The sequence below is a fragment of the Nilaparvata lugens genome, chromosome 3 (assembly GCF_014356525.2).
Source record: "Nilaparvata lugens isolate BPH chromosome 3, ASM1435652v1, whole genome shotgun sequence".
NCBI classification, from domain to species: domain Eukaryota; kingdom Metazoa; phylum Arthropoda; class Insecta; order Hemiptera; family Delphacidae; genus Nilaparvata; species Nilaparvata lugens.
The window spans coordinates 6,630,048-6,754,982 of NC_052506.1; the positions used below are offsets into that span (position 1 = coordinate 6,630,048).

General features: G+C 34.6%; 1 protein-coding gene across 1 annotated transcript; it reads left to right on the plus strand.

The window, feature by feature from the left end:
* Window positions 1-39,861: 39,861 nt before the first annotated feature.
* LOC120350193 (neuroligin-1-like) lies at window positions 39,862-121,022 on the plus strand (the record flags this gene model as incomplete). The annotated part of the gene is given in 4 exon segments (XM_039422710.1): window positions 39,862-39,866; window positions 54,751-54,939; window positions 116,702-116,803; window positions 120,734-121,022. Coding segments are annotated over 3 exon segments (530 nt in total), but the record flags the coding sequence as incomplete, so codon positions are not given.
* Window positions 121,023-124,935: the final 3,913 nt, after the last annotated feature.

Below are 124,935 nucleotides of genomic sequence, written 5' to 3' on the forward strand. Positions count from 1 at the left end.
GAACGAATGTTCCTACACATGAGATCCTCAACAAATGGACAGTCACTACCATCTTGGCTAATGAGCCCAGGACCAGTTTGGCTGAAGAAAATGAACCGAAATTCAAAGCAAGATTCATCAGTAGAAGAAGTTGAATTGATTGAGACAAACCCAGAGTATGCTCACATTCGTCGCCCTGATGGACAAGAGTCCACTGTGTCGCTCCGTCATCTTGCCCCTAAGATAACACGAAAATCTAGCCGGGTAGAATGATATGATAAACCATATGTTTTCGTTGTCATTGATTCATTCATAAATATCAAATGTTGTTGATCCGTTACTAGTAGAAAGTCATGTTCAATTTTATTTGATTAAAGCTCTACAAATGAAGAGTTTACTTATTTCAATATTGTTGATCAAAAAATAAAATTTATCAAAATTGATTTTTTCTTCAAATTTTACTCATTTTTGAAAAATCGGTACTCATTGAAGATAGAGAGTTCCGAATGATCTCATTATATTCAGAATTGTATAATCTAAAGAAGAAAGGAGAGCAAATTTTTTTGTCCGATTACGAGATTTGGCAGAAGTAGCTGAAAACTGGAAAATGAGCCGAAAATTCGAGGTTCTTGGGCCACCCTGTATCTAGCACAAGGAAATTTTGCATGAAGAAATTGGTTCTGGATTTCTCTTATGTACCCAAATAATATTTGGGTAAACCATGGTCGTGTACCGAACTGTGTGGGCTATAATTTGACAACATATTTGTGTTTTTATTTAAATTCACGGTTGAAATTTAACCGGCTGTTGTGCAACCGGGGCTTACTCTTTGAAGCTAGTTCACAATATTCGCATCCCAAACCCGAATTATTTCCGTTATGAAGGTATATTATAGGTCACAGGTCGTATGAACCGAGCATCCACCGTTCCCAGCGTACTTTTCAACAATGAGGTAGTTCTCCCACAGCGATATTTCCATTAGGACGAAAAGAGGATGCAAAATAGTGGATGTGTCGGTCCCCAGTGGCCGAACGGATGACATCGTTGTTACAACGAAATGCGAATCGCAGCCGATACGATCTGCCCCCAGTCAATTTCAGGGTTGCGTCCTCAAAGAAGAATAAAGCAACACTGTTTGCTGCAACAATAGTCATGATACTGGCTCACTCACTCGCTCTCACTCTCTATCTCTAACTTATTCTCTTTTTTTCTCTCGCTATCTCTTACATTGTCAACCTCTCAAACACGCTCTCTCTCACTCTCTATCTCTAACTTATTCTCTTTCTCTTTCTCTCTTATCTCTTAAATTGTCAACCTCTCAAACACTCACTCTCTCTCACTCGCTCTCTCGCTGTCACACTCTCTATCTCTAACTTATTCTCTTTATTTCTTTCTTTACCTCTTACATTGTCAAACTCTCTCACTCACTTACTCACTCTCTATTCTCTTTTGAATATTCTTTCCAAAGAATGGACATTGATATGTCCAAAGCTCCGCCAATTTATGTAGATGCATAACATATAATATCTATAGTTATTATAATACAAATTACTTTTTCATATCATATACAGTTCAATAATTATTTTCTTAGTCTATATTATGTAAATTCATCTATAATTTTGCTGTATTGTAAGCCATTGTATATAAGTGTATAAGCCAGTATATTGTAATCTACATAAATAAAGTACTCAATCAATCAATCAATCAATCTCGTTTGAATATTCTTTCCGAAGAATGGACATTGATATGTCCAAAGCTCCGCCAATTTATGTAGATGCATAACAATATTATCTATAGTTATTACAATTTGCTCTTTCTCTCTTATCTCTTAAATTGTCAACCTCTCAAACACTCACTCTCTCTCACTTGCTCTCTTACTCTCTATCTCTAACTTATTCTCTTTCTCTTTCTCTCTTATCTCTTAAATTGTCAACCTCTCAAACGATCGCTCTCTCTCACTCACTCGCTCACTCTCCATCTCTAACTTATTCTCTTTCTCTTTCTCTCTTTATCTCTTACATTGTCAACCTCTCAAATTCTCTCACTCACTTACGGTACTCACTCTCTATTCCTCTCTTTCTCTCCCTGTCTTTTGAATATTCTTTCCGAAGAATGGACATTGATATGTCCAAAGCATAACAATATTATAATTATCTATAGCTATTACAAATTGCTTTTTCATATCATATACAGTTCAATAATAATAATTTTCTCAGTCTATATTATGTAAATTCATCTATAATTCTGCTGTATTGTAAGCTATTGTATATAAGTGTATAAGCCAGTATATATTGTAATCTACATAAATAAAGTACTCAATCAATCTCTCCCTAAATAATAAACTCGCCCACATTAGTTTCATCATTTGTATAAATTTCCACCAATATTTTTCACTATGTATTGTATTTAAATTTAGAAGTGTTATTTGTTTAATCTTATAAGTGTTTGCCATAGGTCTTGTCAGACCTGACTTTGTAAGACGAATTAAATACATAATTATCAAATAAATATCTCAGCCTCCCTCCCACTTTATATTACTCACTCTCACCCACTCTCACTCTCACGTACTCCTACACTCTTTCTCGATCGCTCTCACTCTCTATTTTCCCTGACCGATTACATTTGAAATTATTGGCATATTTCACGTATGTGAAGCGATATTGGAACGCTCTATCAGATGGGAGCGTGTTGCAAGGTAATACCGCGTCTGTGTATTGATTGCCGCTATTCAAGTCGATGTTCGGCTCTAAAACAGAACACCGTCGCCCTGTCTCTATGATGGATGATTGCTTATTTGTTTTGTGAATGTGGCCTACATTCCGAATATCGCCTCGTTCCCTCAATGTACAATGGATATCGATTATAGTGGTGTCGCGGGAGATTTGACTCCGATACGAGATTACTCTTTTAAATTGATGTTTCATTTGATAATCTACAATGCATTTCAATAGATACTTTCATAGATGGAACATTATAATTTTCTTTATTGATTTTATCATGTTTACTATCAAATCAAATATTCGATCATCTATTTAATAAGAGAGAGTAGGGTTGTGTTTGTTCGTGTGTTCGTTTGTTCGCATCAAAACATGTCAACTTGTGGATTGCATACTGGAAAAACGGGAATGATTTAGATCTCCAAATTTTGAACATAGATTCTAAAAATATCAATCTCGTGCACCTGGAAGCCCAAATTTCAATTTTCCTTCTAGATTTTTCATAATTAATGTTCAAAATTCATTAATAATACATACAATTTCATTAAAAAATCACCAAATCATATGGTGTAATTAAAAAATGTTATTATACAGGTTTAAAGTAGTATAGGAAAATTATGTTTGACGCATCATCCCGTCTGAACTACTGGACTGATTAACTTGAAATTTTGCATAAAGATTCTTGCTCAACCGGGGATGGTTACAAACCTATTTTAAATTCTTCAATATTTTATTACAGCAAGTTTTCAGTTCAGAACATTTCTCTTAAAAGGGTAATTAGAGGATAGGTAAGATTAGGGATCCTTTTCGAATGATAAAAACAGGTTTTCCGTCACACCCAAATTTTTTCCGCCATTTTGGAACCACCACTTTGAATTCAATTTCTTTTTTTAATTGAAAGGTGGTCATATGATAGGATTTCCAGAGAAAAGGTATGGTGAAAACCGCATATTGATATCTCAAACCTTTCAAAATTTGTTGTCATTCATTTCCTTTATTATAGTATAGAAGATGATAGATAAATGGATGATATATCCATCTATCTATCATCTTCTATACTATAATAGAGGAAAGAACTGGCTTAAAGACGTATACACGTGTAGATGATAGGGAAATTATGTTTGACGCATCATCACGTCTGAACTACTGGACTGATTTACTTGAAATGCAGCTTATAAATTCTTAATCAACCGAGGATTCTTATAGGCCTATTTTCAATTCTTCTGGATTTCATCACGTCAAGTTTTAAAATAGACCCTTGCGAAGCACGAGTTACCTGCTAGTTTATTGTATAAAACACTATAATCATAATACAATTATGACATTGGAGGAAAAACTAGACTAAGCCTTTACTATTTCTCTCCAAAAATTTTGATAAAAAAGTAGCTAACTCGAGAAAATAAAAAAATGTCTCTTGTACCCCTTGTATTTCAACCTCTTCGTATGTTTTCCAATAGCTTTTCCACTGAACACAGAGCCACAAATGAAGTCTCCAAAAATGATTGTTCAAACAAAAAACCAGAATCATTATGGAAAAGCTTACACCGATGTAATTACTTTTATTCTTATCTTTGAGAAAATAAAAAATGTCCCTTGCACCCCTTGTATGTCTAAAGATGGAAATAACTGAGATATTGCAGTTATTCAAATGCTAATGAATTAATTATTATTATTAAACGAAAATCCAAATTAAATGCTGTAATTCACCCTGAAGACTTCTGCTACTGCAAATATTGAAAACAGAGTAAACAGCTAGATTGAAATTTGATTTGGTGTAAGGGTAAGCATTCCTGATCGGCAATTAGGAGGTACTGGGTTCGATTCCCGGGCTGACAAACAATTTTTGAATAGTGGCGCTCATCGAATTTCCATCTATAGTGAGGTCCACGTTATAATGGCAGAGTGTGATTTGCAATGGTGTTGCTATCCTTGCCTATCGTCCAACAAAGCAGATGGCGCTATCTCTTTCACGCATTGCGATGTTGCACATCGTTTATCAAAAATGTAGAGATTCAACTAATTGACAAAATATTTAATCTCAATTATGAATATTTATCATTACATCTTTAAAAATATATTTTCTTGACAAATAAAATATGATTGAATATTTTCAACAATAATGAACAGTTAAATTGATCAGATATACCAGTATCAGCTGTTTGGGTGGCAAGGCTGAGATCTGGCAATCCTTTTCTCCTATCTTCTTACACTGTCACTATAACGTGGACCTCACTATAGTTATTTTTAATATTCTTTTCGAAGAATGAACATTGATAAGTCCAAAGCTCCGCCTCTTTATTTACATGCATAACAATATAATCATCTATAGTTATTATTTTACAAATTGCTTTTTCATATCATATACAGTTCAATAATTATTTTCCTAGTCTATATTATGTAAATTCATCCATAATTTTGCTGTATTGTAAGCAATTGTATGTAAGTGTATAAGCCAGTATGTATTCTAATCTAAATAAATGAACTACTCAATCAATCAATCAATCTAGCTGTTTACCCTGTTGTCAATATTTGCAGTAGCAAAAGTCTTCGGGGTGAATTACAGCATTCAATTTGGATTTTCGTTTAATAATATTAATCCCTTCTTATGTTTTTCAATAGCTTCACTGTTCACAGACCCACAAATTGAGAAGTCTCCAAATATGCTTTAATTGAACAAAAAACCAGAATCATCATTAAAAACCAACACCGATGATTTCTTAATATTACTTTCATTTTTATCTTCCAGTCCATGAATTTTACCGTCGCAATGCACGTATTCCATATTCCATTGACTCATAAATAACGCCTTTCTTATCCATTACAACTACTCGTCCAAAATTCTTGATACTTTTTATTGCTCTTTTGACTCAAATCCACATCTCCACCAACTTTTGAATAGTGAGAGAGAGAGAAAACTAGCAACACCAATGTGATTGCCCTGACCGATAATACAGTATGCAAAGGAACACACTCGGCGGTGTGAAATACGTTCGCGCTCCAAATTCCCCTTAAAACAACTTCGAAATACGTTCTTGATACAGTCTTCTCTCTCTCTTGATACAGCATTCTCTCTCACTCGAAACCAATGCCTCACTAGTGATTGATGTGGCAAGTTTTATAGCCCCTAAAAGGTTTTAAATGCCTCTCCACCTCAACTCCTTTGATAGCCGAGTTTCTTTATCAAACCTGCTCGATTTTATCATTGCTCGTATTTTTTCGCCACCTAAACTTTCCCGGCAACTTCACGGAGCGTTTTAGCATACTTCATTCCCTCCGAATGATTTATTGCTTATTCAATATCATTTCAGTTCAATTTCTAGTATAGCAATTCAATTTTCAAAGTACTTTTCCGAGCTCCTTCTAACTGATAATTGAATAGTTGATGATATAATAAAACGATAATGACATTAATGTCTTTATTTCTCTTCTCTCCAGTGTGTATCTTTACTTCTCATCCCATCTATTCACTCAATTACTAATGTTTTTACTTTCTTTGCCCTATTACCATAGGTAAGGGAAGTATTGCTTTCCGAAAAAAGGTACCCCAATTTCTAGATTTCTAGATTTCTCAGATTTCTAGATTTCTAGATTTCTAGATTTCTCAGGTCCCCTGAGTCAAAAAAGGTGGTTTTTGGGTATTGGTCTGTATGTGTCTTCAGAGGTACTTTTTTATGATATAGCATTATAGCACCCTTTATGGAATAATTTTTAATGTAAATTAATAGAACAAAAACACAAACTAAGACACATTCCATATTATTTGTTTGTGATTTTGATTGGAACGATTGAACATTTTAATTACATGTTTTATATTCCCTTTTCAATCGACATTTTGTGTGATTAGACTATATCAAACTCACATAATAATAATGGATCATTGTGAAGGGGAACACCAGGGTCACTTTCTTCTATTTATAAAAGAGCATTATTCTACCCTTTGATATAAATAAAGAAAAAGATTGAGAATATAAATCATAACTTGAAAACACTTCAGTTAAATGGGCAACTTTTAAAGTTTAAAAATAGGGTAGGCTACTACAAGATTTGTATATCGTTTTTATTAAATTATAACTTGTACTATAATTTATATAAATTATAATTTGTACTCTTAATCTATTATTTTGGAAGGGTACTTTAATTCTATTTTGTAAATATTCTCTACATACTCCAGTAGCATATCTGGTTATCTGGTTATTTATGTTCAAAGGATCTCGAAAACGGCTCTAACGATTTTCACGAAATTTGGAACATAGCAGGCTCATGATATAAAAATTCGATTGCACTAGGTCTCATCCCTGGGAAAACTCGCTGAATGACATGAAAAGGATGATTCATCCTTGGAAAACAGATGATAATTTCGTCGTCTGTCGATAACAGAAGATGCGTATGCCTGTGTGGGAGATCAGCTGTGTAATCAATCAGCTTACCGTATCTCGCCAGAAATCTAGAAATTTTAATTGACTCGTTCAAAATAATCTGATTTGTTGACATGAGATGGTATATCATAATATTTAAAGTTAATCACTATTTTACAGTTCTGATTAGTAAGTGTTATTTTGTTTTGCAATTTGGTTTGTAAATAATCTTAATTAGAACTTCTTTGTTTTTAAATGTTTTGACTGAAAATTGAACCTGAATTCAAGTGTATGGAACATAACCTAATTCCTGGACTATTTATAGTGTATAAATCAAAATTCGGGGAAAAACAGTTTTGGACTGTGCCTGTTAGTCCTTCACCAATAATTTTGAAGAATTACAGAATTTTGAAGTGTTCTGTTTATCAACAGTTTATAGATAATAAACGAGCAAAGCTCGGTGCCCCGATATATATATTGTTGTATTATCTCTACATACTCTAGTAGTATGTAGTATTCTCTCTACATATTCCATGTATTCTCTCTGTGTGATTGATATTTTTTATCTAAAAGTATTCTTTTATCTATGATGTGATGGATTTGAAAAATCAAAATTGATGATGGGAGGTGTGGTGTGCTGGTGGCAAGTGTTGCCAACTTTGCCTCTCTGATTACCGAATCAGGGTGTTTGTGCAGCTTTGATTCCTGGTCAAGTCAAACTTTGCCTCGCTGTAACTTTTCGCCCATTTAGAGTTCATCCGCTTTTCAGAGGAAGAAAAAACAGGAAAAGCTCACATTCAGTTGGGTACAACTTTGATTCGGAAGTCTCCCCCTCTTCCACCATATGCTTCCCTTGCATGTGACTCTACTACTCTATTATAGTTTTCCTCCTTTTTTGTCTTCCTTTTTAAAGTTCTCCCACCATCAAGTTTGTGCTTCTTTTTCGTAGTTTTGTTCCTCATCAATGATTTTGTTTCTTCCTTCTGATTCTCTTTTATCATACTGTCTTCTGTCTCCCAGGTCTATTGTCGAGTTTCTTCACTATATTTGAATCTTAATTATGTTTTTCCATTTATTTCTGTCCTTGTAATATAATTATTACCAACTTCAAACGTTATAGCATAGAGAAATGAAATCTATATTATGTCGTTCATCTCTGGGTATAGTAATTGATTGTTGGAGTCATGTTTGATATAAATATAATACCAATGTTTATAATCAAATTAACAGCTACTAGTAGTTCTGTGAACAGTAGACCTCACGCAGTATTCTCATCCACAAGTACATGATTGAAACTATAGACCTCATGGAAATACAGCAATAGACTGGCTTCTCCACACATCTGTGTAATCACTTGTCAGCTGATTTATGATGAATAATTAATTCTTTAGTCAGATTTTCACTCTAATATTGGCGTATGAAGGAGGCTCCTTTCTCCTTTTATATTATCCTTGAAATACAAAATTACCGAATACCTTGTATATACGTCGACGCGCAATTAAAAAAGGAACATACCTGTCAAATTTTATGAAAATCTATTACCGCGTTTCGCCGTAATTGCGCAACATATAAACATTTAAACATTCAAACATTTAAACATTTGAACATTCAAACATTCAAACATTTAAACATTTAAACATTCAAACATTTAAACATTTGAACATTCAAACATTCAAACATTTAAATATTAAGAGAAATGCCAAACCGTCGACTTGAATCTTAGACCTCACTTCGCTCGGTCAACAATGAGTTAAGAAAGAATGAAGGGAAAGGTTCTGGAAGGGATCTGTATCTTACGAGGTTTGACCAAAATATTAATTAAAAAATTGTTAAGTGTCCGTCATCTATATATATAAAAGCGAAATGGCACTCACTCACTGACTGACTGACTGACTCACTCACTCACTCACTCACTCACTCGCATAATTAAAAATCTACCGGACCAAAAACGTTCAAATTTGGTAGGTATGTTCAGTTGGCCCTTTAGAGGCGCACTAAGAAATCTTTTGGCAATATTTTAACTCTAAGGGTTGTTTTTAAGGGTTTAAAGTTCGTCTTTTAGCATGTATATTCTTCTTCTCCCAATCTCTTAATTATAATTGAAATTTCGATATCATATGTTACTATAGGACTATAATCTAGATAGAGTACGTACCTCTTCGAAACAGTTGTTAACTGGCAACTAAATTAATAATTTTGTCAGGTTGGCATTAAGTTGAGTTGACTTTGTTAGGTTGGCACCAAGTTGAAGATTTAAATGCATTTATCACGGAAAAATTGATTGGGCACTGCTACTTCAATCCTGGGAATATTATATTACTAGCAGTCAGGCTCGCTTCGCTCGCCATATCCGTTTAGCCAGCCGTTTAGTCTGGACTCCCGACTGGATTGTCCTAACATATGATAAAAATGTAAAAATGAAAAATGCAGGCGAGCGAAGCGAGCCTGCTGATCTCATTCTTGGACGACCCAGTCGGGGGTCCAGGGGGTGGAGCCCCCTGGCTAGACGGATATGGCGAGCGAAGCGAGCCTGACGGCTAGTACACTACATAAACACCAAAGGTTGAGAAAAGCTCCATTCCAAAACCTGCTAAGTCAACTTTTTCCGATTTCTGATTTACAGTTTGAAAAATGACTTTCTCATAGAAAATATGACTTTATCATAATTATGCTAGTGTGTTTCTTGCCAAAACCTGCTTCTTAAAACTTTAATAACCATTATTTATTTTATTCAATATTCGTGGATACAATATTACAAATCATATAAATATGATTGGGCAGGAACAACAGGCTTGGCCCAAAACTATTCCATTCTCAAATTTTGATAATGTTACATGTCCAAAAATAGGTTCAAACATTAATTTTTTTCCAAAACCTGTCAAGTCAACTAGTCCTTCTTTTGTAATCCATGCCAAGTCCATACAAATTATGTTTTTGACTTAGCAGGTTTTGGAATGGGGCTCCTCTAAAATAAATTATAGCAATAAAGCAATTGTCAATTGCTATTGTAATCACAGTTAATCCAATAAACATGAGGCTTTTACAACGTTTTTCTCCGTAGTTCTAGAACTTTTCCCAGAACTTTCGTTTCTTTTCTGTAAATCAATCATATTACGAAAATCTCTCACTCCTCTTCTTGTGTTTTCTTACAATGTCTACCAAAGTTAGAGCCTTCAAGAGCCTAACTTGCTCCAGAAATTACCGTAATATTTTTTCTTTGTTCTGAATATGTTAATTGTTCATTTGTTCCCATTATAAAATAGTGCTAGTATGCAATGGGTCTCGCAAGACCTGGCAATACATTGTCATTTGTGATGAAGAATCAACACATGAATGAATGTAGCTAGCTCATTTTTTTTGGTTACCCTCGCAGGATTGACTGAAACGTAATGATAATGTAGACTAACATGATTCGTCTATTTATAAACATGGTTTATACATACATAATTGATGAATAAATATTAGTTAATATTAAAAATAAATGACTTTTTGTGTAGTCGAGAGTTTGATATTGTGGTAATTATTCATATTGAATGGAAAAGACTAAGAAATTGTCAAAAACCACAGATTTATTGATAGGCCTACTTAGAAAGACCCTACACATCAGAGATTGGAATTAACAAAATGGGGAATCTAACTTTGCAGAGCATTTGATAACAAATAAACACAAGTTCACAGTTGAGGAGAATGTTGAGTTTCTGCATGTTAATGACAAAGGCAGATCTTTGAATATTCTAGAGGCTTTAGAGTAAATAACAAGAGTAAATAAGGAAAATTCCCAGTATAGTTCAAATGACCAGATTCATTTCAACCAATACAACACTACGAATTTAGTTTTATCATAAAATGTAGTAAGCAAACATTAGTCAATAGTTTTTCAATTTACATATTTGTTTTATTATCTTTCACTTGTTTTCTTGGCTCTTATTTTGTACTGAAAGTGAATTTTGTTATCATTGCGAGTCTGTTGCTTAAGCCGCCATTTTGTGACCCCGTTGAGTGGGAGGAGACTGTCTAGCTGGGCCAATGGCAGGCGTTCATGCCCTTAACCAATAGCAGTACTCGCCTACTAGTATAAATTCAGCTGCTCTTGTATTTAGTTTTAGTTTATCAGAGATTGACAATGGTGTAATAACCGAAACCGGTCTTTCTAAGTATCAATAAATCTGTGGCTTTTTTGACAATTTCTTAGTCTTTTCCATCTATATAATAAGAGAGAGTAGGGTTGTGTTTGTTCGCATCAAAACATGTCAACTTGTGGATTGCATACCGGAAAAACGGGAATGATTTAGATCTCCAAATTTTGCACATAGATTTTAAAAATATCAATCTCGTGCATCTCGAAACCCAAATTTCAATTTTCCTTCTAGATTTTCCACAATTAAATATCTCATTTATGGGACATGAATAGGCTACATACCATATTATGTTAATATAGTATAACTATAATCTAGAGAGACTACCTCTTCGAAACAGATGGTTAAAATTGGCAACTAAATTATTAATTTTGTCAGGTTGGCATAAAGTTGAGAAAGGTTTCTTAACAAAATTTGAGCTCTATCACTTTATTAGGTTAGCACCAAATTTAAGAACGTATCTATACTATAATAAAGGGGAAACTGGCTCATACAAGTACGGGATAGGAAAATTATGTTTGACGCATTATCACGTCTAAACTACTAGACTGATTAACTTGAAATTTTGCATACAGATTCTCAACTAGCCGAGGATGGTTCTAGGCCTACGTATTTAAACTCTTCAAGATTCCACTCGGTCAAGTTTCCAGTTTGACAAGTTTCAAAACAGACCCTTGCGGAGCACGGGTTACCTGCTAGTTCAAAAATAAATGAGGCTATGTGAGACCTTGAGACTTTTTTCACATTCAGTTACAATAATAGCCTACAGCCTATGAGGAACACAAAGAATAAATATTGGAAAACAATATCGTATTTGCTCTTTAGGATATATTTGTTTGTTCATATTCATCTAATAACCTTCCTCCTTTTTTACTTTGAGCTGCTCTCCTCTTATAATTTTCTCCTTCTGTTTTCTTTTTCCGTTTTTTCCGACTCTCACTTCGGATTCTCTCCCACCCACACCCATTTTAATCAACCGGCCTATAATTCATGGTGAGCTTTATTTGGCGAGGTGCCTAATTAAATTCCTGTCTCTCGGCCAGCGACAGATCACAGTGAGCACACTTGGCGTTGGCGTTGAATCACTGAATCGCTTGATCTCTCATACCGTGTCGTGTCGTGCTTTATCGTGTCGTGTCGTTGTCGTGTCGTATCGCGACGTATCTTGCCGTGTCGTGTCGTGCCTTATCGTGTCGTGTCGTTGCCGTGTCGCATCGTGTCTTGTCGTATCCTGCCGTGTCGTGTCGTAGCCTGCTTTACCGTGTCGTCCGTAATGCATCCGATCAGGTCACAGTTTCCATTTGCGTCCGCAGACTGCATCCGCTACCACTTGGCTCTTTATTCATTCAACTACGATCCCAAAATCCAAAACAGTTCATCTGAAAAGGAATACTTGCTATAATAGTATGATAATATAGTAATCATTTTTAATAGACATTATCAGAATCTCTTGAGTTCGTAATTCTGTTCAAAATATTACTACTCCGCACTCCCAAATGTAGGATTTTTTATGCTATTCTCTTTTGAGAATCAGATAAACCTTTTTCTATCCTATTTCTAGAATTCTTTCCAGTTCGCAAACTAACATTGTGTATTCCCCTTCTTGTTTCCTAATTCCAAATTATATTTGAATAAAAACACAAAAATTAAATTCTACACAGTTAAACTGTGTTGAATTTGACAACATATTTGTGTCTTTATTCAATTATGAAACGGTTCTACAATATTGACATTGACTCAGTCGAATTTTTCCAAATTATATTAAATGTATTCATTACTGGCAGTATTATTTCTTCAGTCAACGTGATATCTGAAGCTAATTGCGTCAAAGACGGAATCGTTGAAGAATCTATTCAATTGCGAAAATTCTCTTTTCATGACAAATAACATAATGCATTTTCCCATGTCAAATGAAAACGATTTGATTTTGACAATAGGCCTACCACTGGTTCATGGAAACAGTTTGAGATACAACACCATTAATTTCGGTTGTTGTCATTATCAGTAAACTGGAGGCTATAGTGAGGTCCACGTTATAATGGCTGTGATGAAAGATAGGAGAACAACGGTCTTGTTAATGCCTTCTATAAACAGTAGCTTATATACGTTTATTAATGTAATATTAACTGTTTATTCTCGTTTAAAATAATCAATTATATTTTATTAAGCAATAAATTATATTTTTCAATAATTTCATAATGAATTTTCATAATTGAGATGAAATATTTTGTTAATTAATTATTAATTCTACATTGTTAAAGACGATCTGGCAACAGAGCAAAGCGAGAAAGAGATAGTACTATTCGCTTTGTTGAATGATGGACAAGGATAGCAATACCATGGCTAATCCAACACTTCCATTATAACGTGGACCTCACTATAGAACATTGAGCAACAGAATACAACGTCTTCTGTCTTGTTAATGCCTTCTATAGACGGTAGCTGATACAGGTTTATTGATATAATATTAACTGCAGAAATGAGGTTTCTAAGGAGTGTATTTGGCTGCACTAGAGTTGATAGAATAAGAAACACTGATATAAGACAGGGTTTATTGGTTGCTCCTCTACATGAAAGAATTATTCAAAATAGACGCAACTGGTGCAGTCATTTGGATAGAATGCCACCTGGAAGAATTCCCGTTGTAGTCCAAAACTATAGACCTACAAGAAAAAGAGATGTAGGGAGACCAAGAAAGAGATGGGTACCGCAACAGGTTCATTAATAAACCTAATCCCTGAAGTAAAGATGATGATGATTAACTGTTCGTTCTCGATTGAAACAATCAATTATATTTTATTAAGCAATAAATTATATTTTTCAATAATTTCATAATGAATTTTCATAATTGACATGAAATATTTTGTTAATTAATTATTAAGTCTACATTGTTAAGAGCCGGTATGGCAACAGATCAAAACGAGAAAGTGATAGCGCTATCTCCTTTGTTGAATGATAGACAATGAAAGCAATACCATTGCTAATCAAACACTGCCATTATGCCAAAAGTGAAATCTTAACCTCACCTTTTTTGAAACTTTTTTTGTAAAAATTTGGGAGAAGACAGTTTTGGGCTATGCCTGTTGTCTTCTCCCAATCATATTAAATGTTATATATTATATATTATATATTATATATTATATATATATATTATATATTATATATATATATTATATATTATTTATTATATATTATATATTATATTATATATTATATATATATATATATTATATATTATATATTATATATTATAATTATGATTTGTGATTGTCAATGGAATAAATGATGAATAATGATAAAAAATTTGGGAGAAGACAGTTTTGGGCTATGCCTGTTGTCTTCTCCCAATCATATTATATATTCTAGGATATATTATATATTATGTATTATACATTATAATTATGATTTGAGATTGTCAATGAAATAAATAATGAATAATAATAAAAAATTCGGGAGAAGACAGTTTTGGGCTATGCCTGTTGTCTTCTCCCAATCATATTTTATATTATGTATTATCTATTATAATTATGATTTGTGATTGTCAATGAAATAAATAATGAATAATAATAATAAATAATTATAACGTGAACCTCACCATAATTTCTAGTAATTTCTTACCTGAGTCGAAGTCAGAAACATGAATTCGAGTATAGAAAATACACATATAACTCTGCATGAAAATAGTCATTATTGATGAGAAATTACCTCGAATAGTAGAAGACGTATCATAGAAAGTTCCCCGTGACAATACAAATCTCTGCATGTAAATATTCACTATTGACGAGAGATTACCTCGGAGTAAGAAACGTATCATTGAAAGTTCCCCATGACAATGAGCCAGAAAGCTGGAAATAATTATTCCTGCGAGCAGGAGTGTGGCTGAAAGTATCGCCAGATTAATGGAGCCTTGAGGAATGTGATAAGAAAGAGACAAAGCTGAGATGAATAGGATGAATGATGACGATGAAGACTGGCAAGAACAAAAGAAAGTGACAGTGACAGAGATGAAAGACGATTCTATTTATTCACTCATACATTTTCTTCAGGCGCATCTTGACTGGCGGCTTGTGGTGGGTAGTGAGAGGGGAAGCTGCAAGGCTTTTAGATGATGGACGAAAGATTGGGCCCAGAAATGCGGTACAAGGAGATTGGCGGAACTTGTAGGGGGTAGTTTGTGAGAGTGGATAAGCTTCCACTGTGTTACATATAGATTAAAGTTTCTAACAAGTTAATTATGAAGCTATGATATCAAACTACAATTTTGTCTTTAACATGTGAATATTCCCTATTTTAGTTATAATAATGTAAAATATTTCTTCTTGGTTTTGAAGCATCTAAATTCAAAAATTTACGCTGTGAAAGGACTGAAAATTTTGTGAAGTTAACAACTACAAGACTTGACCTATTTCACACTAAGTGTAACCCTATCTGAATTTAGATTCGATTAGATTAGATTTCTTTATTTATGTATGTTACAATATTTACTGGCTTATACACTAATTTACATTAAATGACGGTAATGCTAATTATTCAACGAATTTTACAAAAAATGAACAATTAATCAATGAGAATAAAGTTTGAATGCAATTAGAATAACGATAATATAATAATGTGATGTAACTTCATAAATCGGCGGTGTTTCAACAAATAATTGTCGATTCTCTAAGAAGGATATAAAATATCCTCCCCATTAACACACGACCGGGTTGTGATGGATTAGAGCTTTTGGGATTTATAACTCGAAGTAATGTTCAAATAAGAAACTCTACTTAGTAAGTTAGAAACTAGTTGATTTGAATCTTAGAATTATGGGAAGAATTATGAATTATGGGGAAGGAAAAGCACAAGGCTACCTTATTTTATCACTCCCTATCATTTTGATGGTGTACTTATTATATTAATCAATGAGGAATAAAGCCATTCATCTCTGATGTTGGAGACTGAATTCTTAATTTAAAGAAATCTTTTACCATTTCGTTCTATTGTTTTTTTTCAACATTCAAATTATGCAACTATTTAAATCAACTTGACTTTCCAAAGTTGACATAATAAAAATTAATGTATGTTTAACATACTACACCTTATTTGACTGATAGTTCAATAAAAATTTATATAATTCTGCGGTTGTAATTTCGAACTAGTTGGTTGAGTGTTATGATGGAATTAAATTCATATAATATATACTATGTTCTTCTCATGTAAACACAATTCCCATTTTTTTAAGTCTATCAATACGACTTAGAACTGAGATATTCAGCCTATAGTGAGGTCCATGTTAGAATGGCAGTGTTTGAATGGCAATGGTATTGCTATTCTTGTCTATCATTCAACAAGCAGACAGCGCTATCTTTTTCTTGCTTTGCTCTGTTGCGAGATCGTCTTTTAACAATGTAGGATTAACAATAGATTATTAAAAGAATATTTCATGAAAACTCATTTAAAATTATTGAGAAATATAATTTCTTGCCCAATGAAATATAATTGATTATTTTAAACGAGAATAAACCGTCAATATTAAATTAATAAAACTGTATTTAAAGATTTAAGATAAAGATTATCACGGAACTGGATAAATTATCATATGATATATAAATTCAAACGTGAACTGATTTTATTAACATAAAGCTGCGTTTACACCGAAGTTAATAACACGAGTTATTAACAAAAAGTTATTAACTTGACTGAATCGTCAAAAATTTCTCTTGACAAAAGTTAATAACTCATGTTTCTAACAGAAAATTCCTTGTTATTAACAAGATCTTGTTATTAATATAATTGACTTTCATATGATTTCATTTAACGAGAGTATTCATAATATGATATAACAGCCGGAATAAAAAGCAAAAAATTGTCTTCAAATTTGAATTGAAACATGTGTGTGATCATTGAAATAATGATTTTCGTCTGATCTAATGTGAATAAATTATAATGCGTTTACACCAGAGTTTAAAACAAAAGTTTTCAACATAAGTTGATAACATTTTCCTTTGGCTGCCAGTTTTGTTATCAACAAAAGTTAATAACTTTGTCACGTGTTTTGTCTGCAGATGTAGTTATTAGGGAACAACTGTAGTTGTAGGGTAATGATGCTGGGCGAGGGTGTTGCGGGGAAGATAGTAAACTTATTAACAAAAGTTACCGACTCTCGATGGATAACATAAATATTGTTAATAACAAAGAATTTTCTTTTGAAAACACGAGTTATCAACTTTTTTAAGATAATTTTTTGTCGATTCAGTAAAGTTGACAACTTTTTATCACCTGACTTCACCTGACTGCTATGTCGTAATTAATTGTTCAAAGTGATTATTTAACTAGCAGTTCGTAATGGAATCAAACATTGAAGAACTTTTTATCAATAACTCATGTTATCAACTCCGGTGTAAACGCAACTCAACATGATGTTATTAACTTTTGTAATTAAAATCAGTTGATAACAAAAATGTTAAAAACTTGTGTTATTAACTTCGGTGTAAACGCAGCTTAAGTGAGTTTTTGATTTTGGAGAAAACAAAATAACAGTTTTTAAGAGTGAATTATGATTCAACTGTGAATTGTGATTCAACTGAATCAACTAGAACAGGTGATATCGGATACTTGTAGATGTGAAAATGGCGTGAGGTCTACTGTTCACAGAACTACATATTTATATTCAAGTATAGCCATAACGAGGAAAAGACAATTTGATGGCAAATCAACCTAACATAATTCTGTCTTTTCTCTGTGCAATTACTCTATCATTTTTATTGTTGTTTATCATCACATTACGCCAGCAGAAAGGGTGAGTAAGCTACTCATATTGTACTATAGAATGTATTGTAGCACTTTTATTTCATAATGGAAATTGCCAATCGTCCGGGAAACTACCCTACAACCGATAATTACATGAAGAAACGACCAACGTTTTTGCAGCTCGGATGCAATTCGGTGCAGCTGTTGAACGAGCTTGCAAAATGTATGCCGAAAATAAGCTGATGGAATGGCCTGAGTGGTGTAGGGTCGGAGAGCTAACTAGTGTGCACAATGCTGTTGCTATAGCCGAGGCTTGCTTGCTTAATTAGCTAATCATTGAATCGCCATAGAGTGAGTGGTGGATAGAGTGAGGGAGTGAGAGAGAGTGAGAGAGATTGACAGTGAATGGGTGATGAGGAGGAGCGAGTGAGAAGGACAGAGAGAGAGAAGTAGTGGATGAAGAGAGTGAGGGTGGCATTGATTCAGAGGGGTGGAAGGGAAGTGGGAAGGTCAGAGAGAGAAAAAGAAAGAGAGAGTGTGAATGGGAAAAACAGTATAGAAGATGGAGAAGAAGATGAAGAGAGAAAGAGAGTGTTGTAGTGAGAGGAATACAGGAAAAGATAGATTAGATTTCTTTATTTATGTATGTTACAATATTTACTGGCTTATACACTAATTTACATTAAATGACGATAATGCTAGTTATCCAACGAATTTTACAAAGTATAAACAATTAATCAATGAGAATAAAGATTGAATGCAATTAGAATAACGATAATATAATAATGTGATGTAACTTCATAAATCGGCGGTGTTTCAACAAATAATTGTCGATTCTCTAAGAAGGATATAAAATATACACGATAAATACAACACACGACTGGGTTGTGATGAATTAGAGTTGTTGGGAATTATAACTCGAAGTAATGTTCAAATAAGAAACTCTACTTAATAAGTTGAAAACTAGTTGATTTGAATCTTAGAATTATGGGATGAATGAATGAATGTATGAAATATAAAATGATAGTGAGTACAATATTGCATTATAAGAATGGGAGAGGAGAAATAACTGAGAAGGACAAAGAGAGGAGAAGTTGATGGAGAGAAAGTGAGAATGACATAGAGAGGGAAGGGAGAGAGAGTATAAATGAGAGAGATAGAGTAGGGAGAGAGATAGAGAGTGTAGCAGAAAGAGGAAAACATGAAGAGAGAGTGAAAGGAAAGTCTTGTAGTGAGAGAAATAGAGAAAAAGATAAAGTGAGAATGATATTGATTGATTGAGTACTTTATTTATGCAGATTACAATTTATTATACTGGCTTACACTTATACAGAGTGTCTCACCAAGGTTGTAACAGCCTTTGACCACAGATTCGTCACAACATTGACAAAAAATGTTCAATAACTTTTTTCCAATCGACCTTAGTTTTCGAGATCTATCGATTTTTTGATATTTTGAGAACATGCCTACTTCCGGTCATTAAATACTCAATAACTAGAAAACTCCTGGTCGAATTTCAATTTTAAGGGTATTGTTGGGAAGAGAAAAACATTTCAAACAAGATTAATGTAATTTTATCTGTTGTTAGATATTGTGTAGTTTTTTATTAGGGCTTAAACTTGAAAAAATTCTATTCTTCAAATTCAAAGTCAAATTTCAAACCAATTTTTCTCCGGGTAATTATAGTGGTTTCAATGTTTCAAAAATTTCTCAATTCCATAAGCTTTCTAATGAGTATAAATTCAAAAAAGTAAGTTCCATGATAAAGTGTTCAAAACCGCTAATATTTGGAATGAACACCTTCAAAATGAGTAAAATTCACAAACAGCATGCATCAAGTGGTGATCCTAAAAGGGTGAAATCACCTGATTATTGCATCATTTTCTGTAGCACAGACCATTATAACATGGACCTCACTATAGCTAACTTTATTTAAAAGTGAATGAGAAATAGAGAGACTGATGATAAGGAAGGAAGAGAGAGTGACACTGAGGTGAAATGAGCGAGAAAAAGATAGGATGATGCATCATTCATACTCAACTGAAATGATTCAACTAAGAATATTAGTTAATAGTTTAACTAGGATGAGAGGGAGTGAATAGTAATAAGAGTGAGAAATGAGAGAGAGAGGCTAGCAATTAGAGAGAGAAAAGAGAATGATAATGGAACATTGAACAACAAAATGGTAACGTCCCTTGTACACGTATATTGTAACGACCCCGGCCACGTTAGAAATAAGCCATCAGGAAATTATCGGTCCTGTACAAAGACATTGTCGCCATGATCACCCCTGGCTATATAAATAAGCTGATGTAATACCTGACTCCTGAATGCGTTTGCTGAAATTAGCGCAGCCATTAGAATAATTCGGTCATAGTTGGACAGTATTACATTGTCATTACGTTGTACTTGTCGGTACAATCGTGAGTGTTTGTAGTTTGTAGACATGAGTATGCGATTTCTACAATTATATATCAAAATTGAAATCAAGCTCTCACAAAAAATGTTTATTTATCATGCTCATGTTTTATTATCATGCGAATTAGTATGATTCAAAACATTCCAATATTAAAATCTTAATTACTCATAATCCATCTATACTATACTACTTTTTCGCCACACTGCACAGAAAGCAGCTGTTTTCCAGTCCCTACGTAGATCTGATTGACATTGTATGTAGACGACTCTCGTCTGACGTCAGAACAGGTTTCATTCCGGCTAAGGCCTGAAAGAGTACCCTTTCCGGCCGCTAACATGAAACTAGGAAAGATGGAAGAGAAATGGTCTTTTTTGAAAATGTGCCATATGGTGCATTGTGTTCAGGAAGGTGAGATCGGAAATTTCCACCCTACTATGAGTACCCTACGACCTCTGGTACTTGAGATATGATACATCAAAGTTTCCCCCCACTCATAAAACATTCTTATTCAATTAATTATTCTTATATAGCTGATGCTAAAAAGTTAGGGCTTCGTGGGTCACATGGTGTAACCTACTCACTTTGTCTCTTTTGATTTAAAAATCATCACCTAAGCCAAGCTAGATGACTACTCTACTTGACAACATCAGCTGTTGGAACGCACAAGAGACCCACGAAACCGCCTAACTTTTTGGCGTCAGCTATACCTGTAATGTGGCGAAAAATATCGTACGCGACTCTCTCAGAAAGGTTTTTACAGTATTCGGATAACATATTCCTGGGCTCGGCAAGCCTCGCCCGGGAAACTATCCTCGTACCGTAAACACTAACTGTCTGTGTTTGTAGCGTAATATACATTTCTAGTAGATGTATATGAAATGTGTGGTTTCAAATCAGAGTCATTGGTACATTTCAATATTCAAATCTTATTTTATAATTCATCAATACTACCTTCTCACTTCCATCATTGATAGGCCTATTCTTACAAATTACTATACTGTTCTATCACCGTGGATTGTTTGAATATATTTTTTCCTACAGTTACGTTGAAAAGTGGCCATTGCTGCACTGATTACAGAACGCAAAGAATCACTTTTCCGCTCTAGTGCGGGAAAAATTTTTCTGCACTCGAGATTTGCAACATGGCAACGCAAAATACTTAGTAGGTTATATGGAGCAACAGTGCAGCAAAATCAAAATGAAGTTGGTAACAGTGACTGCTGTGGCTGCTATAGTGAGCAGAGGTGCAACCAAGCACAACGCGCTAATTATTAGTATTAGATATTATAACCAAGGACAACATTTTTATTCAATTTGACAATAAATTAAGGTTTTTATCAATAATAAAATAACACAGAAAAACATTTGATGCATTTCAGGCAATTTTACCCATAATTACCCACTTTTCATATTCAATGGTAACTGTAGGAAAAACTTAATGTGAAATACGTGCGCAAAGTTCCTCTGCTGCACTCAAGAAACCATTCAAGTAAACGTTTCTTTCGGTGCAGCAAACTGTCACTTTGCGCACTAGTTGCACAAATAACTATTTCATATTATCATTCCAAGTTCAAAACTTCTTGTCAATATTTTGGAAACAAAAGTATCTGTGTTTGAAAGTGTTGAAAAAACATGCATCTTTTGGTCCAGTTTTCAATTAAAATTGGAGTGGTAAGTGCTATAAGCCTGTTTTTATATTCAAAATCATTCAATGATAATGTGTTTCTGTCAAAGTTGAATAATTAGATGAATAAACTAGTTGTATAAAAAGGTGCGTACAGACTTTCGCTCTGCTCAGCAATCGAACGTCACTCGAGCAGATCGATTGATGATCGACCGGGAGCAAGAGTGGAACGCGAGAAGAGCGTGTAACAGTTCATGATCGGAGCGTGCGTGGAGCGAGTGCGGAGCGTGCGCGGGGCGTGTTGGTGTGCGTATACCTGCACGCACCTTTACGTATGATTGTTTTTTATTGAAAACGGAACTGGTCAGGAACAGACTTATTTGAAAGAAGGTATTTTATGAAAGAATAATTTTTGAAAGAAGGTATTTCTTATTCCTTACATAAAATCGGAACACAGGATCACTCATCACAGTTTTGAAATTACAAGAATATTGACTGGGTGCCGACGTAAAAAACGTTACAATCGACTTATCGTCTCAATCGATAGTTAGAATTTAAATATAACAACAGTACGAATTTGTGTTTGATTCAACACACAATCTTTTGAATATCGGGGCACCGAGCTTCGCTCATTATTTTTATTTATCGATAAACAGAACACAATTCTCTAAAATGATCGTGTTTATATTTCACAGCTGGCTATACGTCATCTTATGAATTTCGGGGATGCGATATTTTGATTTTTCACATACCACTCGCTCACTCACTTTTTTACTATCCACAGCTGTTTCAGTCAAGGATGAATACTATCCTTTTAATGTCATTAATATTAGCATTGGAGTACAAACCCGAAGGAAAGCGAGGCATAGGAAGACCAAGGGAGAAATGGATGCCGGTACAGGCCAATAGAGCCTAATCCTTGTAAGAAGATGATGATGATGGTGAGTCGTTCAGCAAGTTTTCCCAAGGATGAGATCTAGTGCAATCGAATCTTTATATCATAAACCCACTATGTTCCAAATTTCGTGAAAATCGTTAAAGCGGTTTCGAGATCTGTTAAACATAAATGACCAGTTATAAAAATAGCTAGATATAAAAATAACCAGATATATTAATACAGAAATTACTCGCTTAATATAATAGGATATTCTTTGGATTATTATCAAGGTTGAGAACATTAAGTGGCGTTTGTTTGTCTCTTTTTTTGTCTATCAAGTGAATAAATCAGCACTGGTTTTCTAGAGGTTCAAATCCCATGATGTGGAGTATGGTGGAAACTTCACACATCTAGTGAGCTGAGCAATAATGAACATTCTCAAATTCTCTCGTCTTTGCTTACAGTTACTGTAAGTGGCTTTCTCTAATTATCAAGAGAGACGGGAATGATGGAAGGCAAACCAAGGTCAAGTTAGAATGGATTCCTCTCATCTGTACAGTCTTGATATTTTGAGGTTCATGCAATCAAGTGAAACTCTCTGGAACATTGTTACATGCTTATGAGGTTCACTGTACATCAGTCTGTTTTAGTGTTGTTTCTCATTTTCTCTGGACACTCAAGGGATGAATTCCACTGGATTATGTGAAAATTAGTACGGGTTGTAATTTAGTGATTAGAGGAGAAAAGATACGGGGGAGTAAGGAAAATAATCAAATCAAATCAATTTATTCTCACAATTTACAAATAATACAGTACAGTTCCAGTACATTTAAATATACCTTTAAGCTGCGTTTACACCAGAGTTATTAACAATATGTTAATAACTTAATCCTTATAGATTCTATTGGACTTAACTTATCATACACATCATAAACATATGTGTTTGTCAAGTTCCGTTCAATCTAATAAAATCTATAAGGATTAAGTTATTAACATTTTGTTAACAACTTTGGTGTAAACCCAGCTTAACGTTGTGAGAGACTCACATGTGTTTGTGAGGGCCTGGCGTAATTCGCTGATTAAAAATCTATAAACTAAATTATGAAAATTGATATTATATTAAACTAAATTCGAGAAAAATACAGATTAAAATTATGACAGGAATAGATGTTCATATTATAGAAAGAAAACATATAATTGGCTGCAGCAACAGCCAGTTATAATGAATTAATAGCTAAAAAGTTAATAAAACTAAAAGATATATACACTATAGCAATGCAAATAAACAAATAATCAACAAACTGTTTCTCATAATCATATTTATTAACAATTGATATATATTTTTTCGTGTATTATCTTCATGAAAACATTTTTCTTCATAAACTGAAATCATCTTTGATAAAATAAAGATAGCCTAGAACTTCTTGCTTCTTGACTTCTTCTTTCCCTTTCAAACAGAGGTTAGGCTATTGCCTGTTCTGACTCATATTCAGCTCATAATTAAAATCATGTATAAATTATCTTATCTCAATATTATAGATGTAATTCAGTTCCATTAATATCTTATCAATGGAAACATAATTCAATTTAATTTCAATCTTAATAATTTGTTTTAATTAAATCCATTTATGCTAGTTATAATCAATGCCAACTTTTTCGTGGCCCATACCTCTATCTCTTTTTATACCGGAAAATTTACAGTTGAAGGATATCAGCTGACATTCATTCAACATGCTCTTTCTATTATTGGCGATATGATGCAATTTTCTCATTTCGGTAGAAGATATTTCTGTGTTGTTGTGGAGTATATTCTTCCATTTGTCCTCATATTATCCATTCGGTTTTTTCAGTTACTAAGTTTCAAATCGAATCTAATCATTTTTCTATTTTGACAAGAAATACAACTCTGTGGGAAAAATATATAAACTTCTATACGTTTCTCTGCATCGCTTGTTCTCTAAAGGTTCAACCATATTTGGAATACTAGGGCGTGACCTGTCTCGGCCAATGGCAGTAGAGCTCAGCCTTTATTGGTCAAAAGCAAATGACCTATCTTGGGGACTCACTTACACTATAGATTCTGCTGCTCTCAATTCTTCAATTTTCTAGAGATTCTTGATGGTGAAACAATTGAAACTAGTTGTCTATCTCAAATTATTGTTCCCTGAAACCAGTGGTTTTCTCAACATCAAGTACTTTTCATTCAATATAGTCTGGAGGATGAATCTTCATCCAAGATGCTCAACAAGATATTCAAGTAGTGTTCTATGCACAGTAATAACATTTGTTTTGTTTCCTTGTTAAACTCGTTTGAGGCATTAAAATTTACACAACAGGATGAATTCTGGATTCATCAATTTATTCATCCGTTGTTGGTAATCCATCTTGTTTTCACAGAACTTAATAATATTGTATTCTCATATAACTTGAAAGTTAAGAAACACTCACATTTTTTGGTGTGGCAACGACCGTTTCGTGCTGGTGTTGCACATTCTCAAGCCAAACAGAAACTTATTGATGTAATTTATTCATATTCGATTGAGATGAAAACATAAGCATTTGCCTACAAGTGTTTCGAAACTTGATTTAGAATATACATACCATATTAAGGTTATGTAAAAAGACTGAAGAAAAGAATGAAATTTAATATATAAGATTTCACTATAGTGAATGCAAGTTGAAGAGGCCAAGGTCTATCAATACAGGTCATGACACTCGTGTTCCTTATGAAGCGGCCATTTTATGGGGTCTTTATGGCGGTACATTTGAAAATCCAATATAATTCATTTTGCTCGTAGAAAATTATGCATTTTAAAAACAATATTCTAGTTTAGATAATAAACAATAATACTTCAATAAGCTTATTACTTAATAACAACATCATGTTGTTCAATCCATAATGATAACAGCTGATAATATTTGAAAATTGATGAACTAGGACCCCATGAAATGGCGATTTTGCAATGCATCACGGGATTGTGTCATGACCTTCATTTATAGACCTGGAAGAGGCGGGTGATAGTGGCACCATCTCTGAGTGGAATTGGTAAATTTCAAGCTTTAAATTGCATGTTATTCTAAGTATTGGAGATGTGTCAATCATATGACAATTTTTGAATCAGGTTTTATTTATGTGTTAGAGGAAAACAAACAAATACTCCTTACTTTTCCTTATTACAACGGTTCAGTGAAGGCTTGAAATGTTGTCTATTCCAAATTATTCAGTTAGAATAAAATTTATGACTGAATTTGAAAAATCTTGAATAGAAATATTTTCAATTGGAAGTCCGCAGGTTATGATGACATTTCAAAATGTAAACAAACACAAAGCAGACGAACTGTTTGAACTTCTTTTATTGCTTGAAATTTACCAACTTTACTCATAGATGGAGCCACTATAACCCGCTTCTCCAATTTGCGTTTACTATAGCCTATATTCTAATATTATTATTTGGAATTATTGTCCATTCGTCAAGTTATCGCAGAACTTGACTCAATCAATCAATCCATGAATTTAATTTTTCCCAATCAATGATTGAAATGATTCATTCCTCAATCAATGAATTTGAATTCACTGCATGATAGGCCTACATTATCCTGTTGTCAATACCGATCTATTTTTAACGTACGAAAAGGATTTATCACACAAAATCCCACGTCACCCACACGGTCACATTAAACCAGCCAGCACTGAAGTTTACGGAACCATAGAGGCTTGTATAGAGGGATTTTTCCCCACACTTCATCCATATTTTCCCAGCTTCGCTTTCCTACACCCCTTATCAAGCACCAAGTAATCAACCAATGACATTATTGCCGACTAGAATTTGATTGATCGATCAGTTGTTAATTGACAAGGTTCTCGATGACATGCCACGAGGTGATTGATGATTGATCGAGTGCTTTCAGTTAACCAATCAAATATGTATAGTTGTAATTTATCGGCTCTGCTATTTTCTGAAGTGTTACCTATTATTGGAGGGTATCGAGCGACGAAACACAGAGCAAACAATAGTTATCACCGGGAGAAATACAAAAGCGGTGACAATGTTTCATATGATCGAACAGTTGCTATATGGGGCACTGGGCGCTGAGTTCCAGTGATTGACTGATATGATGAGAAACTCACTGGTATCGGCTTCGATTTGTGTTTCATCCACTGTTGGAGAGTATTGTGTCTAATTCAGTGATTGTTCTACAAATGTATACAGTTTTGAGTCTCACTGACTGAACAACAACAACTCAATTCATATTTCAGTGTTCTGAGTTTGTGGCTGGGAGGAAAAGGTATTTCACAAAGATAATATTTTTTGCTGGAGGTTTTGCCGCTCTCCTTCATAGTATTCATTGATGAATCATATATTTGGAATAGATTTTGTGATGTTAATTGAAGATGAATAGAGTGCATTTTGGTGGTTCAATTACTATTTTCCGGTGATAGAATTATGATATGTATTCAAACATTCAGAACGAGGCATTTGATAGATCGATTCGATGATTCTATTTTTTTCAATTAGATTCAATTCAATTTATCCACAATACACAAAAAATACAATGAGAAAAAGTCATATACAAAAAAACAATTCGATTTTCAGTAACAATGTAACTAGCACAATTTTTTGATGGAGATAAGGATGGATTTTTACATAGCCAAAACTTCGATAGATGAAGAGTAGTTCATTTATTTATTTATTCATCACATTGTGTACAAATACTTAACATGAGGAAAGGCACAACAGGCTCATGCCCAAAACTGTCCCATTCCCAATTCATACTACTGTATACTGTCCAAATCAAAATTTTGGTTATGAGTCACTTTCACTTTTCAATCAAAATACAATTTACGCTCTTCAATACTCAGATAAACGAGTAAATTTTGAATCAAATCGATACTAAAATTAAAAATCTAGAACAGTAACTTCAATTTCTAGAAGTCTAGAAATCTAGAAAGCAACTTCAATTTCAACTTAATAATTATTCAAGTCTAAATTTTGAATGAAACTACTACCGTACTGCTATCGCTTCAATATTTTTGATATTCGCATATGAGTGAATTGGAATTGAACAATCACTATTAAATCGATTGACAGAGCATGGATGAATAAAACAATAGATGATTCAATGGCAAACTACTTAGTAGTCCAATTTACTCATATGCGAATATCAGAAATATTGAAGCGAATCATGACTTGACTCATGTATCCAGATTTAATCCCATGACCTTAAAAACTATTCAGTTATCTGATAATTTCCATTTTGAAAAAACAAGAAATTCCTGCGGAGCTCAATAGTAATTATCAAATGGGACTTGATAGATAATGTTCTAGAATAGAAGTAGAGGGAGGAAATATAAAATGTTTTGAACAAAGATATCTATCGAGAAAATTTCTGTAAGAGCAGGATTTGTGAAACTTTCGGACTTGATGAATAATATTCTAGAATAGAAGTGAAGGGAGGGAATACAAAATGTTTTGAACAAGGAAATCTATCGAGAAAATCTCTGTTAGAACAGAATTTGTGGAACTTTGGGACTTGATAAATAATATTCTAGAATAGAAGTAGAGGGAAGAAATACAAAACATTATGAACAAGGAAATCTCTATAAAAACACAATTTGTGAAACGTATTCTCAAATATTTTCCTATGACCTTTGTACTACTTGACAGCATTTTCCATGTGTCTTGTAAGATGTAACAAATATTTACATTTCTCTCATGAGTGTGTCTCTACTCCAAACTCTTCCCTCTCACTCCCACCTTCATTACTCTATCACTACTTAAATACCACTACCAGCACATCCAATAATTGAAACTCTTCCCTGTGCAAGCAGAGCGAAATGAGAAATTGTGTGAACAGTGTTGAGGAAAAAGTGCAACTCATTGAGTCGGAGCAGAGTCTGTTGAATTCCCAAATAATAGATGAGGAGTCGTAAGTGTTTTGGGGATCGTCGGGGTAGTAGTGGGTTTGAGGAGGGGCGAGTTTGAGGGGGGAAAGAGAATTTGCATACGGTCGAAGCAAATCAGTGCGGCGGCTTTCAGTACAAGTGGCTTGAAATAGCAATTTATCGCAGTAGACCGCCGACACTAGAGTCAATAGATTCAGGTTCATTAATCGCTTACACTCCCCTCATACTCCTCACCCCTCCCATCCAACAGCCACCCTCGCTACACCGACATTTCGTTCATCCGAAATTCTACAGCTCAATTCGACTTGAAAGTCACTGAATCCAACCTGCAATTCACTGCTTTGCATTCCATTATTGCGAGGCATGCTGCCACACCCTGTATAAATATAATTACTGTACTTGTTAGTGGTGGTGGAGGTGGTGGTGGAGGTGATGGTGGCGGTGGAGGTAGAGGTGGAGGTAGAGGTGGCGGTAGAGCTCTGCAGGGGTCGCCCTCTACATCGCTGTAAACACCGTCCTAATCATCATTATCAGCCTAAGTGGTTTTCAGGGTACTCCACTTTTATTGCTGTATTAAAACCTGTTTGATTGTTGCAGCTCAGTAAACAGCCACATTATGAGGCTAATAATCTGAGTGCGGTTATTAAATCCGGCCAGTTAGGCTATTACGGAATCTATGTGGATTTAGATTTACGGAGGACATGTTTTTCATTTTTTAAATCCAGCCGGTTAGGCTATTATGGAATCTATGTGGATAAAGATGTACGGAAAACATTTTTTTCGCCCCACTTGGATGTAATGAGCTGGTTTTCGTGCGTCATATGGAGGCCGAAAATGATTGTTTTCCTCCACCTACTGTCTAAAGTACTTACTTTACTCCCTGAAACATGATACTAAAGTGTCACTTTTTCGCTCTCGGTAGTAAAAAACAGAAAAACTCCCTAGGGAGGAAAAGTGACTCCATTTAAATAACATGGGAAGCATCTCTATTTTAAAAACTTACATTGTAATAGTTTAGAAGGTCTAAGCTCAGATAAGAAAGCATAAAGAGGTGTCTGTCATTGAGTGAGTCAACTGAATTCAATACCACAACCAGAAATTTGATCAACTCATGAAATATAATATGTTTGTATGATATTATATTCTTAATATTAGTAGACGATAAAAATTTATACAATTTTTAAAATATTTTATTCTATTCAAAATACCAGCCAACAAATATTTTTGATCTGCAATTCAAATCTGAACCGCGTGATGGAGTCAGCCATTTTTGGTAGACACCCAGCTGATATAATTGTTACAACTTTGGCCGATAGATAGCGCAATTGGCAGTGTCAATCACACGACCGGTTTTTAGGTTTTAGATCCTAGGTTATGTTGTTAGGAAACATTGTCACCAATGATACGTGAGTTATTAAAATGATTTTATTCGCAGTTTCTATAAAAATATGTAGATGGAGGAAAAATGTTGTGTACATCACGAGTGAAAAATACTTTTTCTCCCTCAGGAAAATTGTTGCCCTCGGCTTCGCCTCGGGTTTCAAACTTTTCCCACAGGGAGAAAAAGTCGTACTTTTCACTCTAGATATACAAATAACTATTTCTGACCAGGCCGGTAAAAGTTTTACGGCCCTAGGGCTGTAAAACAACCTTGAAGTCAGCTGATTCTGATTTGATGTGAACGTGTTTACAAAATGGTTTATGAAACGGAATCAGTTCATGTTTCTAGAATTGAATAAGTATTCTGCAATAAGATACTATCATTTTATTTGAATGAATAAAATACAGATAAGATATATATATATATATATATATATATATATATATATATATATATATATATATATATATATATATTATAAACTATTCAAATTCTATTTTCAGAGTAGGATAAAACTTCTAACCTAAACTTCCGAAGTCAACGACAACAAGCATTGTTGACATTGACATTCAGATTGGCCAATTTCAAGTGTGCTAAAACAGCTGATCAAAAAACTTTTCATTACTGGTGTTTATTATTCAAGAATCAAAACATTTATAATAATATCATCTTATTGTCATTTGGAAGAATAAAAAGTATAAACTCAACCTCTTACATAATTGAACATAATCTTTTAGGTTATTTAGACAAATCAGAATAAAAAATGAAAATACTTGGACAATATTTCCTGATATTCAGATTACCTTAGATTTGCTAGAGCTATGACCTTCCTGTTTTGCTTTCGGAAGTGCCTAATAAACAATTATTCTCATATTTATATTGTTTATTTTTCTGTGTGGCGAAAAATAACGTTCTCAACAAGGGCAAAAATGTTTTTCCGGCTCTCAATCTTTTCTAGTCCTCGGCCTACGGCCTCGGACTTGAAAACCGATTCGAGCCGGAAAAGTCTCATTTTCGACCCTAGGTGCGAAATATACTATTTCATTTATTCTTGAAATCTATTTGGATATAGTAGCACGGGAGACATGTTTCTTATTTTTGTGGAAGATCCTGTAGATGAATATTCTTCAAAAATGAGATGAAAATGGCTCTTGAAGAGTTGGAACTAGTTGTGTAGTAATAAAATGAAGTGTATTTGATCACTTATGTTGTATTTCAATAATCAGTTTCTCTAAAAAGGGGAGTGAATGAGATACTGTATTCTACGAATGAGATATTTGAACTACAACTTTTATAGATATAGTTAAAGATTCATGTTTATACACAGTTTTTCTTCCTTATTATTATATATATTGGTTTTAATGATTATTGAATAGACAGCCACTTTATTCTCCCATTTTTGTTCATCTGTTATTCTAATAACTTCCTTCACTTTTGCTATTCTGTTTATTTTGATAGAGGCTGTTTGAATATTGAAAGAGGTACAGTACGATATCGACATCTTTTTTTATTTTTACTTCTATTGCCAATATATTATTTAATTTTCTTTTTTGCATTTTTTGTATTTATTGTGTGTGCTTTATTTTGCGAGAATAAAGTTATTATTATTACGTACGGGGGACATGATTTTCATTTTTGTGAGATTCTTTGATTGAATATTCTTTAAAAATGAGATGAAAATGGCTTTTGAAGAGTTGAAACTAGTTGTATTGTAATAAAATAAAGTGTACTTTATCATTAATTTATTGTGGTTCAATAATCAGAAGCCCTGAGAAGGAGAGTGAATAGGATACTGTATTCTACGAATGAGAGATTTGAACTACAACTACAAGAGTTCCATAATATAAACCAGAAACATAGGAAATGAAGGACTGGCACAGGAATCCTACACGCACAAAATGAATGGCCATGCTCTCACAACTATCCAACAAGGTTGAAGGCAACCCTTGGCTGGGATTCACCATGAGTTTATACAGCATCCAACCATCCCAAGCAGACACTGGGAAACAGTGCAAATGCTATTCGAAATGATATATATATAGGGTCAGGCCTAGATTTGCATCGGGAATGCGTCCGGTCAGCCATCACAGACCGCATTTTCCGACGTTTTCCGACTTTTCTCAACTTTTCCGACCCCAGTTGTGATGCAGTGGCCACCGCATGGAAAATGCCGCTCCATCTGCCGACTCGCTCCGACCGTCACACTTGTTCGTGGCATGAATTATTCCGAACATCAGGAGTCTGCCTGCCTCATGTGAGTTATTTGACACACACATGGCGTGAGGGTTGTATTAGTTTTGTTTCTAGAATGATCAGAGTATCAAATTTTTTTGGAGGCTACTCTTATTTATCAGGAAATGAGAATACGAATTTTCACTCACTCAAAAATTACACTAAGAGGTTGAAGCATGTTGTGAATGAGAGTTTTTCATGGAAAATACTTGAATTTTTATTTCCTGATGATCAAAGTAATATACTCGTAAATAAACATGGTAATATTGGTAAAGCATATACTCTTCATACAGAGTGAGTCATATGTATGGAAACCCTTCAATAAGTTGGAGACAGTTGTAGATAAATGATACTCTAACTTTCAGGATGGGTCATTGATCAAATACTCTACCTTTTGACGTACAACTGGCTTTTCTCCAAAATGGCAGCTGATTGAACTTTATCAAATATTTCTTTAAAAACTGAAACTTCAATCAGCCGTCATTTTGGATTAAAATGTCATAGAACATTTCAATTGATGTCATCTTTCTAGTTTTGGAATAGCCTTGAAAATTATGTACCACACTATAGGTGTTAACATTCAAAATATTCGAGTTACAACCCCTATTTCTTTTAAAACTGAAACTTCAATCAGCGGTCATTTTGGATACTGTACAAGTAACATAGAACATTTTTATCGATGCCATCTTTCTTGTATTAAAAAGGCCTTCAAAATGATGTACCACACAATGGGTGTTTACATTTGAAATATTCGAGTTACCACCCCTAAGTCATCCCCTTATGAGGGGTTGAAATTCATTTGTACGTCAAGAGGTAGAATATGTTATTAATATCTTATCCTGAAAGTACGAGTATCATATCTACGACAGTCTCCAACTTATTGAAGGGTTCCCATACATATGATTCACTCTGTATACTTGACTTATTATCACGAATTCTCAAATAATAATGCTATAAAGTGAAATTCTTGAAATATAGATCAATTGAGTTGTAAACAAGTTCGAAGCTTGAAGTAGAGGAGGTGATCTTATTTAGAGATGCTATCAACTGTCAGAATCTCATTCAAAAAGACTGGCGAGAAGCAACTGAATAGCCAAAGTAGAAAGGAAGAAGAAAATAATGAATGAAGGATTCATGCCAGGCTGATTAGAGTGCAAGTATACTGCATACAATATATACATTCAAATATACAGAATATATTATTTTGTATATTAGAAATGCAGGCATTTTGTTACGTAATCTTCTAAAATGGAACACTGATGAATTATGGCTCGTACACCTCAATGATGAGTACATCTCATGGTGAAAAAATTTATCGGTTTTGTGGTCGTCTTCTTACATTAAAGGTTAAAGAAATTATTGCCGATTCAGGCTAGCAACAACATCTATCAGTTGTTCAATACTTTATTGTAAACTAAGAGGTAACCCGTGCTTCGCAAAGGTCCAATTGAAAACTTGACAAACTGATTTCTTGAAGCATTTAAAATAGGACCATAACCATCCTCCGTAAACAAAGAATCTATATACAAAATTTCAAGTTAATCAGTTGAGTAGTTTAGACGTGAATAAGCGTCATTCATGAATTTACTATCCCTATAAGCCGATTCTCTCCTTTATTATATTACTAGCAGGTAACCCGTGCTCCGCAAGGGTCTATTTGAAAACTTGATGAAATGAAATTTTGAAGAATTGAGAATAGGCCTATAACCATCCTCGGTAAATCAAGAAACAGTATGAAAAAATTTGAGGTAATCAGTTTAGTAGTTCAGACGTGATGATGTCTGATTCGTGAGACGTGTTCAGATTCGTGAATTTCCTATCCCCTACGTGTGAGCCAGTTCTTTCCTTCATTATAGTATAAATAAGTTCTTCAACTTAGTGCTAACCTAATAAAGTGACAGAACTCAAATATTGTTAAGAAACCTTCCTCAACTTGATGCCAACCTGACAAAATTGGCTGGTTATTAATTTAGTTGCCAATTTAAATATCTGTTTCGAGGAGGTAGTCTCTCTAGATTATAGTTCTATATTAACATAATGGTATGTACATCTCAACTATAATAATATATTCATGTCCCATGAATGAAATTTGAACATAAATTCTGGAAAATCTAGTAGGAAAATTGAAATTTGGGCTTCGAGGTGCACGAGATTGATATTTTTAGAATCTATGTGCAAAATTTGGAAATCTAAATCATTCCCGTTTTTCAGGTATGCAATCCACAAGTTGGCATGTTTCGATGCGAACAAACACAACCCTACTCTCTCTTATTATATAGATAGAAGATCATCAATTCCCAATTTTCAATTTACCATCAATGCTATGCACTTGAAAGATTGTGCCATATTCTCCCAGACTAGTATGTCCAATATGAATTCAATAGAACTGTGTATTGGATATTATTAACAGAAAAATTGAGTAGTATTCAGTGATGTGATAGGAGCATGTGTGTATATAATAATATAGAGTAGCCTATTCAAGATTAATGTCCTTTTCATGTTTATGCTATGTTTATTTATATTTCCTTTAATATGTATATTCTTCCTTGCTTCATCTATTCATTTCTTCATTGAATTTTTTATTTTGAAAAATAATATCGATACTCGCTGCCAGCACTCAAACTTCGGTTTTGCAGGCAGCGCCAAACATGTTAATTTGTTTTGACAAAGTTGTTTTTTTCGTGTATACTTAAATATTGATCAATATGTTTTTTCAACTTTGTATTGAGGATTAATATTTTTATTGTATTATTTTCGTTGTGGCGAAATAAAATTTGATTTGAAAAAAATGTTAAATCAAATCTAAGTTGATTACGTCGATAGTAATGAGTATGAAGCAATGTCAACTCGAGGAATAAACTCAATGAAACTTTCCATTCTCTGGTTTTCGATCAATCCACAAATCCAGATCCAACATCCAGAACGGATAATTTCTATGGATTTTAGAATTTTTCAACCTAGATCAATCGATCAATCAGGTCGTATTAATCACGTATCAATCAAAGTCAGGTATCAATGAAGTGGCATCAATCAGGTATCAATCAAAGTCAGGTATGAATAAAGTCGTATCAATCAGGTATCAATCAAAGTCAGGTATCAATGAAGTCTTATCAATCAGGTATCAATCAAAGTCAGGTATCAATAAAGTAGTATTAATCAGTTATCAATCAAAGTCAGGTATCAATGAAGTCGTATCAATCAGGTATCAATCAAAGTCAGATATCAATGAAGTCGTATTAATCAGGTTTCAATCAAAGTCAGGTATCAATGAAGTGGTATCAATCAAAGTCAGGTATCAATAAAGTCTTATCAATCAGGTATCAATCAAAGTCAGATATCAATGAAGTCGTATCAATCAGGTATCAATCAAAGTCAGCTATCAATAAAGTCGTATCAATCAGGTATCAATCAAATGGAAATCATGAAAATCCAAATCGATAAATCACGTACGTAATTTATTGGAAATTCAGAGGACAATGACAACCTTCATAGAGACATCATACTCGGTTCGCCAACTAGGCGTTTGTAAAAAGCTAACAATGAAAATGTTGCACTGTTAGAAAGGAAAGTTATGAGACAGACGTCAGTGTTATATAATCCTACCAGCCACTGGGGTTGAATGGCCTGGTCTTGAGATGAGCATATTTTAAAGCTAAATGACATGGAAGTGCTTTTCTCTCTTTCGTTTCCTCTCACTTCTCCCACACATTCCCTCTTTCTCACACACTTCAGCTTCTCGCCACAACTGCTGCAACAAATACTAAATTATACGTGACTGTCGTCCAATCGGCTTTTCCTGCATTTTCCTAACCCCTTTTCTTCGTTTTTCCACTTCCCCCTCCTTAGAAAACTCCACCCACCCCTCCCGAGAAACCACACACATCATCCAGCTGCTTCTTACGACACGGTCCCCGATTTTTCTTTTCTGCTCTTTCATTTCCTTCGAGAATTGTGAGAATATCTGCTTTCTCAGCATTTTGAAAAAACACCTAGACATACGTTGCTCTTTACAATAATATATATATTTATACACTTGTGTGGGTTAGTGCTCCACAGTAGCAGGTAGCTATAGATATATACGTATTAGTATATGGTGGAACATTGTTTTTGTTAGCTGCCTGCTGAATTCACACACAAGCGATCGAGAAAAGTGACAAAGAAATATGAAACAATATCGGGTCGATTTCCTACCCGGTGGAATAGAGAGCGATCCATCACTTTTGAAGCAGAGGCTGTCGTGTGGATTGATTTCGTCTCTCTCTACTGTGGCGCAATTCGAGATGTGCTTGCACAATGCAGGATTACTTGAAATTGTATCGCTTCTATTTTTTATCTTGTTTGTTAGTTGGTTTCCCTTCTAATCTGAGTGAGAGCTTGTCAACTGGAGTGGAGCTTCATTTGAAACAAATTTGATCAAGTTTGGAAGTTTTTATAGCATTTCACTTGGTGGTGATTGAATTACAGGGATGTCATTTAGTGTAATCGGCCTCTCAAACGTAGACTCGTCCAATGGAACTAGGAGGCATATCATGTTCCATAAAACTTATCAGTGCGACTTCGGAATCAACAACTTTCATGGAATGAACTGTAGAATATTATCAGAACGGAATGAGGTTGAAATGAATAATGATAATGACAATATCGCTGTTTCCAACTTCAAATAGTATATATGTCGCATGGATAAGCAGTGGCAGAAACGAATAAAAATAAACATAGATAAGAACAGATAAACAATTCACACAATGTGTGTTTAAGGGGCATGTCTAGGAAGGCTGTTCAAAAAGTGTAGTACTAGGTAAATTTAACTGATGAGATGGGGAACGGAGTGAAAAAGCATGCTGGCCCACAAACATCGGTCTTCATAGCTCTACTCTCTCTCAATCGATGCGCTCTCTCACACATCAGTCTTCTCTTTCTAAAGAAAGAAGTTCATTACTTCAGTAGCACCACTATCACAATTGACACGCGCACTCACTCTCACATCAGTCTTCTCTTCCTAGAAAAGTACATTATTATTATTATTATTATACACTGCATTGTCTACTCATTCTGCGGCTGTTCTAACATGACTGATCTGCTTTTGAGTAGCCTGGCTATAGATTGTATTCTATTGCTTCAACAGTGTTATCAAAGAACACTTCATTTGACTAATTCTTCTAAATTGACATACAAGTTCATTAATATATGAGTGCACTATCCATATATATAAAAGCGAAATGGCACTCACTGACTGACTTACTCACTCACTCACTCACTCACTCACTCACTCGCAGAACTAAAACTCTACCGGACCAAAAACGTTCAAATTTGGTAGGTATGTTCAGTTGGCCCTTTAGAGGCTCACTAAGAAATCTTTTGGCGATATTTTAACTCTAAGGGTGGTTTTTAAGGGTTTAAAGTTCGAATTTTGGCATGTATATTCTTCTTATTCCAATATCTTAAAATTATAATTGAAATGTCCATACCATATGTTAATATAGAACTATAATCTAGAGAGAGTACCTCTTCGAAACAGTTCTGTGGGTAGATGATGTGCATCTAGAAACAATAGCCTAAGCTATTATGCTATTGTTTCTCTATGGTTCAAGTTTTTGTGCCAGAGTATGGCTTCCTACTATTTCTTTAAACAGAAAAAAAATTGATGTCCTTCTCTGGGAAATAATTCATTGAAACTCTCTCATCAACACTTTTAAAATAGTGTGTAAATCAAATTATGAACTCTACATAACCTCTAGACTGTTTATTCTAAATTAAGGTTGAAAGCCGTTCTGGGTGAATGCTTGTTGCTTACAACTGGATAATACTTATTGTTTATGAATGAATAAACACTGGACCATTACGTTGAGTTTTCCATGATAAAATATTGATTTATTGAGTACTTTATTTATATAGATTACAATACATACTGGCTTATACACTTATATACAATAGCTTAAAATACAGCAAAATTATAGATGAATTTCGACTGAGTCATTGTCAATATTGTAGAACCGTTCCATAATTGAATAAAAACACAAATATGTTGTCAAATTCTACACTGTTTTATTCAGTACACGACCAAGGTTTCGTGACCACACCGGTCACATTCTCAAGTTGACAGTCAACTGGTCGAGTACTAAACAAAACAGTGTGGAATTTGACAACATATTTGTGTTTTTATTCAATTATAGATGAATTTAATAATATAGACTAAGAAAATAATTATTGAACTGTATATGATATGGAAAAATCAATTTGTGATAACTATAGATATTATTGTTATGCATCTGCATAAATTGGCTGAGCTTTGGACTTAATATCAATGTCCATTCTCCGGAAATAATATTAAAAACATCCTTCCCACTAACTCTCTACCAAAAGTATCAGAGAGTAGAGAAAATGAAACTGAATGAGAATAATAAATGAGAGAATCGGAGTATGATAAGGATGGGAGATCACTCTATAGAATTTTGTGTGTGGAAGAGGAGGAGCGAGAATCAAGAATAATAGAAAGTTATAAAATAATGGATGATGAAGAGGAATGAAACTTTATTCTTAAAAACTTTAAACCTTTTATTCTTTTGAACTTTAAAACTTTATTCTTTAAAACTTTATTCTTTATTCTTGATGTTAATAGGATGGAATGGAAAAAAAAAATATATATATATATATTATATATATATATATATATATATATATATATATATAATATATATATATATATTATATAATAATAATAAAGAGATTCCAACACCATCTTAATCCACATCGATTTGAATCATTGGAAGCTACTAAGAAAACAGAGATGGATAACGTTAAGAACCATGTTTACTCAAAATGGCGCACCTTTTCAAGGAATTACAAATTAACTAGATTATCATACTTGTTCATGAACTTCACCAAAAGTTTTAAGCTTCAATCACGGAGAACTTTATGTGTCATGTGAAACAGAAAGTGATCTGATGATGCTAAATAAGGACAGAGATACCTTTCTGATTGGCTCGAACCAATCGCAAGTTTCAATATGGCAACTTTCTTTGAGTGGAGCGAATGTTTGCGCACTGCTTTCTCCAACTTTCAAGAGCTTGCAAGCTCTGTAGATCACAGGGACTGATACTTATATTAGTAGCTGAGTAGCAGCGACTTGCTACTTGTTTAGCTCCGAGTATCACTGCCTCACTTGTTTTTCTCCGTTTTTAAAAACTTTTCCCTGTTGCAGCTTGTGTTACTCAATAGTAGACAAACTCTCAATGAAACATTCATTACAGAACACTCTCGACTGTGGTGGAATTTTTCCAAGTTCCGCGATGAATTTGAAATGTTTCTCACCTCGTGGGAAATGTATCCCTTTACAAACGTTACAATATCGCTTGTTTCTCGGAATATGATGATATCAAAGTCGGGTACTTCTTCTGAGAAACTGTTATGAAATTCTGGAGTTGAAATTCGTGTTATTTTCAACCTGGTGCAATGGAAGTATAACTGAGAACGGGAGCTGCTTTTATTGGAGCTATTTTTACGGAATATTAGGTGTACTAATAAATGGGGATGAAATAAGATATGAATATTGAAATAATCTCGAAAAGAATGAAAATCATAATGTGCAATAATGGAGAAGAAAGCTATGGAGTGATGTAAGGTTGAGTATGTGTAAGGTTGGTTTGAGTGTGTGTGTAAGATTTGTATAAGTGTGTGTAAGGTTGGTATGAGTGTGTGTAAAGTTTGTATGAGTGTGTGTGAGGTTGGTGTGAGTGTGTGTAAGGTTTGTATGAGTGTGTGAGTAAGGTTGGTATGAGTGTGTGTAAGGTTTGTATGAGTGTGTGTAAGGTTGGTGTGAGTGTGTGTAAGGTTTGTATGAGTGTGTGTAAGGTTTGTATGCGTGTGTGTGTAAGGTTGGTATGAGTGTGTGTAAGGTTAGTATGAGTGTGTGTAAGGTTGGTGAGAGTACATAGAATTTTAATTACAAACGAGCATCCCAGCTTCCTTCCAAGTAATTTTTCCAAAATTTCATCTGATTTCACCTGTTATGTGTGATTTGTTGCGTTTTCCTGTCTGTTGTGGTTGGTAGATGAAGGATACTATGGTGAGGTCCACGTTATAATGGCAGAGGAGAAAGATAGGAGAGCAACGTTGCGGATCTTCTGTCTTCTATAGACAGTAGCTAATACAGGTTTATTGAAGGAATATTAACTGTTCATACTTGTTTAAAATAATCAATTATTAAGCAAGAAATTATATTTTTCAAAAATGTTGTAATGAATTCCCATTATTAATATGGAATATTTTGTTAAATCATTAATAATTCTACATTGTTGAAAGACGATCCGGCAACAGAGCATAGCGAGGAAGAGATAGCGCTATCCGCTTTGTTGAATGATGGACAAGGATAGCAATAGCCTACCATAGCTAGTTAAACACTACTATTATAACGTGGACATCACTATAGTAATATTATGAGATCACACTTTGACGTGTCAGATAAACTGCAGGAGCTTTGCTTTCTTGATGCAATTCCGTTCAACGAATTTATTATTCATTTATTTGAAAATTCACATATTGAGGACATCAGGAGCTGAATCCCATTACTGCCCTCATAACGCACATCGAGCATACAATTTAGAAAACAATACATTGAAATGAAAATAAAATAACTTAACTAATAATATACTATTGAGTTTTAGAAAAAAAAAACTGAAAACAAGATACAAACAAAATATTCATCTCTTTTCTGTAAAGGGCTACCTGTAATATAAATATAGAGAAAAATAAAAATCTCAGTACCCTTTTTGAAATATTCTATCACAACATGATTCGGACATTGATGCCATTTTCAAGTGATATGAAGTAAATAAATAAATACTGCTGGAAGATTCTTAATTTGATCATAATGTTTATGTATTTTTTGTATATGATTTTATGAACTAAGACTGTAAAATTTTGGATTTAAATCAGCATGATTCTATCAAAAATGGGGTTATTGGTGTCTGTGTCTCATTGGATTAAGTTTATTATTTTATCTCTGTTTGATTTTTCTGCTTTATGAATATAAAATTCTTCTTCAACATTCAGTTTTCCACGTTTATTACCATAATTAAGTATTTTCATATTGGAATTATATCTGTAAAATTATGGCCTGAATCTATCAAGTGTTCAGCAAATGCTGACTTTTGTGTATAATTTTTATATTTTAGTGCTTGGATATGTTCTCGAAACCTGATATGGAAATTTCTACCCGTTTGTCCGATATAGAATTTGTCGCAATCACTCCATTTAAGTGATAAAATATTTCAAGAAGGGTACCGTACTGAGATTTTCATTTTTCCTCATACTTACAAACGAAATAGTAAATGAATAAATGAATGAATAAAAATAAGTAAAGTGAATAATTAATGAAATTACCAGTCATAGAAAATAAACGTCATGTTCCTTTTAAAATAATCAAAGCGATCAGAGTTGTTTTAGTTAGGTTTTTTCCAGAATACGTGTAGCAGTTTGAGATTGAATGATTGATAGGTTATGGACTATGGAGGTGATAAAATACTGATGAGCTTCTTCCAGAGCAACCATATTCACAAGGGAAGAGTGATTTAGTATTGTGAAGGTAGGAAATAATCCAATATTTTCGGGTTATAGAGAACGACAGACGTCACAGCTTTTCCATCACATCCTAAAATCCGTTTTTGCCGAGGATTTTGTGAATCAATTCGCAACTGTGAATTGACAGAGTAGAAGCGAACGACATTATTCATCGGCACCAATTAGCAGCAGCAGTGAAGAAAATGATGATTTGGATTAGTCAGAGTTTCGAAGAAGAAAGTACTCGTAATTTTGAACGCGGATGTATTGTTCTATCTTGTCCACAATTTAATTAGCGCGCTCTTCAGAGAGAGAGAGATAGTGAGAGAGTGATAGAGAGAGAGAGAGGGAGAGAGAGTGAGAGAGCGCGCGCTTGTCGAATTGTTGAGAATAGGAAAGTTGGAAAATGGTTTGGGCGAAATCTTGAAGCGTTTTTGGACCTCCCCCACCCAACCCGTAACCCCTCCCGGAAGAATCCAGGGTCTGGCGCAAACTTCCGTTTTTTTATGGAGCCCTTAAACGTGGGAAATGAACGACCAGACGAAACTTCCTCTCTCAATACTTCCACCCCCACCCTTGTCACTGGCCAGCCAATTCCCCTCCCCTACCACCTCATCATTTTAAAAAACTTCCCCTCCAGCCCCAAACACTCTCCTTATTAGGACCACCGCAGAAATCTCCTATTAATGACGGCGGCTGCAAAAATAAAGACCGTGCGCGGTTTTTTAATGCCTCGGAAATATTTCTGCCGACAATTTTATAGGCCATTCCGGAAAAATTTATCGCCGGTAATATAAACGCGTCTATATATAGTTTTATCAGGAATAAGTTCCTCTGATTCGGGCGCTCATAAATTTATATGACTTTATTTTCGACTTTGCTTTGGTGGATAATCTAATATTTATCGAGGTGTTGTAATGCGTTGTTTTGTGTGATATGGATTTGTAGAGTATTGTTTCAATGTTTGAAACACTGAATTTTAATTGAAAAATATTCAATATTATCTCTTGTATTTGCAGCCTCCCAAGTTTCCAATAAAGTTTATGTGTCTCTTGAGAGAGATGATTATATAGCTTTGATATCTCAGATCACGGAAATAAAAGACGGACCTCAGAAAAATGATATTGAATCAGACAACATCAACGAATTGTTATTTAGTCATGTCGGTTGAACGCATTTTTCTCAAGATATGATCATGTGAGCAAAACATTGAAAAAATGCAACTTTTAAACCACCCTTATCCCTTCAGCACAAGGGATAGGGATGGGGACTTTTAATATGTTCACCCCCTAACTGGTCCCGACAAAGCTGCAAAGTCAAAAATTGTGTTCAAAACATTCTCTCCAAATTCCTTCGGCAATTGGTCTATTTTCGCATAAGAACAGGTCATTCCAGAAATAACATAAGTCATTTTTTGGTCAAAATTGGTTTAATGCAGAATCTTATTCTTTGAAGGTAAATACAAAGTTTTCCTGAGAAACCACATAGTCAGGCTTGTAATCTAACCCATATCGAGAAGCCTGACTTATTTTACTTATTATTCAACTGAAGATCTCATACTCAACATGAAGCTGCTGCAACAGTCGTGGGGATTTTTTTTTCAATTTTTTCAATTGAAAAAATGTACGTAAACTTGTGAAATTATACATCAAATTGGAGAGAATTTGATGCTCTAGAAGCTCATGATCAGCATGGATTTTTTCCATCGATATTCAAAAAGTTATAAGATCAAAAATAGTATAAAAATTGAGGGAAAATGTGATTTTTCAAAAATGTCACATCTTTTAGAGCGGATATCTCGTAAAGTGAAAGAGATATAGAAAACGTTGTGAGATCAATATTATAGGAAATTATGTAAGCTTTAATTTCTTATGGAATAGTCATGCTGTAAAATGCATTGTTTCCGAGTTATATGCGAGAAACCAAAAAATGGTACACCTTTGATCCACCCCCACCCCCTCAGAACAGAGGGTAGGGGTGGGGACTTCTGATATGTCTACCTCCTCACTACCCTAAAAAGAACAGCGGGGTCAAAAATTGTCTTCCAAACTTTTCCTCTATAACACTTCGTTGACTGGGCTTATATCATAGAGAAACAATAGCGTAAGTAGATATCCCATGGTATTGGGCGTTTATGTCGTAACTTTTACTGTTATCTGAAGCTGATTACTGTTGATTATTGTCGATTTTTACTGTTTTGTTGGGGTGAGAGTATATGAACGGCACAATATTAGAGACTACCAGCGTCATATAGCTTCACAGGAAGGAACTACGTGGACTTCCGAATGATCTCATTATATTCAGAATTTTATAATCTAAAGAAGAGGCGAAAGCAAATTTTTCTGTCCGATTACGAGATTTGGCACAAATAGCTGGAAACTGGTAAATGAGCTGAAAATACGAGGTTTTTGGGCCACTCTGTATCTAGCACAAGGAAATTTTGCATGAAGAAATTGGTTCTGGACTTCTCTTATGTACCCGAATAATATATTAGAAAATCAGAACTACAATATAAATTGCATGCACCAATGTATATAGTGACTGGACTATAGCATAGAGAAACAATAGCATAAAGTAGATATCCCATGGTATATGGCGTTTATGTCGCAACTTTTACTGTTATCTTAAGCTGATTACTGTTGATTATTGTCGATTTTTACTGTTTTGGTGGGGTGAGAGTATATGAACGGCACAATATGAGAGACTACCAGCGTCATAAAGCTTCACAAGAAAGAACTACGTGGACTATCAGCTTGAGATAACAGTAAAAGATGCGACATAAACGCCCTATACCATGGGATATCTACTTATGCTATTTTGTTTATCTATGGCTATATCAACAAATGAATAAATAAAAAAATAAATAATTCCAGAAGCTTTCAACAGCATCTTGAGATAGAGTTGCTGGATCTTCAATAAACTCTAAACTGATACCATAAGTTGCCAACCGAACACAGTTAGAATATCAAGTGTCATCGAAGTCACTTCACCTGGAAACAATGTTGGACAACCTGTTTCAGCCTAAGCGTATTAGTAGTTAATTACTTTATCGTTGAGTGTTGTGGTGGTAGGAGAGTGCCAGGAATGCAATGCAGGTCTCTGACCACACACTATAGTGACGGAAGCTGGTACAAAGTCGCCCTAGGCCCTAGAAGTTTGCTGCAAGAGCTTTGAGGATAAGTGAGACTGTTGTTGTCGGCATGCGAGAAGAAGAATTTAGGTGAAGAAGGAGGAGGTGAAAGGGGTAGAGAAGAAAGAGAAGTAGATGAGGTGGTGGGAGAAAAAGTTGGACGCAGGAGATAAAGAATGAGAAGGAGGAGGAGGAGGAGAAGAATAAGAAGTAGTGCGAGAAGGGGGAGAGGGCAGGAGAAAAAGATGAACCGAGGAGAAGAAGATGAAGGAGGAGGAGAAAACGAAGAGGAAGGAGAAGAAGGAGAAGAACAAGGATGAGGAGGTGGGAGAAAAAGTTGAACGCAGGAGATAAAGAAGGAGAAGGAGGAGGAGGAGGAGGAGAAAAATAATAAGAAGAAGTGGAAGAAGGGTGAGAGGGCGGGAGAAAAAGATGAACCGAGGAGAAGAAGATGAAGGAGGAGGAGAAAAAGAAGAGGAAGAAGAAGGAGGAGGAAAACAAGGAGGAGGAGAAGGAGGAGAAGAAGGAGGAGAAGAAGGGAAAGAAGGAGGAGGAAAAGGCGGGAGATAAAGATGAACGGAGGAGAAGAAGAAGGAGAAAGATGAGAAAAAGACGAAGAAGAGATAGAGGAAGAAGAAGAGGAGAAGAAGAAGGAAAGAGAAAAGAAGGAAGAAGGGGAGGAAGAGGAGGATTAAGAAGGAAAAGAAAAAGGAGGAGAAGAAGGATGAGAAGAAGCAGGAGGAGAGGGTAGGTTAAAAGAAGGAGAAAAGAGTGGAGGAGAAGAAGGGGAGAAAGAGGAGAAGAAGAGGGAGAAAGAGGAGAGAAAAAATAAGAAGAAGTAGAAAGAGGAGGGAAAGAAAGAGGAAAGAAAAGGAGGAGAAGAAGGAAAAGGAAAAGGATGAGAAGGCGGGAGGAAAAGATGAACGGTGGAGAAGAAGAAGAAGATGAACGAGAAAAAGATGAACGGAGGAAGAGAAGAAGGAGGAAGAGGAAAAGAAGAAGAAGGAATAGTTGAAGAAGAAAGAGGACGGGAAGAAAAAGAAGAGAGAATAAGGAGAATAATGAGAAGGAGAAGGAGGAGATGATTGATGAGAAGAAGCAGGAGGAAAAAGTGGGACAGAAGGTGGAGAAGAGAAAGGTGATAAAGGGAGAGGAGGAGAAGGAGAAGAAGGAGGGGAAGAAGGATGAAAAGGTGGTGAAGATGTAGGAGAATATGGTGGGGAAGAAGGTGGAGGAGAAGAAGAAGAAGAAGAAGAAGAAGAAGAAGAAGAAGAAGAAGAAGAAGAAGAAGAAGAAGAAGAAGAAGAAGAAGAAGAAGAAGGTGAAGAAGAATAAGTTATTTTGCTACCCACCATCATCAAGTTTCACTGAGCCCTTATGACCCTTTAATGCCTTCAGTCCGCCGTGCAAGGCATTTAACATCCTTGTTCCCCAGCATTGCTTGCCACACATTCCCGAGAACTCGCTCCAATTCTAGACTCCTCTGTTATCGCGTTTCCTGCAATAAGCGAATAGACAGACCGTATATGAAATTGTCTCTTGTTTGAGGAGTAATTGTAGCTAGAATAGTTAGACGTCATGATTTTGGTGACCTGTCATGAAAAATATTGTTGGAATCAATCAATCCATGATGATAATTCAATCAATTCAATACTTATTGTGTACGTTCTGTGTACAGTAAATTGTTCCAGTTCCAATCGTAAATTGTTCCATCACGTGACTAGTGCAAAATGTTCCCATGGAATGCCATTTCAAAATCGTTGGTTCAAGCTTTTGGCGCGCACTTATGAAGTTGATTTACACCAAAATGTGTCGTTTACTAGCTGCGTGAATGAACAAAGGCTGTTTTACAAACCTACCGTCTAGAAAAGTGTAAATTTATTAATCCATCACTCTCAAATTTTCTATCGAGGAAAAATCATTTAATGGATTGTTATCAAACATCATATTGTTGGTTATGTATTCTATGCTATGGTAATAGTATATTTCGCACCTAGAGCAGAAAATGAGACTTTTCCGGCTCGAAATCGGTTATCAAGTCCAAGGCCGTAGGCCGAGGACTAGAAAAGATTGAGAGCCGGAAAAACATTTTTGCCTGTGGTGCGAACGATATTTTTCGCCACACTACAGGTATTGCTGAAAAATAATAAAAGAATACAAAATAAAGAATACTTGTTATCATACATATCTCTTGATTTTAGTGATAGAAGATTTGCAGTCAGGATTTCAGATTCTTTTAAAATTTCACTTGGAATATCACGGACGTCGTCATCTTCAAGCATTTTTGAAAATTTGGAATGCGCTAATCAACAATAAATAATTGAATAAAACTGCTTGCAAAGCGAATGCTGAATTAGTTTGATTTGAAACTCGAATTGAAATCATGGCGACTTCAGCTGATGAAGAAAGTGGACACTCGCCCGATCTAGCGGATGACTTATCAACTACGGACTTCCATGACCGGCTGGAAAGAGACCACTTTCTGGCCTTGATCGGGAAAGAAACCCTTTTCTGACGTCAGACGAGAGTCGTCTGCAAACAAGGTATTTCAGATCTACGTAGGAACTGGAAAACAGCTGCTTTCTGTGCAGTGTGGCAAAAACAAGCTATCAGCGCATGCGCAGAGAAGCAAGCAGACTACAATAATCGACCAATGAGAGCTCAGATAATTGGAACTGTACCAGGTCGGACAATTCACCACACTTCGACTGTGGGGCAGAAAGATGGAACTGGAACAGGTTTCTCGAACAGAATCTGTCAAAATTCCTCCCATAGAACGCGGAACTTTTTACTTGGTAAATTGTGAATCGGACAATTTACCACATTCCAGGTATTACTATATATGTATCACTATAGTGAGGTCCACGTTATAATGACATTGTTTGATTAGTAATGGTATTGCTATCCTTGTCTGTCATTCAACAAAGCGAACAGCGCTATCTCTTTCTCGCTTTTTTCTGTTGCTAGATCGTCTTTTAACAATGTAGAATAAATCATTAATCAACAGAATATTCCATCTTAAATATGGATATTCATTAAGAAATCATTGAAAAATATAATTTCTTGCTTAATAAAATATTGGGGCACCGAGCTTCGTTCGTTATTTATTTATTGACTTTTGATAGACCAAACACAATTCTTTAAAATGATTGGAGAAGTACTAACAACACAGCCCAAAACTGTTTCTTTCCCAAATTTTGATTTATACACTATAAATAGTCCAAAAAGTAGGTTATATTCCATAAACTTGAATTCAGGTTCAATTTCTGTTCAAACATTTGAAAACAAAAAAAATATAATTCAGATTATATACAAAACAAATTGAATAACAAAATAACACTCACTAATCACTTGAAATTGTCAAGTAATGATCAACTTTGAAAATTATGATATACTGTAGTTTAGGAGGTTTATCATGTCATGTCAACAAATGAGATTATGTTGATCAAATCGATTGAATTGTCGAGCTAGATAAAATTTCTCGCTGATTAATTATGATTACACAGCTGGAAATAGTTCTGTCTTTCTCCCACACAGACACACGCATCTTCTGTTATCGAGAGATGACGAAATTATCATCGGTTTTCCAAGGATAATTCATCCTTTTAATGTCGTTCAGCGAGTTTTCCAATTAATGAGACCTAGTGCAATCGAATCTTTATATCATAAACCTACTATGTTCCAAATTTCGTGAAAATCGTTAGAGCCGTTTTCGAGATCCGTAAAACATAAATAACCAGATATAAAAATAGCCAGATATAAAAATAACCAGATATAAAAATAACCAGATATAAAAATAACCAGATATAAAAATAGCCAGATATAAAAATAACCAGATTATATACAAACCAAATTGAATAACAAAATAACACTCACTAATCACTTGAAATTGTCAAATAGTGATCAACTTTGAAAATTATGATATACTCTAGTTATGTTCAATTTTCTGTTCAAACATTTGAAAACAAAAAAATATATAATTTAGATTATAAACAAATATAAACAGATATATACAGAAATTGCTCGCTTAATATAAAAGGATAATTGATTATTCTAAACGTGAATGAATTGTTCCCTAAATCAATAAAGCTGTATTAGCTACCGTCCATAGAAGCCATTGACAAGACAGACGATCGGCAGCCTATCTTTCTCCACTGTCATTATGACGTGGACCACTGAAACTTGTTGTTATAATTATTTGAATTTTCAATCTATTATTCTATCGGTTTCAAAAAAAGGTTGCTATAATTCTATTCTATAAATAAATGAGTAGTTACCACCGTTTTCAAACATTTTAGGAAGGTTTGAATCAAATTCATGGAATTGATAATATCTTCTTACCATTTTGCTAACATCTGCCGACTTTCTTTGCTAATAGTAAGGCTCAACTCACACTTACGCGACTCAGATCGAGAAGAGACTCGACTCTAGTCGAGAGAATGTGTTTTCAAATGGTGACAGTCGCGGAGACTAGAGTCGACTGCTCTGAGTGTCACTATTTGGGAACACATGCTCTCGACTAGAGTTGAGCCTGTTCTTGGCCTGAGTCGCGTAAGTGTGAGTTGAGCCTAAAAGCTGTATGATAGGCTGAGAGATAGAGAGAAATTTTCTTATTCATGAGATTGATAATATTCTCTTACCATCTATAACATCTACTGACGTTTTTTTTTCTGAGAGTAAACGCTGGATGATAATCTGGGCTAGATACTGAAGAAATGAATAATTCTCTTATCTTAATCACTCTAACTTAAGGTGCGTACAGACTTTCGCTCTGCTCCGCAACCGAACGTCAATCCAGCAGAGCGATTGATGATCGACCAGGGAGCAACAGTGGTTCGACCGGGGAACGCGAGAAGATCTAACATCTTCCGTAACGTTCATGATGGGTGCGTGGGCGGCGCGACTGTGGTTCGATGGAGGAACGAGGGCGGTACGAGGGCGGTACGCAGGCGGAGCGTGCTCGGTGCGGGTTGGAAGCGCGTATATGTGTACGCAGCTTTAGACTTCTCTCTGAGTAGTGTCTTTCCCTTGTAGCAGGAACGGGTTCATAGCAGTTCAGGTTGCTCAGAAGCCAGGTTGAATTTAAATCCTGATTAAATTTCATGACAGTCAAACAGAGAAGGCTTTTCCGAAAAAAGGCTTTTCTGATTGGTTCTCATGGACTTAATTACGATTAAAATTTAACCGTCTTTTGTGCAACCTGCACTTGGTATTTTTCAAAATTTCATTCTGGATTCTCACTTATTAGTGACAGTAGAATTGACCGGGACAGTGAAAATCTATATATATAAAAGCGAAATGGCACTCACTCACTGACTGACTGACTGACTGACTCACTCACTCACTCACTCACTCACTCACTCACTCGCAGAACTAAAAATCTACCAGACCAAAAACGTTCAAATTTGGTAGGTATGTTCAATTGGCCCTTTAGAGGCGCACTAAGAAATCTTTTGGCAATATTTCAACTCCAAGGGTGGTTTTTAAGGGTTTGAAGTTCGTCTTTTAGCATGTATATTTTTCTTATTCTCTTAATTATAATTGAAAAATGTCCATACCATATGTCAATATAGAACTATAATCTAGAGAGAGTACCTTTTCGAAACAGTTGTTAACTGGTAAATAAATTAATAATTTTGTCAGGTTGGCATTAAGTTGAGTTGACTTTGTTAGGTTGGCACCAAGTTGAAGATTGAAATGCATTTATCGCGGAAAAATTGATTTGGCACTGCTACTTCAATCAGAGGTATTTTTGGAAATATTATATTACTAGCCGTCAGGCTCGCTTCGCTCGCCACATCCGTTTAGCCAGACGTTTAGTCTGGACCCCCGGCTGGACGTCCTAACATATGATAAAAATGATCAAATGAAAATGCAGGCGAGCGAAGCGAGCCTGCTCATCTCATCCTTGGAGGATCCAGTCGGGGGTCCAGGGAGCGGAGCCCCATGGATAGACGGATATGGCGAGCGAAGCGAGCCTGACGGCTGGTAATATAATAAATATGAGTTCCAATTGGACTTCTCCCACTTAGCCCGGATCAATGATTATGAATAGTCAGTCTCTTATTTATGGGAATAATATTCTCAGTATACCGAGTACGTTCATAGTCTGTGATATGTGGGATTCCAGCACTTATTTCAATATGGTCTATGAGATAATAATCTCCATCTTTTCAATAGTTCAATTGATCTTGTAGACAGATAGATGAATTCCTTTTTTGTACACTTTGAATCTGAATCATTACAAGTAGTTATGTGGGCGGAGTTGAGACAATATTATTATTTTGATTTGTATATTGTGTAGATAATTTAATTTACATCCATTGTAATTGTACTACTATTCTGCTAAATTTAAGAGTCTCGATACATAGCTTGATTAATTCTCTCAGAATATAAGTTGTAATTTATTTATGTTATTTTGTATACATCTTTTTTTTTGTTTTAATTAGATGTGGATGACCGAAGTTTGACAATATGCTACTCCTACTGGCGAACAAGTGATTTTCACTTATGCCAGTGGTTTCATTTCCACCTCTTGTACCTTTATTTTGTTGATAGAATGTAAGTAAACTAGATTAAGGTACATTATCCTAAATTTTGTAATTGTTGAATTTTGTGGAGGAAATAAATTTGATTTGAATTGAATTGAATTGAATAAGAGACAAGAGACAAGAGACCTTTCTATCAGTCAACCCACGTTGGTATTAGAGAAGTATGAATAGTATGAAAGTATGAAAGTATGAAAGTATGAAAGTATGAAAGTATGAAAGTATGAAAGTATGAAAGTATGAAAGTATGAAAGTATGAAAGTATGAAAGTATGAAAGTATGAAAGTATGAAAGTATGAAAGTATGAAATATAGTATGAGTGTGAAAATTATTAAATATTCTTGAGACTTGAGTAGTGAGTATGTGTGAAAAAAGCAATATCAATGAGAATCTACTTTCATTGACGAAGACAAAGTTTCAGTGACAAGGACGAGTGAGTCGGTGAATTTTGTTGTCCAACGAACTTGATCTGTAAAAAGGTTCGAAGAGAAACTGTTCAAAATTTGAAGCTAATAAGTTACACACATTATTGACCGAGCGAAGTGAGGTCTAAGATTCAAGTCGACTGTTTTTGAATTTCTCTTTATGTTTAAATGTGTAGAATGTGTAAAATTTCAAGTCATAATTCCAAGTCAGATGGTGATATCACTTTTCGCGTCGACGTATTGTACTCTTTTGTTCTTGTACATGTACATAAAATTATATAATAATTACTATTTAATTGAACTCACTACTGGCGCTCAAGTTTTACTTCTGCCAGTAGAGCCAAAATTTTATTATTATGATTAATAATAGAAGTTTTCTCTGGTTTATATGTTGCGCATTTACGGCGAAATGCAGCAATAGATTTTCATGAAATTTGTCAGGTATGTTCCTTTTTAAATTGCGCGTCAACCTATATACAAAGTATTTAGAAATTTTGAATTTCAAGGATTATATGAAAGGGAAAGGAGCCTTCTCCATACGCCAATATTAGAGTAAAAATCAGACTATAGAATTATCAATCATAAATAAGCCATGGCGCATGCAATAAATTCAATATCTCAATGTAACTTGGTGAAAATTCAACTGCTGTGTGGACTATCAATTTCAGCCTCATTGAATGCAATTTTATGCTCTATTAAATGAACTATTAATTCATGCAATTAATCACCAAAATAACATAGTATTGTCTCTCGACCATTCTCTGCTTTGAACTCGGGCTGTCCTGTTGCCAGTAAGTCTCGAAGGAGATTAGCTTTCGATGTTAGCATTTTTGATACACCAACCCCAACAGCCATTAGCCGTTTTCACACTAATATCTCGCCGATACGACATACAGACAGGATTTACTCTGATGGACAGTATAGGAGGAGGCTGTGGCACAGAAGAGGTACAGAATGGAAACTGTCAATAATACGCCTACCTAACCAATGCTTTTTACATGACGCGAATAGTAGACACGTCACGTGAACTTGGGAAGTTCCAATCCTGGTCTTCTGATTGACTTGTGCAGTGAACGAGATCAATTGATCCGGATCATTAAAGTGATCCGAACCTACTACCATCAATACTATTACAATGCGGCGCTTCCTAACAAGACGGCGGATTTATACATCAGGGTACCAGCAAAGTTTCCATAATGTATGTATACTGTGGCTGTGGTTTATTACTGCGCGAGGTCTACTGTTCATAGAACTACTAGTTAAGTAGCCTCCATTCATACCATGAAACATTAAAATGAGAACTCATACGAATAACTTAACTTTGTAACTCAATTAAGGGTTCGCCTTACTAGCTTCATAGAGGCCTTGGAAACTCGGAAGAAACCCAACTTGCAACTTGTGGAGTGTGTGTATGCGAGATTGATGGCCCAGCTGGGCGATTCAGTGGGCGAGTCCCCTCTGTTCTGCTATGCTCAGTGAGCGTGTTTATTGTGTACTACAGGTGTCCAAAACTTTGGGCCTGTGAGCCACTTTGTTCAAACCACAGAGTTAAATAATTTCCAGGAGGTAGCAGTGATTGAGGCAACAGTGTGTTTTTACTTTCCTTGCCCTATTACCATAGGTAAGGAAAGTATTGCTTTCCGAAAAAAATTGAGGTACCCCAATTTCCAAATTTCTATACGTTTCAAGGTCCCCTGGGTCCAAAAAAGTGGTTTTTGGGTATTGGTCTGTATGTGTGTGTGTGTGTGTGTGTGTGTGTGTGTGTGTGTGTGTGTGTTGTGTGTGTGTGTGTGTGTGTGTGTGTGTGTGTGTGTGTGTGTGTGTGTGTGTATGAGTGTATGCGCGTCTGTGTACAGGATATCTCATCTCCCAATTAACGGAATGACTTGAAATTTGGAACTTAAGGTTTTTCCCCTATAAGGATCCGACACGAACAATTTCGATCAAATGCGATTCAAGATGGCGGCTTTAATGGCGAAAATGTTGTCAAAAACAGGGTTTTTCACGATTTTCTCGAAAACGGCTCCAACGATTTTGATCGAATTCATACCTAAAATAGTTATCGCTAAGCTATATCACCTGTCACAAGTCCCATATCTGTGAAGAATTCAGGAGCTTCACCTCATCTATGCAAAGTTTGATTTTAGATTCCCAATTATCAGGCTTCAGATACAATTTAAACAAAAAAAATCAAGTGGAATAAATTGAGCATGAAAATCTCAACAATGTTAATGTTCAGTAACAATTTCACCTAAGATTGAAAATAAACTCTAAATTCGCGAAAATTTGATTATTCAATTGTGAATTACTGTTGATTCTATTAAATCATTCACTATGAAGAAATAGCAGACCTCGTGTGTCTCCAGTGTTACTGCCCTGTCATCAGCTGGCTCAAATCTTTGAATAGTAGACTTGAGATGCACGGGAACACTAGCGTCAGGTGATCAATTTTCATAACGGCAAGGAAAGTTGTGTGAGTGCACCAGATTTTTTTTGTTTTTGGAGCATCTAAATTCGAAAATCTATTTTGTGAACATATTTGAGGACAGAAGATTTTGTGAGGTGAAGAACTACAAGACTTGACCTATTTCTGACTATGTGTAACCCTATCTAAATTTGGGATAGGTATAGCACAAGGTTACCTTATTTTTCCTCTCCCTATCATTTTGATGATGTACTTTCTTATTGTATAAATTAATAAATGAGTGAAAATATGGATTTCTTTGTGATTACAGGTTTCCTAAAGACTGGTTCGCGAGGGAGCGCTCAGGGCAACTTTGGCCTGATGGATGTGGTGGCTGGTCTGCATTGGCTGAGGGAGAATCTGCCCGCCTTTGGCGGGGATCCGGAGAGGATCACCCTCATGGGTCACGGCACGGGGGCAGCGCTTGCCAACTATATTGCTGTGTCGCCTGTGGCCAAAGGTAAGCATGAACAAACATTTTTTCGACAGAATATTTGAAATATCTATTCATTCAACAATGATAAAACACATAATTATAGAATGGTTATAAATGGAAAAACAGGCTTATAGCCCTTAATTGAATAAAAACACTAATCTGTTGTGAAATTCTACACAGTTTTATTCGGTACACGACCAAGGTTTCGTGACCACACCAGTCACATTTTCAAGTTGACTAACAATGTGCTTTTAGTCATCTTGAAAATGTGACCGGTGTGGACACGAAACCTTGGAATAAAACAGTGTAGAATTTGACAACATATTTGTGTTTTTATTCAATTATGGAACGGTTCTACAATATTGACAATGACTCAGTCGAATTTTTATAGCCCTTACTATTCAATTCCAGAAATTCGATTGAAAATATTATTCCACAAGAGGTTATGATTCTTCATCACTTTGGAACATTTTTCTTCTGATACCAAAATAATATTATATATATTGGGATATCACAGTACTTTACAGTCTTCCTTCTTTTAGCCGAGTCCTCCATCCTTGTCTGTCTTCCACTCACCATCTCTTAAATTCCTCATTAACATAGCCTCATCCACTTCATCCCTCCATCAATCAAAAATTTGAATGAAAATTATTATGAATATTGCTGGGAATGTTGACATCCTATACTATTAAACGAGCAACTTCTGTTTATATGTTTAGATGTTTGGATGCTCAGATGTTTATATGTTTGTATTTTTACCGGATCTCGGAAACGGCTGTAACGATTCACACGAAATTTAAAACATATTAGGTTTATAATATAAATATTCAATCGCACTAGGTCTCATCCCTGAGGGAACTCGCTGAAGGACATTGGAAGGATAATTATTATTCATCCTTGGAAAAACAGCTGATAATAATCATTTCGTCGTCTGTTGGTGATGGAAGTGAATGAACAAGTTCATGTGTGTGGGACCGTGTCAAAATTATGACTCAACTGTTGAACTTTTGTAATCATTCAATAAGGTAATTAGTGCCGGGTTATTTTCAATCCTGATTAATTCCAGTAGACCCATCTTTTTGAAATAATCTTCTCTGATTTGGTTCACTTGAAGTTGATCAGGATTAAAATTTAACCGGCTTTTGTGCAACTGGGCCTTTGTGAGGGAGATTTTTGCATTCCTCTGGGAATCATTCTCAATTTACTGTGATTAGATAGAACATTTCTGTATGAATTTTATTATGATTTCTTCTTTCGTGATAAATTTTCTAGAGCGAAGCTCGGTCCCCGATATTGGAATATGATTTATTCTAAAAGATTTATTGGGAGGAAATATTCGTGAAGAACTATATCATTATTTTCAGGGATGTTGCGATGAGAGATAATTTCATTGTATAGCTTACGGTGTTATCAGAACATACATTATTGGAGGAAATTTATATAAATTATTGAGATTGGAAACAGAGATGATGATTCTTCTGTAATGTATTATCATACAAGAAATTATTTAAACGAATTCAATCATTGAGCTACATGATTTTTTACAAGGATAAATTTTATGTAAGTTGTTTTTGAAAGATACTCTATTCGAAAAAAAAGATCAAAGCCATGAAGATTATCAGAAATGGTCATAATACTCCAGAAGGTGTTATCAGAGGAAACATCATTCAGAGAAATATATCAATATTATGAATTTATTCAGGAATCTAATCAATAAGCAGACTATAGTGAATTTTTTTGCAAAGAATGCACCCTGCAGTTTGATAATTTAAGAAGAGAAGAGGTGAATTTAGCAACAGACAATAGATCTGTTCTGGAAATATAATCACTCACAAGGTGAATTTAGAGAATTTCACCTGAATTTCAGAGCGAATACATCTATTCACTTCAAATTGCTTTAGTGTAACTTCAGAAACTGTGAATTACAATGAGTTTGCTGCTTGGATATAACAGTGTATCTGAAACACTTCAGTTCAAATCAACTAATGCATCCATGGACTTGAGGCAGCATTGTTATCATATTATGCATCATGCATTCCGGGGCGGGCTTTATCTGTGGTTATTATAGTAGGCCAGTATGGAATTCCCTTTCTGGGTCACAACATTTCTAGTTGACTGTCAATAAGAGAGTGACTCCTAATCAACGAAGTAATTTACTGAGCATTAACGGTTTACCAAAAACAATTATTGCTTCTAGCACTCCAGTATTTGCTAAGAGAAGTGTTTAGTTACAATATTTGGATGTAGATGTGGGTGCTGTATTGTGGGATTGCATTTGCTACAATAAACATTGGATGGAGTGAATTTTAGAAGAAATATCAATCAAGTCAATCAATCGAACAAGTTTTATTGAACAAAATATTTACATTGGAGGTCCCACTAACCCGAAGGTTATTCAGTAGGTGCCTATATAAGTAGACATAGTAAATTATAGAATCGTACATTACAAAGAAACAAAATTAACAAATTTGATAAGAGGGAGAGAAAAAAAAAATTATCACAATATATTCTAAATAATTGGAGCATTGGATGATATGAGTTTGAGGCCTAGTTTTTACGACACACATTTCAAGTCGAATTATACATTCAAGCTATAGATTTTATGATCAATTGAATTATAAATAATGTGCTATAGTAAGGTCCATAATGGCAGTGTTTGATTAGCAATTGTATTTATTTATATATTGAAACTCATACACTAACATTCTCAATAAATTATGAATGATTGGGAAAAGAGCAAAGTGCGATCTAATTGATATCGTTCTATTTCTATCCTTGTCTATCATTCAATAGAATCTCTTTCTCGCTTTGCTCTGTTGCCAGATCGTCTTTTAACAATGTGAAATTAATCATTTATTAACAAAATATTTCATCCTAATCATGAAAATACTCTATAAAATTATTGAGTAATATGATTTCTTGATTAATAAAATATAATTGATTTTTATAACGAGAATGAACAGTTAATATAACATCAATAAACCTGTATCAGCTACCGTTCATAGAAGACATTGACAAGACATTGACAAAACCTGTATCAGCTTCCGTTCATAGAAGACATTGACAAGACATAGGATCGACAACGTTGTTCTCCTATCTTCCTCTACTGCCATTATAACGTGGACCTCACTATAGTAACCGGATCAAGATACAAGATAGGACGAGATAGATAGTTGTCGAGAGACGACGAAATTATCATCTGTTTTCCAAGGATGAATTATACTTTTAATGTCGTTCAGCGAGTTTTCCAAAGGATGAGACATAGTGCAATCGAATCTTTATATCATAAACCTACTATGTTCCAAATTTCGTAAAAATCGTTAGAGCCGTTATAGCCGTTTTCGAGATCCGTGAAACATAAATAACCAGATATAAAAATAGCCAGATATAAAAATAACCAGATATATAAATACAGAAATTGCTCGCTCAATATAATAGGATATGAGATTTTTTCTCTTATTCAAGTGGAGGATCAGTTGTTTTCAGTCAATAAAAAACATTATAAATCAATACACAATACAAGTGAAAGGGGTATTGTGTTGTGAGAATTGCTAGAATATTACCAAGCTGCATAAGAATTGAAACTAAAAGTATCCTTTTCAGCATAAATGGTTTCATTTTTAACAACATGTTTAATCAATTGTTCATATTCTATGTAGATACAAGAGACCCTAGACAATAAAGTGAAATGTATGCTGGTTTCTGGATAAACCTTCTCAAGGATTTGTATTCGAGTACTGATCTAAAGTTAGTAAATTCCACTTGGCTAAAGTATAAGAAGTGCACCAGATGATTAAGAGAGCACTTCCTCGGAAGTGATTATTGTACTCCTGCCCAAGAGAGTAAAGCAATGAAGCTTATTTTGGCTTAGCAGATGAGCTATAATTATTCCACCTCATCTGAATAATACTGCGCCGTAACTCCACCCCTACCCATTAAGAACCTACCCTTTTTTACAGAAATACTCATCTCTCCACTTTTTTAATGGGCTAGAAGTCGTATTATCAGAAGTGTTTTACGGAATCAATTATTCTGGACAAAGATTTTTCCGTGGAATCTGCGAGTCTAATTTTATGTTTGAATTCACTCTTTATTCGCATCAGGAAAACTGGATGCAAATCTAAGATTTTTCCAAGAATATATCAATTTTAAAGTCGCTCTTAATTCTGATGAAATTGCGTAAGGTATTTCATCGGGGATATCAATATTAGAAAGCACTTTGTACGTACAATTTTAATTATAGCCTACACGTGCTACAGACTTAACGTGATTTCAACGTAACTTCACTCTCATTTTCACAGTTGGAAGGATAATAATAGGGATGGGTATCGATGCATCGATGTTTGAAAACATCGATGTTTCAACATCAAACATCGATGTTTTTAACATCGATGTTTACTGTTCGATGTTTTTCACTTATCGATGGTTTTACCTAGACATCGGTCATCCGATGTTTTTCCCAACTAAAAAGTAAAAACAATTATAATTTTTTAATTTGATAATTTAACATCGATGTTTTGTCTTTCGATACCCATCCCTAGATAATAAGTTATCTTAACTTTCTGCATCAACCACCGATAAACTGGGACTTGTAACCTGTATTTCCAAGAAGGTCTCAGTTGAAAATGATTTGCATACTTTTTCCAATTAGATAGAACTTATGAATTCTAAACTCAATTTTAGATTGAAACATAACCTTTTTCGATTTTCTATCTCCATAAGAAGGTGTTCTAATATAGTTCCATGAATATTCAATAATGAAAAATTATCATGCATAAAACAAAATAGCATCATTTTTCTCTAGAATAACCATTTCCAGTATTGATGAATAGTAATTTCCTAGAATTTTCTTTTGCAATATTAATGAATATTCCAACATTTTCGAAAAAAAGTACCATTCACTATTCACTTCATTGCTCTTAATGTAAGTTCTTGATGGAACTATTGGGAGTTCTGAAAACCCAACAACGTAATAAACGGAACGAATACTGGAGAATGAATATTTTTCACGTGATTCACCTGTAATAAAACTTAACGACGTTTCGAATTTGACGCAGCCCGTTTCATTCTCTCGCGGATATTATTTACATCAATTTATTTCTTGAAGCTCTTTGGAGGTAAAACTTCTGTCGACCTGTAATGAAATTCTGCATCTTGAATTTCAAAATTGATTAGTACTTTAATATTTATTGTCTTTTTTCGTTAGGGCTACACTTGCATAGAAATAGGAAATAAAAATCCGAGTACCCTTTTTAAAATAGTTTACTCACAACATGTTAAAGATATGATGCCATTATCAAATGATTGAAAAATAAAATGTATTTTATTTTTTTAATTGATTTTATTTTCCCATCACTCGATAATGGCATCATAGCACTAGTAGTTCTGTGAACAGTAGACCTCGCGCGCAGTAAGTTACATTGACCTGTTGTTATGTTTTCTCAAAAACTAATAAATAATTAAGCAATTTAAAATGTCTAGAAAAAATCCTAAATAACCATAGAACTTTCTGTCCTAACGTACCGTGACATGTCATCCCGGAATGTGAGTGTGAGCGCTGTTATCAGGTCTGGCTCAACTGTCTACAACGTTGATGGAAAGATACATTTTCAAGATGTTCGATGTTTTTGAACGCATAGTATTATAGTCAACTGTCTACTAACGTTGATGGGAAAATACATTTTCAAGATGTTAGATGTTTTTGAACGGGTAGTATTTTAGTCCACTAAACAGCTGATTTATGATGAATAATTCTGTAGTCTGATTTTTACTCTAATATTGGCGTATGAAGGAGGCTCTTTTTTCCTTTTATATTATCCTTGAAATGCAAAATTTCCAAAAACCTTGTATATACGTCGACGCGCAATTGAAAAAGGAACATACCTGTCGAATTTCATGAAAATCTATTACCGCGTTTCGTTGTAAATGCGCAACATATAAACATTAAGAGAAATGCCAAACCGTCGACTTGAATGTTAGACCTCACTTCGCTCGGTCAAAAAACATGTTGTGAGTGGGCAATTTTAAAAAGGGTACTTATATTTTATATTTATATTTCTATTCATTATTTATCTGTTTATTTTTATTGATACACAGAACACAATAATCTATGGGAATGATTCGGGAAGGACCAACAGGCACAGCCCAAAACTGTTCCTCGAATTTCAATTCATACACTTTAGTACCAAAAGTAGGTTATGTTTCATACACTTTTGAATTGAGTCCAATTTTCAGTGCAAACATTTGAAAACAGAGAATTTTCATTTTAGAATGTTTAAAACCCTGAAGCTACGTTTACACCAAAGTTATTAACAGAATGTTAATAACTTAATCTTTATAGATTGTATTAGATTGAACAAAACTTATCATAGGTGCACATGTTGAACAATGTGTTTGTCAAGTTCCGTTCAATCTAATAAAATCTATGAAGATTAAGTTATTAACATTTTGTTAATAACTTTGGTGTAAACCCAGCTTGAATAAAATAATGAGATAACACTCATTAACCATTTAAAACTGTAGAAAATAATGATTCAGTTTGAAAAATTTTGATCCAAAGAGTTGAAAACAGACTTATTTGTGAGAAGCATTTGGGATTCAAGATCCATATGATTGTTGGATGGTTGCATTGTAAGTTTTTTGAAGGATTTTAATAGTGTTGGGCATGTTCCCAATCTTCTGGAGACCATTATCTTAATATTATTTTTTCATTGATGCATCCTTCAATATTTACTATTGAATCATTGTTGCCATGACATTGATGTATGTTTATTGTTTGTATGGGGTTGGTATTGTATACAAGTATACTATTTTTGGTTTAATCAACTGATTTATACAACTCTGATGGATATTTCCAGAAAAGCTCCATATCGAATTTTGTGGGAGTGAACTAAATTCCTTCAGTACTGCTGATAATAGTCCAGTCAATATAAACATAAAAAAGGGGGTGTGCTTGCAATTTATATTGTAGTTCTGATTTTTTAAATATATTATTTGGGTACATAAGAGAAGTCCAGAATATGGCTTAAGTACACTGAACAACACGTTTTTCATTTTTCGACTAAATTTGACTTATGATGCATGATTTTGGACCGCTATGACAAGCCGAGAAGAATGAAGTGTAGTACGATGAAATCTGAGCATTGCGTCAAGTGTTTGAAATTTTGATCCTTGAGGTGTCCTTAAGCGCGCCTCTCCACTAGGAAATACTGAAATGAAGTGCATCTAACGGGTGATTCTCATAGAACATGATCTCATGAACTTATGTCATTGTGCTAAATATTAATGTGAGGACAATGTAGTTGGTGATGATGGTTGAAGCTGAAAATTAGGTGTTTTTCACAATACAAGGAGCATTGTTGTCAGGTGTAACTGGAAATCTATTTGAGATAGAGCGCTCTCCCTGATTTCAGATTGTAGAGCACAAAAATACACCCAGAGGGATTTTGAATTATACATCTAAATGTTAACAATCAGAAGATATTTTTGATCAAAAACTAAAATTGATCAAAATTGATTTTTCCTTCAAATTTCACTCATTTTTGAAAAATCATAACTCAGTACTCATTGGAGAAAGAGAGTTCCGAATGATCTCATTTTTTTCAGAAATTTTTAATCCAAAAAAAGGCGGAAGCAAATTTTTCTGTCCGATTACGAGATTTGGCAGAAATAGCTGAAAACTGGAGAATGATCCGAAAATACGAGGTTTTTGGGCCACTCTGTATCTAGCATAAGGAAATTTTGCATGAAAAAATTGGTTCTGGACTTCTCTTATGTACCCAAATAGTATATTAAAAAATCAGAACTACAATATAAATTGCATGCACCAATGTATATAGTGACTGGACTATAAGTCGAAAATCAAATTCTTTCAATGTTAACATACATTGAAAGCAATCAATATTGTGAATCTGACAGATTATTTCAATCAAATCATAATATTATACGGGAATATCTCTGTATCATAGAGTTCAAACTGTTAAAATCGGTTGTAATATGTTAATCCATGAGAATTATCATGTTGAGTGCGATGTATTGTTGGACAGTAGTTGATTGCGAACGCTCATTGTGTCCGGGATTTTATCTCGTTCAAATGACAGGGAACATGTAATTCGAAAATCAGAGTATTTATAATTTGCGATTGCATGTCCATTACCATTATATTCTGATCAAACTTTGTGCAATTCACTGAATGGTTGGTTATCTTTACGAAACCTTATATTGCTTTGGGATTAAATTACTCCAGTCAATATAGACATAAAAAAGGGGGTGTGCTTGCAATTTATATTGTGGTTCTGATTTTTTAATATACTATTTGGGTACATAAGAGAAGTCCAGAACCAATTTCTCCATACAAAACTCCTCATGAAAGAATGATCTTAAAATACAGGGTGTCTACAACTCCCTACCAATACTGAACGAATCAGCTGATTATTCGATCAACCCATATGACCGGTTGAATCATATAAAATTCACTCATAAAGAATATATTATGTATACTAAAGGAAGTCGATGTGTAGAATTACAAACAACTATTATTTCTATATAAATATTTATTATAATCTAAAAAAGCATGATAAATCAAGAGTATACAAAACTCATATAAAAACTAAATGTATTTTCTATTAAAATTGTATGTTACGATTTATTTATGAATTCAATTTAAGATAAATACCCCATATATCTGTATAAAAACTTCTTTTATTTAATTTTTTCTATTATAAAGCCGAGGAAGCCCTGATTCCCAAGGCAACCAATTGTATTGAGTCTATTAAATTGAAGGCCAATCAGAGAGTAGCTTATAGAATTATTCTAGGAAGAAGCAAATTTTTCTGAAAACCTCTTTCTTCTGGCTTAAGATCCCACCTCGAGAGGATGCACATGGAGTTTAGGGTCTTTTCTTATTCCTTTTAAAAATTTTTAATGAATTATTAAGCCAAACCCTTTTTTAAATGTAATGTATGTTTGTTGAATGTAAATTGTTTGTGAACTCAGTGCTGTCAAAGAGTTCGTAATTGTAAAGATTCCCATAAAAATAGCTTTAATTCGAAAGAAACTTATAAAAATCTGGATTACACGTTAGCCCAGCAGTGACGAAAAGGAGCCTACCTAATTAATTATTGGAAATAATTAATTCAATCCACGAGAACATCCAGAACTTCAGTCAGTGAGTGATAAGTCAAACCAAATGAGCTCATTTGTCTACGTTCAGTGGGGTAATAATTAATAAAAAAGCGCTATTCCAATTAATTAGAATAAAAATAGAAAGTCACCACGTGTTGAACAATATCACATAGTTCACAAGAACATTTTATAAATTTATTTATTATATGTAGGAAGCTTACTTCCATGCACCGCCCGAATTCATATTAAAAGCCCTGAGATCTCATGTTTGAATATTAATTTATTAAATATTAATTTTGTTTATTGAACAAAACATATCATATCAAACTTATAGACCGAACAGGTTTTTATTGGTAGAATTTTGTATTGATTGGAAGTCTAAGTACCAGTATTAAATATAATATATTTATGAATTTGAAATTCATTATTGTGAATATTAGCAAAGCCTGTGATAATTATTCAGATTTTAAAAGTAGATTATTTAAGTGAATTATAGTTATATCGAATATTTTATGCACATCTTTTTTGTGGGAATATATTTTGTGTTTTATGTCAGCATACAAACTTATAGAATTTTTATTATATCCCAACTCATCTCGTGTTATATAGTTTGAGCTGTTTTGGTACCAACAAATATTTAGCAGCACTTAAAATCATAGAATCAATAATATTAACCTTATTCAGAGCACTCAATATTTATCATCCTTTGATGATATTCATTTCATCAGCCAGAACAAATATATTAAGAAATTATATTAATAAGGTTCCAGTTATATCATATAAGGATCCAGAGAGCTTCAAGAACTGGCGTTGTAAGTTCTAAGGAATTTTGAAAGGGTATATTGGTGAATACTTGTATTCACGACGAGCGTTTTAAGAATCAACTAGAAACAACTATAGTTGGTCCTGATTATTCTCTAGTGGTACATGGTTACTGATAATCAGTCATCAAATATTCTTTTAATTTCCTTACTGGTATTCTTCAAGAACTTCATAGAAGCAGCGGTAAGAATTATCAATACCTGGTCCTTGAACCTTATGGTGATTATTTGTACTTATAAAATTCATGTTTCTACCACTGAGCTAGAGCTGAGGTTTGAACCCAGTAATTTTGCGAGCCGGAAGGCCTTAATTTTTTGTGAATTTATTCGCAAAAGAGGGAATTTAGAGACTGCTCTTATAAATACCAGAAACACCATATTATCTGTGAAGGAATTACAATCCACAACTTCTCACAATAGCTTCATAACGTGGGACTCTATCATAAGAGATAACCCCCCCAGGAGCACAACTTCACACAATGGCACCCAACCAGTGGAGCATGATGAAAAGCTTACCTACTCAATCTTACTATCAATGATTAATGAAATTATTGATAAAACTGAAAGCTGCAAGAAACATAATCTGAAGTTGTTTCGACAAGATATATCTGATGATCTATTGTAAGTTTCTGGCTAAAATAATTGAGTTGCTCTTCAAATTAAAATTTTTCAAGCTGCATAAATACAGACAAACTGTATCACACGAGTTTGATAACATAATTCTCATAATAGAGAAAATTGGATGGAAATTTCCATAAAAGTTATAGTAAAAATTTGATTTTGATCTTTGAATCTAGACATTGTATGCTGACCAGGGTTATAGGTTATTTGAGGCATTATAATACTATCGTTATTCAGGAGGATAAGACCCTAATTAAAATTTTAAGAACTATATTAGTGTAATTTGTAAGCCATATCTGTCTATGTTGATAAGCGTACCTGTAGCACTCGAAGGTCTTTTTGTAATATATGTATATGACACTTGAAACTTCAACACAACACAATTTTATCCAGAATAGGCACTATCACTGAATCCATTTTAATATTCCTGAGACTTGGCAACACACTTGGCTATTTACTCGAAGTATTCCATAATAACGTCACCATGAACCAGTCGCCGGCTAACTCGCAAATTTCCTACTTCAGCGAACATCCCCAAAACTATGTAGCCACGACACCGGCAAATCAACAGCCCCAAGACGATGCAGCGGAGACCCCACGAGAGAGAGAGGGAGGCAGCATATGCTCCATCAGTTTCGACCCGCAAAACTTAGCCCAATTGTCTTCTACGAAGATTGATAACGTCGTCGATGCGATTAATTCCGATGAGAGTCCGGCTGAGGGAGATGAGGGAGTGAGGGCGTCCAACCCGGTACCGGCGTCTCCGCAGATCGCTCCAAGCGTCGCCGAAGGAACGGAGAATGCCGCTACCCAATCGCCATCCGATATCGCCAGTCAACCGCCATCCGCAATCACCAACCTAGAGAAACACAACACCACATTAGACTCTTCAGTCGGTTATATTACCAATCTCATAGCAAATGATTCTACAAACGAACTTAAACTCATACTCAGTCAAATCTTAGCAAGCCAAAATAACAACACTAAAGCCATCCAGGATAAAGCGGAGGAAAATACCAAAGCTGTACAAGAGGAGATCAAAACGGTCAGACAGGATGTCAAAGCCGTACAAGGAAGTGTGGAAAAAATGGAAGAAAAATTTTCTAACCTCAAAGAGGAAGTGAGAAATATAATTGATACCAAAATAGATACACAATCTGCAGTCATCAAAAAGTTAGAAACTCGTATAGATGACGTTACCTGTCAAATAAATGAGCGGTTGGATGACGTACCAAAGGAGGTTGAAAAACAGGTGAGCATGTTGGGTAAGGAGCTAGGCACCACTATCATGGGAACTGTCATGGAAAGGGTGTTAGAAAATAAGGGCGAGATAGAGTCGAAAGTAGAAGAAAATAACAAGAAAATAATAGAGATAGTTAAAGAACAGAGTAACGTGCAAACAAGTATAGAAAACCTAAGAGAGGAGGGGACACAATCAAGAGAGAGATACGGCATGTTGGAGAATGCTATAGGCGGACAACAGTTGAAGCTCACTGGATTGTATGATGAAGTTAATAAAAACAAGAAAATTATGAACGATAAATGGATCGCAAGTGAAGAACGAGTCTCCAGAATAGAGACACGTATGGAAAACATCCCAGTCAATCGGACGCATTACACACCAACAGAAACAATAAACGGCACTCAACTCTTCCAAAGTCTGGGAAAATTCGATAACTCCCACCGTCACATGCAACCCAGACCATTTATAGATCAAATAAAAGCTATTCAGGAATTGATACCCACCTCTTGGTTAGTATGGCGCTTCCAACTGTCCAGTCTACTACTTGGCGAGCCGCTGATGTTTTTCCAGAGCCGGATGCGAGATATCAACAGCCTGGAGGACTTCATCTCCCAATTCCTGCAGCAGTATTGGAGTAAACGTAAACAGATGGACGCACTATCAGAGATTATATCATGCACTTATGATAGTAAAAATAGACAATCCTACACTGATTTTATAACAGATTTGATGAATAGAAACTATCAGTTAGACGAATATCTAGCTGATTCATCACTGGTCCACATATTAACAAAAAAGCTTCCTTTCAATGTTCGTATGACACTGGCAGTATCTTCGATTTCCAGTTGTGAAGAACTGATAGAATATTTACATTCTATCCAATCAGTTACTTCTGAGCCAAATCATATAAATAAACAAGCAAGAAATTTTAATCAGCAAAATAGTAATTTCAAACAAAACAGTAATAATGAAAATCATATAGCAAATGCTAGAGCAAATGCGCAAAGAGCGAAGTATACTGAAAATAATAACAGAGTTCAATCATTTGATAATAATTATAGAAATAAGTTTCAATACCGAAACAGTAAACAGCATCACAAAGAGGCATATTATGATAACAGAGATCACTGGAATAGAAATAATAAACGGAAAATAACCTTCACAAAACAGGACGAAAATAAACAAAATCATAACCAAACAAATACATCTTATACAATAGCACATACAACAAGGACAACACAAAATCAACATGCAAATGACCCACCACCAGACACACAGGAGCCCATACAAGACAGCCTACCACACAAAACCGCCGCCCGCCATGCACTTGAAACGCCCTGTAAACATCAATCCCTCTTGAGCCTTATATTTCCCACTGAAGAACCATCACCGCAGGAAGAGCAACCCGCCACCGAGGAACACCAGGTTACAGTAGAGGAATTATGTAATATGGAGCCCACATGCGATGAACCCGTTTTGAATGCCACACCCGCGCATCAAGGGACCACCACCAGGCATCCGCGCACCGAGCCTACACCCGCGCATCAATCGACCACACCGAGGCACACCAAGGATGGGAAGGAAGACACCAGTGAGTACCGGGAGGACAACATGCAGGATCGGAGGAACGCCCACCGCAAGGCCCGGAGACGGAAACGCCTGAGGCAGACACCGGACGACCGACTGCATGACCGACTACAGGAGAAAAGAGGCATGCACCGCAAGGCCAGGAGGCGGAAAGTCAAGCGGAAGAAAAAGAAGTACCGCGCGCGACGATACCGGCCGCATGCCCGTTTCAAACGCCCGAGGAGGATTCCGGACCGAGACCAGGATGGAGGACCGGAGATCGACGGCATGCATCCGCGGCACATCCGCTTTAAAGCAGAAGATCAGCGATGTGACCGGCAAAATGGACATAATAAATGGAATGAAACTGGAGCTACTGGAAGGACTAATATGGATTCATACAGGGTTAAAAACGGAACTGAAAGGAAAACTACGATTGAAACATGCAGGGATGATAATAATAAAGTGGACTATTTATGGAGGTTGATAAAGGATGGAAAGTGTTTAATAAGATTAAAAGAAATAAGAAATTATAATAAGAGAGTGAAAGTACCTGACTATTACATGTTGAGAGATTATATTGTTAAAGAAATGATAAATGTTCTGATATATTGTATACTATTTGTTATGGCTGTGATATGGATAAAGGACTGCGTTATAGGTATGATAGAAAATATTATGTTGTTGTTATTAGAAGAATCTATTATTGATGATGGGAAAGGTAATATTATAAAAATGTTTATTGTTGTGAGCCTACTAATTTATAACGAACTGAAACCAAGAATATTAAATGAAAGTGAGAGGAAAAATGCATTAAGACTACAAGATGATTGGAAAAAGAATGGACTGAAATATATAACCATTAAGGAAGCTAAGAATTGTTTGAAAAGGTATACAAGATACCGAGGTTTTATATTTATGAAGAATAAATCATCATAAGGACAGCCTCATCTATAAATAACAACCGAACAGCAGCCGTAACTGAACGTAATACCGTTCAGTTGTATGAAGAAAGCAAACCAAATTTAACTTGGTGGGAAAATATTTCTAATCTCAAACCGTATTATCGAGACAATAAGCGATAAGAATATAAACAATAATATTTGGATTCATGGATCTACCTGTCAACAAATACGTACCAAACAAACACCAGGCAACACACTTATTTCGCAGACGAGTATCCACTTCGAACAACAACACCTGAAAATAAAGAAATAAAAAATTTAGAAACCATTTTTTTACCACCTTTCTTATTAATGAAACAAGAGAATAAATAACTTCTAATGTTAAAAGCCAACTTACCTTCATGTAGCAGGAAGAAACATCAAGATGGCGACAAGTGACAAGCCGAAGCCAACGTAAACCAGCTGTACACTACGAAAACCAGAGTAGTCAATGCCTATTAAATCATCAAAGTTGATACCCCGAATAAGAAGATCAAGTGTCATATAAATGTGAATTGCATGTAGAGATATTATAAAGATATTATATTATTATTATTTATGTATAAACTATTAAGAAAATCATTAAAATTATCCGCCAAATGATCAAACCGCATAGTTACCACCAAAAGCATTAATCCCAAGTCTCAATGTATTAGAGGAATAAGAAGTTCTTGTTGATAAAACCTACCAAAGATTATCCTTAAAAATATCCATTATATGAAAACAAAGCCCAATTTCTGCAAGAGAATGAAATGAAAATGTACAAATCACTGTTCTATGTTGAGGGAGAAAATATGTTATACTCTGCAAGTCGGAGAATTATCAGTTTGTTAGGTTGGCAATGATTTTGCACCAACATTCAAATGTGCTTCTGGCCTGAGGGCAGAGCGTGGATCAGAAAAAAGATTTATATTATATATGGAGGAGGAGATAGTTTATATTGTGTATTGTGTGTAGAAGGAGATTGGCCGATGTAAGGCGTATGTATTTGAATTGAATTTATTTATTGTGGTATATGCTGTTGAATTGTTAGGAGGTAAGATTCTCAGTAGAGTTATTAGCAGACTTTGTAACATATATGATTTCTGATCCAAAACCAACTGGATCATAAAATTTATATTATATTCTCGAATTGTCGTTTTAAATCAGAAATCAGAGGGCGTTTTGTGTCACGTGGTAGTTTGAAACCACCAAATATTTTTAAATGAGCCAATGAAATGTAATAGAACTATAAAATTGGAAAGAAGGTTAGACCTACCCAAAGAGTAAATCAACTCAAAGCAAGTATTATTAGCGATTAGGAGTAATAGCATTATCAACAACGATAAGAAAACATGTATTATTGTGATTTAATAATTATGAGAACCCATTGGTAAGATCAAAAAATTATAAAGCGGCATAATTATTATTGGCGGATTACAAAAAAAAAAAAAAATAAAATAAAATGCATGAACATTGAGGTTAGAGTTACTTGTTTACGTTTTGAAAAGAATTAGTCGATCTTGGATAAATCGATAATTAATAGAACCAATACTGAACGAATCAGCTGATTATTCGATCAACCCATATGACCGGTTGAATCATATAAAATTCACTCATAAAGAATATATTATGTATACTAAAGGAAGTCGATGTGTAGAATTACAAACAACTATTATTTCTATATAAATATTTATTATAATCTAAAAAAGCATGATAAATCAAGAGTATAAAAAACTCATATAAAAACTAAATGTATTATCTATTAAAATCGTATGTTACGATTTATTTATGAATTCAATTTAAGATAAATACCCCATATATCTGTATAAAAACTTCTTTTATTTAATTTTTTCTATTATAAAGCCGAGGAAGCCCTGATTCCCAAGGCAACCAATTGTATTGAGTCTATTAAATTGAAGGCCAATCAGAGAGTAGCTTATAGAATTATTCTAGGAAGAAGCAAATTTTTCTGAAAACCTCTTTCTTCTGGCTTAAGATCCCACCTCGAGAGGATGCACATGGAGTTTAGGGTCTTTTCTTATTCCTTTTAAAAATTTTTTAATGAATTATTAAGCCAAACCCTTTTTTAAATGTAATGTATGTTTGTTGAATGTAAATTGTTTGTGAACTCAGTGCTGTCAAAGAGTTCGTAATTGTAAAGATTCCCATAAAAATAGCTTTAATTCGAAAGAAACTTATAAAAATCTGGATTACACGTTAGCCCAGCAGTGACGAAAAGGAGCCTACCTAATTAATTATTGGAAATAATTAATTCAATCCACGAGAACATCCAGAACTTCAGTCAGTGAGTGATAAGTCAAACCAAATGAGCTCATTTTTCTACGTTCAGTGGGGTAATAATTAATAAAAAAGCGCTATTCCAATTAATTAGAATAAAAATAGAAAGTCACCACGTGTTGAACAATATCACATAGTTCACAAGAACATTTTATAAATTTATTTATTATATGTAGGAAGCTTACTTCCATGCACCGCCCGAATTCATATTAAAAGCCCTGAGATCTCATGTTTGAATATTAATTTATTAAATATTAATTTTGTTTATTGAACAAAACATATCATATCAAACTTATAGACCGAACAGGTTTTTATTGGTAGAATTTTGTATTGATTGGAAGTCTAAGTACCAGTATTAAATATAATATATTTATGAATTTGAAATTCATTATTGTGAATATTAGCAAAGCCTGTGATAATTATTCAGATTTTAAAAGTAGATTATTTAAGTGAATTATAGTTATATCGAATATTTTATGCACATCTTTTTTGTGGGAATATATTTTGTGTTTTATGTCAGCATACAAACTTATAGAATTTTTTATTATATCCCAACTCATCTCGTGTTATATAGTTTGAGCTGTTTTGGTACCAACAAATATTTAGCAGCACTTAAAATCATAGAATCCAATAATATTAACCTTATTCAGAGCACTCAATATTTATCATCCTTTGATGATATTCATTTCATCAGCCAGAACAAATATATTAAGAAATTATATTAATAAGGTTCCAGTTATATCATATAAGGATCCAGAGAGCTTCAAGAACTGGCGTTGTAAGTTCTAAGGAATTTTGAAAGGGTATATTGGTGAATACTTGTATTCACGACGAGCGTTTTAAGAATCAACTAGAAACAACTATAGTTGGTCCTGATTATTCTCTAGTGGTACATGGTTACTGATAATCAGTCATCAAATATTCTTTTAATTTCCTTACTGGTATTCTTCAAGAACTTCATAGAAGCAGCGGTAAGAATTATCAATACCTGGTCCTTGAACCTTATGGTGATTATTTGTACTTATAAAATTCATGTTTCTACCACTGAGCTAGAGCTGAGGTTTGAACCCAGTAATTTTGCGAGCCGGAAGGCCTTAATTTTTTGTGAATTTATTCGCAAAAGAGGGAATTTAGAGACTGCTCTTATAAATACCAGAAACACCATATTATCTGTGAAGGAATTACAATCCACAACTTCTCACAATAGCTTCATAACGTGGGACTCTATCATAAGAGATAACCCCCCCAGGAGCACAACTTCACAAGTGCAAACCAAGGCATGCTGATAGAGTCGCCTCAATGATGCAACAATCTCTATTTGCATTGAATGTTAATACTAAGCGATTTTAGATCATTTCAAACAATAAAATAACGTCACATAACCCTCTTGAGGTGGGTCACCAACCACTAAAGCTGCCATATCCCAGTTAATATTGATCCAATCTTAAAAATACTGGTACCAATCGATAGGCAATTAAATTTACTAAAAAAATTGGTCTTTTTGTAAAAAAATTTTTTTGTAAAACCAACGGTGTCCAAGTTATTTGAAAAACAAAATTTTAAATGGCCGCCATTTTGTTTTATGAATTTGAAAAATCATGATGATTTTTTTGTAGCTTTGTCTAGTTGTTATTAATGATCGTGCAAAGTATCAATTTCGTATGTTCAACCATTATTTAGAAAACAAAAGTAAAAAAAGCAGAATGGCCGCTGTGTGAGTAACTGAAGACTTCCAGACAATTTAAATATGATATTTAGATATGTATACATTGTATGCACTGTGATAATATATATGACTGAAAGTTTCAATCCTGCCTATGCCTACATTCTCCACTAATCTACAGGATTATCGTTATTACAAGACAGGATTTGAAGATTGAGGCAGATCTTGATATTTCTTCAAAACGGCGTCGCCGCTATGAAATTCCCTGCAGTTTGTGGGCTATGACAATGAGTACGAGGCTAAACCGCTTCCTTCGGCCCAGCCCAAGAATTTAATAAGCGAGTGGATATAGTAAGCAATGTGACTAATGATGATAAATTCGCGCGATGCGGTTTGCGCCCGGGCAAGTTTTAATTGTATCCTCCCATCTGCATTCAGCTTGCGATTGTCTAGCAGGCCTCAGACTCACTTCATTCAACTTCTGTATCGTGGATTTAGTCAAGTGTCTCTCTCAAAATTACATTAATAGTCTTCTGGAACTGCGTGAGAAACGAGTGAGTCTATGAGTGGTGTTCTTGGAAAACTTTGAGAGATAAGTGATGCAAGCGAAATTTCGATGTATCCGATTTACAAGAATTGTGAATATGATATAGTAACAACACTCTCAATTGACACGAGAAAAAATGAAGATTTACTATTTTTGGGAGATAAATAATGATTGAAGCTAAATTTTGATGAGATGAGAATATCCGATTTACAAGAATCGTGAATATAATACAGAAACATCATTCTCAATTGAGATTTAACGAAAAAAAATCAAGATTTAGAATTTTTGGTTGATAAGTGATGGAAGAAGCTGAATCTTGATGGAATGAAAGTGACCGATTTAAAAAATAAAAGATATACAGTCAAACCTCTGTATAACGAAGTCGATTATCCCGAGAAAAAAATCGCTGCAGAGAGGGATTCGTTATTGAGAGTTTCTGTCAAGAAAACTGCCACGATCCTATGTATCTTATAATATCGTATCATGGCGGTAAATAAATGAATATGGTACATAGAACATATCATCGCGAACTTAGGTAGGGTACCTTTTAGGCCAAGAATATTAATATGGAAATTTGAAAATTCATGCTGTTCAAAATGAAACATGTTTTTAAATATTCATAGAATGTAATAAGTAAGTAAACTCACCAATTTATTTAAAGAAAGCTTGATTTGTACTATTAGAGTTTAATCAAAATACATACTCTGTAGCAATATTCTTCAACTCTTTACACTACTATTAGATGGAACGCAAAATACGGTTATTTTGTTAATAATTCACAATAAATACTATAATAACTCAACTTTCCTATTTTTTAATGTTTTATATTTGGAAAAGTGAGTAATTTTCGATTGAATTTTGCATTTGGATAAAAAATCATGTTCAATAAACGACTCACACCTATTCAAACAGTCAGAAATGTTTGATACACCATTTTTCAGTTTTGATCCTTGCCTGATAATTTTGAAAGCCTCTAGAACTTCTTGATCTGACGGATTCTTCTCCTCAGGTTCGTCACAGTTATCATCATCAGTCCGTTCAAAGAATTGAAATGTGTGACAAAAGCAAGAATGGGGAAGTCCAGTCGTTCACCTGCCTGGTCTACATTAATGACAGGTTTTTGGAATTTAATTTCCAGTAACTTGTATTCGATTTCCGACATGTGTTTCACCCTTTATTGACTGTCTACCACCCTATCTTCTTCCTACCTGAATTGCCATTATTTTTAGTCTATTGACCTTTCTGCTGAAACTAGCCAATTCCTTGAAAATGACCGTCTGCTTCCTATACACACTACACTTCTTTGTATGTTGAAGTCAAGAGAAAACTTTGTTGTTGAGAGGTCCGAAATCCATTGAATAAAGGTAAATAAGCAGCCAAAACTCAAAAATGTCATTGAACCAGAAAAAAATTCGTTGTGTAGAGGATTTTGTTAAGTAGAGGTTCGACTGTATATGAAAACTCATACTTAATTCAGATTAAAAAAGGAAAAATCAAGATTCATTATATTTTTATTCAATATATATATTATTATATTGTACAATAAATATTATATTATATTCAATACAATACAATAGGAAACAGCACTGTATTTCGAAAGATATACTTCACATTAAAACAATACAATAGAGAACAAGATACAAAGTCCCCAAGCTCCGTCCCTCCCAATTTGGATAAATTATTTGAATGGAATTGATTTAATTGTTATTATAACTTCTCACTTCGAGACTAACTTCACTTGGAGATTATTTTATTATTGAGGAAACATTTGTTGCAAGATTCTTGTTTTATGATAAATATCGGTGACCGAGCTTCGCTCTGGAGTACGAAAGCATAAACAATTTATTACGCAAGAAGAAATTATAATAACATTCATACAGAAATGCTCTATCTAATCACAGTAAATTGAGATTAACTCCCAGAGGAATGCAAAAATTTCCCTCACAAAGGCCCAGTTGCACAAAAGCCGGTTAAATTTCAATCCTGATTAACTTCACGTGAACCAAATCAGTAAAGACCATTTAAAAAAGATGGATCTACTGGAATTAATCAGGATTGGAAATAGCCCGGCTTTTTTGCACCGGCACTATACCTGATTGAATGATTACAAAAGTTCAACAGCTGAGTCATAATTTTGACACAGTCCCACACACATGAACTCGCTCACTCACTCCCATCACCAACGAAGAAATAATAATTATCATCTGTTTCCCAAGGATGAATAATAATTATCCTTTTAATGTCCTTAAGCGAGTTTCACCAGGGATGAGACCTAGTGCAATCTAATCTTTATATTATAAACCTACTATGTTCTGAATTTCGTGAGAATCATTAGAGCCATTTTCCAGATCCGGTGAAATACAAACATTTAAGCATATAAACATCCAAACATCTGAACATATAAACAGAAGTTGCTCGTTTAATAGTATAGGATATAGAAATTTTCCAATAAATCATACACAAACTTATTGTTTTCATAGTTTTCTACCAGACTTACTATTAATAGAGATTGGATATTATTCCAATTACTTATATTCCTAGATTGTTGAAGAATGATCTGGCAACATTGTAGAGCTAGTAAAGGTTAGCGCTATCAGCTTAATTGAATGATAGACAAGGGTAGCAACACCAAAGTTAATCAAATACTTTCATAATAACATGGACAAATGAGTAGAAAAGATTCAATGACTTGTTCATGAAAATGAGGAACCAAGCGTTCTAAAAAATCCATGAACACAGAAAAATTCATGATCACGTTCAAGTTCTGAAGCTAGAAATGAAGAGACTGTTTCCAAAGTTTGCGATTTGAAAATCGAAAACGGAGAGTATAAATTTTGCTACTTAGCAGCGTAGCATAGCAGATCCCAAGGCTGTAGAGTAAATGGAAAACGCAGAATGGAATAATTGACCGAGCGAAGTGAGGTCTAAGATTCAAGTCGACGGTTTGGCATTTCTCTTAATGTTTAAATGTTTATATGTTTTTATGTTGCGCATTTACGGCGAAACGCGGTAATCGATTTTCATGAAATTTGACAGGTATGTTCCTTTCTAAATTGCGCGTCGACGTATATACAAGGTTTTTGGAAATTTTGCATTTCAAGGATAATATAAAAGGAAAAAGGAGCCTCCTTCATACGCCAATATTACCGTAAAAATCAGACTATAGAATTATTCATCATAAATCAGCTGTCTAGTGGACTATAATACTACCCGTTCAAAAACATCGAACATCTTGAAAATTTATCTTTCCATCAACGTTAGGAGACAGTTGACTATAATACTATCCATTCAAAAACATCGAACATCTTGAAAATTGTATCTTTCCATCAACGTTGTAGACAGTTGCAGCCAGACCTGATAACAGCGCTCACACTCACATTCCGGGACGACACGTCACGGTGCGATAGGACAGAAAGCTCTATATTTATTTAGGATTTTTTCTAGACATTGTAAATTGATAAATTATTTATTAATTTTTGAGAAACATAACAACAGGTCAATGTAACTTACTGAGCGCGAGATCTACTGTTCACAGAACTACTAATTTATGATAGAATAGAATATTATAGAATAGGATAGAATATTATAGAATAGGATAGAATATTATAGAATAGAATAAGAGTAATGAGGCGGAACGTTCTAGTCGCCTCAAACCGTGAGGAGTTGATCTTCGAACAACAGCTCTTGTTGATATTTGCAAGGTCTGGGTCTGTTATGCTCCGTGCGGCTCCGACCCAATCCTAAGTTCAAATAATGTCCAATTTGAGGACTGCTGAGCGAACTGTGTTTGAAATGCGCTGATAGAGAGTGTGAGTTGAGAGAGAGTGGGAGAGAAAAAGTATGGGAGTGAGAGAGTGTTATGGATCATGTAGAAGTGTTCGTGTGTGAGGGAGGAGAGAGGAAGGCGATTGAAACAGGGATATAAAAAGATAGAGAGAGAGAGAGTAAATGATAGAGAGATAGAAATTGATTGAATGATTGATTGAGTACTTTATTTATGTAGGGAGGAAGGCAATTGAAGCAGGGATATAAAGAGATAGAGAGAGATAATGATAGAGAGATAGAGATCGATTGAGTACTTTATTTATGTAGATTACAATATATTATACTGGCTTCTATACTAATATACAATAACTTACAATACAGCAAAATTATAGATGAATTTACATAATATAGACTAAGAACATAATATTATTGAACTGCATATGATATGAAAAAGCAATTTGTAATATAATAATTATAGATAATTATATTGTTATGCATCTACATAAATTGGCGGAGCTTTGGACATATCAATGTCCATTCTTTGGAAAGAATATTAAAAATATCCTTCCCACTAACTCTCTAACAAGACGTTAATTTCATTAATTCAACTAAGGATTTATTCATAAATGGAAATATTGTAAAAGTATTAATGAATATGAATATTTGAGAGAGAAAAACAGAAAATTAATAAAGTAAAATAATTATATAGGTAGATAATATTTGAGAGAGAAAAACAGAAAATTAATAAAGTAAAATAATTATATAGGTAGATAAGATCAAATCATTGATTAATGAAATGGAGTAGACTGAAAGTAGATCAGGGTAATAAACTTTCAATAATAAACAGCAGTATGCAGTGGATAATTAAAATAACATGAGAGAGAGAGAGAGAGTGATTGAGATGAATCATCGGGAAAGATGAGAAAGAGAAGAAGAATCGGATATTGTTGAAGAGAGCGATTAGAAGAGAAAGAGAGTTATGTTTGACAGGGAAAGTGGAATGCGTATTAGGGAGAGCGTGTTAGGGAGAAAGCGACAGATAGGGGGAGTCAATGTTAGAAAGAATGTATGAAAGAAAAAGTGAGTGTTGAAGTGTGCGAGGAAATGAGATGTATTTTAAGGAAAGGATGGAAAGAAATATGAAGGTTGTTGAAGTAATTTGATCGGATGGATTGGAAAGATGAGAGTTATATTGGACAGGAAACAAAAATATTGAAGAAACAAAAAACAAGATCCAAAGGAAGAAAGATAGAGTGTTTCAGAAAGAAAAAAAGAACTACATTGGACTGGAGCAGTGTAGAGAGAGAGAAAAAAACATCATCGGAAGTGGTTGATGGAGGAAAATAGGAAGAGAACAGATGGAAAGAGAGAAAAAATATTATTAAGTATTGAAGATTTACTCTCAAGTAGATCTTTTTACTTGAGCAAACTATATTGTACAGGCATATTGAAGATTGTTAAAGATTATTAAATCTTTCCAAAAAAACATCATCGAAAGTGGTCGAAGTAGGAGACTAGGAAGAGAACAGATTGAAAGAGAGAAAAAATATTATAAAGTATTGAAGAAATATGGGAAGAAGAAGAAGAACTGTGCAGCAATTCGAGGAATAAGATGATAGAAAGAAAATGATGAAGAATTGCGAAGAAGTTGATTGGAAAGTAATGAAAAATATAAGTGCTTCACCGTGGAAAATCAAAAAATATGAAAAAGTATTACTGTATTCTCCGTCTGGAGGACGGTTACAACAGATAGTCTGCTCTTGAGACTCGAGATATGATTTTTCGTAAGATGTGCAGTAGTAGTCTCTCTGTTGTTAGTATGACTTCAGATTTCAGATAAAACTGGTAGATTTTAAATTTGTTTATATTTTGTTAAAGAGAAACAATAGCGTAAGTAGATATCCCATGTGAAAAAAACAAGTATTTACTTACTCGCGAGTAGATAAATATTATATAAATAAATATTCACCACAATATTCCCCTCACAACAACACAGGAAGTCAAACTGAATGAATTATCGTTAATCTAGTGAATGAACATAATGATGTTCAATAAAACCATAGAGAAACAATAGCGTATGTTTTTACGCTTACGCTATTGTTTCTCTATGGTTTTATTGAACATCATTATGTTCATTCACTAGATTAACAATTATTATTCATTCAGTTTAACTTCCTGTGTTGTTGTTATGGTGATGTTCTGGAGAATATTTTTTAATTTATTCATTTATTTATTCAGTCATGTACAATTATTACACTCATGTGAGAAGGTAAAACAGGATAAATATCTATATTAGATGGAGATGACTACTTGATGCAGCCAAAACTACTGTTCTATTGAAACCAGTTATAATACTAGTATCGTTTGTTACACCATTATTAATTTGTAGTAAACTGAGAGCCTGGAGCATTAAGCAGCAGAATTTACAGAGTATGTTCATTGTTTATTAGCTGTCGACCAATAGAAGCTGAGTTCTACTGCCATTGGCCGAGACAAGACAAGCAATGGCGGAAGAGCTTAGTCTCTATTGGTCGACAGCTGAATGACCTATCGTGGGGCTTCACCCACACTATATTATTATTCTGCTGCTTGATTTTGAAAAGTTTTGTTTACTGGAGATTGGTAATGGTTTAACAGTCAAACTAGTATCTCAGAATGTTTTAAGAAAAGCCAGTGATTTCGACATTATAAAGTAGTTTCCATTCAATCATCTATAGGACTCTTGAACTTCTATTATCTATATATTATATAAAAGCGAAATGGCACTCACTCACTGACTGACTGACTGACTGACTGACTCACTCACTCACTCACTCACTCACTCGCATAACTAAAAATCTACCGGACCAAAAACGTTCAAATTTGGTAGGTATGCTCAGTTGGCCCTTTAGAGGCGCACTAAGGGAATCTTTTGGCAATATTTTAACTCTAAGGGTTGTTTTTAAGGGTTTAAAGTTCGTATTTTAGCATGTATATTCTTCTTCTCCCAATCTCTAAATTATAATTGAAATTTCCATATCATATGTTACTATAGAACTATAATCTAGATAGAGTACCTCTTCGAAGCAGTTGTTAACTGGCAACTAAATTGATAATTTTGTCAGGTTGGCATTAAGTTTAGTTGACTTTGTTAGGTTGGCACAAAGTTAAAGATTTAAATGCATTTATCGCGGAAAAATTGATTGGGCACTGCCACTTCAATCCTGGGAATATTATATTAATAGCCGTCAGGCTCGCTTCGCTCGCCATATCCGTTTAGCCATACGTTTAGTCTGGACCCCCGACTGGATTGTTCCAACATATGATAAAAATGCTCAAATGAAAAATGCAGGCGAGCGAAGCGAGCCTGCTGATCTCATTCTTGGACGATCCAGTCGGGGGTCCAGGGGGCGGAGCCCCCTGGCTAGACGGATATGGCGAGCGAATCGAGCCTGACGGCTAGTAGATAATACACGTTTACTGAATCCAATTGAGGGCCTATTCGCAATGAATGTTCCATTAACAATATATTTCAAACTTCAAACCAATAACGGATATACTACATCCATGATTTTTTGATTTTAGACTCTAATAGTACTTATTTATTCAAAATTTACTTGTTTATCTTAGCCAAACCAATAACGGATATACTACATTAATGAATTTTTTTGATTTTAGACTCTAATAGTACTTATTTATTCAAAATTTACTTGTTTATCTGAGTATTGAAGAGCGTAAATTGTATTTTGAAAAGTGAACGTGACATAAACAACATTTTGATCTGGACAGTATAGTATAAATTGGAAATGGGACAGTTTTGGGCATGAGCCTGTTGTGACTTTCCTCATGTTAAGTATTTGTACACGATGTGATAAATAAATAAATTAATAAAATTAGTAGAGTTGATGGTGATGTTGTGGAATCTCTCCATTGTTTTTTTATTAAAAATATACTTTTTTGCTGAGGTTAATGCCCACATGAGCTCTAGGCTTGTGCGTGGGTAATGAGGCGAATGTTAGTGACGAATGAATGGACCTACAGTTTCAGGTGGGCTCCGAACCACCGGTAAGCAATCTAACAACACTCATGAATCATAATTCAGAGGAGTTGGTTTAAGTAATTATCCTTCTAGCAGGAGTAGAAAACGCGACTACTAAGTCAAGCACTTCAATTTTGAATTGACTTCCATAGTATGCATATTAATCAGATAAATAAATGATGTTCTACTAATTTGGTGTAGGAGTTGAAATGGACATAACCTATGTATAATTTTTGAATGATTTGAAACTAAATTAGGAAATGACGAAGATTTGGGCAATTGCCTGTTTTTTTCTTTTCCGATCATTGTATTGTTTGAGCTAACCTAATAGATGAATAAATAATTTCTTCTCGCAGTTCATGAATATGATTCTCATGATTCTGTTTAGACTATATAGTTTCAAATACATATATTGAATGTAATACATATCTAATTTGATCCATAAATGCACTGAATACAATTTTGACTTCTGGGCGTATATTCATTTATCAGTTCAATTTTTATTAATTGAGGCTTTTTATCATCTTGATACCGCCAATATCACTTCATCCACTTGCAATAATTCATCATACATAAAATTTCCATAATTCTTCTCACATAATTTCAGAATACACATTCAGGAATACACCTCATTAGTGAGGGCGTCATTTGATTAACTGGCGTCAAATCTGTTAAAACCGTGGAAATCATTCTGTTATAGTATATTTCGCACCTAGAGCAGAAAATGATATTTTTCCGGCTCGAAATCGGGTTTCAAGTCCGAGGCCGTAGGCCGAGGACGAGAAAAGATTGAGAGCCGGAAAAACATTTTTGCCCATGGTGCGAACGCTATTTTTCGCCACACACAAAAATAAACAATATATATATATATATATATATATATATATATATATATATATATATGAGAATAGTTGTTTACTAAGCACTTCCGAAAGCAGAAGTGGAAGGTCCTAGCTCTAGCCAATCTGAGGTAATCTGAATATCAGGAAATTGTCCAAGTCTTTTTATTTTTTATTCTGATTCGTCTAAATAACCTAAAAGATGATGTTCAATTATGTGGTAGGTTGAGTTTATACTTTTTTATTCTTTCAAATGACAATAAGATGATATTATTATAAATGTTTCAATTATTGAATAATGAACACAAATAATGAAAAGTTTTTTGATCAGCTGTTTTTTGATCACCTTTCTTAGTTCTATGTTAGCGGCTGGAAAGGGTACTCTTTCCGGCCTAGGCCGGAAAGAAACCTGTTCTGACGTCAGACGAGAGTAGTCTGCGAACAATGTCTTTTAGATCTACGTAGGGACTGGAAAACAGCTGCTTTCTGTGCAGTGTGGCGGAAACATAATTTCAGAATACATATTCAGGAGTTAACCTCATGGTAGGGCGTCACTTAATCAACTGGCGTCAAATCTGCGAAAATTATAAAAAAAAAAAACAAAGTCTAATACATTATGAGGTGATCAACACAATAAAATAGTTTTAGGAAGGAAAAGAATCCCCTCACAAGGTCAGTCTAATCCAAAGCTGCTCAACAAGTGTTCTAGCGGTGATTGTGGATATCGGGTCCTCCCCTTCCTACTCTTCTACTCCTCCTTCTCCTCCCTCCCCATCCTTCCTTCAATGATAGACATCGTTTGCAGCTCGTAGCAAAGCCTGAAATCTACTTATTGGTGGAATCTACCATCATCAAACGAGGCAGGAAGGGTCTGCCGGTGTTATCCGCTTTTATATCTGAATTCTCGCCGTGCAAATCTGGTTGGCTCCTCAATTGCCACAAACACAGCACCAGGCTAAGCCGGGTTCCCTCGCTTGAGGCTAGATCCTTGTTAAACCGGCCATCTATATTGGGATCTACCCTTGCCTGGTCTTTTCTTGTCAACTCCTGCCTTTGTCTCAATTAATACATCTTGTGTACCGTACTGCTAATTCGGAAGGGACCTGAGATTGGGGTAACGGTATTAAATGAGAATAGATTTGAAGTCTAAAAATATGCTCCTGGAATTTTTCTTGTGACATTCCTCACTTCTTCCGCCCACCCCCCATTTGAGAGAGTATTTTTTTTTTGCGTTTGTTTATCAGAGATTGACAATGGTGTAATAACCGAAACCAGTCTTTCTAAGTATCAATAAATCTGTGGTTTTTGACAGTTTCTTAGTCTTTTCCATCCAATGAGAGAGTATAGTCTTTTTAGAACAGTTTAATCAAACTTATGTCAATCATGGAAGAATGCTTGAAATTATGTACCGGTATTTGAAATAGTATAGTTTTCAAAGAATAATGCGATAGAATTGTCATTTTAATACATGCACCTATTTATGTAGGTTTTGTAGTTTGATCATGTTCTCCACTTCAATGTATTTTCAAGTTTCAAGTTTTATTGTTTACATCAGCAATACAACAATAAAATAAAAAAACATCTCATCAGATTCCTATAACTAACAATTTAAAGATACTAGGCACTTCTGAAAGGTTAATTTGGCACTATATCATAATGTATCAATAATACATTTAAACTTATAAGTACACAATTACTCATATCAACATTTTGGGATAATGTAACTGATGATGAAATGAACCTTAACATTTTATGTGAGAACCGATGCAATCAAAAATACTATTCACAAAAGAGCTTCCGCAAAGCCCTTGTCCGTGAATAGGAGTTTGAATAATGAGGCATATGAAAAAGATAAGACACATACACACACGCATTCACACAGTCATCAATATTCGACAATTGACACATCAGAGCATTGCCCTCATTACATATATCTCATAGTGATAAATAAACTTCATTTGAACCGTAGGGAGGAAGCCACCACCTATAAATCGACCAATAGGTATTTTACCTATTTTTTGATTTCTGTTTGTTTGTTTGAGATCACAATGTATGTTGGATTGGATAATACAGAGTGATTATAAAAAGACTTTACAACTTTGAAAGCACATGAATATTAATTGATAATTATATAACTGAGAAAGGTATCATTTTGTTGCAAAACACTTCAAGTTTATAATGTGGGTGTTATTCTGGTTCGATGTGATGACATACATCCCACCGATAGTCGATTTCTTGCCTCACTCGTACCAGCATAATAGGTGCAACCGCAGCGATCCAAATGTGATCCGATTTCAGAGATAATTAAGATTGTCTGGTAGAGGCGAAACATAAACCTTATCCTTAATGAAACCCCACAGGAAACCCCACGGATATGAACCGCTTATTTTATGAGTAGCATTTCTAGGCCACTGGCAGGCGATCATCACGATGTCACTCATCTACCAATAATATATCGCTTGTTCAATATCATTTATATTCTGCTGCTGAATACTGTGGTTTTAGCTCATGTTTACGTCTTTACTTGGGATTGATGTTGGTGTAACAACCAGAACCGGTAACTCGAAATTTTAATCCTATCATATTAAGCGAACAATTTCTGTATTTTTATATATTTATATCTGGTTATTTATGTTCAACGGATCTTGAAAACGACTCTAACGATTTTTACGAAATTTGGAGCATAGTAGGTATATGATATAAAAATACGATTGCACTAGGTCTCATCCTTGGGAAAACTCGCTGAACGTCATTAGAAGGATAATTCATCCTTGGCTGAAACAGCTGTGGATAGTAAAAAAGTGAGTGAGCGAGTATGTGAAAAATCAAAATATCGCATCCCCGAAATTCATAAGATAACATAGAGCTAGCTGTGAAATATAAATACTATCATTTTAGAGAATTGTGTTCTGTCACAGCCGACTATAGATAGTAGGCTATGGATAGCTTACTTATCTAAAGTAAGCCATGGTTCTGTTTATCAATAAATAAAAATAACGAGCGAAGCTCGGTACCCCGATGTTGTGTATGTGATTGTGACAAATTCAAGGCTTTCTTTTCCAATGAATTCTAATTAATCAGTTATCTAGATTCAATAATTCACAGTTCAATGATGATTCATTAGAAGAATCCTTCTAATATACTCTTACAATCCTCAAACATTTACACAAATTTCATCTTTGGAGTTTCATGCCAAAATCTTAACTTTTCTTGATATACAATAAACCACCTTGAGTGTACTCGATCCTGGTGGTGTTTTCTTCTTCTTCTTCTTCTTCTTCTTCTTCTTCTTCTTCTTCTTCTTCTTCTTCTTCACTTCAAGGATTAGGTTTGTTAAAGAACCTGTTCCGGCACCCATCTTTTCCTCGGTCTTCCCACGTCTCTTTTCCCAGTAGGTTTATAGCATTTAGCCTCCAAAGGTATTCGTCCAGGAGGCATTCTCCAATTTATTCTGTTTTGAATGATTTTTCCATGTAAAGGTGTAACAGATAAAGCTCTTCTTATCTCCTCATTTCTGATTCTATCTGCTCTAGTGCAGCCAAACACACTTCTTAGAAACCTCATTTCTGCAGCTTGAATCTTGCTGTCTACTCTACGTGTGTGGATCCAATTCTCACTTCCGTAAAGCAGCGTTGGTACAGCGATGGTATTGAAGAATTTGATTCTAGTATCCTGCCTTGTTTTATTTTTGAGGTTTCTATGAATATTGCCACATATTCGTTGGAACTTTGATACTTTGTTATGAATATCTTTATCTGTATCATAGGTTACATCATTGCCAAGATAATTGAAATTTTTCACCTGTTCTATTATCTTCCCATTCAATTCTATCTTGGTTCTGGATGGATATTTACCTTTGAAAGCCATTGATTTTGTTTTCTTAGCTGATATCTTTAAATTATATTTCTGAGAAACTCTGTCCAGCATAAACATCGCTTTCTGTAAGGCGTCCTCATTCTCTTGAATTATTGTAAGGTCATCTGCATACATGATTGAGTTAACAGATGTATGGGCTGATAGCTGATAGCGTGGTGTTTTCATGAGTAATATTTTCAAATTTTCCCAGACCAGCTGAGTTATAGGGAGGGAACGTCTTGTGAAAAGTGCCTTTTAAGCCAAGAACAAGGCCTAAGGGCTTATAGGTCAGCGGATATGTCTTGTACGCGTGGTGAGGAAGGGTTGGGTAATGTTACTAAGGTGACAGCAGCATGCTTCAACGGTCAATAAACTATAACGAAGAAAAACGATTCGGCCCAGTTGTAGTGGCAAGAACTGAGCGTGTATGTGTGTGTGTGTACGAGAGTGGAGTGATGTGCACTCATAAGTCCATGTTCATGTGACCACTGAAGAATGAACATCAGTTAGTGTGCATAGTCAATCCCATCACTTTGAGGTATACATGTAACCACTAGTTTGATCATGGCTGCTTCATAGCTTCTTGATCTAGGAAGCCTTGAGAAGAAATTTGTAAAGTCCATTGAATAGAATAAGTTACATTCAATTCATCTGACTTGAGAAAGATTTTACTTACTACTCATGAGATAGAACTGAATCAATGGCCCATATGAATAAAACCAGAGCAAATGCTCATGAGCAAGAGCATGGAGCATAAGGTTTTGCTCATGAGCAAAAGGTAGAAGCAAAAGCATTTGCTCATTTTTATATGAATAAGCTTTACCTTATACTCTTACCTTATGCTCCTGAAATCTGGAGCAAATGCTCACGTATTTAGGTGTTCTGAAGATTTTTCATCAGCTGATTCGCTTTTGTAGCCTTACTTTGTTTTTATAGCTCACGGAAGCGCTAAATATGAAAACACCGCTTGTGTTTGCGTCGTCTGCTCTGTTTTATATTCATGAATAGAGTTTTAAGTTAGTTGAGTTTAGAATTTTGAAATAATAGCCTGAAAAAATGTCCTCTCTATAATAATCTTCAGCATATTCTTATGATATCAATAGCCTTCTTATAATCGTCTACACTCTCATCTCCTCCTTAAATGCCTATTTCCTATTTTGTGATGGCTATCTTTATAACAGGTATCTGTATCTGATGGCTATCTTTTGTATTTATCCTTTTATAGGGGTAATGGTGATATATATCATGGTTGAATCTAAAATGAGTTTTATAGTTCTCAACTATTGGTTGTGATCGTATCTGGTATAGTTTCCTCTTCCTCATACGAATTAGTTGAGCTATTTTACTATGAGCAAAAGGTGATAAGCTGCTCCAGACTAGACTCACCTTTTTTGAAGCATTTTCTTCAAAAGTTGATCAAATGCTCTAGTTTATTCATAAAATTTTGAGAAAAAGCTTCCACTTTTGAGCAAATGCTCAAACTATTTTTTTGGTGAGCATGAGCAAAAGGTTTTGCTCACGTTTATTCATAGAAAATGAAGCAAATGCTCCATATTTTAGAAGTATAAGCAAATGCTCAACTTTATTCATATGGCCCATTGTTTGCACTTCTAATATGAATCTAATAAGATTATAAACATTTATAGATGAAAATAATATAATAATGGGATTTGAATTTAAGTTTGACACAGCAGCTATCGATGTAGTTCAGGATATCATGAGGAGAATAAATACACCGAACACATTCAAATTCAACTGGATTTTGTTGATTAGAAATCAGTCAATAGGGGTACAGATAGTGAATAAACAATCACTAGCTGACCAATGAGAGAGCAGTGATTTTGTTGATTAGTAATCAGCCAATAGGGGTACAGATAGAGAATATCCAGCCAATCACTAGCTGACCAATGAGAGAGCAGTGATTATGTGATCAGAAATCAGCCAATAGGGAAACAGATACATATAAAATTTGACCAATCACAAGCAGATTAATGAAAGAGCAGTAATTTTGTTGATCAGTAATCAGCCAATAGGAGTACAGATATAGAAAACCTAATCAATCACAAGCTGACCGATGAGAGAACAGTGATTATGTGATCAGAAATCAGCCAATAGAGAAACATATACATATGAAATTTGACCAATCACGAGCAGATCAATGAGAGAGCAGTAATTTTGTTGATCAGAAATTAGCCAATAGGAGTACAGATAAAATAGAAACTGATCAATCACAAGCAAACCAATGAGAGTTTTTTGTTATTGTTGAAATGCTTGATTGACAGCATTGATGAGTAACTCAATCTGTCTCATGAATTTGATTGGTTGAAAAAATTATTCTGTCTCTCATCATTTGGTAGAGAGTTAGTGGGAAGGATATTTTTAATATTCTTTCCGAAGAATGGACATTGATATGTCCAAAGCTCCGCCAATTTATGTAGATGCATAACAATATAATTATCTATAGTTATTATATTACAAATTGCTTTTTCATATCATATACAGTTCAATAATTAGTATTTTCTTAGTCTATATTAAGTAAATTCATCTATATTTTTGCTGTATTGTAAGCTATTGTATATACGTGTATAAGCCAGTATTTATATTGTAATCTTCAGAAATAAAGTACTCAATCAATCAATCAATCAATCAATATTGTAAAAAACGCTCTCTCCATGAAATTCATTTGGAATCTGTTGTTCCAACATTTTCCAGCCCCGTTTCATTGTGAACAATTCGAATTCTATTGAAATATTTTAATTCGAACTCTATGGATAACTTCGATTTTGCTGTTCGGAATATTCTACAACAGAATCTAATAATTTTGCGCTGGAAATTCTTTCGCATTCTTCCAGAAAAGACCTGTTCGTTCGTGAGACGGGGAACAGGGAAACTCAACAAAGACTTGTCATGTTATTCAGAAAACTTTCTCTCCCCCGTAGCGAATAGTAAATCCACTTTGCAAACTTGGAACTCCTGTTGAAGGAGACAATAATCTTCTTTGAAAAACTTATCATTTTTTGCGGAATGGAGCTTTACACACGAATGAGACTTCAGTACAGTTTATATGTAGTTTTTTCACATAGTCTAGAGCAAACCATAAGACAAAAGTTGAAAATTTAATTGCAAACTATAAAGTATGGGATAGTATGAATGTAGTATTTTTATAGTTGAATTAAAATTATCAGAAACGAGAAGTCAGAGTAGATACAATTAGGATGTGAAATGAGGCTATCAGTACTTAATAAATATTAATTGACCGAACGAAGTGAGGTCTAAGATTCGAGTCGACGGTTTGGCATTTCTCTTAATGTTTAAATGTTTATATATTTATATGTTGCGCATTTACGGCCATTTATGTTCGTTTTTAAATTGCGCGTCGACGTATATATAAGGTTTTCGGAAATTTTGCATTTCAAGGATAATATAAAAGGAAAAAGGAGCCTCCTTCATACTCCAATATTACAGTAAAAATCAGACTATAGAATTATTCATCATCATCATATCATATATCATATCATATCATATCATATCATATATACTTATAAAAGGCTAAGCCCCTACAGACTGAAATCACACCACAGCCCAAACTACTGAGCCTAAAAACTTGAGATTTTGCACGATTGTTTATGGTAGCCTGAAAACATCCACTAAGAAAGGATTTTCAGAAATTTGCCCCCCTGAGGGAGCTGGGGCCCCCCCAAAATGTTGTACTTTTTAACCGCTCATTGCACAGCAAAGTCAAGAGGAACTTTTTTGTTCAGCTACGAAAAAACATTAGATCTATGCAGAAAAATTTCGATCAGAAGCCAGGGGGGTCCAGGAGAGGGCATTTTTCGAAAATTTTGATGTAAAATCACACTACAGCTCAAACTAATTATCCCACAGACTTGAAACTTTGCAAAAATATTCTTCAAACATGCTAGACGCGCACTAAGAACGGATTTTGAGATATCTTGCCTCTAAGGGTTCCAAAGGATGAAAAAGGATCCTATTAAGTAAGGTTATGAACATGGTAAGGTGAGTGCCATATGGAAATGCGATAATATTTATTTATTGACATGTGATATTCTAACATATGTTGTAATCATTGGAAATAACAAAATAATATGATAGAAATTCAAAAAAGAACATCTGTTCTATTATTGCTTTCTACCTGATTCCACTCAACCTCAATAATATTGTTCTGATAATTGATAAATATGTTTAATAATATTATTATTATTGATATAATAAAAGTATTGTTTTAATAATTAATTATTATCATTGATATAATAATAGTATTGTTTTGGTAATCAATAAATATTTTTATTTTCACAAACACTTTATAATTTGTAATGGTGAATGTGAAACAGCTGCATCAAAGAAATTATCTCAAAAACATATGTTTAGGAGAACCATAGTTTTGAACTTCGTTTTCCTGATGGAATGTATAAGCCTACACGTAGCATGTATTATTAATTTTTCAGCTAGAACAGTTTTTTGATACTGCTAAATAAACGTCTACAATTTCATCAATGCTGTATCGGCAATATGAAAACGCATGCAGTTAATATGTCTTTAAATAAAGGTGTTGAGATCTACATGATAATTATTCTCTACAATTTTTATTTAATTAAAATTTCAAAATTATTCAAGCCTTGATAGAATGATTGACTCACTGTACAGTCAGTCGAAAATTTTAATATTGAAATGAGGGGTATTTTGGCAAGCTGAACAAAAAAGAAAGGTCCTATGCACCTTTTTGATATTATTTCTTCAAATGAAAAATGAGTTTTGTTGGTTGTCAAAACTCCCCCTGGAAGAGAACTATTCATTTTATCCTATCTTTTAGTAAAATAACAATGATTTCTGCATGAAATAACATCTATCTTGCCAACAAGAATCGGACTCTTTGTGAATTTAGATATGACCTACACTTTACATTTATATAGATCTATTAATAAATTCATAGAAATTAAAGTAATTTTTTCAGTTAGTTGATAATTAGTTGATGAAATTGATTATCAATAGAGGAAATGATTATAATTTCATCAATACAGAATTAGTTGAATGAATTGCCAATGTACTGAGTTCTTGGTCAACAATAATTCAATATTGGTATTTATCCAATCATTATTTTTTTCAGAAGTTTTATTTCATTCGAATTAGAAAATATTTATAAGCTCCTATCAATTTATCATTCGTAACAATGAATTCTTCAAAACATGAATTTAATCAAATAAAAAATTGCCCATACTGTATTCATGTTCGCATGTTTTCCACTTGTGATGGATAGCCAAAATATTGTGGAGCGAGCTGCACGGCGAATTGTAATCGAGGGCTCTGATTGGCTGAAAAGTTCAGCGTTCGGAGTGAGGTGAGGCGAGCAGTTAGAACAGAGGCAAGCGGCACGGCGAATGGTTCGGAGTACGGTACGGCGAATGATTAACAGCTGATTTTTAACATTATGAAACATATGCTCATGTTCGTTGAAAGGCAAGATGTTCGGAGGAATGCACGGTTTGCTGCGCGGTTCGAGGTTCGGTTCGGCATGATTGTGTGGACGCACCTTTAGTTGTTACAGGACATTTATACAGATCACAGGCCAAAGCAATATAATAATCTATCTTCTTCTTCTTTTTCTTCTGCTTCTTCTTCTCTTCTTCCTCTTCTTCTTCTTCTTCTTCTTCTTCTTCTTCTTCTTCTTCTTCTTCTTCTTTTTCTTCTCTTCTTCTTCTTCTTCTTCTTCTTCTCTTCTTCTTCTTCTTCTTCTTCTTCTTCTTCTTCGTCTTCTTCTCTCTTCTTCTTCTTCTTTTCTTCTTCTTCTCTTCTTTTTTCTTCCTTCTTCTTCTTTCTTCTTCTTCTTCTTTTCTTCTTCTTCTTCCTTCTTCTTCTCTTCTTCTTCTTCTTCTTCTCTTCTTCTTCTTCTTCTTCTCTTCTTCTTCTCTTCTTCTTCTTCTTCTTCTTATTCTTCTTCTTCTTCTTCTCTTCTCTTCTTCTTCTTCTTCTTCTTCTTCTTCTCTTCTCTTCTTCTTCTTCTTCTTCTTCTTCTTCTTCTTCTTCTTCTTCCTTCTTCTTCTTCTTCTTCTTCTTCTTCTTCTTCTTCTTCTTCTTCTTCTTCTTCTCTTCTTCTTTTCTTCTTCTCTTCTTCTTCTTCTTCTCTTACTTCTTCTTCTTCTTCTTTTCTTCTTCTTCTTCTTCTACTTCTTCTTCTCTTCTTCTTCTTCTTCTTCTCTTCTTCTTCTTCGTCTTCTTCTTCTTCTTCTTTTCTTCTTCTTCTTTTCTTCTTCTTCTTCTTCTTATTCTTCTTCTTCTTCTTCTTTCTTTTCTTCTTCTTCTTCTTCTCTTCTTCTTCTTTTATTCTTCTTCTTCTTCTACTTCTTCTTCTTCTTTTCTTCTTCTTTCTCTTCTTCTTTTCTTCTTCTTCTTTCTTCTTCTTCTTCTTTCTTCTTCTTATTCTTCTTTCTTCTTCTTCTTCTTCTTCTTCTTTCTTCTTCTTCTTCTCTTCTCTTCTTCTTCTTCTTCTTCTTCTTATTCTTCTTCTTCTCTTCTTTCTCTTCTTCTTCTTCTCTTCTTTTCTTCTTCTTCTTCTTCTACTTCTTCTTTCTTCTTTCTTCTTCTTCTCTTCTTCTTCTTCTCTTCTTCTTCTTCTTTCTTCTTCTTCTTCTTCTTCTTCTTCTCTTCTCCTACCTATATCTAAAAAACTAAGCCCCGACAAACTGAAATCACACCACAGCCCAAACTACTAAGCCTACAAACTTGAAATTTCGCACAATTGTTTATTGTAGCTTCAAAACATCCACTACAAAAGGATTTTCAGAAATCTGCCCCCCCCCTGAGGGAGCTGGGCCCCTCAAAATTTTCTCTTTTTAAGCGTTCATTGCACAGCAAAGTCATGAGGAACTTTTTCATTCAGGTACGAAAAAAATCAGATCTATGCAGAAAAATTCCAATCAGTAGCACAGGGGGGTTCAGGAGAGGGCACTTTTCGAAAATGTTGATGTAAAATCACACTACAGCTCAAACTAATTGGCCTACAGACTTAAAACTTTGCACAAATATTCTTCAAACATGCTAGACGCGTACTAAGAACGGATTTTGAGATATTTTGCCTCTAAGGGTTTCAAAGGATTAAAAAGGATCCTACTAAGTAAGCTTATGGTAAGGTGAACTCCATATGGAACTGAGATAATTGACACATGATATTCTACAGAAATTGTAATCATTGAAAGCTTAAAACAATTTTAAGTTTAAATCAATTAGCTGATCGAATTGATTTTGCGTTGATTGAGAGCGCGAGCTTACCACGTGTTTTACGTGGTAAACGTTCTACAGATTTATAGTATCCTGGTGATTGAACCTGTCTTTTTCAGCGTTGTCTATTAATAATAAAGCTTAATTTACAACTAGCTTACCCAGCGAAATTCGGAACGCCAATGGATATCATGTTACACTTGACTTTATTTGGTGAATCATGAAATTTATCTGACAATCAACATGTTCATTTACATCTCAATACGGACTTCCTATGTGCTTAGTCATGCAGCATTCGTTATTCCGAAAACATTATTATCTTCTCAATCAATTGGTAGTAGCCTAATATCTATCAGTAAAGTTTTCATTAAAAAAAAGGTTATATCAGTGTTTCAAAGAAAAATATTCAATGTTTTCATAGCTGTAGATTGTCGATATATGGTCCAGGAAATATGCGATGTACGATGAATCATACAGAATTCCATATCCTTTCCATTTTAGGATGAATATAAGCTAAGCTAAATTCAAAAATTGTAAATTATTCTTTCATTCTTCAGTAATTAATGAATGCAATATGAATACTATACATATTATATACTATACAATTAATTATATATACTCTCTTTCATTAGGTGATAATTTTTTTCAACATTTTCCAGTTTCTCAATGATAGGGGAGTGATAATTATTTGTATAGGTCTTCTAAGGAACCATTATCAACAGCTGGTACCAATCAACTACACTTCAACTCCAAACTACCGTTTTAATACCAGTACACAATAATTTATCACAGGGTGATATGTTTATTACAGTGGTACTTTAGATGCTAAATCATATCACAATATGATCTTGAATCATGATCATCTTTTCGTTCTTCAGTAGCCGCTCGGCGAAAATTTCGAAAACATATGTCTGTAAAATGGATTAATAGAAAAATTATTATTAGCCCCCCTATTAAAATTTCTGTTCAGAAACCATCCCACAACATATTCCCAAAGTTTCATGCCGTTATGTCAAGTAGTTTTCAAGTCTACAGGGAACAACAAACATACAAACAAAACACAAACAGACATTCATTTTTTATAAATAGATTTCCATCCGGCTCAAACAAATCCTCTCTAAATGAAGGTAGAATGATAAAGATTCAGTTTTTTGTTTTAACATTTTTCAAATCACTTTCAAAAAGTTCATGTAGTGCCTACTATTGTGTTTGAGACATTCTGGCGCTATCATAGTTTCAACACTATTCTGTTCCACAGTCTATCTCTTGCAGTCGTTACTATATCTATAATAATTATATAAAAGTAAAGAGCTGGCTTTTGCACGTACGGGATAGGAAAATTATGTTTGACGCATCATCACGTCTGAACTGCTGGACTAATTAACTTGAAATTTTGCTTATAGATTCTTAAATAACCAAGGATTGTTATAGCCCTATTCTCAATTTTTCAAAATTTCATTACGTCACGTTTTCATTTTGTCAAGTTTTAAAATAGATCCTTGCGAAGCATGGGTTCTTGCTAGTTCATCATAAATCAGCTGACAAGTGATTACACAGATGTGTGGAGAAGCCAGTCTATTACTGTATTTCCATAAGGTCTATAGTTTCATTCAAAGACATTAAAGAGGTATGCATCTTTAAGCTGGGTTTACACCAAAGTTATTAACAAAATGGTTATAACTTAATCCTCATAGATTCTATTAGATTGAACGGAAGTTGACAAACACATATGTTCATCATGTGTATGATAAGTTATGTTCAATATAATATGATCTGAAAGGATCGAGCTATCAACATTTTGTTAATAAATTTGGTATAATCGCAGCTTTAAGGTCTTTGGTTTCAATATTTTGTTTTGCAGTCATGGTATTATTATGCGTGCCCATCAGTATCAATATTCTCACATTCGAAAAAACTAATTTAATAGGTGAATAAAAATAAACAAATAATGAACTACGAGAACTACTATAATGCTGGAGAAATTATAATATTTTTGATTCTAAGAAATTAATTCTAATCAGATAGAAAGATCATCACGGAACTGGATGAATATTATATCATATGGAATACAAATTCAAACGTGAACTGAGTTTATTAACATTTAAAACAGTTGACATCTGGTACTTGTGGATGAGACTATTGCGTGAGGTCTACTGTTCACAGAACTACTAGTAAGACTACAGTTCAGTTTATCATAGCTGAACTGATTTGGCAGGTTTTTCCATCAAACCACTTCTGGTGAATTGATCAAATTTGTACGAATATTTTGGTATTGACAACATCAATGTATTATTATTTCAATCGCAGAATGAGATTGTCTGAGCTATGAACGAAACTAAGTACATCAAATGATAAAACGAAACGATACCTTCAGGAGTATTTTTATGAGTGGCTTGATATATCAAACTTGATGCTTGTTCAGTCAATTCAAGTTCTCATTCTTATATCCTTCAAGTACGGTAGTATTTTATAGCACCTGTGCATAATTATTATTTATTCATCTGGACACCTCCATGACAATGCTAGGAATATAAACAACAGGCTGGACCTAAAACGTTCAGCGTTTTGATGACATCATAAATTGAGAAAAATTTCGTTCATAGCCCGATTGCACGAAGCCAGTTGAATTTTAACCGTGATTAATTCCACAAGAACCAATCCACTTTTCAATGTTGTAACAATTTTAAAACAAGATAGTGATTTAATGTATCTCTATATTATTTATTATTTTATTGTAACTTAACTATATTGTACAAGTTTGTTATTTCTTGTGGAAATAAATTGAATTGAGAGAAGGTCTTTTTGATAAGACGGCTTCTCTGATTGGTTTTCGTGGTTTTATGATTAAAATTTAACCGCAATTTTTGCTTTCGTGCAACCAGCACTAAGTTATGTGTTCATTTTTCTTTCACAAGTTTACTATAAACGCTTCCAGTCATGGATAATACTTTTGATAATACTCGAACAAATTTCGTATTCTTTAACTGGATGTATCTACAACTGAATCAACTTATGGACTGTCCAAACTGCCATGAGCCCTGAAAGACTATGTATATATACTATGTATACCACGTAGTATACAGGTAGGCAGACAGTCCCTTTTACTCACACACACACAAAAGGAGACTGTGCTTGTGTGTGTGAGTAGTAGGAGAATCGGCCTAATCCTTCAGAGCTCATGCCTGTTTGAACAGAGTATAGAAGACTAGATTCATTTGAGAAATGGATAAAAGATGGCAATTGATGAGAAATTGCTTTTATTCAAATGCTAATCGCTAAATAATGATTGTTAAACAAAAGTTTCAAGTTTATTGCTTGAGATTTATAGCTTGGGATTTTCGTTCGGATGAAACCAATACTATTGAACTGGATAAAATCTACTATAAAAATCTACAATCTACAGTCTCCAATCTACAATTTACAATCTACAAATCTACAATCTACAATCCAGTATGATTATAGGCAATGAACTTGGTGAATATATTTTGAAAATGAATTTCCAACCAGAAATAAATAAAAATCTGGTGTGGCGCACTCACACCAACTTTCCTTGCCGTTATGAAAATTGATCACCTAACGCTAGTGTTCCCGCGCATCTCAAGTCTACTATTCAGTGATTTGAGCCAGCTGGTGACAGGGTAATAACGCTGGAGACACACATGAGGTCCGCTATCTCTTCATAATGAATGATTTAATAGAATCAACAATAATTTGCAATTGAATAATCACATTTTCTCGAATTTAAAGCTTATTTTCAATTTTAGGTGAAAATGTTACTGAACATTAATTGTAGAGATTTTAATGCTCAATCCACTCCACTTGATTTTTTTTTGTTTCATTTGTATCTGAAGCCTGATAATTGGGATTCTATCTGCATTGATGGGGCGGAGCTCCTGAAATTTTTACAGATATGGGTCTTGTGGCAATTGATAGAGCTCATCGATGACTATTTTAGGTATGAATTTGATCAAAATCGTTGGAGTCGTTTCTGAGAAAATCACGAAAAACCCTGTTTTTGACAACATTTTCGCCATTTTAGCCACCCTCTTTAATTGCATTTGATCGAAATTGTTCGTGTCGGATCCTTATAGGGGAAGGACCTTAAGTTCCAAATCTCAAGTCATTCCGTTGATTAGGAGATGAGATATCGTGTACACAGACGCACATACACTCATACACACACACACACACACACACACATACACACACACACACACAGACACACACACACACACACACACACCCAAAAAAAACACTTTTTTGGACTCAGGGGACCATGAAACGAATAGAAATTTAGAAATTGGGGTACCTTAATTTTTTTCGGAAAGCAATACTTTCCTTACTTATGGTAATAGGGCAAGGAAAGTAAAAATCTATAGTCTACAGTCTCCAATCTACAATTTACAATATACAAATCTACAAATCTACAATCCACAATCTACAATCCAGTATGATTATAGTCAATGAGCTTGGTGAATATATTTTGAAAGTGAATGAATATCCAACCAGAAATAAATATTAAAAATGTCATTTTGAAAGTAGAAAACCTTTTTTTATGGAAAATAGATGGGAAAGAACATAGAAAAGGTTGGTGATGTCTTGAAAAGCTGAATTTGAGAGACTGGTATCCTCTGGAGATTGCGAGCTTGAAGTGAGGTATCAATGATGCAGCAAAATATCGTAAGAAAGCTGTTACATTCAACCGAGTTTATTCTGCACTCTGCTCCGGAGCTGGGGAGCCACAAATTGCTTATGAAATAATGAATATTCCGAGTTTAAATCCTTGGGGTGGGTGCTGCGCCTTATTACCATACAACTCACGTGACAAGTAGTGCTCCATGTGGAGATGCCTCTTCCATTATCGATCATACATGAGTCATGAGTTGCTAGGATGCTGAGTGGAAACACTAGGCCTCACTTTGTTTCAAGAAATGGGTAATATGCATGTTGAGCAATCTTGAGAGTAGGCCTATTCTGAATACTGTTCTAATCTATTCATGGTTGTTGGAAGCTCGATATTGTAAACCTTTGTTGTGGATATTTTGATTATTGTAATTTAACCTTATTGTAAAATTGTTTTATTGCAGGAATATCATAAGGTTAGAATGTATGCATTCAGGGCTACTCATTTCTTATTTATAAAATAACATCATAGGACTCTTTCTATGGTACTATATTGTCATCATCATCTTCACTTCAGGGATAAGGTTTATTAATTAACCTGTTCCGGTACCCATCTCTTTCTTGGCCTCCCTTTTCCTGTAGGTCTATAGTTTTGGACTACAACGGGAATTCTTCCAGATGGCATTCAATCCAAAAGACTGCACCAGTTGCGTCCACTTTGAATAATTCTTTCATGTAGAGGAGCAATCAATAAAACCTGTCTTATCAGTATTTCTGATTCTATCACTATGCTGTTATTTTATGAAATATTATGAGGTATTTATTAATATTCTCGACCATTGGGGAACATTGAAAAGCTTTACTGATCCCAAAATCAGAACAGCATTCAATCTGATTTCGAATATTACTTTCGAATGTAATTAATGGTTTCGAATAATAACATATTAAATTAATTTCATGGAAGCACCACGCTTTGTGAATTTCATATCAATCGTGATTCTTCAGCCAAAGATGACGGAATTATAGTTGTGGGTAATTAAATGTAATTATTACCAACCAGTATTTTGAAATAAACTTTACAAATAGCCGAAGCTTTACGAAAAACAGGAAATTGAATTCTCCAATCTTGAACGTTGAACATGGGAATACAATAAGAGGTCTTGATGATTACAAATTGCTTAGGGTCAATATTATGATTGTATATTATACTAGCCGTCAGGCTCACTTCGCTCGCCATATCCGTCTAGCAAGGGGGCTCCGCCCCCTGGACCCCCGGCTGGATCGTCCAAAAATGAGATCAGCGGGCTCGATTCGCTCGCCTGCATTTTTCTTTTGAGCATGCTTCATTCCATCAGAAAGTCAAAGTACTGAGAAAACGCAGAAAAGCTGAGAAAAAAGTTGGAAAAACGCAAATTTTGGGCGTATCTTTGGCGTTATTTCAAATTCCTTCTAACACAACATTATTACTCCCTAGCTTAGCTTCTGTATCAAATTTGAAAAATTTCTGTTCATTTGTTCTCTATAAATCTGAGAAAAAGCAAAAAAAAAAACGCTGGAAAAACGCAATTTTTGGGCGTATCTTTGACGTTATTGCAAATTCCTTCCAACACAACATTATTACACCCTACCAGAGCTTTTGTACTTAATTTGAACATTTTCTGTTCATTTGTTCACGATAAAGCTGAGAAAACGCTAAAAAAAACGCTGGAAAAATGCAGATTTTGGGCGTGTCTTTTGAAATTTCTCCAAATCCGTTCTTAGTGCGCCTCTAAAGGGCCAACTGAACATACCTACCGAATTTGAACGTTTTTGGTCCGGTAGATTTTTAGTTCTGCGAGTGAGTGAGTGCCGTTTCGCTTTTATATAATAGAGATAAATTTCCTTATGAATTTTCAGTTCTGCACAGAGGAATATAATTCTGTGATTTCAATCCATAAACCATAGGCCAGAACAATGTTTTCCATGAGAAAATATGATTTCTGAAAGTTATTAGCTATATATACATTGATAATGATGATGGTGACAATGGATGTCACAAAATGTCATTGAAATAATAAATGAGAAATCTTCTTCATGTGTGGTCAATTGTCTCTGTGTGGTGAAGGTGATTCACGAATGAAAAATAGAATAAATACATTTACGTACTTGATATTGACAAAACCACTAATTTATTGAAACAAAGTTGAGTTACTACATTCGGCTGTTACACCATTATCAATCTATAGTGAACTGAGAGCTTATACATTGAGCGGAAAAATAATAGTGTGGGTGAAGCTCTATGATTGGCCATTAGCTGTCGACCAATAGGAGCTGAGCTGTACTGCCAATTCGTGTGCTGTCTCGGCCAATGGCAGGAGAGTACAGCCTTCATTGGTCCACAGCTATTGGTCAACTGCAGGGCTTCATTCATATTAGTCTATATTCTGCTGCTCAATGCTTAAGCTTTTAGTTCACTTGAAATTGATGACGGTTTAACAACCTGAACTATTATCTTAAGTTTGCTTTCACGAATTTGTGGCATTTACAATATCAGGTTGTTATCTTGGTTAAGGAATAGTTTTTGTAGGGAATGAATCAGAATATCGCAACTCGATACAAGTTTCTTCGTGTGCTCTTCAATTCATTATTAAATATATTTTTCCAATTACATTGGCTTTTGTTTTCAATGTCTTGAATAGAACTCACCATTCTCCTCAACATGGAACTCGTGATTATTTGTTATCAAATGTTCTGCAAAGTTAGATTCCCCATTTTGTTTATTCAAACAAAATTGAATGTGGTGATTGTAATGCTTGTTATGTGGGTCCAACTGGTAGAAAATTCAAAAGTAGAATTAAAGAGCACATCAGAGCTTGGAATTAACAAAATGAGGAATTTAACTTCGCAGAGCATTTGATAACAATTAACACAAGTTCACTGTTGAGGAGAATGTTGAGTTTCTGCATGTTGATAACAAAGGCAGATCTTTAAATATTCTAGAGGCTTTAGAAATAACAAGAGTAATTAAGGAAAATTCCCAGTATAGTTTAAATGACCAGATTCATTTTAACCAATTCAACACTACGAATTAGGTTTTATCATAACATTGTAAGCATGCATTAGTCAATAGCTTTTCCATTTACATTATTTGTTTTATTATCTTTCACACTTGTTTACTTGGTTCTTATTTTGCACTGAAAGTTAATTTTGTTATCATGTTGAGTCTGTTGCTTAAGCTGCTATTTTGTGACATCGTTGAGTGGGAGGAGACTGTCTAGCTGGGCCAATGGCAGGCGTTCATGCCCTTGACCAATAGCAGGATTCGCCTACTAGTATAAATTCTGCTGCTCTTGTATTTCATTTTAGTTTATCAGAGATTGACAATGGTGTAATAATCGAAACCGGTCTTTCTAAGTATCAATAAATCTGTGGTTTCTTGACAATTTCTTAGTCTTTTCCATTCAACCGAATTCCAATAAAATTCCGTTTGAATCTCAACGGGCTTCCATTAATGAAACTGACAAATTAATTTCTCATATATACATTATGTTGGTTCTAAAAAAGGTCTGAGAAGCAGAGGAAAATAATCCTGAATTGATGGAATAACTAAACGATAACCCAATGCCAAAAAAAAATCATTTTGTAATGAACCCTGAAACTTTTATCAAGTTGCAATATTTTGATTCATTCCCCACCAAAACCATTCCTTAACCAAGCTTTGCATTGAATGGAATTCAGGAAACGAACAAAGCTTAGTGCTTCATCGGATGGCTCTGCGGCTGAATGGCTGAATCCATTATGGGCCGAGTGGTGTTAAACAAAAATCCATTATTTGAATGAGTGGGCCGCATAACACTGGGGGTCCTAGACCCCCCTTAACACTCCCCCACGGTACCCCGAAACCAAGCGTCGCAATATTCTCTTCATGGCTATACTTTCTGCAGCCTTGTGATGTCCCATTTAGCATTGGATGAGCGCTCTGTATTTTCATTAGAGTATCAATGGTTCTTTAGAATTATTTACACACGCTGTTTAACTTGATCAAACCCGTCGCTCATCCTCTCTCTATCTCACACACACTACTTTCCTCTCCCGCTTTGTTCTAACTCATCACAACGTTCTCTCTTTTCAATTCATTTATCTTGCATTCAGGAGTGAGAGAAAGGGCGACTACATTAAAATTGAGGCTCAAATTTGTGTCAAGTTTGTTTCAAGCAGTGTGTGACATCATAACTTCAATCTTTGGACAACATTAACATTTTATCAAATTTTTTGGAGAGACTTAGTACATTTTTTTTAGTTGAGAAGTTGATATTGTGGTAATTATTCATATTGAATTATTGATACTTAGAAAGACGGTTTCGGTTATTACATCATTGTCAATCTGATAAACAGAGAAACTGTTAATAACAGAAACTGTAATAACCGAAACCGGTCTTTCTGAGTATCAATAAATCTGTGGTTTTTTACAATTTCTTAGTCTTTTTCATTCAAGACTTAGTACAGGCTGAGCCTAGATTTTCCTCCAATGTCATAGACCTAATATTATAATATTATGATTGTAGTATTTTGTACAATAAATGAATAAATAAAGTTTGAGATGAGTTTACAATAGATGAAAGAAGATTAAATAAATGAAGATTCAAATCTTTTCTCTATGATGATATTTTCAAAATTGACAATGTTAACCCTAGAGAGGTCGCGCAAGTGAAAATCACATGAGGGGTCGCGCTGGGTTGATTAGACCAGGTGCAGTAATATGTGACAGAGTACGATAAAATTTGTGATTTTATTGTTCGATTTTCTATTCTTTCTTGTTCACTCACGTCTTTCCTCTTTTTAACATTCTAAAAGTCTCAAAACTCGTTCCTTTTCCATTTCATTCATGTTTGAGACGTAAAGGTAGCACACACAAGGAGTCGCGCTGGGTGGATTCGACCCGTACGCGGATAACGTGACAAGTCGCGCTGGGTGGATTCGACCCATATGCGGACAACGTGACAAGTCGCGCTGGGTGTATTTGACCAGTACTTGTTGAAAAGCGTGTGTGACAGTGACTGGGACAACGGAGATAAGGCGCCAACTGCATCAATGTCTAGTGGGAGAGTCCATTTGAAGGTACTTAGGAGGGGGGATGCAAACTTTTCATGAGTGCAAAGAAATGACCTTGATCAGTTATGACTGGGTGCAAAAGACCAGGCGCGACCCCTCCCGGGTTAATGTAATTAAAAGTGACAATGTGACAAAAGTGACAATGATAAATGTTAATGTATCTGGACAGAGCAGTTAATTTATTCAATACACATAAGACATAATCTACATATTTTAGAAACCTTTTATTGTGATTTCAGTGTTAGTATTGTCACTAATTAGTGTTGGTGTTTATGTTGATCAGGTTCGAAAAGAGAAAACTATATTATTAAACTAAAATCTAAATTAAATGCTGTAATTCACCCCGTAGACATCTGCTACTGCAAATATTGACAACAGGGTAAACAGCTGGATGGAAATTCGATGAGCGCTGCTATTCAAAAAATTGGTGTGGCGCACTCACACAACTTTCCTTGCCGTTATGAAAATTGATCACCTGCGCTAGTGTTCCCGCGCATCTCAAATCTACTATTCAAAGATTTGAGCCAGCTGGTGACAGGGTATAACGCTGGAGACACACATGAGGTCTGCTATCTCTTCATAGTGAATGATTTGATAGAATCACAATAATTTGCAATTGAATAATCACATTTTCTCGAATTTAAAGCTTATTTTCAATTATAGGTGAAAACGTTACTGAACATTATATTGTAGAGATTTTCATGCTCAATCTACTCCACTTAATTTTTTTTGTTTCAATTGTATCTGAAGCTGATATTGGAATCTATCTGCATTCATGGGGGGGGAGCTCCTGAAATTTTTACATATATGGGACTTGTCGCAGTTGATAGAGCTTATCAATTCCTATTTTAGGTATGAATTTGATCAAAATCGTTGGAGCCGTTTCCGAGAATATCACGAAAAACCCTGTTTTTGACAACATTTTAGCCATTTTAGCCGCCATCTTGAATTGCATTTGATCGAAATTGTTCGTGTCGGATCCTTATGGTGTAAGGACCTTAAGTTACAAATTCAAGTCATTCCGTTGATTGGAGATGAGATATCGTGTACACAGACGCACATACACTCATACACACACACACAAACACCACACACACACACAACACACACACACACACACCACACAACACACACACACACACACACACACACACACACACACACAACACACACACACACCACACACACACACACCACACACACACACACCACACACACACACACACACACACACACACACACACACACCCACACCACACACACACACACACACACACACATACAGACCAATACCCAAAAACCAGTTTTTTGGACTCAGGGGACCTTGAAACGTATAGAAATTTAGAAATGGGTAACCTTAATTTTTTCGGAAAGCAATACTTCCTTACCTATGGTATAGGGCGATAAAAAATATAATATAAAAAATAGAACAATAATTTTATATCAGCAAAATATCACAGGCTAAACTTTATATTCTAGATTTATGGCACGAATCATTACCATGTGCCTTTATCTTAAAATCATATGCATTCCTTTGCATGTAGCTGCGACATGCACTTGCTAATACTTGTCGACTTGGATAATTCAATCAAAAATATGTGCTCTAAGATCAGCTTGATAAATTAGCCACTAATAATCCAAATATATATATATATTAAAATCTCTAGTATTTAGTAGATTTATTTGTATCGAATATATATTTTCATCTCAGGGTGCAAGATTCGGCACCTGACGGAATAGGTAGAGCCATTCATCTAGTGAATTAGAACTATAATAAATTATCGCAAATTGTATTGCAAAAAATTAAATATTATATGCATATGTTTGATAGCCTAGATTTTGTACTTCTTTGATTTAATAGAAATTTCTAAAATATTGATCTATATTTTTCTTTCAATTAAATACCTTTAATACTAATTTTTTACTTGCGCAAGTATTACTCTTATTAATTTCTCAATTTATAATAACCCTTTCGGCGAGCTAGCTTTGAACATCAGATTATTTCGAAGCACTAGGGCGCCCATCACTAAATTCAAATTTAATCACTCACGTGTCGAAAATCTTCTTGTAAGCCGCCGATGTCGATCCAACTCCATGTGGTCCGGGAATATGGTAGCCGGAATCGTCTCCTCCAAGGGGTTATAAATTTAATTAAAAATGAAAAATGACTTCTGCTTCACAATAGCATCACGAAGTCTTTCAAGAAATTAAATAATTTACTTTAAATTTAAACTTTTACAAAATCATTAGTAAGGTACTTCGCTCTAAAATATTTGGGGTCCTCTTATGGTGGCATTTGGCTGGCGAGTGCTGGTTCTTCCTTTTCAAGTTTTACAGATCCTCTTTCCGACTTTCAAATTAGCATAAAATTTAAATATCTCAATCCTCCGCCATTAAATTCAAATAGATCTTACAAAAAATGCTAAAATATTGCTTAGATTATATGATTAATAATTTCTTTGCATTCGAGCCATATTGATAACATAGATTACACAAATTTTTACACAAAATCTAGTACATTTATATAAATATATATAAATATTTTTGAATTGGCCTACAGTTGCCGCCTATTAACTGCCGTTTTACTATTGGTGCATGCAAATTTTATTCGGTATTCATGCGCCTGGTAACTCTTATTTCCTGAATACATTAAATTATTTTTATTTGGTTTTTTATTTATGCTCTTTGCATGCTAGTTAATATTCTATACATTAATATTAATTCCATGCTACCTAATAATTAGCCACGTGGACGGGTGTTTTTTCACATTGCACACCATCCGAATGCAATAAAGCTCTGCCAGGGGGTTTTGGTCAGATTCTACGTTCTTCGGTTTGATCGATCTCTAGGTCACCGATCCGTGAATACATCTACATAACCTCAATCTTCAAATATTTTATATAATAATCTATTTATGAGCAATAAACTTCCTTCAAATCCTTTTTAGGTTCTTGTACCATTTAGCCAGAACAAGCTGATGCTATCTAATCTTGGTTATTATCTGCTTGGCGATATTAGCCAATTACTTTATTTTTAGACCTATTACTATTTCTGTTAGGGCTTTTTATCTACCCAGATTTAATATGTTACAAATATTATGAAATTATTTGTTTTTTAATCAAAGAATATAATAATTTCTTCAGCATTATTAAGTTCATTTAATCATTTTCTATTTTATTTACAATCACATATTGAATTTGTTTTTCAAATGTGAGAATATTGATAGTGATGGGCACGCATCATAAAAAAAATTGAAACTCTACCTCATAGAAATAGATACGGCCATACATCTGTGTAATGCATGCAATGAATAATCAACTTGTCAGCTGATTGTTTATGAATAATTCTATAGTCTGATTGATCCTACCTTCAAAGTAGATGATATATATGGTGATATCAGAGTATGGAGGAATTCCTTTCCTTTTCATATTATCCTTAAAATGCAAAATTACAAAAAACCTTGTGTATACATCGACGTGCAGTTGAAAAAGGAATATTCCTGCCAAATCTCACCGAATTCTAACATAGCGTTTGGCCGTAATCGCGTTACTTACAGACAGACAAAAGAAAATCCGAGTTAAAACGTAGACCTCACTACGTTCGGTCAATGATAATCATATCAATGATCATGTAACTGAATTTATTGTCATCCTATAACCGAGAATCATTCATTCTGAAACCTGCTGTGTCAACCTACGAAACAATCGCTACCAGTAGCTGTTGAATATTGATAATTAAAGAGGTGCACATCTGTATTTGAAGCACGTAAGTACTCCATCACAGCCTGTAATTTACATAGAAATGGCTACTCATTTTTTCCAACGAGCTACGTTGTATCAGGGTCTGAGAGAGAGAATGAGAGAGGGTGAGTGAGTGTGAGAGAGAGAGAATGAGTGTGAGGGAGTGTGAAAGAGAGAATGAGAGGGTTTGAGCGAGCAGCGACCAGCTGCTTACAACTGACATGTTTCTCGCTTGAGCTAGATGTATAGCTTCTACATATATAGTTGCCAAATATGTATGACTTGTACAGTATAAACATACCATAGAAGCCTAGTTTTTCGAGAAGGCTTTTCCATTAGCATTGTATGAGTCGAAATTATTAGCAGACGCTACAAGCCTGAACATAACAGGACTGAGAACAAAAACATTTCATCCTTTCTTCCCTCATTAAGTAGGAAGTAAGTTGGAGTAGTGGCATGATATAATAATTTCATGCAGCCACTTTTTGTTTTCTTAACCCTCTTGTAGGTAGGGATTTATTAACCCAGTTCCCTGTCCGAATTTCATTGTAAGAACTAAGTCTACATTATCACACGTACCTGCCACTGTTTGCTTGTACAGAGTTATTTTCTCGTCATTACTTTTGTCCGCACGTTTTTCAGCTGTGAATTGTAAATTAGTTACTGAAATTGTAAATTAGCTGCCGTATTTATGATCCAAAAAATTACTAACGGAATTATGTGAGAGGGATAATGAGTGTATAAGGAATTACGAGTTTCATAAAGCTTAAAAAGCTTAGCTCTTCGCGTATTAGCTAAATACTCCAGATTTTAATCTTGAAACTTTTCACATTCACTTTTTTAGAACCTTGAACCTTCAATAGACAATTTTCTATTGGAAGAAACAACAATATCCGATTATTAGAGAATCGATCATATTTTGCTGATAATTTTGTTTCAAATAGAATGATTATCCTAAAGGTGCGAACAAAAAGAGTGGGGAACGGTTTTTTCGCCACACTTGGATGTAATGAGCTGGTTTACGTGCGTCATATGGAGGCCGAAAGTGATTGTTTTCCGACCAGGCCGGTAAAACTTTACAGCCCTAGGGCTGTAAAATGACCTTGAATAACAGCTGATCGTGTCTGATCTCACAAAAATCATAGAGAGATAATCTCATAATGACTGTAATAATCTATATAATTATGTATCGTGAATCGCGGTATTATGTCTATAATAATATATTTTATAAATTACTGTTTCATAATTTAATATTTATTATTGTGTTTTTGATATCAAACAATAGAATACGATGATATATCTCCATAGCCTCAACAATATAATGTTGGCTACATTGTCCATTGTCAGAAAGGTACGTACCGCAAGTCTTTAAAAGTGAAGAATCGAATTTGAAATCAAAGTACAATAATTGTATCAATATTTAAAAGTGAGGTAGAGTAATAATTGTTTCTTTTTTATTATCGAATTCCACTTCTTAATGCAATACAATCAACAATAATAATAGGAAAATACAGCAGAGATCTAAAGTTTAAGGTAAGCCTACTGGTGAAACTCAGCCTTGACTAAAAAATTCCTAGTAATTTTTCCGTAATTCATTATTAAAACTTTTAGATAATTTTTCTTCAATATCAAACCATATAGAGAAAACATTAGGCCCACTCAAGATTGAATCTTCGAATGTTTTCTCTATGATTTAACTATTTTCAGAGCAATATTTTGTTTAAACCGTCTTCAAGTTTGCCGCTATAGGCTACACTATATTATAGTAGCCTACATACGTTACCTGACTTACAGGCCAATTTGATCAAAAGATGCAATGGCCGAGAGTGTAAAGGTGTGTACTCAAAAGCTCAAAACTCAGTGAATTACAAACATGATCTAGGTTCGAACCTCGGTCAGTGACATTTTTTTTTGTCGATGAATTTCGACTTTTATTAGCTATTTTTTATATTAGTTACCGTAATTTAAATTTTAATCAATTTTTTAGATATATTTTGAGACAAAACTGTGAAATATGCAATTATATTAATTTTTTAATCACATTATTTCAAAATAGTAATGAAAATTCTATTCATCCATCTATCCATGAGATATTGCACCAGGCGCAAAGCGCGAGCTATAAAAATTCAAACAATTATTCAAAATACTAATAGTATAAAAATATTGTCACTATTGTAAATTATTAATTAGTAATATTGAAATTAATTGACAGTGAAAGTTGTCATAACCAAGATTCAAACTATCAAAATAGGCTGTTTGAATTTTATTTATTTTTTAATTTCTTAAATATTGGGAAGTTTTTTTTTGGTGTGGCGAAAAATAGCGTTCGCACCATGGGCAAAAATGTATTTCCGGCTCTCAATCTTTTCTAGTCCTCGGCCTACGGCCTCGGACTTAAAAACCGATTTCGAGCCGGAAATATCTCATTTTCGGCCCTAGGTGCGAAATATACTATTACTTTCCTTGCCCGATTACCATAGGTGTGGCCGTAGTCGAGTGGATTAGATGCTGGCTTTGTAATCCAAAGGCCCGGGTTCGAATCCCAGCCCGGGTGAGATATTTTTCTCGGGCTACTCACGTGTTTCGGATGGACACGTTAAGTCGTCGGTCCCGGCTGCCTAAAAAGCAGTCGTTAGGTCATGTCAGAGGCCCTGAAATTGATCAGTTGCGACCTGAAAACTCTGACACCAGACCTGAGCCAGCCAGGTCACACGATATTATTATTATTAACATAGGTAAGGAAAGTATTGCTTTCCGAAAAAAATTAATGTACCCCAATTTCCAAATTTCTATACGTTTCAAGGTCCCCTGAGTCCAAAAAAGTGTTTTTTTTTTTTTGGTATTGGTCTGTATGTTTATGTGCGTCTATGTACACGATATCTTATCTCCCAATCAACGGAATGACTTGAAATTCAGAACTTAAGGTCCTAACAATATAAGGATCCGACACGAACAATTTCGATCGAATGCAATTCAAGATGGCGGCTAAAATTGCGAAAATGTTGTCAAAAACAGGGGTTTCCGCAATTTTCTCGGAATCGGCTCCAACGGTTTTGATCAAATTCATACCTGAAATAGTCATTGATAAGCTATATCAACTGCCACAAGTCACATATCTGTAAAAATTTCAGGAGCTCTGTGCAAATTTTTATATTAAATTCTCAATCATCAGGCTGCAGATACAATTTAAACAAAACATTTCAAGTGGAATCGATTGGGCATGAAAATCTCTACAAGTAAATGTTTCACCTAAATGTGATTATTCAATTGCAAACTGCTGGCAACTGTTCATTCTATTAAATCATCCACTATGAAGAGATAGCAGACCTCGTGTGTCTCCAGCGTTATTGTTCTGTCACCAGCTGGCTCTGATCTTTAAATAGTAGACTTGAGATGCGCGTGAACACTAGCGTCAGGTGATTAATTTTTACAAGGAAAGTTGTGTGAGTGCGCCACACCAGATTTTTTTTGTTTAAATTGATGCCACTAACCAGCTTACAATGATAAACATTGATGCTAAACATTAAAATAATGCTATCTCACTAAAACTCTATTGATACTTGACCGTTCTGTTCACTTGGAGCCATTCGCTTCACAATGTATAATGTATAATCTATGACATCATAATGATGGCATAGAGATGTTACATGAAGATTACATAAATATGTTGAAGGCGAGCGCGACTCAAACTAAAAGCTATACGACCTGACCGTTATTTTTCCTAAAATAGACTGCTGGAATTTCTAGTCAATAAGAAAACTCCAAATTATTTCTGATCAAAATGACAATCCAAATATGATCAAGTTAATGCATAGATTCGACTTGTCGTTTCCAGAATGTTATTATTTCATTCAGAATTCAAAGTGAACCTATATTATTATTTGAAAAATGCTTTAATCCAAATCACCATTATGAAACAAATACGGGAAAAACAAGTCACTGTATGAAATCCTCACCTAATATCTCTATAGAGAATCGCTCCAACTTGATATAGGTGTTGATTTTCAATTTTTAAGCCTGGATGCAAAACCTGACTTAGTTCTGAAAGCGGGTCACATTTATGTTGACAGAATATCATTTTGGGAACATGTAATCTGGTAGAGGATGAAAAGGATTACAGGGGCAGATTGCAGGTATCACATCTATTTGAAATAACCCGACCTTTCTGTGGTTGTGGTATCTTCACTAACAAAAGCTCTCTACTTTTCCATAACTCCGAATAAGGATTTTCATTCACCATAGTTTTTTCAGTGGATTCATTATCCATAACCTTTTAGGCGATTCCTAAAGGCTGTGCAAAGACTAAATGAACTCTCTACTGGTGATATTTTTCTAAGTTTTTCGATTTGTATAAATCATCAAGCTATCAAATTTGAAAAGTTTTCTCAGGAAAAAATTTTTTGCCGATTATTACTTTTTGAGATATGAGCGCCTAAAGTTTGAAATCCTGGGATAGAACATTTCAAATTCGGTAAGTGATAAATCCATAAGATCTGAAGTATAAATTCTTCATGGTATTGTTGATTGAATAAAACAAAACTTTTCTGAGAATATCAATTTTTGAGAAATTTATTCATTCAATTTACTTAGAAATAACTTTCAGTGGAGTTATTTCTGGTAGATGAATAACTGTCTCAAAAATTGATATTTTCAAAAAAATTGTTTCATTCAATCAAAAATACCATGAAGAATTCATCCTCAAAATCTCATGATTCATTTATCTCTAACCAATTTGAAATGTCCTATCACAGAAATTTAAACTTTAGGCGCACATGTCTCAAAAAAGTAATGATCGAAAAAAAAATGTTCTCCTGAGAAAACTTTTTAATTTTGATAGCTTGATGATAAACAAAACAGAAAACTTTGAAAAATATCACCAGTAGAAAGTCTATTTTCAGCCTTTGTATCAGATTGAGCTTTTTAAACATTTTCATTTTTCGTTTTGAAAGATTTTTGTCTCATTTTCCATGTTCTCAAACTGATTATGATTTATTTATTTATTTATTTATTAGAACAGTCACAAACACGATATTTGGAAAGAGAAACAGGCAATTGCCCAAAACTTCTTCAATTCCTTGATTTTGTCACATAAATAGTCCAAAGTGAGGTTAAGTTTAAAATTTCTGTTTTCACCAAAGATTAACACTCAGAGAATACGTATTCGAGATATGACTGATGAATTTTGAATCTCGAAGGGTTGATAAGAGCCGGAAATAACACTAAACAATCCGAAAGTTTCAATAATATTGAAATAAACTTGAAAATTTATGATCCTCAAATGGATTAAGTTGTGTAAGAATTATTCAGCAGAAGGGTCCGTACTAGTTTATATGCTAATCATGGAATTTGAGCTAATCGCAATCATAATGGAATAGAGAGCATTCAATTCCTCATCTCCCAGTTTGGATAGAAGATTAAAATTGGGCCTCTCGTCAGATACACCAATTCCTATGTTTCGTATCCATTATATTAGATTAACAGCACATGGTAAATATGTACAGAAAAACCTTTGTAAATATTGCCACACCTGTAATGTTTCCCATCTGCTTCCTGTAAATATCAGCTTCAGTTGCCACTGAAGATGTTGCCATAGGCAACGAAAACTAGTTTTGGTGAATAAAAATGTTATAGTGGAATTCGACAACATCTTTTTTTTCCTTTCTTTATCTTAATATGGAGAAGTTCCACAATATCTCTGATAAAAGTGTTAAATGTACAGAAAATATGGATACCTTGAAAAAGTGAAAAATAAATTGTTTAGGAAAATAAATCTTCATCCGATTGGTAATCATTTATCCACCTGATGAAAGTACTCAAAGCCATTAAAACATCAATAAGAAATAACACATCCTGTGTGTTGTATGGTTGTATCCATTATATTAGATTAATTCCAATACCTCATGATAAATATACACAAATATGTTTCCTCCTTTTTTCCTTCCTCAACCTCTTTTAGTTCTTTGATCAACTCCTTTTTTCTTTTAATTCTAATTATTATGTTTATTATAATTCTTCATTATGATTGTAATCCTTTTATTTCTTTTTTCCTTATTTCCTTATTCCCTTGTAATCCTTATTTCTTATTTCTTGTTATCTCTTGATTAACTACAAGCTATTTCATTTTATTTATTCCTAATATCAATTTAACGCTGTGAATAATTTTGTTTTGATCTGGCACCTGCTGAAAAACCCACGGACTAAGCAGGACCCAACAATGTAAAAATGTTTTTCTAATAAAATTGATTGATTGGTACAATTTGAATACTTCGAAGGAGAGTGAAAAAAATGGCGTCAAAGAATAAATCTTCACTAGATTTGTAATAATTTATTTACCTGATAAACGTACTCATATCAGTATAAACACCAACAAGAAATCAAAACATGCCAACAAGGTGACATTATTAATCTGCAACATTATCATGAAATGGAACTTTATTTAGTAGCTCCACCATCCATAATAAACAGCTTATAAAAACTGTTAGAGATCGTTGAGGCCAATAAAATGTATAGGATCACATTTACGAGCTATTGGGAGCCCTAATTCATGGCTGAACCTGTCATCTCCGCTATCATAATGCCATTAGCCCTCCTGATCCATTTTTCCGAATGATATTATCGGACTGGGGAGTGGGTTTAATGGCTCGAAATATCAATAAAATATTAGAAAGCTGGAGTAGTATTTGAGAGTGATACACACAGTAAATTCAGTGGATGCTTTTAGCTCCTCTCGTTGACTCTGTCAATAGTCTCTCCATTAATCAAAACGATCGCCTGATCAGGCAGAAAGGTTCATTCATCACTCATTCATTCATGGGGTTTGATGTCGGTCCTCAGAACCCTGTCCTATGATTGGTTAAGCCTCCGGCTAGGGTCGTTGATTTTGTACTCATTTCGAAAATCCACTTCTTATCGCGAAAATACAGACGGTTGATTTGTGGTCACAGTGTGATTTTTGCAAAAATGTTTTCGCTGAAATTGGATTTTTGTTTGGAGAAGTGTGGGATGGGATGTTGCCGTTCATGAAAGTGATACTCGGTGGATTAGTAATTCTTGTTTGAGAAATCACGTGACAAGGATGACGTATGTGGAGGAGTTAGTCATAACATGTCAAAGTTAGTAGACAAGGTTGGTCACTCATCTATTGCAGCCGTGGCGTAGGATGTACCACGGTATATAGTAGAAGTATTTCATCTAAATACCGTGGGCTGTAGTACAGAAAAGGCAGAATATCGCATTCTTTAAAATCATACGGTGACGTATAGTCAACTTGTGGGTTGTGTCGCTTGAATTTCGAGGATGAGATATTTTGATTTTCGTAGTAAAGTTGTAGAACATTATGTGCTCGGTACCAGCATGTGTTCAGTGCATTTATCTCAATGCAATTCATCAGATTTATCGGGATCGGTTTTTTGCAATGCATTGGTTTATCAAGATTATTTTATGGGTTGATCTGAGATAATAATAGTATGACGTTGTCTACTAACGCTTTTCTAACTTAGCAACTTTTTCATGTCACGTTTTTAGATTATTGAAAAACTTTCAACTTCATGTTATTCATACAAGTTGGATGAAAATATTTAACAACATCATTAGAATCGGTGATTCATTCGCTTTAAGTGTAGAGAATTTTGAAGTTCTCGGTCAACTGGTTTCGGTTTTGGTAGAGAGTTAGTGGGGAGGATATTTTTAATATTCTTCCCAAAGAATGGACATTGATATGTCCAAAGCTCCGCCAATTTATGTAGATGCATAACAATATGATTATTATCTATAGTTATTATATTACAAATTGCTTTTTCATATCATATACAGTTCAATAGTTATTTTCTTAGTCTATATTATGTAAATTCATCTATAATTTTGCTGTATTGTAAGCTATTGTATATAAGTGTATAAGCCAGTCAGTATATATTGTAATCTACATAAATAAAGTACTCAATCAATCATAAGGGGATAACACGAAGCTACAGTAAAGTGTATGCTCGGTGTGGCTACTCTATCACTTCCTTACTACACGTTACGTCACCCTGGCGTTCCCCCCACCACTTTGAATCTAAAGGTGCGTACAGATGTACGCGCCGCGAACATGAGCAATTCACTTTTAATCAGCTGACTATATCTGTATTCCTACAGAAACGGTAAGATACAGTTATAGAAACATTGGCATCAGCTGATTAAAAGTGAATTGCTCATGTTCGCGGCGCGTACATCTGTACGCACCTTAACACCTGTAAAACAAATCAACAAAAATCAATATGTATCAACCTTCTCTCTACTAACGTTGACAACATGTCATAATGGGAGATTACCATAACCATATTTCTACCCGTTCAAAGATCTATGATAGAAGGTTATTCACCACAATAGGCGATTGCAAACATGTATAAATTATTATTGTGGTAATTAATGAACCTACTTGAAGATACAAACATCACGATCAGGTCGTGGTTAAGCTTTCAGCTTCGATCGATGCCACCAATCAGGTGGCAAACTTCGAATTATCCGGATGTCATTCTGCTAGAAGGCGATTGAGATTTGACTGCTCTGAAAACTCCCATGCTTCACATTGTGTTTGTGTTACATGAAGGTCGATTGCGAACGCGACCTGAACTGAAAGCTAAAAATCGACCTGACCGTTCAGATCGTATCCTGACTGATAGCAGAAGGTAGTATTTCATGGAGGTCAATGTCGCGAGCTGAATATCGACCTTTCCGTTCCATTTGTATCCCAACTATTGACTGTGGGTATAGAAATCTGTGGTCAGCAGGTTATTCATTGCAGGATGACAAGATATATAATGTACGAGCTATGACATGTATTTTTCAACTCTAGTAGACTAAATTTCACTCCAATGTGTAAATGTATATGTAGAATCTCTTTATCGAATTTTATCTCAATCTACAAACCGTAAATGGAAATTGATCATTTTCTTGTAAGATTTCAATAAATTCTGTACAGTATTTTGTATAAGAATTTTGATCCAATACAACATCAACATAACAACAACACACATAGACAGAGAGTTCTCTATGACCTCATTTCATAGTTAATGAATTCCAGAATCTGATGATAATTCCTACACTTCATAATTTGAAGGATGAGACGTTGTTATTGTCAATACCAATGTATCATCATCATCATCGTCATTCAAGGATTAGGCTCTGTTGGCCTGTTCCGGCATCCATTTCGTCATCGGTCGTCCATCGCCTCTTCTCCCATCGGGTTTGTAGTGGCAAGCTCGAATTGGAAGTCTATTTGCTGGCATACAAAGTAGATGGCTAGACCAGTCTTCTCTACTTTTCTTAAATATTTGCGATAGAGACTCTACATTCAGTTCGGTTCTAATTATGTCGTTTCTTATGTGATCCAACCTAGTGTAACCTTTGACTGCTCGAAGGAACCTCATTTCGGCTGCTTGAATACGAGACTCAGTTTTTCACATTGACACCCAGGCTTCGCTTCCATAAGCTATTATTGGTACAGTCATTAGTCTATAAGAACATTAGTCTATAGTGTAGCCTTTGACTGCTTGAAGGAACCTCATTTCGGCTGCTTGAATACGGGACTCAGTTTTTTTTATCATGACACCCAGGCTTCGCTCCCATAAGCTACTATTGGTACAGTCATTAGTCTGTAGAACTTCATCTGAGTGGATTGTCTTGTTTTCTTCCCTATTGTTCTACGTATTGCACCACACACAGCACTGAATATATTTGTTTAAAATTTATAGAACGTTTTATTCTTTCGATTATCCATAAATACCGCGACATCTCCCATACAATCGCTTCATGATTTAATTTTTGTTTGTTTCAGAGCTATTACACAGGGTGATACTGCTGAGTGGGTCAGGACTGAGCCCGTGGGCGCTTCAACGAGAGCCTTTAGCGGTCAAACGACGAGTAGCCGAGCAAACAGGTAAGCCTGCTACTATTATTTGTCCCCTCAATATAATATACACAGATTACTTAGAGGGCCGGTTTCCGAGCTCGGGATTTAGCTAGTCCTAGTCCTAGACTTTAAACAGCTGGAGTCAGGAAATTGGCTTTCCAAAACGGGGCGTAGTCGCAGCTTTTATAACAGTAGTCGTAGTTTTTATTTCCTCATTTATGTAATTGGAAACGTTTTTCCTTGACGAAATTAGACATTCCTAAATAATTCAAAATAGCTGAAACTTTACACTATTTTCACTTTATTTTATTTTGTGTTCAATTTTCTAGTTTTTCGAAATTTGATTCAAACGTGACTATGACAATGACTGCGACTACGCCCCGTTTTGGAAAGCTAATTTTCTGACTCCAGCTGTTTAATTCTAGGAATTTGCTAAATCCCGAGCTCGGAAACCGGTCCATAATCTTCGAGTATTTCATATTTATTCATATCAATATTTTCCATCCATCCTACTTGGTCATTGATACTCCTTGCGAAATATTATGAGAAAATCAGAAGAGTTATTTTTTATATGAATTTTCGAATATTCCTGTTTGATTTGTTCATTTGAAGAGGGTCGGAGGATCGCTTCATAAAAAGATTAAAGATAACAATTTGGTTTACAATTTTACTACCATTTCATCTCTGCTTCAATTACTTGACTAATTATTATTATTGGCGTATGGCTTTTAATGATGGGGAGACCCAAGGGTAGTTCCACCTTGCCGTATATAGTCCAAAGTTCCCTAATGGGAGACCGGACACTAAGGTTATAGTAAGCACAATACTTTAAATTTACACTTTTCACTTCGGAATTAAGTTCATTTTGATGTTAAAAAGTCCAAACATATACAAATCAAAAACAAAACACTAAGCCATATTTGGAAAATATTAAATTTAGATTATAAATTGATATGATTGATTACTTGACTAATGACTTAATTATCTAATATATCGTTTTCAATCAACTTTCTTATTACTTGTCACGTTATTCTTTATATAAAATAACGATTAGCCTCCTGCTTGGCATCAGTCGGTAAAGCATGAGATTTAATATAATTAGGGCGTGGTTTTTCTAATAGTATTCCGTCTTAAAAAATCTTGATAGGCCTAGATATGGGCTTCTCCAATAACTCTTGTAATTCAATAATAATAAATATATATATATAAATGATACTTATACTAGAGAGATGAGGAATATAAAATAAATTGCACACCATGAAAATTTTACACATATATTGTACAAATAATGTAAAGATCAGTCGAGGCAAAAAATATATATAGAGCGATAAAAAATATAATATAAAAATAGAACAATATTTGAAATCAATAAAAATATCACAGGCTAACTTTATATTCTAGATTTATGGCACGAATCATTACCATGTGCCTTTATCTTGAAATCATATGCAATCTTTGGCATGTAACTGTGACATGTACTTGCTAATACTTGTCGGCTTGGATAATTCAATCATAAATATGTGCTCTAAGATCAGCTTGATAAATTAGCCACTAATAATCCAAATATATCTATATATTAAAATCTCTAGTATTTAGTAGATTTATTTGTATCGAATATATATTTTTATCTCAGGGTGTAAGATTCGGCACCTGACGGAATAGGTAGAGCCATTCATCTAGTGAATTAGAACTATGATAAATTATCGTAAATTGTATTGCAAAAATTGAATATTGATGCATATGTTTGATAGCCTAGATTTCGTACTTCTTTGATTAAACAGAAATTTCTAAAATATTGATCTATATATTTTTCTTTCAATTAGATACCTTTAATACTAATTTTTACTTGCGCAAGTATTACTCTTATTAATTTCTTAATTTATAATAACCCTTTCGGCGAGCTAGCTTTGATCATCAGATTATTTCGAAGCACTAGGGCGCCCATCACTAAATTCAAATTTAAATCACTCACGTGTCGAAAATCTTCTTGTAAGCCGCCGATGTCGATCCAACTCCATGTGGTCCGGGAATATGGTAGCCGGAATCGTCTCCTCCAGGGGTTTATAAATTTAATAAAAATGAAAAATGACTTCTGCTTCACAATAGCATCACGAAGTCTTTTAAGAAATTTAATAATTTACTTTAACTTTAATTTTTACAAAATTATTAATAAGGTACTTCGCTCTAAAATATTTGGGGTCCTCTTATGGTGGCATCTGGCTGGCGAGTCTGGTTGGCGAGTGCTGGTTCTTCCTTCTCAAGTTTTACAGATTCTCTTTCCGGCTTTCAAATTAGCATAAAATTTAAATATCTCAATCCTCCGCCATTAAATTCAAATAGATCTTACAAAGAATGCCAAAATATTGCTTAGATTATATGATTAATAATTTCTTTGCATTCGAGCCATATTGATAACATAGATTACACAAATTTTTACACGAAATCTACTACAATTATATAAATATATATAAATATTTTTGAATCGGCCTACAGTTGCCGCCTATTAACTGCCGGTTTACTATTGGTGCATGCAAATTTTATTAGGTATTCATGCGCCTGGTAACTCTTATTTCCTGAATACATTAAATTATTTTTATTTGGTTTTTTATTTATGCTCTTTGCATGCTAGTTAATATTATATACATTAATATTAATTCCATGCTAACTAATAATTAGCCACGTGGACGGGTGTTTTCTCACATTGCACACCGTCTGATTGCAATAAAGCTCTGCCAAAGGGTTTTGGTCAGATTCTACGTTCTTCGGTTTGATCGATCTCTAGGTCACCGATCTGTGAATACATCTATCTAACCTCAATCTTCAAATATTTTATAAATAATATATTTATGAGTAGTAAACTTTCTTCAAATCCTTTCTAAGTTCTTGTACCATTTAGCCAGAACAAGCTGATGCTATCTTATCTTGATTATTATCTGCTTGGCGATATTAGCCAATTACTTTATTTTTAGACCTATTATTATTTCTATTAGGGCTTTTCATCTACCCAGATTTAAGATGTTACATACTATTAACTATTTATAACTATCAACTACTTATTACTATTTTCTTATTACTATTATTCTTTTCTAAAGAAATCTGACTGCTTCACAATAGTTCCAAGTTCCTCACAATGTCACCACAGTGTTGATTTTTTTTACCATTCATTTATTTTTGTCCAGATGGAAATAAATTGGATTTTGCATTTGTTCAAATGCTAATTAATGAATAATTTATTATTATTAAACGAAACTCCAAGCCTCTATTCCCTTCAAATCTACTCTTAGATGAATATAAAATGGAATATATTAATAAATCTAGAGCTCATATACATCAACTGTCTTCTTATCATGTTCAACATACCTCAGCGAACTGTCTGGTGTCAAGTTGTAAAATGTTTTTTCCTACAGTTACGTTGAAAAGTGGCCATTGCTGCACTGATTACAGAACGCAAAGAATCACTTTTCCGCTCTAGTGCGGGAAAAATTTTTCTGCACTCCAGATTTGCAACATGGCAACGCAAAATACTTAGTAGGTTATATGGAGCAACAGTGCAGCAAAATCAAAATGAAGTTGGTAACAGTGACTGGGCTGCTATAGTGAGCAGAGGTGCAACCAAGCACAACGAGCACCTTATTAAGTAGATATTATAACCAACGACAACATTTTTATTCAATTTGACAATAAATTAAGGTTTTTATCAATAATAAAATTACACAGAAAAACATTTGATGGATTTCAGCCAATTTTACCCATAATTACCCACTCATATCAATCCTACAGAATTTATTTTGACTATATGTTTGAAGAGTCTCTTGGAATAAAGTTGTCTTACTGTCAAAACTTTGAAATCAAAAAATAGAGTTATCATTGTTATCACTGTTTCAATCGACAACAATGGCTTCACTGTTCTGATCCATTCCAGTGATTCATTTTCAAATCATATTTTTTTGTATCAAGGTTGCCATGGAGACCTAGTCGACGACGACCTCGCGCCCTGTTTACGCGGCAAATCGCTGGCAGAACTGCTTCGCGTGCGCCTAGAGCCTCCACGCTTCCTTCCCGGCTTCGCGCCCTTCGTGGACGGCGCAGTGTTGCCGGTCGCCCTGGGCGCGGGGGGCGCAGGCGGCGCCCTGGCGCTGGCTGATCTGGCGCAGGCGCGACACGGCGGTCCCGGCTACGAGCTCGCCGACTTCCCTGAGCGCGATCTGCTCTTCGGTCTCACCACCACCGAGTCTTATCTCGATCTTAGTGCGCAGGTTAGTTGAAAAAATCTTTTAAAGAATTGAAAGTTAATTTACAAGATTTTTAATTGTTTATCATCAAATTATCAGGAACCTATCATCGAAAATTGTTTTTTCCTCCAGCTTTTTATATTCCATGTTATTCAAAATACCAGCCAACGAATATTCCTCATTAACTAATCAAATTTGAAACAGGAACTACATCATAGTTGTAGTTGTGGCGGCCATTGTTGTTACAACTTTTGCCGACAGATAGCGCATAGCGTTGTCGGTGGAGAACTGTGATTACAAGCCAGCCCAGCTGTTAACGTTTTAGATTTTGTTGTAACACATTATTTGGTCACGTACGTTTTTAAAAATTATTTTATTTGCAGTTTTTATAAAAATGTAGGTGGAGGAAAAATGTTGTGTATATCACGAGTGAAAAATGTTTTTTCTCCCTCTGGAAAATTGTTGCCCTTGGCTTCGCCTCGGGCTTCACTTTTTTCCCTCAGGGAGAAAAACAGCACTTTTAACTCTAGATATACAAATAACTATTTATATTCTCTGAAAGAACAAAAGACTGAAATCAAACTATTTAGGGTCGTTTGCACAGTTAGAGCTTAAACTGAATTCAATCAGCTGCTAACCCAAACTTAAAATCATTATCAACTTTCTACTACATTTTCCTACTTATGTATTCTTAAAACTCACATACTCATTCACCTGCTGTGCTTTTCAAGAAATTGACAATAAAATCCCGCAATTTGTTTACAACTCTGGTGTAAACTCAGATTGTAATAATTTGAGATAGACGTTTCTATGGGAGACCAGAACTTTTTAACCATGTATTCTTCAACTACCTAGGAAAAGGAGGGTTTTTGCCACCAAGTCTGTAGTCTCTACCTGCAAGGTTATTAGCAAACAATAGAGTTGGCACTTTCGACACGCTCTCACGCTTCAGTCACTGAATGAGAATCATAAATAATTTTAGAATTTATTTCTAGAATATTATAATACAATAATTTCTAGAATATTCCTGAGTAATTATTCTTATCACAGACATAATTAATTTTTTGCTTGTCCAACCCTATTTCCCAGTATTGTACCTTCAAACTGTTATTCATTCATTTTCATTACAAACATCTCCACAAAGCTCCTTTTCTTTGATCTGGAAAACTATGAATTCATATTTCCCTGATTATAGAAGCGGAAATGATTTTAAAACTTAAAAATCTGAATGAATAAATTTATAAAGTATATTGAATGAATATACATATAATATCATAGTAGAGAAAATGATATTAAAACTTAAAAATCTGAATAAATAAATATATAAAGTATATTTAATGAATATACATATTTTAATAGGTGAATAGCTATATAGGATTGCTACTCAGTTGTTAATTCTATGTGATCAACGTCTATGTTTTCAACAACAATGTCCTACACCTATATAGGGTATGGGACATCTGTCGGAACCCTTCAGGCACAATTGTTGTTGTTTGCAAAAATCGTTGCTTTTCCAAAAATCCCTAACACTGTATGTTTCAAACCAAATAGAATAGAATAGTTGTATGTATTCGCCGTCCTGGACTGATACCTGATACATATACGTTGGTTAACGGTAGAGTAGCTAATTTTGTTTTTTCTTTCAGACGTTGGAATAAGTCTGTTTGTATGAGGCTACACTGTGAACCACTATCTACTAATGCTTGAACCTTCATTCCATATATTTCTATATCGATATACGCTTGCATTTGTATATCCGGTAGCCTGCTTTCTTTTTCCGTTTCTTCTAACAAAGTCTCCGGTAGATCATTTCTGAATGTGGTGTATGATGTTGAGATGTCTTGTTTTTCTTGGTTTGTTTCACTTGAGTTTGTGCTTGCTGTATCGGGGGTATCATATAGTCATGGTTTATTAGCTGTAGTTTTCTGTATGTCTGGTGGCGGGTCGTTGGGTGTTGGGTTCCGGTTTTTTGTTGATTCAAACCTATTGCATGTGCTAGTGTATAGTTTGTACTTACTTGTTGAGGTGGTGGTTTATAATTTCTGTTGTAACTGTTTTGTGTATTATTATTATGTGAGTTTAGTCGATCACGGCCATCATAGTGATTCCTACGATTGCTCTGCTGGGCATAGTGGTTGGTTGTACGATTTTGAAATTTTTCATTATTCCAATTACCATTTTGCCTGTGCTCATAGCGGCGTTCAAATTGGGGAGCAGATCGGTAGCGATCATATGATACCGGTTCATATTTTTGGCTGTTGTGCGGATTAAATTTTGAATTATGCTGATTTGATGCGTATCTTTGGTCTGAGCGGTGGGTTGATATGGCCATTGCAGACTGTATGCCATATAAATGATTAATCAGCTGCTTACAATCAGTAATGGGTTGTGTGGCGAGTGCCATTCTAACTTGATACGGTAGCTTCTTTAAAATAATGCTTGCTAATGCCGATTCATTAATGGGCTCGCTCAGTTGAGAATTTTTAAACTGTATGGCAGTGACGAAAGTGGTACATGCACCGTCTAAGTTAGGGTTGAAATCGCATGATATGATGTCTGCTAGCACGTCCAACTGTTTACTTCTGCTCCAATACTGTTCCAGGAAGACAGCGACAAACTCATCCAATGATGTAAATTCATGGGCTCTACTCCGAAAAAACATCAGGGGTTCGCCAATCAATAAATTAGTCAAACGGAGACGCCAAAAATTCCAAGAGGTAGGTGCAAGAGTTTGTACTAATTTTATCTGATCAATGAATGGTTGAGGTTGCAAATGGCGATCAGTGTTATCAATTTTCCTAGTCCTTGTAATATGCTATGTACGTTGAGGTTGTCTGTTTGAATTCCTTGAGGTTGTTGTTGAATATGATTTTCCAATGCTATTATTTTTTCCTGTGTTATCTGCCATTGACTATTATGTGTAATTTTATTTGCGTTTATTTCTTGATTTAGTTGAGTCAGAGTGGATTTCTGAATTAGTAGAGTTCCATTTAAAGCTTTACAGGTTTCAGTGTTTTGATTGATGCTACCTTGCAGTTGGTTCATTTTTGTGGACATATTAATCTGTTTGTTTTGTATTTCTTTAATATTGCTAATATTTTTGTCAACTGTAGTTGTTAAGTTTTGATTGGCAACGGTAATCTGTTTGTGGATTTCTTGGTGGCAATCGGCCTTAATGTTATTTGTTATATCCTGAATAGGTGTAGTGATTTGTGTATTTAAGTTGTCTATCCTTTCATTGAGTTCACATGTAACCGTATCTAACCTTTCCGATAATCCTGCCGTAACTTTATCCTGATTTTCTTTTTGTAGGGTTATCATTGCTTTTAACTCTTCCCTATGACTCTCTACTTTAGTTTCAATATTATCCAACCGTTGTTCTACTGATTTTATAGCGCCTGTGGTCTCTTTCATACCCTGTTCCACTGTCTGTTTATTTTCCTCTTTTACTGTAGCAATCTCCTTTTTAATCTCCTGCATCATACTATCCATTGTTTTTTGTAACATAATGTTGAAAGTGCTACTCGTTTGTTCCATTATTACCTTTTGAAGCGGATCTAGTTCTGTGGTTGAAAACATACTCTGTTTGCCCAGGTGTGACTCGGCCTCCGGCGATGCGGGTTCTGCAGACTGCTCTTCGCCCCCTTCAAAATTGATCTCTACTATCCGTTGATTCAAGGGTGTGTCAGCGGCGTCGATTCGCGTGGAGGATAGAGGTTGCAGACCTGGTGGATCGAAAATTATCGACCCGACGCTTCCTGGTTCCCTTTCTCGTGGCGTATTGGCATCTACCGTGGTGGGGTTTGATGTGCTCGGAGTCGACAAAGTGGGATCTGTGCAACCGCCGTACATATATGAAACTTCAGAGTTTGCGGGAGTGTGATTCATTATGTCAAATGTGATAAATGCTAATTAAACAGTGATAAA